The sequence below is a fragment of the Arvicanthis niloticus genome, chromosome 8, assembly GCF_011762505.2.
Source record: "Arvicanthis niloticus isolate mArvNil1 chromosome 8, mArvNil1.pat.X, whole genome shotgun sequence".
Classification (NCBI taxonomy): Eukaryota; Metazoa; Chordata; class Mammalia; order Rodentia; family Muridae; genus Arvicanthis; species Arvicanthis niloticus.
In genome coordinates this window covers 8577141-8714710 of record NC_047665.1, presented here as the reverse complement: position 1 = coordinate 8714710, position 137570 = coordinate 8577141, and the positions used below count along the sequence as shown (strand labels likewise).

At 51.2% G+C, this 137570-nt stretch overlaps 8 protein-coding genes and 1 long non-coding RNA gene across 18 annotated transcripts in view; 5 read left to right on the top strand and 4 right to left on the bottom strand.

Annotated features, from left to right (window-relative positions):
- Positions 1-13417, bottom strand: part of Lman2 (lectin, mannose binding 2) — a 19215-nt gene extending 5798 nt beyond the window's left edge. The window contains exons 1-6 of the mRNA XM_034509964.2: positions 12989-13417; positions 12729-12847; positions 2102-2219; positions 1781-1860; positions 1446-1607; positions 1222-1336 (exon numbers count right to left, since the gene is read on the bottom strand). Of these exons, the coding sequence (XP_034365855.1) occupies positions 1222-1336; positions 1446-1607; positions 1781-1860; positions 2102-2219; positions 12729-12847; positions 12989-13190 (796 nt within the window). The 5' untranslated portion in view covers positions 13191-13417. The remainder of the gene's footprint in view (positions 1-1221; positions 1337-1445; positions 1608-1780; positions 1861-2101; positions 2220-12728; positions 12848-12988) is intronic.
- A 6129-nt stretch (positions 13418-19546) lies between these two features.
- Positions 19547-34397, top strand: Rgs14 (regulator of G protein signaling 14). 2 transcript variants are annotated; one of them, XM_034510659.2, is made up of 15 exons: positions 19547-19767; positions 26680-26701; positions 26945-27123; positions 27449-27541; positions 27623-27766; positions 28087-28230; positions 28348-28459; positions 28749-28861; positions 29464-29667; positions 31583-31659; positions 31850-31976; positions 32067-32148; positions 32257-32303; positions 32382-32496; positions 32720-34397. In XM_034510659.2, exons 1-15 carry the CDS (start codon positions 19723-19725, stop codon positions 32857-32859), a joined length of 1644 nt encoding a protein of 547 aa, XP_034366550.1. In that variant the 5' UTR covers positions 19547-19722; the 3' UTR covers positions 32860-34397. The 2 variants fall into 2 exon arrangements, with proteins under 2 accessions (XP_034366550.1, XP_076795086.1); XM_076938971.1 differs by lacking the exon at positions 26945-27123.
- A 13383-nt stretch (positions 34398-47780) lies between these two features.
- On the top strand, positions 47781-63809 carry Slc34a1 (solute carrier family 34 member 1). Its single transcript, XM_034510429.2, has 13 exons — positions 47781-47881; positions 48759-48888; positions 49007-49156; positions 49245-49373; positions 49448-49591; positions 51012-51123; positions 51249-51444; positions 51587-51682; positions 56940-57003; positions 57238-57405; positions 61010-61126; positions 61225-61349; positions 62294-63809. Exons 2-13 carry the CDS (start codon positions 48780-48782, stop codon positions 62795-62797), a joined length of 1914 nt encoding a protein of 637 aa, XP_034366320.1. The 5' UTR covers positions 47781-47881; positions 48759-48779; the 3' UTR covers positions 62798-63809.
- An 88-nt stretch (positions 63810-63897) lies between these two features.
- On the bottom strand, positions 63898-66013 carry Pfn3 (profilin 3). Its single transcript, XM_076938970.1, has one exon. It carries the CDS (start codon positions 64309-64311, stop codon positions 63898-63900), a length of 414 nt encoding a protein of 137 aa, XP_076795085.1. The 5' UTR covers positions 64312-66013.
- Positions 66014-66168: 155 nt separating this feature from the next.
- Positions 66169-74101, bottom strand: F12 (coagulation factor XII). Of its 2 annotated transcripts, XM_076938965.1 has the most exons (15): positions 73955-74101; positions 73560-73617; positions 70897-70996; positions 70628-70698; positions 70198-70308; positions 69984-70115; positions 69766-69870; positions 69483-69648; positions 69174-69382; positions 68848-69070; positions 68541-68677; positions 68312-68455; positions 67114-67152; positions 66550-66698; positions 66169-66463 (listed from the first exon to the last, which is right to left on the bottom strand). In XM_076938965.1, exons 1-15 carry the CDS (start codon positions 74009-74011, stop codon positions 66296-66298), a joined length of 1869 nt encoding a protein of 622 aa, XP_076795080.1. In that variant the 5' UTR covers positions 74012-74101; the 3' UTR covers positions 66169-66295. The 2 variants fall into 2 exon arrangements, with proteins under 2 accessions (XP_076795080.1, XP_034366747.1); XM_034510856.2 differs by lacking the exon at positions 67114-67152 and having other exon boundaries at positions 73955-74100.
- A 45-nt stretch (positions 74102-74146) lies between these two features.
- Positions 74147-82525, top strand: LOC143443246 (uncharacterized). Its single transcript, XR_013112036.1, has 3 exons — positions 74147-74284; positions 78828-78893; positions 82260-82525. It is a non-coding gene; the product is annotated as an uncharacterized LOC143443246 (long non-coding RNA).
- Positions 82526-86486: 3961 nt separating this feature from the next.
- Positions 86487-101900, top strand: Grk6 (G protein-coupled receptor kinase 6). 4 transcript variants are annotated; one of them, XM_076938968.1, is made up of 16 exons: positions 86487-86508; positions 90884-90979; positions 91850-91962; positions 92074-92151; positions 92472-92572; positions 92866-92958; positions 93056-93119; positions 93239-93379; positions 93665-93855; positions 94575-94612; positions 94729-94818; positions 95855-96063; positions 96147-96284; positions 99790-99927; positions 100010-100144; positions 100766-101900. In XM_076938968.1, the coding sequence occupies exons 2-16, from the start codon at positions 90928-90930 to the stop codon at positions 100856-100858; spliced, it is 1674 nt and encodes a 557-aa protein (XP_076795083.1). In that variant the 5' UTR covers positions 86487-86508; positions 90884-90927; the 3' UTR covers positions 100859-101900. The 4 variants fall into 4 exon arrangements, with proteins under 4 accessions (XP_076795083.1, XP_034366003.1, XP_076795082.1 ...); XM_034510112.2 differs by lacking the exon at positions 86487-86508 and adding an exon at positions 86566-86784 and having other exon boundaries at positions 100768-101900; XM_076938967.1 differs by lacking the exon at positions 86487-86508 and adding an exon at positions 86566-86784 and having other exon boundaries at positions 100322-101900.
- Positions 101901-105199: 3299 nt separating this feature from the next.
- Positions 105200-113829, top strand: Prr7 (proline rich 7, synaptic). Its single transcript, XM_034509549.2, has 3 exons — positions 105200-105383; positions 112518-113166; positions 113322-113829. Exons 2-3 carry the CDS (start codon positions 112755-112757, stop codon positions 113717-113719), a joined length of 810 nt encoding a protein of 269 aa, XP_034365440.1. The 5' UTR covers positions 105200-105383; positions 112518-112754; the 3' UTR covers positions 113720-113829.
- A 636-nt stretch (positions 113830-114465) lies between these two features.
- Positions 114466-128482, bottom strand: Dbn1 (drebrin 1). Of its 5 annotated transcripts, none has more exons than XM_076938963.1 (15): positions 128271-128482; positions 123926-123981; positions 123223-123335; positions 122914-122988; positions 122652-122798; positions 122413-122490; positions 122033-122184; positions 121892-121955; positions 118537-118596; positions 118317-118440; positions 117409-117546; positions 116919-117089; positions 115615-116297; positions 115212-115317; positions 114466-115049 (listed from the first exon to the last, which is right to left on the bottom strand). In XM_076938963.1, exons 1-15 carry the CDS (start codon positions 128354-128356, stop codon positions 114979-114981), a joined length of 2124 nt encoding a protein of 707 aa, XP_076795078.1. In that variant the 5' UTR covers positions 128357-128482; the 3' UTR covers positions 114466-114978. The 5 variants fall into 5 exon arrangements, with proteins under 5 accessions (XP_076795078.1, XP_034366074.1, XP_076795079.1 ...); XM_034510183.2 differs by having other exon boundaries at positions 115212-115314; XM_076938964.1 differs by lacking the exon at positions 128271-128482 and adding an exon at positions 124069-124259.
- Between the last annotated feature and the right edge of the window lie 9088 nt (positions 128483-137570).

The window sequence follows — 137570 nt, the reverse complement described above, 5'->3', positions numbered from 1 at the left end:
CTGCCTCCCCCACACCCCAAATAAAAACCCTAGTGCCTGGCTGTCTGGTACCCAGCAGCCCTGGGCTCTCTCCACTCACACAGCACTGTGGGCATCTACCTGCTGCAGACAGACAGCCACCTGTTCTGTCAGGAGCCCTTTGCAGACATACAGAGTTCTGTTAGGTGAAATCCCAGGTAAGCCAGGGGACAGGAAAGAGCAAGGAGCATGCAGTGTCCATTACTGAAACGTCTGGCCATGAGCTGCTGACTACTGAAGCTGGGGTGTAGGAACTTTAAAGAGACACAGCAACAGAAACTCTGGGACTGCATGGCCTTGTGCTCTTCCTGGAGAGGAGGGAGGCCTCTAGACACAGGGGACATTATAGTCCCCCAAAGCTTTATTCTGGGGATAAGTAAGTTCTGCTAGCTCATGCACATCATGGCCTGGTCAGCTAGAGCTGGGTCCAGGACCTTCCTAAACATCCCTAGTAGACTGGGTCACAGCCAAGGGACACCATTAAGCACCACCAAGGCCTGGTGACCCAGCAAGGCCCACAGACACTTGTAATCTGGGGAGTGGAGGGACAGGAGTACAAACAAAAAGCACAGGAAATTACACAGCTGATTGACACATGCTATAAAGAAACAAAAGCTGGAGAAGGATGGGGAGACGTGTGTGCACTAGAGAAGGGAATGTCGTACTTAATGAAGACACTAAGGAGATGACCAGGTCCCACGCAGAAAGGACACACCTTCAGCACACAGAGAAGCCAAGGCAGGGAGGAGGCATGGGAAGGGCCTGGCATATCAACTAGGATGGTGGCCGTTACAGTTCTGAGCACAGGGACAGAATGTCAGGGTGCTTTGGATAAAAGGAGGGGCACCACGTGTGCATCAGTGAGAGTCGACAGCTTGACACAAGGTCCAGGGTGACACAAGGTGTTATCCCAGGCAACTAGAAAGAGAGGGATGTGGCTTTCCTTGATGGGCAAGGTCGATGTTTAGAGGGGCCGAGTGGAGACAAAATGGCTGTGTTCCTATAGATCTGGTGCTAGGAATCCATCCAGCCACAATACCTAGACCCAGCATCTCCTCTCACCTAAAGATACAAGGTGAAGAGGCTAGCTGACTGCTTGGGCCTGCCCTCGGGCACACCAATAGTCACAGCCGATGGGAAATGAGGAAGGCCTGCAGAGGAGGGAGGCCGGTAACTGCCGAAAGCATCCTTTCACATACTCACCAGACAGATCGCCGGTGCCAGCAGAGGCTCCAAAGTAGTAGCCGGTGGGCAGGCGCACCCCGGTGATATCGATGCAGTTCTTCCACTCATTCTTGTCCTCCAGGTCAGTCATCACCTGCAGTCAGCGAGCAGGTCAAGCACACACCCAGGCCCCAGCCAACTATCTCCTCGAGCCTCCATGGAGCTAGCACAGGCCCAGTGGCCTCCCCCTCATGCCTGCTCACCGTGAGGCGGCCCCGGGAATAGCGTACAGCTAGGAAGGTGTCATGGTCCCGGTTGCGGAAGTCAGCTGTGCAGCCTGCCAACTCACTCCAGCGTCCATCTTTGCTATGATCGTACGACAGAGAGCCATTGTTCACCATCACCGAGATATACGGGAACACACGCTGGAACCGAGACACTGGTTACTCCATGCCTAGCCAGCCTGTGGGCACATACCATCCTGCCCCTGGAGGATACTTTTCGCTAGAACCACAACAAAATTCTAGTCCCCAGCCTCACTCAAGCCAGCTGCCCAGGCCTTGCTCGCCTGCCCTGCAGAGGAGAGTGGGGTCCTTACCTCAGTGGTTTCATCATTGGGATATGTGTCCAGGAAGATGGCCAAACCATGGAAGTTGTCTTTGCTTCCGAACACAGGCCCTGGAATTAGGAGATACTTTCAGAACAGGATCAATAGAGATGACCCATGGATCCCTCAAAGGCAGCCTGGGCAGAAGTAAGAAAGTCCGACCATTGGTGCCTCACCCAGGAAGGAAAAGAACCTTGAACCCCGTCCAGAGCACAACAGACGCGCAGAGTAACCATAGGCAGGCTACCTGGCAAACCCACCCACTGCTACACCCATGCCTACCCCACTGTTTGGGTGTGTGCACCTCCCCACCTGGTACAAGGCGGTCTCGGGTATACCACAAGGCGATGCCATCTCCATGGAGATTCTTCTTCCCTGTGCCATGGACTTTGAAGTGGACATGCATTTCCCAGTCCTTAAGGAAGCATGGCTGCAAAGGGAGCAGAGAGGCCCTCAGAGTTACCAAGGCTTTCAAGCGAGCTGCAGTGGAGCCTGGCACGTCCAGGTCTACATGCTTGCTCCCCACTCCACCCAAACTAGGCAACCACTTCAAGGTTCAGGGCCAGGCAACAGGACCTTAAGTGATACTGGACCCTACACGAGTGAGGGAGACCAAATGGTGTCTCCATCGAGGCCCCCGAGACTCAGCCTCTGGCAAGCCAGGCTTTTTCCTCAGTGTGTAACCCCAGTCCTGCTTTATCCTCCTCATCAATGACTGCCCATCTTAGAACCTTAGAGAGCAGCACCAGCCCCATTTAAGCCGTGTACTTTAAAGACTGACTTATTTATTTTGTGTATGTGAGTACAATGTCATTCTCTTCAGACACAGCAGAAGAGGCCATTGGATCCCATTACAGATGGTTGTGAGCCACCATGTGGTTGCTGGGAATTGAACTCGGGACCTCTGGAAGAGCAGTCAGTGCTCTTAACTGCTAAGCCATCTCTCTAGCCCCATATACTTTAAACTAAAAAACAATGATTTTGAGACAAAATAACTTGTCCATAACTAATGAAAAAGTGATCTTGATTCATATCCAAGTCTGACTGAAGCTCTGGCTAGTTCTTGCACTCCTCACAGCCTGCAGGCATTTAATGTAAATTAACCCATTCTTTTCTACAGCTGGCTTCCAAAACCCTCCCAAGGAGAGGATTGGCTGGAATTCGGCTGGAGCTCGCACCCAAGACTGGTCTCAGGCAATCCAGCCCTGCCTGATCTGGTACAGGGCAGGGCTCATGCCCCCACCAGCAGAAGCACAGGCTTCCAGCAGTGGAGGACACCCAGTGCAGAGCCAGCTCTCCGACAGAGTGGAGTCGCCACACTCTGACCCCAACAGGTGTGAGGCAGTGAGGCACTCCACCAGAAGCTGGGGTGTGGTGCAAGTGTCTACAGGCAGCAGTCAGGAAACATTCCACTGTGGGGCTAGTCTATTTAACACCCAGTGCAGGTGAAGGTGCAAAGACACCTCTTGGTGTGTGGGGTTTCAAGCTGCAGCCCCACCCTCCTTCCTATTGATTTTCCTCTTCTCCCATCTCCTCTTCTAAAAAATGTTTTGTTTTGTTTATTTTTAGTGTTCATTTTGTATGCCTGTGTGACAGTTTTGGATCCCCTAGAACTGGAGTTATGAACAGTTGTGAGCTGCCACATGGGTGCTGGGACTTGAACCTGGATCCTCTGGAAGAGCAGCCAGTGCATGCTCTTAATTACTGAGCCGTCTCTCCAGCCACCGCCCCTTTCTTTTCTTTTTTTGAGACAGGATTTGTCTGTGTAACTGGAATTCCTGTTGTAGACCAGGCTGTCCTTCAACTCAGAGAGTCACCTGCCTCTGCCTTCCAAATGCTGGGATTAAAGGCGTGCTCCAATTTGCCTAGCCCAGTTTTTTTTTTTTCCTTCCACCTCCCTCCCTCCCTTCTTTCTTTTTAAAGTGTACATAAGTGTTAAGGGGGGTGGGGGCGCCTTATTATGCACCCATGGCTAGGCTCCTGTGCGCTGAGCTGGGACTACAGTGCCGCAGCCCACTGGGACTACAGTGCCGCAGCCCACTTTATCCGATGCAGCTGTTTAACAACGCCAACCTCAAGAGCTCCCGGACTTGGATCCTCAGATGCTGGGAGAAGAATAAAGGATGAAATGGTAGCCGAGCAAGACCCAGGGTGCTGGGAGAAAGACGAGAGGCAGCAGCAGAGGAGGACACTCTAAACTGAAGGGCTGAGGGTGACCTCTCTCAGAATGACCCGTGGTACCCGTGGACTTATAAGCTGTAAGGTAAAACAGACCCTTTCCTCCCCAAGCAGCTTTTGGTCATGGCATTTATCACAGCAATAGTAACCCTGACTGAGACAGCAGCCTAGCTCTCCCTCTCCCTTTCGCTCTCCCTCTCCCTCACCCTGAGCCTATACGTCTGTGAGGATGCCATAAGCCCACTGCAGCCGGGCTGGCTGAAAGGAGAGAGCCAACAGCAGCCAGCACAAGCAACCTCTAACATCATCAGAAGCCTGTCTTCACAGACAGCAGCCATGGCAACCTCCGAGGAACCACAAGGTGTGAAAACGGCTGCGTGCCTGATTCCCAGGAAAATAGTCACTCCCCCAAGGCATTATTATTTCTGCACTTTTAAGCCCAATCCTGATCCTCAAGATTGAGAAGGTGATTTTCCAGTTTATCTCCTACTTGTGTTCTTAGCCATGAACAACACTCTCCCCAACTACTCAATTTGAGTGGTCCTGTTACTGTCTGCACAGTTCCCCAAGGGAAAAGGGCCTGGCTCGGGAACAAAAGACAGAGGAACTTGATAGCACAATGAAACATATTATTCTTGTAACCAGGAAAATTTCAGTCCAAAAATTAAAATATACTATGTCCCACCACCGACAGTGTGGCTGGTGCACTGATGGCACTGGGGAGCCACCCTGGCCACAGAACAGGAGCCTGTGTGACAACTCATAGCAACATGAGCTTCCCCAGTTGTGGAATCTCACTAGTCTCTGCACAGCCATGTACTGGGGAGAGATGGTGCCAGGTAGCCATCAAGACAGAAGGACAAGGAACCTGATCCAAGGTCTGCTGAGGAGAGGAAGGCCCTGTCAGGGCTGGGAATGAAAGCTAAAGAGAGTATACCAGAGGGGCCGCCCAGGGAGGGACTCAGCTCCACGTTGGGCCCTCTTCCTGGGTTAGGGCTAAGTGACTCTGCCAATCTCAGCAGGGATGACAAGTAACAGACACCAGAGAGACAGGCAGGGTGCGACTGAAACCCAAGAAGGCAGAGGAGCTGCACAGACTGTGCTCTGGTAACTACAAGCAAGGAGTCAAAGGACAAGAGAATTTAGCAGGCTGGTGGTATTCTTAAACTCTCCCTAAGAAACAGCATTTCAGAACAATCTATGATAACATACGGGAGGAACGTAACAACGATGAAGAGATAATGAATACATCCAAGGTTACTCAGACAAACACCAAGAACAGTACAGGGTGGAGAGAAGATTCAGAACTGACAGTCAGACCCCCAAGTAAAAGCACAAAAACTCAATTCCAAATCAAGACACACAAGACTGGCCCAAAGCAGCAGAGACCTGGGATAGACCCCACCAGTCCCGTGGCCACAGGACAGCAATGACGCGCCGTGAACTGAGCGGCCAACCCAATGTAAGAATGAGTGCTGAGAGCTGTGGTGTAGCGACTGCCTAGATTTCCATCCTGACACTATAAACCTCCTCAAAAAGATGACACCCAGGGGTGGGCACTGGCCACTCCTAGTCTCTGTGTGATCTCTCCCTCTCCTGCATTTCCAGTGTGACGCTGGTTGTGTTGTTTAAGATGTACTTTATTATTTTTAATTATTGCAAGTGAGCACAGGTGTCGTGGCAGTCAGAGGCTTGGATTACACTGGCTATTGTGTCCTGTTCAATGTTGTTAGGAAACTAACTCAGGACTTTTGCAAGAGCAAAGCATGCCCTTAACCACTGAGCCATCTCTCCAGCCTGTTTTTGTTCTTCCCGAGACAACACGAAGTCTCACCGAGTCTGAGCTGCTCTAGAACGCACTATCTCCCCAAGGGCTGGCCTTCATCTCCCTACCGCCAAATCCCAGTCCTGTGGCAGCATACCCAACTTCATAATGCCTTTTGCCTTGGGGTAAGGGCCTCCAGAGCCAGCACCCTGGTATCTGGCCTTTCAGACTCAACTTTAACTCTTTCTTTGTGAAATTTACCCCTCCTTACATCCTTCATTACAGTAGCAACCAGAAATTAAAAAAAAAAAAAAAAAAAAAAGTAACAGACTACCTTCAAGGAGCTAACGATTAGCAATAGACAATTTCAGACAAAGAAAACAAAACAATGAAAAGCATGAATGAGCAGCAGCCCCCTCACACTGTCTGTCCATCTTTGTGGGGAAGGGAAATGACCCCATCCACACGGAAAGTCAAAGGTTCAGGAACAAAGAGCGAGCGTTCAGTTCAGAACTAGAACTGGCTGCACAGTACTGCGCAGCTCACAACAAGAGAGACTAAAGGTCAGCACAAGAACCTGGAGTTCTAAGACCCCAGCACTATCCAGGGAGAAAGTTAAAGTGTCCTTAGACTCTGGCACGCATTGTGTGCACATGTACAGCTGTGCATGTGTGCGTTTGGGGAGGGTTGTTTTCGCGGTGTCGTAGATCAAGGCCAGGTTTTGGGCACCTCTAGCCCTATCATTTTAACACAGGGTCTTGGTATGTAGCTCAGGATAGGCCTGAGCTAGCAAACACCCTGCTTCTGCCTCCTGTGTCTATAGCCTGACTTCTACAGCACGTGCCATCTGGGCACCTGCTGCCCAGGGTGACACAGAGAACGGAAAGACAAGAGGTTGCAGGGATGACTGAGCAGATAAAGACCAGTGGCTCTTCCAGAGGCCGTGAGTTCAGTTCCCAGCACCCTTAACTGCCCCTAACTTTAGTTTAGCATCTGATGGGATCTTCTGGCTTTCAGAGGCACCTGTACACGTTTGCATACACAGAGAAGCATAAACATAAATAACAACAATAATAAAAACCCTGAGAAACAAGCTAACAACTTCCAGGCTAATTAGAGGCAAAATGAGGGCTGGAGAGCTGGCTCCGATGTTAAGGGCACTGGCTGCTTCCAGAGGACCCTGGTTCAATCCCCAGCAACAACATGGCAGCACACAACTGCCTCTAACTCCAGTTCCAAGGGATCCAACTCCCTCACACAGACATACATGCAAGAAAAACACTAATGCACATAAAAAAATTTTTTTAAAAATTATCATCTGAAATATAAATAAACACAATATCCAATAAAAAAAGAATTATCAAAAGAAGTTTTTAAAGAGATAAAATGAATAAGAAATAGTCAACTCAAGTTGTTCAGACCAGAGAGAAGAGGGTAAGGAAGAAACCAGTAGGAAGGCTAACCCTAATATGTCAGGAAGCGAGATGAAATCCAATCTAGGCTCTGGATTGATTCCCTCCCTTTCCTTTCCCCTTTCCCCTTCCCTTCCCTTCCCTGCTGCAGTGCTGGGATGAATGCAGTGTGTCAGACAGCCGCTTCTTCCCTAAGGAAGGGCATGGAACTTGCTAGAACTCCCTTTCTTGTCTCTAACCTTTATCATTATCTGTGGGAAACACAGGACTGCGTAGTACAGGAAACTGGGAGTCAGCTCGCTCCTTCCCTGTGGACCCTGGGGGTCCAAGCCAAGTTGTCAGGCCTGGGCAGCAGGCCCTCTTATCTGCTGAGCCATCTCCATAGTCCTTATTCTTCATCTTAGAAATAAGGGTTTGCCAAGTTGCTCTGGCTGGCCTTGAACTCACTTTGTAGCAGATAGGCCTTGAACTTGTTATCCCCTGCTTCAGCCTAAGTAGCTGGGATTACAGGGTCATGTCAATGGGCCCAGCTTTTTATTATCTTTTTTATTCAATTGCATGTGACTCTACAGTATTTCAAAATAAAAATTCTGGCTGGGAATGGAGGCTTACACTTCTTATTCTAATTCTCAGAAGGCAAAGGTAGAAAGATTTAACATACTGGCCTCAGATTTGCTTTAGATGGAAAAAAAGAAAGGAAGAACAATTTGAATTAAAAAAAAAAAAAAAAAGTCAGGGAATAGAAATCCTTGACCATGGCACAAGTAAAGCTAGGTTATCAGTAAGTTAATGTACAAACTACCCAGAAAGCCCATATGTATTTAAAATGAATTTAATTTTCTCGTGTAGAAGAGGCAGCCCATAATTTCTCTCAAATGGTTCCTCTGCTGCTTGTGGTGGTTTGAATAGAAATGGCCCCACAGGCTCACACATTTAATACATTGTCACGAGAGAGTGGCACTGCTTGAGGGACTAGGACGAATGGCCTTGCTGGAGGAAATGTGTCCCTGGGGGTGGGCTTCGGGGGTTCTGAAGGCACCCCCCCCACGGCCTCCAGCGTCTCTCTCTCCTGCTGCCCGGGCATCTGGATGCAGAACTCTCGGCTGCTCTCCAGCAGCCTGTCACCGTGTGCACACATGTCACCGTGTATACAGCCCACTCTCCAGCAGCCTGTCACCGTGTGCACACATGTCACCGTGTGCACAGGCCACTCTCTAGCAGCCTGTCACCCGTGTGCACAGGCCACTCTCCAGCAGCCTGTCACCCGTGTGCACAGGCCACTCTCCAGCAGCCTGTCACCGTGTGCACAGGCCACAACGTTTTTTTCTTTTTTTCAAAGAGCTGCCACGGTCATGCTGTCCCTTTACAGCCACAGAACACTGACTAAGACGGTCCCTGAAGATGACACATACGGCAAGAGCCCAAGCCAGTGCAAGGCCAGCATCGGAACAAAAGGACAAGGGAGAAGGGAAGGGGTTAGTACACTTGCAAGGTCAGTGTCAGGAGGGCATAGACAGAAACGAAGGGCCCAGAAACAGTCCCATGGGACCACAGGTCCCCCAACACCTTTATGCACCCCAGACTGAAGACTGAAGGTCAGCACAACAGGGAGCCTCCAGGAGACTTAAATCAGATGCAGTGTGGTTTGAATTACTTCTAAGTTGCTTTGTGGGGCCATATTTCTTATCCCTGAGTCCACAGAAGTCCTAATGCCTTGTTAGCACACTGGAACAATGGAAACAGAAGCACCTTGCAGAAACAAGTCATTTAAAGTCAGATAGCTTCTACATCTCTGCTTGAACAAAACAAAACCCAGCGACAGCTGAGCGATCATTATAGGAATATCATCTGTAGTTTAGCCACTCAGAAGGCTGAGACAGGAGGATAACTTGAGCCCAGAGTTCAAGGCCAACCAGGAAAAATGGCAAAATAACAGACAAAAAGCCAGGTGTGGCAGGCTACCCTGCTCTACTACAATTCCTTCTGCTGTACTGACACTGCCTCAGAGGTACACACATGGATGTGTATTTGACAGCAGCTGTTCTAGAGTGTGATGCTGAGGTCAAATGTGGCTCCAGGCATAAAGTGCCTGCTGCACAAACACAGGCACCCAAGCTTGGGTCCCAGCACCCATGTACAAGCAGACACAGGGCACCCAGAGCTGCAGGCACTGAGCTGGCAGACCCTGAGGTCTTGCTGGCTAGACAGTCTAGCTGAAATGGCAAGTTCCAGGTTCAATTAGAGACCCTGTCTCAAAAACTATGGTGGTAGACAGGGCATGGTGGCACATACCTTTAATCCCAGCATTCCAGAGGCAGAGGAAGGCAGATCTGACTTCCAGGCTAGCCTAGTGTACCTTGCTATTCAAGGCCAGCCAGAGCTATATGTCTAAAATAAAATCAAAATACACACTATGGGCTAGGGAGATAGCAAGGTTAGTACATAAGGACCTGTTTGGTTGCAGACCCCACATTAAGGAGAGCCTGCCCTAGTGGCATGCACGTATGCTTCTAGCCCTGGGAAGGAGACAGTGGATGCCTGGCACTCACTGGCCAGATAGCAAGCTCCAGGACAGGGAGACTGCTCAACAAACAAGAACAGCATCTGAGGTTGACCTCTGGCCTCCACTTGCATATACACACAGCTACACCAACCCACACACTCCTAATGTGCTTTGACGCACAGTGGAACAGCCTGGAATGTCAGCATGTGGGAAACTGAGCAGGAAGATCAGGAATCATCAGAGATCATCCTGGGCTATGTAGCAAATGTGAGACCATCTCAAAAACCAAACAGAAAGCCAATGTTCAGTCTGAGTGTATTCTTATGACCTCCTTTATAAGCCTTTCTTCAATGCTGGGAGTCCAACCCAGGGCCAGGCAAGCCCCTCACTGTCCTCCACACCACCATGGGTATTTAAGCCCAAGACAATTTCTTCAGGGGAAGGCTTTTTTTTTTTAATGTGTGTGTAGATACCAGAAAATGTCAGAGGGTGTTGAATACTCTCGAGCTAGAGATTTACGCAGTTATGAGGCCCTCAGTGTGGTGTGAGGAACATACACTCAGGTACACAGAAAAACTATCCTCTGCAAGATCAGCAAATGCCATTTCTTCATACACCACCTTATTTTAAAGAAAGTCTCTCTCTAAACCTGGATCTCCCTTAAGTGGCTGGCCAGCAAGCTCCAGGAGCCTCTTGTCTGTCTCTTCAGGGATGGGATTACACACAGCCAGGCACCAGGCTCTTCACCTGAGTTTGAGGGATCTGAGGTCAGGTCCTCACGCTGGTGCTGCCAACACTATGCCCACTCAGCTACCTCCCCAGCCCAGGCTACCTCCTTAGCCCATGCTGCCTCCCCAGCCTCTGCATCAACTTTAAAAAAAAAAAAAAAGGAAAGGCTACACAATTTTGAACTAGCACAGTAACAATATGTAAGCTTAAGATCCCTGCTCCTGCCTTTACACAAAACTCACTGCGATGCCAGCCTCACGTCCTGAGCTCCAGACATTAGGCACTTGGATGTTTGCTCTCCTCACCCGAGTCACACAACAGCTCGGAAGACAGGGGTCCTCGGGAAATGTGTGCTCAGCCAGTGCCTCTCCCAGACAGAATACAAGTGAAGGAGATTCAAACACACAAAACAAAACTGCAGAGATCACCTAAGCAGTTCTGTCAGGAGAAAGTATTTCTTTGAAAACATTAAACAGAAACGTCTAAGAATTCCATGTAATCTCTTTCAAGAAGTATAAATGTTCTCCATCTAAACTATTATCAGGGTCCAGCAGCAAATGTCCAAGCACTAGCCAGGCACTAGTGGTGCACGCCTTTAATCCCAGCACTTGGGAGGCAGAGGCAGGCGGATTTCTGAGTTTGAGGCCAGCCTGGTCTACAGAGTGAGTTCCAGGACAGCCAGGGCTACACAGAGAAACCCTGTCTCGAAAAATAAAATAAATAAATAAATAAATGTCCAAGCACTGAACAAAGGATTGCTGTAACACAACCAAAGCAAGTACAGAATGCTCTTGGTCCTGTGATATCACCAAGCTTATCCATCACTTACAAACCACTAACTTGGATATGTCTGTTACTTGTGAATAAAACCCAAATCCTAAAAGTTCTATCGATATTTTTATCTTGCTTTTTACAAAACAAAATGCAACGCTATATATAACTCATTTATGTGAAAAATACAAGGTTACATTACCACCTAAAAAAGTAGCACCCAAGCTATATGTGTTGTTCAGGAGTGAAATGCTTGCCTTGTCTGGCATGCATAGGTCCTAGGTTCAATCTATAGTACCACAAAATAAAATAAAAAGGAAAGAACAAAAGAAAGTATCTGAAAAGCCGAACCAGAATGACGTGACAGACTGCAGCTTGGGGACATGAGGTTTAATCGAGCACTTGGTGTGCGTGACATTTGAACACAGACTTAACAGATGAGAAGTAACTATGGAGCAGTCACGGAAGAACCAGGAGGCGCTATCCCAGACAGAGTGAACAAGACCAAAGCCCCTGAGAGAAGGCAGCCAGACAGACAGGCTGGAACAAACTGACAGAATGACTGGAGATGCCAGTCACCAAGGGACACGCTGTACTGAGAGAATGTAGTTTGCCATTCATGAGAGGTCTCAGGCTGTAAGGGTCAGAGCCAAAGCTGAATGGAGAAGAGTAACCGCAGACGGCTCTAGCACAGTGTGGAGGCGGGAGGCAGGGAGAGAGGAGGTGCTGAGGGGATGAGCCATCGAGGCAACAAAGGACGGTGTAGTCTCTTAGAACTAATGACAAAATCAGCCAGAAGGGCCAAGAGAGTACTGTGATGGAGAAAACTAGGCCACTGGCCAATAGTGGAGGCAGGAGGGAGAATGGCCTATCCCCAAATTACCTAATTTCTTTCCTTTGCCAACCTACACTTCTTGGTGTAGACACTACACACCACTGCTAACACACCAGGGCAACGGCATGTCAGGCTCCCTGCTGTAAAGGCAAAGGCCACAGATACAAAAACTGCCTGTAAGCTCAGTGCAGATATAGCTAACAAGACTGTCAACCTAGCACTGAGAAAGGGAATTAGGTTTGTTAAGGGTGTTGAAGGGGCTCTCCCATTGCTAACCAGGAGGCATCGCGTGTATTAATTAAGGGAATTGAAGAGGGTGGAGATCAGAAAGATCAGTTGAAATACTCTTTGTTCTATTCGCTGGCTACACTACCTCAACATAAAGTCACGAAAACTATCTATTCCAAACACCTTGTTTGAGAATTAAATCCGATAAGGTGTGGCAAGGGGACTCTCAACTCTGCACCTTAGCTTCTTGCTTCTTAAGTCATTTAGATGAGGACATCATTACTTACCTTGTATGGTTTCTGAAGAAATAAGTGGAAGTGTTAAGAGTCGCGCATAGTTTCTGACACACAGTAACTACACAAGTCTCTCTTTACGATTTGTGTGACCAGGGCAGAAAATCGGCAGGACAAAAAAAAAAAAAAAAGGAGCACATGTATATATACTAAGCTTGGCTGGTGAGGAAGCAGAGATTATTGAATCAGTGAACGGCTACGTTTAGCCTGTGGGGAGAGACTCACCTGGTGGTTCCATATAGAGCCCTCTTTGCTGCGCTCGTCAGGGGTCAGGCGCACGTATTGGCTCGTAAGCATCGTGCTGCCTTGGAAGTCCCAGAGCGGCATGGAACTGGAACCGACCCCTGTGGGCAGAGACCGACGTGCACAGGTGCTCAAAAGGCCGCGCCAGAAATCTACTGCGCTGCTCTGCTCAACAAAAAGGGCATGCCCTCCTCCAACCCACTCCAGCCCCGCGTCCTCACCCTTCTCTCTGCAGGCCTCACCTTGGTAGGGCTTGATGAGCGAGTGCTCCCGCTTGAGGTGTTCACTGTTGCCGTCGGTTATATCCGCAGCCACCAGCCCCAGCAACAGAAGAAAATGTAGAAATGTAGTGGGGCCCGGGCCGGGGCCAGGAAGCCCAGGCCTCCCTGGGCACCGCTGACCCCAGCCCCAGCCCCAGCGCCTAAGCCAGGCCTCAGCCGCCATTCTCCTTTTCCCTCGGCCACTTCCGCCCTAAGACTTCCGCCTTCCGGGTGTCTTTTCTAATGGTCTCCGGCCGGAAGCCCTCCAAACTAGAATCACCGGAGAGTCAAGAAGGAAAGCCTCGCAGTCAGCAGGGTGGCAGCCTTATTGGCTGGCCAGCCTCCTATCCTAGTAGAGCGTCCTTCCATAACTTTGGAGGTTCCTCGGTCGCCTGTCAGCCGGCCACAACCAAAGGTTCTCATGAGCGACAAGGGATCCAACCAATCATGGAGCAGCACGTTAGGCTTGCGGGCCAACGAAAAGCAGAGGTCTCTTTGGGGCTGGAGGAAAGCGAGCGTCGTCTTTGAAGTGGAGCATGCTGGAACTTGAAGTTTTTGGGGGGCTGCTTGCGCAAGCTGAGCACACTGCTAGGTCGTAAGCCTCCTAGAGAATCCTGACTTTGAAGTGACCTTTCCAGTACAGTGGGAAAAGCAGCACTGGAGTGAAATAGAAAGCCTGGAGTCCAATCCCAATGCTACCCTGGACTCGGTGGGTGGGGGCAAATCCTTTAGGCCACGTCTAGCTAGTTCCACTCCTCTGGAGACTTAAAGAGGCCAGTTATTTGAGGACCTCCGTTACTCTCAATTACTCAGGCACAGTCAGATTGAAGCAGGAGGGACACACCAGATCTTGACCTGGGACCTCAGTGAAGGCCAAAAGTCATCTGGCTTCAAAAAGTGTCAGTTCCTGTAAGAAGTGTGCTGGCTAGTTTTATGTCAACATGACACAAGCTAGAGTCTTTGGAAAAGAGCAAACATTTGAGTTGAGAAAATGCCTCCATAAGATCTGGCTCTAGGGCATTTTCTTTCTTTCTTTTTCTTTTTTTTTTTCTTTCTTTCTTTCTTTCTTTTTTTTTTTTTTTTTTTTTCGAGACAGGGTTTCTCTGTGTAGTCCTGGCTGTCCTGGAACTCACTGTGTAGACCAGGCTGGCCTCGAACTCAGAAATCCGCCTGTCGATGCCTCCCAAGTGCTGGGATTAAAGGCGTGGGCCACCACCGCCCGCCGGGCATTTTCTTAATTAGTGATTGATGTGGGAATGTCCAGCCCATGGAGGGTGGTACCATCTCTAGCCTGGTGGGCTTGGGTTCTATTAAAAAAAATAGACTGAGCAAATCAGTTAACAGCACTCTTCCATAGTCTCTGCATCAGCTCCTGCCCTGTTTGAGTTCCTGTCCTGACTTTCTTTAGTTATGAACAGTGATGTAGAAGTATAAGCCAAATAAACCCAGTCCTCTCTTTTTATTTTTATAAGATTTATTGCTGGGCAGTGGTGGCACATGTCTTTAATCCCAGTACTTGGGAGGCAGAGGCAGGAGGATTTCTGAGTTCAAGGCCAGCCTGGTCTACAGAATGAGTTCCAGGACAGCCAGGGCTACACAGAGAAACCCTGTCTCGAAAAATCTAATAAAAAAAAAGATTTATTTATATGAGCACACTGTAGCTGTCTTCAGACACACCAGAAGAGAGCATTATAGATCTCATTACAGATGGTTGTGGGCCATGGTGTCATTGGCAGGAATTGAACTCAGGACCTCTGGAAGAGCAGTTCGTGCTCTTAACCGATAAGCCATCTCTCTAGCCCAAACCCAAAACTTCTCCAAGTTGTTTTTGGTCATCGTGTTTCATCACAGTAACCCTAACTAAGACAAAAAACATTTTTTTCTGAATGTCTCCCACCTATAATTAGTTGAAACCACAGGTCTAGATCCTACTGATTAGAGGGTTATGTTTATAAATATATGTTGTGTATATGTGTGTGTGCATGGATACATAGAAAGAGAAAATACATGTACAACAAAGCCCCTCTGCCTCTTGTCTCCTAATGAGCACCCTCTTCAGAGATTTCCCTGCACCCACACACACTAGGGTGTGTGCATGAACTTCACTGGAGGGCTGAGCTCGTCAGGTACAGTCACAGCTGAGTCCCAAGAATGTGGAGAAGTGCACCTGGAAGTAATTAACTGGTGAGAGAACATTTGTTCTAGAACCTGTCACTGGGTCATGGAGAATGAGGAAGAGTTCATCCAGGATGTCTGAGAAGTCTCTCTCAGCAGAGGAAGCAGAGGTGGGGATATGAACTTAAAAAGAAACACAGTGAGGGGCTGGAGAGATGGCTCAGTGGTTAAGAGCACTGACTGCTCTTCCAGAGGCCCTGAGTTCAATTCCCAGCAACCACATGGTGGTTCACAACATCTGTAATGGGATCCAGTGCCCTCTTCTGGTGCATGTGAAGACAGCTACACTATACTCACAACATGAAATAAATGTTTAAAAAAAAGAAAGAAAGAAAGAAAGAAAGAAAAAAGAAAGAAACACAATTATTTGGAACAGATGTAGAGTTTGTGGTATTTGGGCCTGGTAACACATTCCTGGGAAGTGGACCCAGAATCCACGGTCATCTTCCCATACATAAGGATCTTGAGACCACCTGAGGGCTACTTGAGACTCTGTGTCAAGCAAACAGGCAAAGCTGTGGAATTGGAAACTGTGGTGGATAGATGGTGTAATGGTTGATCTTCCACTGCCAACTTGGCTGGATTTACAATGACCTTTGAGACACATCGCTGGGTATGTCTGCAAGGTGTACGTAAATAGAGAAGGCTTATTCCATGTGCTGGAGTCCTGGACTAAAGAAAAAGGACAAAGCAAGGTATGCAACAGCATTCACCTCTGCCTGCTTCCTGTCCACAGAAGAAATGTGAGCAGGATGCAATGTAGCCAGACAGACAGCACGCTGTCCTCTGATCCGTCAAACAGGCGTCATGAGGAGCAGTCATATAGGGGTCATGAGGACCAAATGAAGTCCCATTAGGAGAGGACCCTGTAGACTATAAAGCACCCATGAAATCTGAGTATAGCCTGTGTCCATGGCACAGCAGATGGGCAGACTGCAGTCAGGTCACACAAGCTCCTGCACAGGTATGTTATTTGCTCATTCATTCTAGGGCTGGGCATTCTGCTGTGAACAGACACCATGACCAAGGCAACTCTTATAAAAACATTTAGTTGGGCCTGGCTTACAGGTTCAGAGGTTCAGAGGTTCAGCCCATTATGGCAACATCCAGGCAGGCATGGTGCAGGAGGAGCTGAGAGTTCTACATCTTCATCTGAAGGCTGCTAGCAGAAGACTGGCTTCCAGGCAGCTAGGATGAGGGTCTTATAGCCCACGCCCACAGTGACACACCTACTCCAACAAGGCCACACCTCCTAATAGTGCTGCTCCCTGGGCTAAGCAAATACAAACCATCACAGGCATCAAATCTGGCACTTTGCACATCATTACACAAGCCAAGCCTCCTCTCTAGTTTCATGAGCACTTTAGTAGCCCAGGTTAGCAATCATGACAATCCTACTGCCTCAGCCTCCTGAGTGCTGGAATTGTAAGAATGAGCTACTGCCGAAGCACCTATTAGTTAGTTAGCTAGTTAGTTAGTTAGTTAGCTAGTTAGTTAGCTAGCTAGTTAGTTAGTTAGTTTGAGACAAGGTCTCTTGTAGCCTAGCTGGCGTCAAGTTAGCTAAGTAACAGAGGGTGACCTTTTGAACTCCGTACCCTCTATTGCAGTGATTACAGGTGTGCACCACCACACTTTAGTTTTCTGCAGTGCTGGGGACTGAACCTAGGGCTTCATACATGCTAGGCAAGCACTCTACCAAGTGAACTACATCCCCAGCCCATAAGCATCTTAGTAAGATCATCTTAGCCCCTGAAGCAACCCCAACCTCACACAATTCAAATTCCTGCCTGGGGGCGGTGAGGAGCAAGGTATCCAAAAAGAGATAAATACACTGGGGTGTGATCGCTGCCATAGAAGATGGCCTCTGGTATGTACACTGGCACCAAGTTCATGTCTGAGGGCTCTCAGAATCATCCAAAGCTGGTGTTCCAGACTTATGGATGTCATGCCTCCCTGCACCAGTGTACAGACCCTGCTTCTCATCTCTTGTGGCTCCAAGATCCTCTAGGGTTTCACCATCCTCTGTATCCAGCCAGAAAACACATCCTGAGGGAGAAAAATCCTTTGAACTCAGAAGTTCAGGGCCCATTTGACAACACAGTGAGACCTTAGGGCTGGCGATGGTGCCATAGCTAAGAGCGGGCACTGCTCCTGCATAGGAACTGAGCTCAGTCTCAGGACCCACAGCTCACAACTGCCTGTAACTTCAGCTCCAGGGAATCCGATGCTTCTGGCCTCCTCATGCACTGGCAGACACAGTCACATACCTACACACAGACAACAACCACTGCAATAATAACTCTAACAAAACAAAACACATAGTGAGACCTTGTCTCAAAAGCTCAGGTGAAGCTGATGGGGTACCTACGCAGAAGGGGTACTACTTGCTATCAAGCCTAATGATCTCTGCATTTTATCCCTGGGACTGTGGGTGAGAGAAGAGAACCAAGTCCTGAAAGCTAGCCTCTGGCCTCTGTGCCACAGCAGGATCATGGACACATATGCGATAAGCTCATTAGGGAAACAAACTTTTTCAAAGAATGTTCCTTCGCCGGGCTGTGGTGGCGCACGCCTTTAATCCCAGCACTTGGGAGGCAGAGGCAGGCGGATTTCTGAGTTCGAGGCCAGCCTGGTCTACCGAGTGAGCTCCAGGACAGCCAAGGCTATACAGAGAAACCCTGTCTCGAAAAAAACAAAAAAACAAACAAACAAACAAAAAAAGAATGTTTCCCTTCACACATCTTGAAAGGCTAATTTTTATTAATTTATTAATAAATATGTTATTAATTATTATATTAATTATATTATTAATTATTGTTAATAACTATTCAGAGCTGTTGGAGATGGAGCCTTTGGACAGAAGTACATCATGCAGGAGATGGACCGGATATGATGGGACAAGTGCCCTTTATTATAAAGCAGGAGTCTCTGCTTTCTGACACATGGGCACAGCAAAAAGATGGCCATCTGCAAGCCAGGACTCGTCAGACCACAAGTGTGCCAGGGGTTCAGCTTGGACACGCCACCTCCGGAATGGTGAGAACGAGACATTTGTTGTCCCAGCCATCCAGTCCAAGGCATATTTCTCTTAATAATTTAAAAAATATTTTATGTGTATGACTGTTTTGCCTGCCTGTGTGTCTGTGTACTACCTGCATGCCTGGTACCCTCAGAGGCCAGAAGAGGACATCCTGGAACTGAAGTCAAAAGCAGTTGTGAGCTACTATGTAGTTGCTGGGGATGGAACTTTGGAAGAGTAGCCAGTCCTTTTAACCACTGAGCCATCTCCAGCCCAGATTGTGTTTGTTTGTTTGTTTGATGACTGCTGGTTTGTAGATGAGGTTGGCCTTGAACTCAGAGATCCACCTACTTCTTGGACATGATATTTTTCTTATAGCATGTGAGCTAAGACAGTTCTGCATGAAGGTGGGTTTTCTACATGAGTATGGCTTACTTTACCTCTTTGGTATGGATGTACCAAATCTATTCTCCTACACTTCAGTGTATGTGTGCACACCCAGTTCCTGGGGTGTCTGACTACACATAGGCCTATATATAGGTATGCCTGTCATGCACCCGTTCAAGGCACTATGGACTATCTATCTATCTATCTATCTTATTTTGTTTATATTTAGATATAGACACAGATATAGTATAAATACTGATTGGGTCTCATGTAACTAAGTCTGACCTCAAACTATGATATTCCTGCCTCTGCCTCCCAAGTGCTGGCATTATACACATGTGCTACCATGTCCAGCTTCGCATGTGTACATCTGAAGATTCAGGTGCGTTCATGACACAGCATGCCCACATGCATGGTCGGTCACACATGCAATGCGTTTCCCTCTTTGCTCACCTGGCCATCAGATGACAGCCTAGGGACAGTAGTCTCCACATGCAAACTGTCTGGGGTGGGGGTGCTAAGGATGCATTAGCCTGGGACATAGCAGGTAAATGAATAGTGGATGAAACACTTTTGTGGGTGCCTAGGACCTGGTACACATGTCCCATGTCCATGGAACTGCCTCCCGCTCCAGACTACCAGTTCCACAAGTGCTGATTATATGAGCTGCACTTCTGTGAGCTGGCACATCCTTGGAGCCTTCAGACTGAGCCAGAACACTCCAGGTTCTTCCTCGCTGGGCACAAGGAGGCTCCTGCTGTGTGTTGGTGCTTGCATGGGGTGCAACCAAGGGTGCGTTGGCGGTATGTGTGTGTGCGTGAACGTGTGTGTGTGTGTGTGTGTGTGTGTGTATGTGTGTGTGTGTGTGTGTGTGTGTGTGTGTGTGTGTGTATGAGAGTAGGAAGAGGCATTCGCTCTCTTAGACCTTGCTTCTTTCTGTGGTTTGGTTTCTATAGAGACACTTCCTGTGGCAGAGAAAAGAGGTAGTGAGCTGGTGTTTCAGGATGTAAGGGCCCGGAGGAGCAGAGCGAGCTCTCTCCACTGCCTGCCTGCCACCCTGAGAGTGCTGCTCCGTGCTTCCACGATCCTTGTGGTGGGTGGGCCCCCGTGGAGGGGACCTGTGATCAACGGCAATATGCCAGGGAAGCCCAAGCACTTGGGTGTCCCCAACGGGCGCATGGTGAGTGTAGGCTCTGAGCCAGAGCCACAAGGAGGGGGTGGGCACACCCAGGGTGGAGTCCAGGAGGCATACCGGGCAAGGTTGCGGAGGAGTTCAGGGGGCTGCCAGCAGGCTGGAGAAGTTGGGTACAGACAGCTGCTGGCAGTGGGACCTGATGCTGTCACCCCAGGACCCTACCAGATGCCCTGCTAAGAGTTAGGTGCAACCCCAGGGATTAGTCCAGAGCACAGCAAACATAGGTCTCTGGTACCACATGCAGGTTGGTTCCTCATCTGCTACTGGGATTACTGAAGCTGATTACAGAGTAGCATGGAGACCCAGTGGTCACTCCTGCAACTTCTCAAGCCCTATGCCTCTGGCCCTCAGCCCTCCTCTCTTCACCTCATGCTCTAAGTGCCCAAGATAAGGTTTCAAGAGAAGCCCTTGCTGGGTCACTACATCAACCTTCTCCAGAGGCAGCCTGACAGAATTAGTGTTCTTTGGGCAGCCCGGAATGGGTCGATCAGCCCCGTCTGTTCTATTCTTAGCCTCCAGTAAGGGGGGTGTGCAACTTAGTATAGGATGTCCTGGTTGCAGCCCTCTCCCCTTACAGTATCTCCAGGCTGTTTAACTCCTGACTAGAGCTGTCCCCGAGTTTCTGGCTCTTCTTTCATTCACCAAATGGGGCAGGCTGTGTTGAGCATCCTTTTTCTCCTTAGGGACCTGGCTCACCTAGCAGGGTCACTAAAAAAAATCCAGGGAGATCAAACAGGGTCCTGGTAGCTCCTATCCTGAGACCCCAGCCTAGAACCATGGGACAAAGCCAGAGGATCAGAGTGACCTGGGATCCAGTTCTAGCTTGGTTGTCTTTTCCCAAAGATCCTGTCCTGTTTTGTCATCTGTAAAATGAAATAGAAACTGATCAATGTCCTGTTTGCTGAGTGGCACTAATGAATATGAGACCCTTGAAGTGCTGTAAAGTCCACGGAAGGGTTATCCTGGTAGCCCTGTATTTTCATCCTCTCTTTAAGAGTTTTTTGCCTCATTAAACAGTTCCTGCCTCTGCTTTCCAGTTCCCAAGGTTAGTTCTGATCTCTTGTCCAGAAGCCCTTTGCTGCCAGCCCCATGCTGTTCTGGTGGAAAGGAGACCAATTCCAACAGTTGGCTCGACCCCCACTCTGCTTCCTGTACCACCAACCCAACTTAGAAAGTCTGTGGAGAGCCCATCCCCCTTGCGCCGATGCTGGGTGGGCATGGCACTTGGCTTGCGCCTCTCTAGGCAACTTGGCCACAGAACCAAAGAGAAATAGCCCAGGCCCTCCCCAAAAGAATAGCTGGATTGATGCTTCTGGGCCAGAACCCAGAACCACATGCCAGCTGAAAGGCTGGAGAGAGACCCAGCCTGTCCTTTCTGTGTCAGGTCATGGCTTCTCTATCCAAAAGTCATTCAGAATAAAGAGGATGACAGTACAAGCTGGGTCCTGCCAAGCCCACGCTGCCCCAGATCCTCTCAGCAGTTGTCACATATGTTTGTTTTTGCCCTGTTTGGATCAGTTCTGAATCCTCTGTATGACCCTTGAACTGCATGGCTCACAGATGTCTACTTGCTGGACAATGAGCAGCTTTCTGAAGCCATACCTGGCTGGGGCAAGGATGGAAAGACAGGCATTGGCGACTACAGGGTAGACGTGAATGGAGAGGGGCCTGTGGGCAAAGTGTTGGGCTGTTATCTCATGAGGGAGGCTCAGAGGAGCAAAACCAATATGCTGTTGAGTAGAAGGGTTACCATTTGCACACACCTCCTGAGTCCCCCAGCACTGTCTGGCTTTGGTTCCACCCCTCCCCCACCATTCCTTGCTGAGTCGGTGTCAGTCATAAGCCTCATCCTTCTGGCAGTCAGCTGTCACTTAGAGAGGCTCCTAACCCCCTCCTAGAGAAATCGTCACTCAGTACCAGCTGTCGCTTAACTTGCATTCATACATTCCCTCAGGGGCTCCTCCGGATCGTCCCACCCTGAGCACTTAAGACCCAGGTCCCAGTTCCCAGTTAGTACCAGTCAGTGGGGCCTGACAGACATGAGTGAAGAGTACTGGAATACACTTCTGGTTTAGCGAAGAGCTGTAGGTCAGGAGTGGAGAAAGCCTGAGAAGAGTCTGGTGAGGAAAACCGTCTTCTCCATTAACATACAAGGCTATAGAAGATGGTCCACATGCAAGCAAGGGGGAAGTGGCCCAGGGGGAGACTACACGTAGGAAACATACAGAGATGGTGGAGGGCTATGCCCCAAGGGAGTCTGTGAGTTTAACTTCAAGTTAGTCATAGTTCTTTTCCTGGAAACTCGGAGTTGGTCCCCCAACACACTCTGGCAAAGAGACCCACGAGGGGCCAATGTGCCTCTGTTCCTGGTGTCCAACTCAGGGTCAGGGATGGCATTGCAGGGGTGCATTATAGAAGGGCCATGTCTTGGAGAAGGCTCTACAGACCTGGCTGGAGCTGAAGGAATCAGGGCCTAGGGTTGTATAGTCATCCACAGAGTGAAACAAGACCACAGATCAGGTGCTCACCTCTGGAAAGGCTTCAGGGACATAGGTGAAAATTCTGGAAGTAAGTTCTGGTTTGAGGAAGAGTCACAATAAGGGATAGAGAAAGCCTGAGGTGTCTATCAGTTGATTGCTCTCTCTTTGAGATCTGAATCGTCTAGGGACACAGTTCAAGAGGAGTCCCTGGGCCTCTCCTCCATTGACCTCACCCATTTGTGCCCAAGGGCTACAAGGCCTGGATCTCCAAGCTCTCCTATCTATAAAGGAAGTAGCAAGGCTGGGTGCAGTGACATATGCCTACAGTACTGATGCTCTGAAGGCAGAGGCAGGTGGATCCTCTGGAGATTAGAGGCCTGCCAGGGCTACAGAGGGAGTGCCAGGCCAGCCAGGGCTACAGAGGAAGACCTTGTTTCAAATATGTGTATGAAGCAACACAGAGAAACGTGGTGAAGTCTTCAGATTCCACCACTGACATGCAAGCTTGGCATCTAATATCTCTGCCCCCTTTCAACTCTATAACTTGTCTGGGTCTCAAGTTCCTGGCCTATAAAACAGGGTCAAAACATCTGCTACAGGGGACAGAGATCTTGAGGGTAGAGTAAAATTGTGGGTTGTTTGTAACACAGCTGGATCAGAAAACTTGAGATGGCCTCCCTAGTGTCCTCAGTACCAGCAGCTCCCCTAGAGCCACTTCCTAAGAACAAAGCGTGACAAGCTAAAGCCAGAGTCCACTATGGGTTGGGACTGTCACCGGCCACCACACCCTTCCTCATCCTTTCTTCCCCTTTTCCTCCATCCACTCAGTAGGGCTCCTTGAGCAGAGGTAAGAATCAGGGTCACTACTGAACAGCACTTCTCCTTGCCTTGTAGCCTGTGTAAGTCGTAGCTGTGGCTCTGGACCCTGCTTTTCCACAGATGATGCTCTGAGTGCGGCTGCCCCAGTTAGCCGGTTAGCCCGCCAGCAGCCCCCAGAGGCTGGGAATCTGAGCCTAGCACTCCCTTGGGGAAATGGGCTCAAGTAAAATCAGCTATTTCAGATTCTCAAACGACCAAGTAGGAATTGGGCTTCATTCCTCCTCGAACCCCAGCTTGAGATTCCTGTTCCTCTTCCAGTTCTGTCCCAGTCCCACTGTCAATAAAAGAAGCTGGAACAAGCTGGGCAGTGGTGGCGCACGCCTTTAATCCCAGCACTTGGAAGGCAGAGGCAGGCAGATTTCTGAGTTCAAGGCCAGCCTGATCTACAGAGTGAGTTCCAGGACAGCCAGGGCTACACAGAGGAACCCTGTCTCAAAAAACCAAAAAAGAAAAAAAAAAAAAAAAAAAAGAAGCTAGAACAAAAAACCTGGCACCTGGGCCAGCGTCTTAGTCAAGACTACTTAAGTATAGGGTCAGAGAGGGTGCCCCTGGAGCAGGGATTTCAGGTAGACTCCCTTCCCAACAAGACCTCCCCTCCAGGAGCTACCAGGCTTCGGGGTGAGAGGCCCAGGCGTGAGTAGGTATGAAGGGATTGGTGAAGACCAGCATTTGGGGATAACTGATGACAGGGATCCAGGAGCAGCGGCAGGGAGCTATAGAAGCAGGTACTTGGGCAGAGGAAACAGCAAAACAGGAAGCAGGGGTGTGGGGAAAATAAAAATTTGATAAAGTGTAGGGTGGAGGCGAGGAGGAGGCAGCTGTTGGAGGGGCTCATTAGTCAGGTACAGGTAGGGGTGTAACTGTAACTTGGCAACAGCAATCCTACTGAGGCAGGCAAGGAATTGAATCCAGGGTGGAACAGTGGGGTGGGAAGGGCCTGGAGAAAACCTGAAGGCAGCCCTCCTGAAGGATACAGTTAATTAAAGATAATAGAGAAATAAAACTCCTGAGAGCCAAACACAATCCTAGTGTGGCCAGCTTCAGTCCCAGTACCGTTGGCTGTCAAGAGCTCCTACCCAGAGGGAGCTACCTACAAAGGCCGGGCTGACTTGGGAAGGCAACTTTACAAAGACTAAAGACTAAGGACCCGTGAAGAGGGTAAGGTCCTGCACTGAGATGGGCAACTGCACCAGAGAGCTGGGGGAAGGAAGGCCGGCAGCTCAGGCTCTGAAGCTAAGGGCACAGCTGCTCTGGAGACAGCAGTGGGGTGCAGGCAGGTGTTGGGGAAGAAAATAGCAGGCTGCCTAGGGACCTCAGGCACTGTGAAGACCTCCCACCCTAGGAATCAGGACTCGCTTCCCTCAGCTGAGAGAGGTGAAGACCTTGGAGGGGAGAGGCGACTGTAATGATGAGCGTCTGGAGGAGTGTGAGACACGGTGTGGGGAGGTGGGGGGAGGCCCAGAGCGTGATGTGCCAGGGAGCTGGTCCCACACCCAGCTCAGGCAATTGCAAACTTTCTCTCTTGCTCAACCCCCACACAAGGTTGTAAAACAAGAAAAAGGCAGAGCTAGGATTCGAATCTTTGTCTTGAGAACTCAGCCGATTGTGCCCTCTGCCCTCCGGTATGGTAGCAAACCCAACACTTGACACCCCAAAGTGATTTTGAGCTCCCTCTGTGTGTCTAACTCACTGGAATGAAGCAGTTCTTTTCAGGGTCATTGTTTGCCCAACTTTTAGAGAGAACAAATTAAGGTAAAAGCACACCTGAGTATCCTTCCCAAGACCACAGAGCACAAACTTTGAGGTCAAGCAGTCTAGGCATTGATTGCTTCCCATTGCCTCCAAAAGAAACATAGATGTATCCAACTGGCCTCAGGGTCCCCTGAGGGAACCCTGTAGGGATGGCCACTGGCTGCTCAGGGCTGGCCGAGGAAGCTACTCTGAGAAGCTGCCCATGATGCCTTGAGCATCACGCTTAAAGAAGAGAAAGATGGCCGGGCAGTGGTGGCGCACGCCTTTAATCCCAGCACTTGGGAGGCAGAGGCAGGCGGATTTCTGAGTTCGAGGACAGCCTGGTCTACAGAGTGAGTTCTAGGACAGCCAGGGCTACACAGAGAAACCCTGTCCCAAAAAAAAAAAAAAAAAAAAAAAAAAAAAAAAACAAAACAAAAAAACACAAAAACAAAAAAAAAAAAAAAAACAAAAAAAAAAAGAGGAGAAAGATGGACCCCGTGGGAATCACTTAAGTTTTAAACACACGAGGCCCCTTTAAACTTATTTTTTTTCCTGGAGGCCAAATAATATCCTACAGTATCCCTCAGGCTAGTCCTGACTCCCACATGACCCAGGTGTTCCGAGGGTAGGAGTAGAGAGTGGAGAGCGGGAAGGGGAGGCTTTCCCATGCTTGCTTCCAATGGGATGGAAAGAAGGGTTTCTGTGACAGGGCCTAGTGAAATGTAGGAGGTAAAGGAGCCCAGAGGTCTAAGTGATGGAGAAAAGACGTAAGTGTACAGGGAAGCTGTTTCAGGACTTTTACAGTGGTGACAGATGAGTGTCCATTTAAGACTGGATGAGTTTGAACGGCCTGTGGGGCATCTGGAGCCAGGTATTGACCAGAAGCTAGCTGAATATTGCTGGGTCTAGAGGTTAGAGGGGCACAAAGAGCCCAGAACAGGAAAAGGGACAGCCTGCCCTGTATGGGCAGAGGTCTGCAGAGGAGCTGGGGAGCTTCTAAGGATGCAAGAAGGGAACCAAGAGAAACCATTGCAAGAACCTCTTCAAGGTGATGGTGGGAAGTTGTGTTTCACCAGTGACTCAGATTCCCAGAGAAGCCAGGGTCAGTATACATTGTAGGAGAGACTAAATGGAGTTGGTGTGAATGACAGTGATACTCACATTGTGGCCCCTGGACCAGCACCAGAATTACCCAGAAGCCTGTTAGAAATGGAGAGAGAGCCTCAAGCCCCATCCTGGATCTACTGAGCCTGAATGTCGGGGAGGCGGGGGTGAGGGGGGTCCTCCTGGTCGCTCCAGACAAGTCTGATGGACTCAGCTCTGTGCCACAGAAACAGCATCCCGTGCTGTCCCCATGGTGGGGTGGGATAAGCACCCCACGGAGAAACAGTGCAATGAGATCACTAGCTACAGAAGCACCTGTCCTCCCTCAAACACAAGATTGGCATAGCAAGTGAGCTGCTGTGTCCAAATCCTTCCAGATGGTACCTACCGGAAGAAGCAGGATTGAAGTCCAATCACACCTGGGTTCACCTAGCAAGGGCTGAGAGAGAGAGAGACACGGGAACCAGGGGCCACTAGAAAGTACCCTGAGTAAGTCCCAGTATGCAGTGGTTGCCACATGATAGAAAAGGGGCCAAGGCAGCCTGAACAAAATCCTAGGCAGAAATGACTACCTGGAGCCAGTCAGTCATACACTCTAGGGAGAAAATACAGTCCCAGCTCACTGGAGATCTGCCCAGTGTGGGTCTTTAAAACGTCTTATAGGGCTCTATTCTGATGTTCTACCTTGGGTCTCTCCTAGGTTCTGGCTGTTTCTGATGGAGGTGAGTGACAGATGTGTGGAGGAGGGAGGGAGGGAGGGAGGGAGAAAGGGAGGGAGAAAGGGAGGGAGGGAGGGAGGGAGAGAGGGAGGGAGGGAGGTAGAACTGTGTGGGGACACACCCAGCCACTTGTTGATCTCTCTGGTAATTAATCAGACCTGCAGAGTAGATGCCTGCCTGCAAGGGGGATTGAGCCACAAGCTGAGCAAGGAAAAGGCTCGCCCTAACTTGTTCATCTCTCTGCAGAACTGACCAGCACAGCAGGTTCCCAGGCCCAGGGTGAGGGCAGAGGCAGCTCCCTCAGCATCCACAGCCTCCCCAGTGGCCCCAGCAGCCCCTTCTCCACTGAGGAGCAGCCTGTGGCCAGCTGGGCCCAGTCCTTTGAGCGGCTGCTGCAAGACCCACGGGGTCTGGCTTACTTCACTGTAAGCCCTGGAGTGGGGTGGAACTCGGGAGGGCGGGTACCACTTCAGGAAGGGGGGTGCTGGAGAGAACATAGAACAGGGCTTCAGGTTGGCCAGAATGTTGCTTCTCTCTGTGGTCCCTGTCTTTGGCATCCTTTCCCTCATCACCAAGCTAGGAACTCTCCCTTCTTGTCCTCATCTCTGTTTCTTATTTTCTTCCGGTACCCCAGATCTGGCACCATCTGTCTGTCTGTCTGGTCTTTTGGCCTCCGTGTCTGTCCCAGTCTTTGAACACGTTCCTGAATCAGCCTGTATCTGAAGGCCTTCCTTCCCCTTCTTACGCTAGGAGTTCCTGAAGAAGGAATTCAGCGCAGAGAATGTAACTTTCTGGAAAGCCTGCGAACGTTTCCAGCAGATCCCAGCCAGCGACACCAAGCAGGTGGAGAGAGAGATGGGACAGACGGGTGGGGCTAGGGCCTAAGGCATGCCCCCTGATCTCTTCTGGTCCCTCATCCCCCAGCTAGCTCAGGAGGCCCACAACATCTACCATGAGTTCCTGTCCAGCCAGGCGCTAAGCCCAGTGAACATCGACCGACAGGCCTGGCTTAGTGAGGAGGTGCTGGCCCAGCCCAGGCCAGATATGTTCCGAGCACAGCAGCTTCAGGTGAGGGAGCCAGGAGGCGCAAGGACAGGTTGAGAATAGACACCAATGAACACTCAAAAGGACCAGATTCAGGGGCAGTCTGAGCTGGAAGGGAAGGGGCAAATGCCTTGAAGGATGGGTTGGGGCGGGGTCAAGAGTAGGGGCGGGTCTCAGACTCCAGGGAAATGACACAGGCTTTGGGGAGGCAGGGCTTGGGGCTTCCCTACTTGGACTGGCTAGGGCGGGACCTGGGACAGTAGAGGTGCAGGCAAAACCCCACGTCCAGCCCTCCACTGTCCTCTCATGGTGCCAATCGCCACTCACACCCGATGGCCAAGCAGATCTTCAATTTGATGAAGTTCGACAGCTATGCGCGCTTCGTCAAATCCCCGCTGTACCAAGAGTGCCTGCTGGCCGAGGCCGAGGGACGCCCCCTGCGGGAACCTGGCTCCTCGCACCTCGGGAGCCCCGACACCTCGAGGAAGGTGAGGACAGGGGTGTCAGGGGGCAAGGCGGGAGCTGGGTCAGGGTCTTCCTCAGACCTAGATCCGTGTGCGGGGCTGGGGCGCTGCTCCGCACCAGAGTCTTCCCTGTATCCCCAGAAGCCAAAGCTGAAGCCTGGAAAGTCACTGCCGCTGGGCGTGGAAGAGTTGGGGCAGCTACCACTTGCTGAGGGCCCTTGTGGCCGTCCTCTCCGCAAGTCCTTTCGTAGAGGTGAGTCCAGGCGCTGGCCCTAGAATGGTGTGGCCAGGAAATTTGGGCCAATTTTGGGACCACCCTTTTCTTCCTACCTGACCCCAGTCTCCAATAGGGAAAAACCCAAACGACAAAGCGTAGGCTCTTGAGACCACCTAGTTTCTCCAGGAGGTTGTGCCACACCCCAGAAGTTGGCTACACAGCGACACACCCAGGGATGGCTCCACACAAGGCCCATCTAAAGGGAGGGCTTAGTCAGAGGGATGGTGAGAGAAAGAAAGCCTCTTCATTACTGACTTTCCCTTAGAGATGACGGGTGGAGCCATGAATTCGGCCCTGCGTCGAGAGTCTCAAGGGTCTCTGAATTCTTCCGCCAGTCTGGACCTGGGCTTCCTTGCGTTTGTGAGCAGCAAATCTGAGGTAAGCAGCCTTTGAGAGAAGGAAACAAGGTGCTTTCTGCTTAGGACCAGTGCCGGTTCTCTTCCTGGGATCCGGGAATTCACAGTGGACGTCTACACTTGACTCCCAGCTTGCTCCACGAAGCCATCACCTGACCCTTCCTTTCTCTCCATGCCAGATAGATCTCTGTACATACTACGGATGCACATCCTCAACTGGGAGATGTGTGTGTGTGTGTGTGTGTGTGTGTGTGTGTGTGTGCACCTTTGTGTATCCTGTATGTGTGGCTAGTTAGAGGAGCTATCATTGACTGTCCAAAATTTTTTGTTTTTTTTGTTTGTTTGTTGGTTGGGGGGGGGGTTGATTTGTTTTGTTTTGTTTGTATTGTGTTTTTGTTTTTTTCAAGACAGGGTTTCTCTGCATAGCCCTGTCTGTCCTGGCATGCTTTGAACTCAGAGAGCTGCCTGCCTCTACTTCCAAATACTAGGATCAAAGGCGTGTTTGAGTGGACATGTGTCTCTGGAGCAAGACACGTCTTTGCCTGGTTCCAAGTGTACATATCTGTGTCCCAGCATGCTTTGCGTGCATGAATACAGCCTCTGCCTGTTCTTGTCCACAACCAGAACCACCGAAAGAGCCTTGGAAGCGGAGAGGGTGAGACTGAAAGCCGGCCCGGGAAGTACTGCTGCGTGTATCTGCCTGATGGCACGGCCTCCTTGGCCCTGGCTCGACCTGGCCTCACCATCCGCGACATGCTGGCAGGCATCTGTGAGAAGAGAGGCCTCTCTCTGCCTGACATTAAGGTCTACCTGGTGGGCAATGAACAGGTGCGAGCATGGCTGGCCCCAACTCTTGCCTCCTTTCTGATCACAAGCATGTCCTTTTCCTCCTGCTCTGCCCCCTAATTCTCCATCACCAACTCGCTCCTACCTTGTTCATGTACCTCACTCCTACTCCTGTGTCCCAGTCTGCATGGGTTCCAGTACTGACTCCTCATTTGTCCACCCATATCCCACAAAAATCCACACACAAACCCACCTCATCATCCTTGTTCCCAGCTATCTCCATCACCCTATGCTGATGGTTTCCAAGAGTTAAAGCTGAGGAGAGGGTCCGCCACCCCGTCCCCACCCCACAGTTCACACTGCCATCTCCACAGGCCCACCCCTGAAGTTGGCACTGGGTGATTCCCTCATCTTTGCCATCAAAAGTATCCACTGAACCTAAATCCCTGAATGCTTCCATCAAGTGCAAATGAACAGTAAGCTCTAAGGTCTAGGGAAACTCATTCTTAAGCCACCCTGTAAGGGGGTGCCACCCTGTAAGGGGGTGCCACCCTGTAAGGGGGTGCCACCCTGTAAGGGGGTGCCACCCTGTAAGGGGTGCCACCCTGTAAGGGGGTGCCACCCTGTAAGGGGGTGCCACCATGTAAGGGGTGCCACCCTGTAAGGGGGTGCCACCCTGTAAGGGGGTGCCACCATGTAAGGGGGTGCCACCATGTAAGGGGGCCCCAGAGGAGCAATGCTGCTCCAGGAAAATAACAGGAAGTCATCCAAGCCCCAAGAGGCAGCAAAGGTATATGAGCAGAACTGGCCCAGAGGCTGTGTTCTGCTAGGTCCAGGCTGCAGGTAGCCAGGCAAGAGGCAACTAGAAGTGAAACCTCCAGAGAGGCTCTTCCAGGGATGGTGGTGCATCTGGTCAGAAGGCTAGGAGAGAGGCAGCAGCTGAGGAGGGCAGAGCAGTTTGTCTGGGAGAACTGGAGGGAGAGGACATTCTAGAAAAAGGGAGGGAAGGAGGTGTTTGCAGGGCATGCTTAGGGACCTGGAGTGTGGGGGTGTTGGGGAAGCAATGGGAGCCGCTTTGCCCACTTTCTCAGACCACCGGCACAGCTGCCAACAGCCCAGATGGGCTTCTGTGCCTGCTAAATATAATTCCACCACCCACCTTCCACCTGTCTTTGTGGCGCAGCACAGGCCTACCGTCTGGGAGAGTCTCCATGCTCCCTTTCAAGCTCTCCCACTACAAGTTTTATGCTGGTACAGACAATAGGTTTGTCTGTATACCTACTGTGTGTCGGGACTATACCAGATGCTTTTCATCTTTTTGGTCTGATGTGTGTACTGGGGGTGGGGCTGACCTGGGCATTAAAGAGGCAAGAGACAAAGACCAGTTGGCTAAAAAGCCCCGTGGTGAGGGGAAGCGTATTCAGATGGTCTGCTTGAGTTTCCTTTACCTGGAAGAAGGGCACACACTCTGTGAACCCAGACCCAAGCTTCATCCTTATTAAGGACCCCCATTAACCTGGATGCCCACATCCCTGTGTTTCCCTGAACCAGATTCTTTCCCAAGCTTCCCCTAGCATTCCCCAGCATCTTCCACTCTTTTCTTTTTTATTTTTACAACAGGGTCTTACTGTGTAGCCCTATGTAGTCCATGCTGGCCTTAAACTCCATCAGTTTCTGCCTCTTAAGTGCTGGGGATAAAGGCATGTATGACCATGCCACCATACCCAGGGCATCTTCCACTCTTAAAATCCTTAGCCTTGGTCTAATCAGGCTTAAACCCCATTGGTCCTTACCCCATCGGCCTCTCCAATCTTCTGTTATTCATGAGCTAGTCCTTCTGACCTTTAGGATACCACATTAGAGGCCACAGGAGGAAATGAAGGTGGTTTCCAAGTATCCTCAGGGGATGGATTGGGGTGGAGAGAGGGGATTCTTAGACCCTGCCTGGCATCTGCAGAAGGCCCTGGTCCTGGATCAGGATTGCACCGTGCTGGCAGACCAGGAAGTGCGACTGGAAAACAGGATCACCTTCCAGTGAGTGCCCTACCCCAAATCTCAGACTATTGACCCCCAAATCTCAGACTATCTCATTCTGAGCTGGAGCTCTGCTCCTAGGCTAAAGCCCCATCCCCAAGTTGCTGGTTCAGCTTTGTCCCTTCTGGGCTTATTTTGGGAAAGGGAGCCCTGGGTCTCCATCAGTCTGCAGCTCTAGGGTCCTGTGCAGGCTGGAGTTGGCTAGCCTGGAGCGAGTGGTGCGGATCTCAGCTAAGCCCACCAAGCGTCTGCAGGAGGCGCTGCAGCCCATCCTGGGAAAGCATGGCCTGAGCCTGGATCAGGTGGTCCTGCACAGGGTAAGTGATGTAGCTGGAGGTCAGGGGAGAGCCAGATCAGCAGGGAAGGTGTTGTGGTCAAGCCCACAGGCTGCTAACCTCTTTCCGTAGCCAGGAGAGAAGCAGCCCGTGGATTTGGAGAATCTAGTGAGCACAGTGGCCTCACAGACACTGGTTTTGGACACTCTTCCAGGTAAGTGATATTAATTCCCTGGGACTTGGTTTCCCAGTGTGCCTCTGGCACAGGAGGAGGGGCTTCTGAGAGGAAGGTCAAACCCAACAGTGGTGCTGTCCATTATAGATGCAAAGATGAGTGAAGCCAGAAGCTTATCCTCCTGCCGCAGCCAGGTAACCGAGAACTTGGGGTCCCCTTTCCTACTCTGCTTCTCCCCTCCTAGCTGTGCCCCTGACCTCACTTTCTTGCAGGGATGCCTCCCAAGAATCCAGACCAAGGACAGTCACCTTCCCCCATCGTCCTCCAGTTTGCTGGTAGAAGATGCCAGTAGCTCTACTGGGCGACGACAGACCTGTGACATTGAAGGTGCCCTGTGAGGACAATGGGGGTTATGGGATTAGAGAGTGAGGGAAGTGGCTTGAGGATCGTCGAGGGTGGCATCAGAGAGGCCTGAGCTAAGGCTGGTACTAAAGGCCACTGGCACTGGCACACACTGATAGTCTGGGTCACAGCATGCAGCAGAATGGCGAAGCATTGGGATAGGTGTTTTGGCCGTACAGACCCCCTGACTCTCTGGCTATACCCCCAGGCCTGGTGGAACTGCTGAATCGGGTGCAGAGCAGCGGGGCCCATGACCAGAGGGGACTTCTTCGAAAAGAGGACCTGGTCCTTCCAGAATTTCTGCAGCTTCCTTCCCAAAGACCAGGCTCTCAGGAGGCTCCACCATAGACTGAATCAATTATTCAACCCAGGGAGGGCCCTTCAGACTCCACCACCCACCTGGGGCTCTGACACCTGTGTAACAAGCCAGGCTGTCTGCATGGTGCCTGGGCAAACCAAGCATGCCATGGGTCTGCGCTGCATGCCCTGTCTGTACCATGAGTGTCTGTGGCCCCTTTCTGCTATGGGCAGGCCCACAGAAAGGGCCAGGAAGGGGTGGCTATCTGTTCTTTCATACGTTTACCTACCCATTCCTCACAGTAGGCCATCAAGGGGAGGTGAACCTAGTCCCTTGGCATAAACATACTGAACACAAAGGGGTGACTTTGGCAGTGCCAGCCTCCTCAACTTGTTCTAGGCTTTTAGCAAGGGGTAGGAAGGGGGGGGCTGGCCCCTCCTTAAAGAATTGATGTAAGAAAGGCCTGGGTGGACTAGTGGGCAACCCCTCCCTCCATCCACAGAGACTTTATTGTACATATGGATTTTATGGTTGGCTTAGGGCAGCTGGGTTTGTCCTGGATATATGATACTGTTATAATAATAATTATTATTATTATTCAGCTATGAGGTATGTTTCTTGTATGCCACTCTGCCTTTTGTGATCCCACTACCCCTCTGCCTCTGTGCTAGGCCAGGAAGATTTGGGGAACCTTACTGTATACCTCCTGACTTCCTGTTTTCAGAATCTCTCTTCCCAAGGCAAAGGATATAGAAGGCAGGGAGATGCGGGGCCAGCGGGCAGGCTAGAGAGGGAGAGAGGACTACCCCCATCACCATCCCGTGCCTTTGCCATCACCCAGCTGCCCCACAGTGTCCATGGGACACGAATGCATCCTTTTTGTTGCTGTTCTGTTTCTGTCAGGGATACAATGTATCTCTACATACACTACTGAGGGCCCCTTGGGATACATGGAAAGCTTTTGTGTAGGACTAAGCTAGGCTGTGTATTCTTTTCCTCATCTGCTTTGGCCGACTGGTAGCCCATCTCTAGGCAGCTGGGAAAGACAGGGAGGAAAGGAAGGAGGACTTCTCAGAAAGTCTCAGCCTCCAGGAGAGAAGCCCAACCTCGTCCCACCTAGGGAGGTAAGTGTGAAGCTAGGTGGGTTGAGTCTGTGCTGAGTCTGTGCTGACCCCTCCACCAGGACCTCCTACCCTGCCTTCTTCTAGGAAGGTTTCTGTCACCTTCACTTTATTTGACTGTTTAATGGGCTCCTAGACTTCTGGGGTAAGCTGATGATGTAGGACTGGCCAGCCACATATCCCATTCCCCATGGGCAGAGTTTGGCTCAGAGGTTGTTGTCTAAAGTTACTCTCATAAGAATCCTAGTCCCCAGGCTGGAGAGATGGCTCAGTGGTTAAGAGTGGTCTTACAGAGGACCTGGGGTTGATTCTCAGCACCCACTCAGCCACTAACAACCATCTGTAACTGCAGTTCCAGGGGTCCAACATTCTCTCTGGCCTTCACAAATACTGTACATGCACAGTGCCCAGACATACATGCAGGCAAAACACCCATACACATAAAATAAAAATAAATGAATCTTTTAATTTTAATCCCAATTCTACTGGTTTATCTTCTACCACCTTCTGAGCATCTGCACAAAGGCCTTGTGCACAGAAGGCAGCACTGGAAAGCAGGACTGAGGTGACAGCCATCCTGCCACTTTACCCATGCCTGAAATGGCCACTTCTTGACTTTCACTTTAGGCAAGCCAGTAAGTTCTTTCTGGGAGCATGAGCTTGTTACAGCAAGGTAGGTTTCCAAGACCTGCAACTACAAGACTCCTGCTTCCCTGACCAGCTTGGTAGGCAGGAATAGGTTCAGCAAAGCATGGGGGACCACGTAGTGCTAGGGTATGTGAGTGGTGTTAGGAGTGGGAGGAGGGAGACAAATTCCTGTTGCTAAAATACCTTACATGGGAGAAAAGTAAACAGCATCTACCATCTTCCTAAGGTCCAATGAAGAACAATTTCCCCAAAGTTCCCCCAGGAACAGGTCATTTAATCAGCCACACTGGGAAGTCAGCACCTAAGGAATGATGGTATCTTGGTTAGGGTCTTACTGCTGTGAACAGATACCATGACCACAATAAGTCTTATAAAGGACAACATTTAACTGGGTCTGGTTTACAGGTTCAGAGGTTCAGTCTATTATCATCAAGGCTGGAGGAACTGAGAGTTCTACATCTTCATTCAAAGGCTGATCAGAGAAGACTGGCTTCTAGGCTGCTAGGACAAGAGTCTTAAAGCCCACACCCACAGTGACACATTTCCTCTAACAAGGGTACACCTCCAAATAGTGCCACTCCCTGGGCCAAGCGTATTCAAACCACCACAAATGGTGTCCCCATGGCTGTGTAGATGGAGCCCCAAACCTCTCACGCTTTAAGCACCTACTTCTTCTAGCTTCTCCCCCAAGAGTCACACAATTAGGGAAGAATTGCATTACAACTACTTGGGAGGGGTGACTGGAAACTCAGGTGAGGGCCCCATAATCTTCCTTGGCCGTCCTTCTGTGAGGAAAGTTAACAGTCAGTAGGCCCAGCTGTGACAATTCTCCAGCAGGCTTAGCAGAACTGAAAATGCTGGCTGTTTGGCTCACAGGACAGTCTTGGACAATAATTCTCATCTTTTCCGATATCGACCACACATTTTGCTCTAATTTCCTTGGGGCATATGGGAAGAAACTCGGACATGAGCTCCAGAGAAAGAAGAGGGTGAGATGAGCTGTCTCCCCAAAGCTGGTGAATCCTACAGGCCAAGCTTCCCTTTCTGGAAACCCTGTAGATGTGCAATGTTACATTGTACACTTTTGGACGGGTGAAAGCAGAGAGAGCCAGAACAGTTAGTCCGTCTGCTGGGAGAAGCTTACACTTGCTTAGGTCCCGGGTTAGCTACATTTGTGTCTTTTTTTTTTCCCCCTTCTAAACAACCTGATGGGGCATAAAAGCTAGACTGCATGGGGCCTCAGGACCACTACTGAGACTTCACTAACACTCGGGACTCATGCAGAGGCATGGTCCCAAGAGGAGTGTGAGGAGCCATGGCTGTCTTAGGGGCGAGCATATTGAGATGGCTATCCAGTTCTGGAGGCAGGTCAGGAGTTTCTGTTAAAAACCAGAAGTAGGGCCCTCACTGGGCAGTTCTGAAAATCAGAGTTCTGATCTCAGCATCCTCTGATCTCAGCATCCATGTATTAACCTGGGCATCCTGTGCATGCCAGTGACCCCAGTGCCAACTGAAGTAGAGACAGGAGGATCACTGGTTCTTACTGGCTTTCAGAATAGTTGAAAAAATGTGAGTCCCAGGTTCAGAGTGAGATCCCGCCCCAAAGGAATAGGCAGAGGATGATGGATAAGGACCTGGCATCCTGTTGTGGTCTCCATATGTGGGCACAGATGCACATGCACAGACACAGACACAGAGACACACACAGAGAGGCACACACAGAGAGAAACACACAGAGACACACACAGACATACAGAGGCAGAGACAAACACATACACATACACACAAACATTCCTTTCAATGGATTACATTTTTTAAATTTTAGTATGTGCCCGTGGAGGTCAGAGGACAGCTGCAGAAGTTGATTCTCTCCTTCTACCATGTGGATCTTTACAGTCAAATTCAGATCATCAGACTTGGAGGCAAGCACCTCTGCATGCAGACCCATCTTTCCAGTCCAATAAACACAATTCTTTTTTTTCTTTTTTGAGACAAGTTTTTTTCTGTGTAACCCTGGCTGCCCTGGACCTCACTCTGTAGCCCAGGCTGGCCTTGAACTCAGAGATCCTCCTGCCTCTGACCCTTAAGTACTAGCCACCGCTGGCAAGCTGTCAACAAATACATCTTTAAAAAATAAAATAAGTTGTGCAGTGGTGGCACATGCCTTTAATCCCAGCACTTGGGAGGCAGAGGCAGGTGGATTTCTGAGTTTGAGGCCAGCCTGGTCTACAGAGTGAGTTCCAGGACAGCCAGGGCTACACAGAGAAACCCTGTCTCAAAAAACCAAAATAAATAAATAGATAAATAAATAGAAAAAAATAAAATAGAAATAGAAAAGCAATACCACTATAGAATCATTCAGTCCATTCAGAAGGCTTCTCATTCCTAGAGCACTGTTTATGGTCCAAAAACTCGCAAGCAGTTAAAGGTGGATAGGCTGTTGGGATAGAAGAACCCACTGTGACATGTCTATGCCCCACTATGCCACATAGTAAATAAATAATTGGGGATATCCTTGGCTAATGAGGAAAGCTCTCCAACATGTATTAATGTTCAGTATGCTAGTGTTCAGGGGAGCAATGCATCCGACATGATACCGGTCTTCATCTACTTTCTGTGGCTATAATTGAATAACACACACCGGATAGTTTCTGAGGAATAGTTTATGAGGCGAAGGGTATAGCTCAATGATTAAGCACATGCTTAGCGTCCTTGAGGCCTTTTAGTCTCCATCACCAGAAATAAAATAAAAATAGAAGTTCATTTAACACATGGTTCAGGAATGTGGGACCTCTGTGGTGGTTAGAATATGCTTGGCATAGGGAGTGGCACTATTTGGAGGTATAGTCTTGTTTGGAGTAGGTGTGTCACTGTGGATGTGGGCTTTAAAACCCTTGTCCTCATCCCACAGAGAGAAACACACACACACACACACACACACACACACACACACACACACACACACACAGAGAGAGAGAGAGAGAGAGAGAGAGAGAGAGAGAGAGAGAGAGAGGCAGAGACTAGAAGCCAGTCTTCTGCTAGCAGCCTTCAGATGAACATGCAGAACTCTCATCTCCTCCTGCATCATGCCTGCCTGGATGCTGCCATGTTCCCACCTTGATGATAATGGACTGAACTCTGAACCTGTAAGCCAGCCCCAATTAAATGTTGTCCTTATAAGAGTTGCCTTGAGGGGCTGGTTAACAGCACTGCCTGCTCTTCCAGAGGTCTTGAGTTCAATTCCCAGCAACCACATGATAGTTCACAACCATCTGTAATGGGGTCCGGTGCCCTCTTCTGGTGTGTCTGAAGACAGTGACAGTGCACTTAAATAAAACGAATAAATAAATGTAGAAAAAGTAAAAATAAGACTTGCCTTGGTCATGGTGCTTGCTTACAGCAGTAAAACCCTGACTAAGACAAGGTCAAAGAGCATGGTGCTGGCACCTGGAGAGCTCCTTCTTGCCAAACTGTAATGTGGTAGAGGACATACATGCTGAGAGAGCAAGCTAGCAAAGAGATGTTGATAATAAAGTCACTCCCCAAATCATCCATCAATCCACACATTGATCAATCTATTCATGACAGCGGGTCCTTCAGGATCCAATCAATTCTCCCCAAATCCTGCCTCTCAGGTGTGGCTCTTACCTGTAATTCCAGCACTGGGGGTGCTGAGGCAGGCTAGACTGTAGTTCAGGCAGCCTGGATTACATAGTGACTTCCAGGGAAGCCTGAGTTACAGAGTAAGGTCCAGTCTCAAACAAAGAAAAGAGAGAAAAAAAAAAAAAAGAGAGAGAAGAAAGGAAAAGAGAGAAAGAAATGAAAAGAAAAAACCTTTAAAATCAGTTCTTTAGCAGTGCTTCACCAAGGGAATCCACAAATTCCCAATATAAATGTGTAGGAAACACATTCCCAAGTCATCCTGGTATCTGTATATAAAATACAAGCACACAAGATACTTGCAAATGTACAGAAGGAGAGAATGTTCTAGAAGTATAAAACTGATAAAGATGATTGAGAAAGGTACCAGCATCATGCCAGGATTAGGAAGAGTAGTCAAAGATCTTCAGCTTAGCTTTAATTTTCTTATGGATACAATTTCAAATAATTTAATTACTATAAAGAACTCTCCAGGAATCCATTTTTATTTCCGCTGGGCAGCCATTCTTGGTAGAATTCCATACTTGTTTGGAGACGTGAGACCATTGCCACTCTTGGCCCATCTGGTTGACTGGTATGCCCTTCTACCATAATCCCCCCTGCTCTCTCCTTATCAAACAGCCTTGGTGGCTTTTCTTGGGGAGAAACAAGCAAGCTCCATTCAGCCAAGATAGGATACCAACAACAGACCAATAAAATGATTCCACTCAAATCTAACTTCAAGACTAGTAAATTTAGTGTCTTTTCCCCCCCCCCCACTGGAGCATGTGTAACTTAAACAGAGCATTCCCACCAACCATTGTGAAGTATTTAAATACCCTGGCAAGAGGAGAGGCCTCAGTGTTCCTAACGGGCTCTCCGGGGAGCTCCTTGTGGGCTGCCACATAGGCTGTCTCGTGTTCGAAGCCACGGTTGCTCTGATATGGAGATGCATGGCATCCTGGAGGACACAGCTTCACAGTAGCTGGTATGAGGTGTTCCTTTCTCCTTTCTCCAAGCTGCTTCACTCCTAGAATCCCTCATGGTCTTGGGCCTTCACCAGCCTAACCAGACCTCATCTTCAGAAAGAGGAAGCCACACCTATAGCTTCCTCTCCTACCAGCTCATTAATCCATGGGCTATATTTCACAGCCACTGACACACTGATTGAAAGGTTGGCAGGCAAGATGGCACAGAGCTGGTCACCTCCGCAGAAGGGAAGCCATGGAGGGTAAACAGCATAAAAGAAGAGAACATATACTATTTTTAAAGCCAGTTTTGCATCCTGACAATACCCTCCCTACAGAAGATCTGGGCTAAGTAAGCTGTGACATTCTTAAAACCCCAGGGAACCCAAGCCTGTGCTCCAAGCCTCTTCCAGACAATTTTGCCGTTTCTTACTCTTCTCCGTCTGCAACAGACTAGGGCTGGGGGAAGGTGTGCCATCATTCAGTGACCTTAGTTCTGGACCCGTGCAGGGTCAGGTGGAGGCACGGGCTGCTCACCTGGAGCTCTTGCTGGAGATCTGCAGACACAGCAGTGGACTATGCTCCCTGGAACATCCACCCTTTCCCTCAGCAATGAGCACAAGGTGCACCCTGTGGGGGGCCTGGCCCGCTGGTCAGGTGACTCTGGCTTCTGAGGCTGCAGAAGCTGGAGGTCGTTTCCACAGGGAGAGGAAGGGCCCGGTGAGGGGAGCCCACATAGTTAGAGCCACTGAAGCAGATGCCAGTCAAGTATCAACTGTACAACTCTGCAGAAGAGTTTGGAACCTGAATGTTTCCAGTGGAAACACCCCTTGAGAGCAATAGGGTCTGGACAAAGGCTGCTCCGTGGCCATTTTAGCATATTTCAAGAAATTGGCTAGCAGGGAAGAGAAGAGCCTAAGGGGAAGGGGAAGAATGACATGGAACCAGCTATGATGCTGGCCCTTGCTCAAAGTCGTCCGTCCAGCAAAGATGTGTGGGCAGGGATAACCTTATCAGTCAGGGGACACCACACTTCTCTATTGCTAAAATCCTGGAGCCTGTAGAACAGAACCAGAACTGAGTGACCAGAACCCAGAAAATGGTGCCAAGCACCTAGAATCAGAATCTGAAATCTAACATACAAAGCCCGAAACTATCAGGGCCAAGGCCAAACTATCAGAGCAATCACTCAGGGTGCAGACTTGTGGCCCAGAGTACACCTTAGAATGTGGATTCCAGAACCTGTGGCTGAGCTCCAAGCCCGCAGCACAGAGCCCAGGACTCAAAATTCACTAGAACTCAAAAGTCAGGGGAACAAGACACCAGGGGAACAAGACGACCGAGGCTGGGACAGCCTCAGGTAGCAGCAGGCTCACAGCTTACCCTCTGGCCAGAACCCTGAGACCAGTGATGGTCAGGGATGGAGCCATAAGAGGAGGGAAGTGCAAGGAAGAGATAATTTCTGAAGCAAACAACATCACACACACACACACACACACACACACACACACACAAAATACCCTCAAGGCAGCCTCAGCTATTTTGCCCAGACTTTGGCCTTACCCATAAATGGGTGACCAGAGCTCAGGCTCACAAGATTAAAGATTACACAGAGTGCTTATTCTCTGTACTGGGTTGGGGCATCATCAGGTCACAGAAAGGCATGTCTTCCCCATCTGCTCTTGGCTGGAGCTGGGCAGCTCAGAGTGAAGTCGAAGCTCTCCACACTGGGAGAGGTGATCCATGTCTTTAATCCCAGCCCTCAGGAGGCAGAGACGGGCTGGTCTCTGTGAGTTTGAGCTTAGTCTGCTCTGCAGAGTGAGTTCTAGGCCAAAGGCTATGTAGTGAGACCCTGTCTCAATCAATTGATCAATCCAGGCTCTCCAAAGGTGGACTATGTCAGGAGACCAGGAGAGGGTCTGCTTTGTGCCCATTAAGAGTGGTAGTGGGATGTGGCCCATCGTGTCAGCCAGCCTGCTACTGAGACCACGTCCCTCACAGTGGTCTGATTCAGGGAAGGAATGGTCACTGCTGTCTTCCATGGCCAGCACTGTGCTGACCCATAGTGAGGCTTATGAATTTATTAAGTTAATAACATGCTGTGAGAGAAGCCAAGAGCTCTGACAAGACTGAGCTTTGACAACTCTGTGGGATCATAGGGTTAGTCAACCCAGATTGAGTGGCTCCAGCTTCGTAACCCTGGCACTCAGGGGGCTGAGGTAGAAGAACCATGAGTTCAAGGATAGCCTGGCCATACAGTCAGACCTTATCTGAAAAACAAAACAAAACAAAACAAAACAAATCCAGTTTATGGGAAAAGTGGTTATAAATGCTGCTTTGTCTTCCCTCAATTATTCTTGGGCTTTAGGTTCTACCGAAAAACTTCACATAAAGGAAACCATGTATTTAAATAGCAAATGGTCCAGGTGTGGTAGCACATGCCTTTAATCAGGCAGATCCACTCAGGTGCCAGAACAAATGGGAATTCTGTAAGTTCAAGGCCAGCCTGATTTACATAGCAAATTTCAGGGCAACTGGTGACACAGGGAGACCCTGTCTCCAAACAAACAAACAAACAAGCAAAAAAAAAAAAAAAAAAAAAAAAAGAAACCAAAAATCCAAACTGATCTTAAGAACTAAGGAATCAGGGCTGGAGAAACAGCTCAGCAGTTAGGAACACTGACTGCTCTTCCAGAGGGAGAAGTTCAATTCTCAGCAGCTCACAACTGCTTTGAACTCCAGTTCCAGGGGATCTGACGCCCTCTTCTGGTCTCCTTGGGTACTGCACACATGTAGTGCACACAGATACATGCAGGCAAAACATCCAAATAAACAAATAGTTAATTTAATTAAATTGAAAAAATAGCTGAGGCCTCAGCTAGTTGCTTCACTTCCACAGCCTGCTCTATCTCGTCCTGGAGACATCTTCCCTGCCGTTCAGCTGTTGAGCTACACTGGGAGAACCTTTTTTTTTTTTTTTTTTGCTGTTGTGCTGAAATTCAATATATGTTAGCCTCTCACGTTGACCCTGGCCATGCCGTTTACCCCACCCAGGGCAGCTGGCTCCTCCCTCGACCTGCCTCTCCAAGGGCTCCTGGTTGCTAAATCTGCTTTGTTCTTGAGTTACATCTCAGCAGCATTTGGCCCAGCTGACCAGTGTGTCTCTCAAAACTTGGTCAACCCTGGTATCTGGGGCAGCTGATCTTTTGTTCTTCCTCCCAATCTGGTATGCCTCTTCATCTCCCTTGCTGGTCTCTCTTGCTCTGCTCTCTTTAAATGTGGGTACAACTCTCATCTCCTCCTGGACCCCTGTTCTCTTTATAATGCGTACTTTCCCTAGGGTGTAAGTCTTTAGGCACAGCCTAAGGTCAGCAGGTGACCACAAAGCCCTGATACATAGTGGCCACTTCACGCTCTGCCAGGGTGTTGGTCAATAGGCCAAGCGGATAATAGAGGCAGGATTTTAAAGGGAAAGAGACATACATCCACAATTAGCTGTCTCTCATTGTGCCTCTGGATGGCCTTGTCTTCACCATAGGCCAAGCTGGTGCTTCTCCTGCTTCAGACTTCTAAGAGGTAGACGTCTAGGTGGGAACCACATGGCCACTAGACCAAGCTTTAGCTTCAGACCATCACTGGCTGTGGACCCTTAGGTGGATCGGCAAGTCAAGGCACCTGCTACCAAGCTTGAGGACCTGAGTTCTCCAGGAAAGAACGGTCTCCCTCAACTTGTCCTCTGACCTACACACACACACACACACACACACACACAAACACACACGGACACACACATACTAAAGTAAAAATGTAACAAAAGACCACTGACTGCTTTTATTAGAGGATAGACCTGGAACAATGTGTGTGTGTGGGGGGGGGGGTAGGCAGAGCACCTGGGAGGCCTTTGCATCCTCTGCAGCAGAGGACAGTGGTTCGACCTGGGATGCAGCCCCAGAGATGTTAAACAGACATGTTTAACTTCTGGAAGATTATGAAAGCATGATGGGGGCCGGGCAGAAGAGGGCGGGGAGGGAGGGAGAGGAGGGAAGGGAAGAGGTTGCTGGGAGAATAGTTAGAGAAGGGGATGGAGGAGAAACAAGAGTCAGAGATGCCTCCATAGTATCTGGCTGGGATCTGGGTGCTGCTTGCAAAGTCTGTGCAAGGACAGTGTGAGGAGCTCAGTGTGCTTGGCTGGCACAGTCACGTGATCCTGTCAGAGACCCCATTTGACAGACTGTGCCTCTCTCCCACAGGTGGCTTATGCTCTTGGGGGCATCTCCTCACCATAAAATCCCCCTAACTACCCACCCAGGTGCTAACCTTAGGCAGGTCTTAGGAGGCTCTCTCCAGAGCTTGCGTGTACAGAGAGAATACGAAGCACCACTGTGGACGTGCGGCCCCAGTCACCAGTCAGGGAGGAGGCAGACAGACTTGGGTGAATGGGAAAAAAGAGGGGATGCTGGGAGACAGCATGCTTTTAGAAGTGCTTGGGTATGAAGACCACAGCATTTTAGAGTCATATCTGTGGGATGCATTTGTTAAATAATAGCTTTTTATTCTAGTCATCAATCTTCTCCCAGGAAGGAAGGTAGAGTTTAAATATCAAATAAAGCTTAAAAGAAAAACAAAACAGTCTCTCTATGGCCTTGGCTGTCCTGCAACTCACAGAAATCCCCCTGCCTCTGCCTCCCAAGTGCTGACACTAAAGAATATGCCATCATCCCTGATTTTTAAAAACATTGCCGGGCAGTGGTGGTGTATACCTTAAGCCCCAACACTTGCGAGGCAGAGGCAGGGGGATCTCTGTAAGCTGGAGGCCAGCCTGGTCTACAAAGCAAGTTCCAGGACAGCCAGGGCTAGATAGAGAAACCCTGTCTGCAAACAAACAAACAAACAAACAAAATCACCTTGTCTTTTTTTTAATTCTAAGTTTTGTTTTGTTTCGTTTTAACCTAAAATCTCTTAAAAGTCAGTCTTTCAACTGTGAGCTCCTGCCAAGTCAAAAATAAATAAAAAACAACCTTTCTTCGAAAGGGAAGAACCGGGGCACAGTCACAGTCAAAGCAAAGCCAAACCAGACTCCCACTGTAAAAACAATACAATGTCTGTCTGGGATCTACTCATGGTCTTTTGGGCTCCTCCAAGGGGCTTAGGGCCACTGCTCTGCTCTGCCTTCTGCAGCACACACAGCTTATCTTCTGGGCTCCAGGAGGTTTTACCCACTGCTGCTGCCACCATTGGTGGCCATCCCATGGCACTGGCATCTCCAAAATGTCTGGCATCCTCTGGTTCAACTGGGCTTATTTTTACCAATGGCTTCTCTTGAGCTCTCTTCATGGTGCCAAACTTAAATTTCTCTGCTTGTCCCTGTCAATCCTAGGACTTCACCTATGCCTAAGGCTACACCTTCACCACTGGCCTCTCCTGGTCACTCACAGTGCCAAGCCTCAGCCTCTCTCCATGACCCATTCATGCCTTCAAAACCAGTACCACCTGGGTGACTTTTACGCTACCACGTTCAGCTGCCACTGTGAGGTACAACCTTGTCTGCCTCTGGAACACAGCTTCTCTGTGCTCTCAGAAAACACTTGCCAGGACATTTCACCTCGACAATGTTGGTCCCCTCTTAATCACCTCTCATTTTTCAGCTCAAGTTGACTGGCAAACCAAAGATCTCACATTAGTAATTCTAGTATCTTGTTAATCACAGCTGATGCTTCAGCCCCAGCTGACCAGAACCGCAGAATCTTAATTCAAAACACCAAATGGCCCCGACAGTCTTTAAGCTTACTCCTGAAACTTCATAAGCCAAGCTTCCATCTTCTGCATGGCCCTCGACATTCTGGTCTTTCAGGCTCCTGTACAACAGTTCACGAAGCACTGACCACTCAATGGCTTTTCTTGCACAAAGTATCAAAGTCCTTCCATGGTCCTCACCAAAACAATATGGTGGTCAGTCACAGCAATGCCCCACTATCCTGGTACCAATTTAGTTAGGGTCACTATTATTGTGATGAAATACCATGACCAAAGCAACTTGGGGAGAAAATGGTTGACTGGGCTCACACTTCCACATCGAATCATTGAGGGAACCTGGAGGCAGGAACTGATGCACACACCATGGAGGGTGCTACTCACTGGCTTGCTTCCATTGCTTGCTCAGACTGCTTTCTTATAGGACCCAGGACCACCAGCCCAGGGAAGGCCCACCCACAATGTGCTGGGCTCTCCCCCATCAATTCTACTAATTCAGAAAATACCCTTCAGGCTTGCATTCAATGCAATCTTGTATGTAAACTTGACATAAAGCTATGAAGTACAAGGTTCTCTTATTTTTATTTTATTTTACATGTATAAGTACTTTGCCTACGTATCAAGTGTGTCTGATGCCTTAGGAAGCCAGAAGAGGGCATCAGATCCCTTGGAACTGGAGTTAGAGAAGGTTGTGAGCCACTGTGTAGGTGCTGGGAACCGAACCCAGGTCCTCTGGGAAAGCAGCTAGTGTTCTTAACCCCTGAGCCATCTCTTCAGTCTCTAAATCCATTCTAATTACTACTCCATAATTGCTAACCCTTTCCTTCTGTTCCTCAGAACTGCTGGAATTGCTCTCCTAAGCAGGGTGAGTGTCAGAGTGAAATGGCTTTCTGGATTGACAGTGATAAACCAGTGTGAAACGAGCATAGTGGTCCACGCCTTTAATCCTAGCTCTCGGGAAGCAGAGGCAGGCAGATTTCTGTGAGTTCAAGGCCAGTCTGCTCTATGTACTGAGTTCCAAGACTGCCAGAACTACATAGTGAGACCCTGTTTGAAAAAAAAAAAAAAAAGAAAAGATTTGGCCAAGCAAATTTAGGGTCACTTTGCCTAAAATGTAAGGGTGCTGCACAGGGCCAAACCACTTTTGTAGCATTGTGTAATGCCTTGGGTCCTTCAGCATCAAAAAGCCAATTCCAGTTGTACCCTGCATCCCTTCCCCTTCCTTTTGGGCATTCTGTGGCCTAAATTATCACTTTGAGGTAGAGCTGGAATCTGACCAAGCTGACCTTGTTCTGCGCTCCTCCTCACTGCACAGAGAGTCAGTGGAGGTAGAGCCACTATGCCCAAACTGTGAAGTACTGATCAGTTAACCTTGGTCAAACTGAGGCAGGAATGAGCAGAAGTGCCTGGCTTCCTTGCTAGAGAAAGGTTAGGTCAATGTTTCCCTGAAGATGCTGATTGGATCTGCGGTTCCAGGGACCCTGAGTAATCAGAGGGCAGCTGGGGAGCCCTGAAGCTCTGTTGACAGAGAACCTCAAGGTGACCCCAGGGCCCAGACTCTCAACCCTGTCCCTAGCCCATCACCACAGCTCTTGTGGCTCCCTTTCCTGCTTCCCTGGCCTGCTTTGTTCCCCCTGAGCTAAAGGAATCCATCCTCTTCCTTCTCTTCAGAGCCGTGCCCTCTCTAGTGTGGCAGTTCTCGACCTGTGGGGTGCCTAAGGGTTCCCCTTTCTCAGGGATCACCTAAGGCCACCAGAAAACACAGGTCTTCCCAGTAGGATTCATAACAGTGGTAAAATTATAGTTATGAAGTAGCAATGAAAATAATGTTATGGTTGGAGTTGCGACAGCAGGAGGAACTGTATTACAGGCTTGTAGCGTTAGGCTGGGACTCACTCCTCCAGCGGAACCTGCATTTGTCATAACGCCCAGTTGCCATTTCTACTCGCTAAGAGATTACATCATTTGCAGCTGTCTCCCTGCCAGACTGTGAACATCCTGAGGGGCAGTGGCTGTGTGTGTGTGTGTGTGTGTGTGTGTGTGTGTTTGCTTAGGACTGTACCCCAGCATCTAACTCAGAACTTAGGTCTGTTGGGGCTGGGGTGTGGCTCCTGTGAACTCTTTCCCATAGGACTTACTGTATGACATGTACTTCCAGAGCCCAACTGTCTCTCTTCCTCCTTCCCAATGCCTCCGGGAGGCTTCCGGTTCTCTATTTCTCCTGAGCCCATCTTAGTTCATCTCTCCCCTGGGCCTCTCCTCAGCATCTCAGCTGCTGCCTCTGCTTCCAGATGCCCTTCTGACGTATCCCATATCAACATGTTAAGAAGGATTCTAAACTTCAGAGCCATCTCTTCTTGGTCTGGCCAGCGACTCCATAATCTCTCAATCTCACATCGTAATCCATCATCAAGCCCTGCAGATCCTCCACGGTTCAAATGTGCAGCCTCACTGGGCTTCTCCCCTCGGCTCCCCCTCTGTTGAACCATACCCCTCAAGACACACACAGCTGCACAGACATCCAGATGCATGGCAAGGTCACCAGATGTCCAGGTCGCTCTCTGAGGAGTCCTGTCCATTCACAAGCAAAGAAATGGTCAGGAGACACAGAATCACCTTCAAGTCCCTAAGAACAAGGTACCAGAGGGGTGTTAGGGTCTCTGTCCAGGGCAGGGATGAGCCTGTGCCCTGTGGGTTGTGATTTGTGCTGGTGCAGTGAGAGAGGACAGCCTGGACATAGGCTCCCCCCGCAGAGTTGAAGATTAGCAATTAACTGGAAGGAATCTTGGGGATAAAGTTAATTTAATGGGAATAAGAGGAAAGGCAGCTAAAGTTCTTCCAGTTCATCAAGGACTTTGCCCTTGACCCGAGTGTATAAAGCGGAGGGTCTTAGTTCTTCTTTAGATTTGCCCAAGCAGCCGAGCTGGAGCTGAGCCATAGTCAAGGTGAGTCCAGGGCCCCTGTGTCTCAACCCTATCCCTACCCTAGAGATAGAGCTGTCACCCCAGCTCTTTCTGGGTTTCCTTTTCCTGGCCCCCATGACATCCCAACCCCAGCCCAGCCTGCTTTACTCCCCCTGAGCTAAAATAATCCCTGTTCTTCCTTTTCTTAAGAGCTCCTGCCCTGCCCTGCCCTGCCCTGCCCTGCCCTGCCCTGCCCTGCCCTGCCCTGCCTTGGGACACTCTAGGCATAGTGGTACCTGTACTAGTCACAACGCCTGGTTGCCATTTCTATTCGCTGAGACATTACATCATTCACAGCTGTCTCCTCACTAGATTTGAGAGCACTGGCTGCATGTGGTTTTAGTTACTACTGTACACCAGCATCTAGCTCAGAACTTAGCAAACACTACACATTCAAGAGACACTTGTTGGGATTGGAGATATGCCTCAATGCTGGAGTGTTTGCCGCCTGTGCTGAGGTTCTAGGTTCCGTTTCCAGCAAAACAAAACAGCCACGAAACCTTACTGGATGGATGGATGGCTGCTTAGATCTGTGACAAGCACCTGAGTGTCCATCTCTAGATGTGTCTGAAGATGAACAGAATCACAGACCCTAGCCGGGCAGTGGTGGCGCACGCCTTTAATCCCAGCACTTGGGAGGCAGAGGCAGGCGGATTTCTGAGTTCGAGGCCAGCCTGGTCTACAGAGTGAGTTCCAGGACAGCCAGGGCTACACAGAGAAACCCTGTCTCGAAAAACAAAAAACAAAAAACAAAACAAAAAAAAAAGAATCACAGACCCTAAGTTGGATGTCATCTATGTGGGTATGAATGTCCCAGACACAGCAACTGTCAGATTTGTCCCAACCTTTTGATACATAGGACTCATTGCGGGTGCCCAACATGATGTCCTACAGCGAGAGATTGGGGGGACCAGCTGTCTCTCCACTTCCAGTCCGTGGGAGACACATGGTGCATGGGGCAGCATTTGCTTATGTCCCCAGCCCACAAGGTAAGAATTACTCCCACACTCTGAGATATGCTTGCCCACAGTTGTCTACCTGCTGTCCATCTACCTGTTTCTGGGCTGTTGAGGCCTCTGGGAACTCCTGATCAGTGTTCCTCCTCAGTCCTGCACAGGATTCCTGGGACATCCACCTATGCCATCTCCAGTCTGAGCCCAGTAACCCTCACAGAGCACGGCTGTCCCTATGGGGAAGTCCTGGAATGTCATGACCCACTACCTGCCAAGCTGGCCCAGGAAGAGGAGCAAAAGCCAGGTGGGCCAAGTTGGGGGGGCAGTGGGGGTATGAGTAGTCGCTTGCTCTAGTGTTCTGTCCAGTGTATTCATGTCTGCCCCACCTCCAGAGCCCAGGCTATCCCAGAAGCTTGCCCAGGTTGGCACGAAGCTCCTGAAGGTGCCGCTGATGCTGGGTTTCCTTTACCTCTTTGTCTGCTCTCTGGACGTGCTCAGCTCTGCTTTCCAGCTGGCTGGAGGTAGGGTCCCGGTGGAGGAGGTCAGGGGAAAGGTTCAGAAGGGATCTCAGTTGATGCTGGCTTGTGTTCTGCAGGAAAGGTGGCTGGGGACATCTTCAAGGACAATGCCATCCTGTCCAACCCAGTGGCAGGGCTGGTGGTGGGAATCCTGGTGACGGTTCTGGTGCAGAGTTCCAGCACCTCCACATCCATCATTGTCAGCATGGTCTCCTCTGGCTGTGAGTTGGCCCAACATGGCCGGGGATAGAGCCCAGGGGCCTGGTCCTTCACAACCGGGGCAGGTGATCAAGGCGGGCGCGTGGAATTGCTGAGGAGGCTGAGGGAAAGGGCGGGGCTTCAGCATCTCTTACACTGTCTTCTAAAGCAGAGCCAACAGCTGAATCAGGAAGGAGTTCCAGGAGCTGAGGGGTGGAAGGCCACCTCCGTTCAGTCACACAGTTGCTCAGGAAAGCCAGAGAAAACCAGTCAGTAAAAACCATCCCATGCACACAATCTATTGCAAAGAATTGACTTACAGGGCTACAGAGATGCTCTCAGTGGTCAAGAACACAGGCTGCTCTTCCAGAGGACGCAGGTTCAATTCCCAGCATTCTTGTGGTAGCTTATAACTGCCTGTAACTTCAGTTTCAGAGGATCCGACACCTTCACTCAAACATACATGCAGGCACATGAAATAAAAATAGATAAATCATTTTAAAAAAAAAAAAGAATTGACTTTCAAGATTGTGTGGCTGGGTGCTCAAGACTGACATCTCCAGTGTGAGCTATTCGGAAGGGCAGAGTGTGTAGGCGGAAGCCGATCCTGTGCGCTACAGGTGAAATGTCTCCCTCCTGGAAGCTTCAGTTTCACACTTGAGACTCTCTCATGCCATTGGCCGAGGCCCTTCAAGACCATGAATAATCTCCTTTACCTGGGGAGTCTCGGTGGGTCAGAGTGTTTGCTACACAATGTAAAGGCCCAGGTTCGAATTTCCAGTGCTCACACAAGAGGCTGGGCATGGCTGCATACACACCAGTGCTGGGGGCAGCGGTGGAATTTCTGGAGCTCCATGGCTACCACCTAGCTCCAGGTTATGCAAGAGATGCTGTCACGTGGGAATAAATCAGAGAGTACTAGAGCTGAACACCTGAATTCTTCTGGCCTCCACCTTTGCATACGCACCACACACACACGCACATGCACAGATATGCACAAATATACACATATGTACACATACACACACATATACATGTAGACACACAAGAATAATCTACTTAAAGTCAACTGGGTGCTACAGGCTAGCCAAGTTGACACATAAAACCAACGATCACACCTGTGGTAAGGCACATCTGCACAAGCTCAACATGTGGACTGCACAAGGTATAAGTTCCCATAACGTAGTTGTATGCACATGTCTATCCTCAGTAGTGTGGGGACACGCCCTGTACAGAGGGTTCGAATCTTGTCTCGTGTGGACTCACACATGAGTAAATACACAGCACGCTTACACATGGACCTGTGAAGCTCAGCCTAAGTCAAGAGTATACTGGAAAAGCCTGAGGCTGGAGCAAGTCAGGGATCTATGACTCCTTTGGAGTTATTGTAGGACAGCGCCTGCAGCCACAGCCCAGGCTTGTGAGCGGTTCCTCTTTCACCAGTGTTGGAGGTGAGCTCCGCCATTCCGATCATCATGGGCTCCAACATCGGAACCTCTGTCACCAACACCATTGTGGCCCTGATGCAGGCAGGGGACAGGACTGACTTCAGGCGGTGAGCTGGGGAAGGAAGGTGGGGGCTCATACTTGTTGGGGGAGAAGGCAGAACAGAGTGCAGGGACCCCTCAGCTTGGGCACCCTTTGGGTCCAGCTGTCCTGCAATGTGACGTCCTTGCTCAGGGCTTTTGCAGGGGCAACTGTGCATGACTGTTTTAACTGGCTGTCTGTCCTGGTCCTGCTGCCCCTGGAGGCTGCCACTGGTTACCTGCACCACGTCACCGGGCTCGTGGTTGCCTCCTTCAACATCCGTGGTGGCCGTGATGCCCCTGACCTTCTCAAGGTTATCACAGAACCCTTCACAAGGCTCATCATCCAGGTGAGGGTGGAATGAGCCATGGGATAGACAGATGGACAGATGTGGGATAGCGAGTGGACCTACCTTCACCTCCCTCCCTCCTTCCCTCTTTCTCTCTCTGTCTCTCTCTCTCTCCCTCCCTCTCGTGTCATCTTGCTCACAGCTGGACAAGTCTGTGATCACCAGCATTGCTGTGGGGGATGAGTCCCTGAGGAATCACAGTCTTATTCGAACTTGGTGTCACCCAGAGGCCACAGAGGTGAGTTCCAGAGCCAGGTAAGATGCTGCCCTGTTTGTCTCAGAGACCTCGGAGATCACTTGTCTAGGAAGCAGCAGATGTGTGCAACTGTTCTGCATCAGTATAGCATGAAAAACACTGGTAATCCCTCCTAGCACACACTGCTGTAGGCTAACACCATCTCTACATTAGCATTGCATGTAATTGATCTGGCCCAGTGGTTTTCAAAGAGCTGTGGTTCCCCAGATTAACAGCATCGATAGATACCACCTAGGAACCTATTGGAGATGTAAACTAGATACAGTAGAAGAAAACCCACTGCGTAGTAAGTACACGTCCTTCCTAGAACAATTGAATCAGGAAAAAACACTGGGAATGAACCCAGTTGCCTTGTCTCCAACTTGCCCTTTAACTGCTCTGTGCTCAAGTCTGGAAACCATGGATCAAGCCCAACCCTTTGGTTTCACAGACAGAGACACAGGCTCAAGGAGGCTAACTTGCCTGGGACGACCCTGTTGCAGGGACACTTGGGGGTAGTCACTGGGCTCTGCCATGCTTGGAGTTTGATGTGTAAGCATGGTGGGGAGGAGGAGGAAGAGACTCTGGAAGGACACTGAGAAGCTTGGACCCCAGGATTCCAGCTAAGGAGCAAGACAGTGGCTGCCACAACACTCACTGGCTTTCGGGTGGCCCTCTGAGAGACGCAGCAGTCACCGGAGCTGGCAGGGAGCACTTTCACCGGGAGCCACAGAGTTCATTGTTTCTGCTGCTCAGAATGAGGAACTGTTGGGATTGGTTGGGCATTCACGGATCAGCCATTATGCCTATGGTAGCAGGCATAATAGCAAGCGATTAGGCACAAGGAGGCAGGCAATTATCACACTTTCTTACTCAGCCATAAAAGGGAAAACGCTTCACCAAACCACAGTCTTCCAAATTTGCTTCTCCTTAATTATTACATACAAGAAATAGCTCCGTTTAGAAAAGCTACACGGAAACCCAAAGCGCACAGCAGAGGCCCAGGCCCATCCTCCGCCTCCCCTCCTCCTGCTGTGGACATGCTCTCTCCTTTATGCCAGCACTCATGGAAAACACTCCATCAGCTCACCCTGGGTGTTCCTTTGCATCCCGAGTGGCACACGGCATCAATACCACCCTTCTGAGAGTTCAAGGCAGCTTGACAACAAAAGGCCCACGTGGACAGCTTTGACGGTGGCTCTGTGATCTTCCTAACACGTCAGCCACCTTCTCATGAGCTCTCTGGTACTCTCAGGCAAGCTCTGTGAGTCACTGCAGCCTCAGACAGCACAGTCTGGATACAGGAAGAGAAATCATGTACTGATCTAAAAAAAAAAAAAAAAAAGCCTCAGAGAGATTTTTGGCCTGACGTCTGCCTTGGGCAAGCCTCTACCTGTGCCCTGAATCTCCTCACCCACTGTCATTATGAAGCAAGACTGGCCAAGTGTGCCATTTTACTGAACCTCAGTGTTGTCAAGTAACTGCCTGAGTCCCTCTGGAGGCTCTTTTCTGTCCCAGCCATCACTCAGCAGAGCACCGGTTCAGGTCCCCCGCACTAGCAGGAAACCGTTGTCTGTAACAGCAGGTTGCATTTCTTGGCTTGGAGTATAGGCTGGACCTGAGGACCCTGCTCTCTGCCTCCTCTGGACCTGTCCCCTACAGGGATGTGACTCACATAACCCCATCACACGGGAGCCTTCTCAATGGAAAAGGGAAAAACAGGCCTTTTGAGTATTTGAGACTTGTGGATGATCGATCGGTGACCTGGCATTGACCATGGAATCCCTTAGGAGAGTCAGTGAGAGCTGACAACTGTACCTGCCTGATTTAAGCATCACGTCGGAGGACTGTTACCTGAGGACAGCTGTTTTTACATCTCCACTCTGCAGATAGGAAACAGCCTCTCTCAGAGGGGCCAGTGGCTCCCTGTAGTATTGGTTCCTATAATGGATCCTGATGGAAAACTCACTCTTCGTGCGGCTGCTTCTCCCAGATGCCACTCTAAGGTACCAACATCTCTCCATTTCTCTATCTGCCTACGTTGCCCCAGACCACTCCACCCCCTCGGGACTGGTGGACTGAAGATGCTCTAACAAGTTCTCCTCTCAGCCACCAGATGGCGCTGCTGGCCCAGAGTGCTCCGCGCCTTCCAGAAGAACAAAAGGCCCCGCAGCTACCATACCCTCAGAGGGGAAGCTATTGTGCAAGCCCACATCCTCTGTGGTTCTCTCCTGAGGAAGGACTCTTGAAGTATGGGAGTCCTTTGTGAACTTAATCACCTCCTTCAGTTCCCAGAAGTGTCTCCATCTAGGGCGTCCCTGTAGGTTCTTAAATACCAGCTCTCTCTTCCAAGATGCTTCCAAGAAGCCCGTGGGGAAAAGCATCAGGGACTCCGTCATGGAGAACACGGAAGCCAGAGAGGTTAGGTGAACGGCTGGCTCCATTTCACACTGCTGAGAATGGCTCAGGCACAGTGTGAGCGCAGGACTATGGAACACTCTAGTTCTGCTTTTCATTTCCACCCGGCTTCCTTTCTATCCCCTTCTCTACCCCAGACAGGAAGGACACATCTTGGGAACGGGACCAGATCTGGGCTTCCCAGATCTATGCCGGAGTTCCTACCTTCTCTACCCTGTAAGATCTTCTTAGAGGGTTCTCTCTCCCTTCAATTCTGTCCTAGCCTGGCATTGCACCGGATCCTCCCTTATCATGCCTGCTATTTCTCTGTTCCCCTCTTGCATTTTAGGGTCTCTGACTCTCTTTCTGGGTTCAGTTAAGGCCACACAACCCCAGGAAGAAAAGTCAAGTTTCCAGAATCCCATAGGAGGGTGGGGAATGAAGTCATTGTTGTGTGAGGTCTGGATTCAAGGGTCAATCCCAAGCACCAAAACTACAAACAAACACCACACTGGGTATCTCAGCCCTAAGCCTAGCTCTGCCCCTGACTCAGTCAACCCTATGTCAAGCTCCTCACCTGTCACTAGTCTCTATACGGCCCACAAAATCCCCTCCCCAGGAGATCCCAGGATGCAACTCAGAGAAAGCCAGGGAGGTGCACATGCATCTTAGGAAGTCATCTGCTTCCTAGGGCTTTGTGCTGGGGACCTCCAGGAAGGTCTACCTAGTCCCGTCCCAAAAGGGCCAGGATCTACCGGTGTCTCTGCAGAAGCCTCTGGTCAGGACCTAGGAGGTCAAAGGGAAATGTCTGTACCTTATCTGGAGGCTCAGTTTACTCGGAGCCTGTGGTAAGCCAGACCCCACAGTGAGGAGCGTATGTACCCTTTCTCCTATGACTTTTATATCCTTTTTATCACAATTTATTTTTTCGAAAAGATTTGTTTGTTTTATGTGCTTTGGTGTTTTGCTTGCAGGTATGTCTATGTGAGGGCACCAGGTCCCCTGGAACTGGAGTTACAGACACTTGTGAGCTGCCATGTAGATGCTGGGAATTGAACCTGGGTCTTCTGGAAGAGTACCCTGTGCTCTTAACTTTTGAGCCCTTATGATCCAGATTTAAATAGGCTCAGAGAGATGGTGTGGCTAGCCCAAGAAAGTTGGTTTAAAAAGCAGATTTGAACTCAGCAAACACTTGGCTCTCCCCTTGACTAAATCCCAGCCTGGTTCTCCCTGACTAAACTCCAGTCTCTCCTGAGCAGGTCAGGAGAATCCCTCACCTTAACAACGTTGTTGTTTTGTTTTGTTTTTGAGTCAAGATCTCACTGTAGTCCAGGCTGGCTTTAAACTCATGGCAATCCTCCTGCCTCAACTCTCCAAGTGCCTATCTAGATTTCTGTCCTAGAAGATGATTTTTATCCTAGTTTCTTGCCTAGAGTTCAGGCCTCTGGGCTTGGTGGTGGCCCAAGGCTTAGCTATAGTGAACTGGGAGTAACAGCTGACCACCTTGTCTTGCTCAAGGGAGAACATCGCACAAACACACACTGTGATGTAAGAACCTGTCAACATTACACTGGGAGGGGTGTTTTGTTTTTTGTTTTGTTTTACTTTTTTGATGTTGGGAATGGAACCAAGACCTTGTCTGTATAGACAAAGGCCGGACCTCTGGCCCAAGCCCCAACCGATTGTACATCCTTTAAATGACACAAAGCTTGGAACAGAACCTAAAGAAGCCATAGGCATCATGGTGCCAGCTTCTTCCTGAACCCTACCCTTAGCTTCTCCACAACCTCGCCCATTTTGTTTCCTCCTGTCACAGCTCCACCGTTCCTGGTATCAGTGGGAAAAGTACAGAATCCTGGTTTCATTTTCAACAACTCCTTAATCCAGTGAAACTACAGATTAGTACTTTACAGACCGAAATGACACTTCTGCTGGCCTGGGGACTCCGTTTCCTGGAACTTCAGAGTGTGTCTCCATAGGTGTAGTGATATAGGCTTGTGGCTCCTAAATACTTGGGGACTGAGGCAGGAGGATGGCAAATCCAGGGCCAATCTGGACAATTTAGCTCAGTCCAGAGCATTGAGGGGAAAGGCACCTGAGGAGCTACAGCCTGCATAGGGATTGAACCTAAGACTCCAGAGTTGCGCCTTCTCTTCTAGAGCCAGGCAGCTGGGCCACACTGGGCTGTAACTCTGGATGGTACAGTGGCCTGGAGCTAAATAGCTGCCATCTCGACCTTCTCAGGCAGCTTGCCCCACAATTTACGTCCCTTGCCTGATTTCTTGTCCCCTCTATCTAGAGACTCTCTCTCACTTCACTCACAGTAGGTCCAAAAGAAAGAATGGGTTGGGGCTAGACCCTCTGCCCTCACCCACCTTTCTTCCACTTGGATCCCACCGGGGGAAGGAGAGCCTGGTGGGATAGAGATAAGGCTAACTGAGCCTTAGGGGGGTCATGGGGCAGGAACTGAGGAAGAAGACATCAGGATAGAATGGTGAGAACAGTTAGGGATGGGGGCTTTCAGAAAACGGGATGTAGATGCCACTGAGAGATAGGGGGACCAAGACAAGAAGCTACTAATATGGTGTTTGGGGTCCCCACTGGTCCCGGGGGTAGACAGATCAGGGCAGTGACAGTGTAGAATATGTGTGAGGCCATATTCCTGAGTGATAAGTATTTCGACCTCATCTCTTCTATAGAGGAGGTAGGCTCAGAGCGAGCAGGCAACAGGTCGGTGATCACAGAGCCAGAAATGCGTTCTAGTTCCCCCATTTCTCCGGAACCTCCCTCTTAGCTCCGTCCCCAAGCTGTGTTTTTTCTAGATTCTCTCTAGATTCTCTAAGTCACCTTCCTCTGAATTTAGGCTTCCGCTTCTATGTCCAGGGTAGAGGACGTCGGCAGCCTTGCAAACACCACCATGGAGAAATGTAAGTACCTCTAACACGGGAGCCAGCCCACGGGATAGCCCTGCACTGCCCTGCCCTGGCTGGTCACTGCTCTGTCCAGCCGCAGGAAAGGCAGCTGACCTCTGGACTTATGGTAGACCTTGGTGCAGAAGCTGAAGGAGCTTGATTGTGGGGGGTCTTAGGCTCACAGCCTGTGGGTTGACAAAGATGGGAAGCAGGGTGTAGGGGTAAACACTGCTGATACTGCCCTTTCAGGCAACCATATCTTCGTGGATACGGGGCTATCCGACCTGGCTGTGGGGCTCATTCTGCTGGCGGGCTCCCTGGTGGTTCTCTGCACTTGTCTCATCCTCCTTGTCAAGATGCTCAACTCCCTGCTCAAGGGCCAAGTGGCCAATGTCATCCAGAAGGTCATAAACACAGGTGAGTTGGAAGAAGGCTGCAGGCCTAGACAGGGCCCCAGATGAGCTCTTTCCGGTGTTGTTAAATGCACCGTTATCATCTGTGAGCCTCAGTTTCCCCCTAAGAATCAAGAATAGGTGGGACTAGGTCATCCTGGAGGCTGACATCCAGAACACTGGGGCGTCTCTGACTTTTGCGTTCTCTAGCAGACAGGCATCCTTAGAAGCCATTGTTTTGCTTTGGTTTGGTTTGGTTTTTCGAGACTTAGTTTCTCTGTGGAGCCCTAGCTGTCCTGGAACTTGCTTTGTAGACCAGGCTGGCCTTGAATCTCACAGAGAGCTGCCTGCCTCTGCCCCTGACTCCCCCATCCCCACTGAGTGCCGGGACTAAAGGTGTGCACCACCATGCCCATTTCCTCGGTTTTGTTTTTACTTGTTCTGGACTTTTCAAGACGTGGCTTCATGTAGCCCATAATGCCCTAGACCTTGCTCGGCAGCCTAGACTGGCCAAGAACTTCTGATGTTCTTGCTTTGACTTCCCCAGTCCTGGGATCAGAGCTATGCATGACCGTGTCTACCTAGAAACCTCTGTTTAATAGACAGATGGACATTAAGCCCCTACTGTGTGCCACGGGACACAGGAGTGAGGCAAACAGAGAAGGATCCTCGGTCCCAGGATCTCAGAACTGTGATTTTCCGCAACTAGGCTGTGCTGGGCTGTGTCCTAATGATAGCAGTGGCACAAAGCTGTTACCGTCCCTAAAGGTCCCTCACGCCACCTGGGTGGGCCCGTCATTTCAGAGACCAACTGGACCTTTTTCTACCTGGGCCTTCCTCAGGGAGCCCCTGACTTTACTCTCAGGAGATGAGGAAGGAAGGAGTGGGGAGTGGGGAGTGGGGAGCAGTGAAGTGTGTGGCAAGGGGCCAGGATGAATGGCAACAAAACACAGTGCAGAAGAGGCCGTTTCCAAGGTGATTAGAGGTCTGTCTAAGCAAGCAAAGACCTGCATAAGGAGTCTGGTGTGAAGGGTCTGGATGTGGGGACATGTGGTACCTACACTCCCAGCACTCCAGAAGTATGGGCAGGAGGATTTTGAGGCTAGCTCAAGCTTTATGGAACAAACAAACAAAAAGAATAAGCTTTTTGTTTGTTTGCTTGCTTGCTTGTTTCAAGACAGATACTTTGTGTAGCCCTGGCTGTCCTGGAGCTCTGTAGACCAGGCTGGCCTCGAACTCACTGAGATCTGCCTGTCTGTGCCTCCCGAGTACTGGGATTAAATGCGTGCACCACCACTATCCTTGGCTCTATGGGGGGGGGGGGGCGGGGGTGACTATATATTCTTAGCTAGCCTGGAACTCGATATGTAGACCAGGCTGGCCTTCAGAAATTCTGCCTCCAGAGTGCTGGGATTAAAGCCATGCACCAACAAGCTCTGCCAAAATAAACAGAGAAGGGCCAGAAGTCTGTGCCTGCTGTGCCACCCTTAGAACCTGCATTGGAGTTCCATAATCACATAAAAACCTAGGGGGTGTGGTGCATTCCTGTACTACCAATGCTATGAAGCAGAGACAGGAGGATCCCTGGTCTGGCTGGCCAGCCAGTTGAGCCACTTGATGAGATCTAGGTTCTGTGAGAGACCTTGTCTCAAAGATAAGACAGCTGGGTGGTGGTGGCACATGCCTTTGATTCCAGCACTCAGGAGGCAGAGGCAGGTGGATCTTTATGCCTGTGAGTCAAGCACACTGAGTTCTACTGAGTTCCAGGACTGCCAAAGCTACACACAGAAAACCCTGTCTTACCTGCTCCCCTCCCCCCCAAAAAAACAACAGAAGACACAGAGAGATAAATAAAAACATACAAGATTTCCCTTTGGCTTACACACACAGATAAATAAAATACATGTGGCTGAGAGCCAGATGTGATGACTCACAGCTGTAATCTCTGCACTCGGAAGGCTGAGGCAGGAGGATTAAGGACAGTTTGAGGCCAACCTGGACTATAGAGTGGAGTCAGTGGCAATCGTAGCAGGTTTGGGACAGAGAAGGAGCTGGCAGCAACTTGGGAGGGACAGGCTAAGGCTAGAACCAATGTGCACAGATAGAGCCAGGTTTAGGGGCCTCTACCTAGTGTATTTGCAGGATTTGGGGCAGGGGGATGACATTAACTAATTCTTATTTTAAACTACATTTTGGGCTTTTGAGTTACTGCCCTGACACTAGGGAATCACACATGGCGAATGTGGAAGTAAGGGATGTCCAGGAGGAAGGTCAGGATGGGCTTTCGAGCAAGGTGGTGAGCCCTGGGGTGATTACAGTTGACATTCTGTCTCTGGGGGACCCTGATCTGCAGATTCAGCCAGCCATGAGTCAAAAATATTTCAGAAAAAAAAAATAGGGGCTGGTGAGATGGCTCAGTGGTTAAGAGCACTGACTGCTCTTCCAGAGGTCATGAGTTCAAATCCCAGCAACCACATGGTGGCTCACAACCATCCATAATGAGATCTGATGCCCTCATATGGGTGTCTGAAGACAGCTACAGTGTACTTACACAAAATAAATAAATAAATTCTTTAAAAAAAAATAATTGTAACTGTCTTGAAGCAGAATTTTGTAATTTTTTTCTTTTTTTTTTAAAAAGATTTATTTATTTATTTTATTTATGTGAGTAAACTGTAGCTGTCTTCAGACACATCAGAAGACGGCATCAGATCCCATTACAGATGGTTGTGAGCCACCATGTGGTTGCTGGGAATTGAACTCAGGACCCCTGGAAGAGTGGTCAGTGCTCTTAACCTCTGAGCCAACTCTCCAGCCCTGTAATTTTTTTCTTAAACATTACAGAATAACAAATATTTACACCATTGCAATGTCTTTGTTTGCTTGTTTAGTTTTTGGGTCTTTTGTTCTGTTTGTTTGTTTGTTTTGATAGAGGGTCTCTCAATCAGTCATGGCTGGCATGGAACTCACTAGGTAGACCACGCTGGCTTCAAATTCATAGCAATCCACCTGCCTCTGCCTGAGTGCTGGAATTCAAGATTTGCACCATCACATACACACTTTCTTCTGTGTGTTTGGGTGTGTGCACATGTGAACACCGTGGCACATGTGAAGGTCAGGTGACAACTTGCATGGGTTGGTCCTTTCCTACCACCGTGTAGATCTAAGGATTGCTCGTGTCATCGAGCTTATGAGCAGGAACTTTGCCCCACTGAGGATGTCACCCGTCACAGATCTTCACTGAATTAGATATAAATCATTCAGACGAGACTTAAAGCACACTGCAGCCTGTGTGTGTGCACTGCAGTGCCCTAGACATGTGCTTCACTGTTATAGAAACATGCTTAGATTTTGATGTCCATGGGCATCCTTGACCTAATCTCCAACGGGTTTAGATGCTGAGCAGAAAGCACAGTTAGGGCAAAGGCACAGGAGAGTGTAATAGCCCCAGTAAGAAAGCGCTCTGGTCACAAGAGCAAGCAGGGCAAAGGAAGATGCTATAGGGAGCAGAGGACCAGCTAGATTCTCACGGGGAAGCTACAACTTCAGTCCCTCCTTCATAAAGCAAGTGCTTGCCCTCCCAGGGCTTCTCCCTGACCTAGCTTACTGGGGATTTGCTTTCCTTTCAGACTTCCCGGCCCCCTTCACTTGGGTCACAGGCTACTTTGCCATGGTCGTGGGTGCCAGCATGACCTTTGTTGTCCAGAGCAGTTCTGTGTTCACCTCAGCCATCACCCCGCTCATTGGTGAGTGCCCATGACCAGCCATGGGCAGTAGTGGGGTGGGATGGGTGGGTGCTCAAGGAAGTAGAGTAAGAAGAACGACATTCTCTCCTGCCCACCAGGCCTGGGTGTGATCAGCATTGAGCGGGCTTACCCTCTCACCCTGGGCTCCAACATTGGTACCACCACTACAGCCATCCTGGCAGCACTGGCCAGCCCCAGGGAGAAGCTATCCAGCTCCTTTCAGGTACATGGGGAGAACTGGTGGTCTGTGGGGAGTAGAGGGCTGGGATGGAGAGGATGGAGGATTTAACAATGTATAATTAACATCAGTTGCCTGCTAAGGTTACCCACTCCACTCCCTGGGAACCAGGATGGACAAAGTAGACTTTGGTGCATCACTGCTACATTGTATCAGTCAACAGCAGCAAGTCAGGGTCACACCCTGGCAGTGTGCTGTCACAGACCTAGACTGAGGGATCAAGGTTGCATAGAACTGGGAATAGTAAGCAGATGGCAAAGAGGGGAAATGGTTTAGGAGCAAAACAGCGACAAGAGGCTGACCAATTAAAGGGCCAGAATGGGCAAGCAAAAAAAAAAAAAAGAAAGAATAAAAAAAAAAAAATAATCGTTAGTGACTGCTAAAGGCAGGCATGGTTGGACACGTCTATAATCCCAACACTTGGGAGGAGAATGGCCAAAGTCCAAGGTCAGCCTGGTCTACACAGCAAGATCCTGTGTCAGAAAGACATCTTAGTTGATGGGTTGTAGTTGAGGAATCGATGAGAGCAGCTAAAAGGACACGCGTGGACAGTTTGTGGCAGTGGTCATTCACCAAGTAATTCAGCAACACAGTATTTTAATAACCAGTCTGGAGTCATCTGGAGCCTCATCAGCCTGAAGAGGTTGTCTCCTCCTACCCAGATCATGTGGGGCCTCTACTATCTAGCCCTGGGCTCACATGGCAGTGCCTGATGACTTCTGGCTTCTTGCCAGGCAGTGGTGGCGCACACCTTTAATCCCAGCACTTGGGAGGCAGAGGCAGGCGGATTTCTGAGTTCGAGGCCAGCCTGGTCTACAGAGTGAGTTCCAGGACAGCCAGGGCTACACAGAGAAACCCTGTCTCGAAAAACAAAAACAAAAACAAACAAACAAAAAACCCAAAACAGATTTCTGGCTTCTCTTCTGCAGATTGCCCTCTGCCACTTCTTCTTCAACATCTCAGGCATCCTACTGTGGTATCCGCTGCCCTGCACACGCCTGCCTATCCGCATGGCCAAGGCACTGGGCAAACGCACCGCCAAGTACCGCTGGTTTGCTGTTCTCTACCTCCTTGTGTGCTTCCTGCTCTTGCCCTCACTCGTGTTTGGCATTTCCATGGCTGGCTGGCAGGCTATGGTCGGTGTGGGCACACCCTTTGGGGCCCTGCTGGCCTTTGTGGTGCTTGTTAATGTCCTGCAGAGTCGAAGTCCCGGGCACCTCCCCAAGTGGCTGCAGACATGGGACTTCCTACCCCGCTGGATGCATTCATTGCAGCCCCTGGATGGCCTTATCACAAGAGCCACCTTGTGCTATGCCAGGCCAGAGCCTCGTTCACCCCAACTTCCCCCTAGAGTCTTCCTGGAGGAGCTTCCCCCTGCCACACCCTCCCCCCGCCTGGCACTGCCTGCTCACCACAATGCCACCCGTCTCTAGGCTGCAGGCCCAGACAACTGCCTGGAACACGGAATGGTATTTTTATGGAGCCCACAGTAGAAATGCCAAGCATGCGTGTGTGCATGTGTGTAGATGCATGTCACTTGAGGTACATGATTTTGGGCCACCTTTCGGTCCATATTCAGGGCCACAGTAGCGTGGACTTTTGTAATTAAGAGGCAGTGTGCACAAATACATGCTAGGTGCTCAGCTTGTGTGACCATCAGTACAGGTAGATGTGAGTACATTGTGTGGGTATGGGGGTGCAGATGTCTGGGGAGTCACCAAACTTTCTGGAGTCAGCTACACCCTCTCACCTTCTCACAACCCCTGTACCAACCCGAGGGACAGAAGTACAGCTGGCCTCCTGTATACATGGACCTTGCCTCTGCCAATTCTGCCAACTGTGTATAGAAAAAAGTTTAAAAGTTGCATCTATCCTGATCATAAATGGGCTTCTAAATATCATATTCCTTACCCCCATGGCACAGTAATTATTCACATGGCTTTTACAATATTGAGAACCTGAGTCACCTGGAGATCACACACCAGGGGATTCAGGTGTGTGTGTGTGTGGATTCTTTGCAAACATTGTTCTTTTATACAAGAGACTTGGGCATCTGAGGATTTGAGTATCCACAGGTATCGTGGAACCAAATCTCCAAACATAGAGGGCCATTCGCCTCTAGCCTGAATCTCACAGACCTTGGTGGTATGTGCTGAGGAAGGAGATGCTGGAAGAGACTCTGTTCACTGTTAAGCCTACTTGTGTGGAAAATTCTGTGAGAAAGATTGCTGAATCCTGAGGTAGAGTTTGAGAACTTGCCATCCCAGTATTCCTTCTCAGGTGTGGGGTCCCTAGAGCCCCGGGAAGGTGCCAGGACCAAAGGCCTCTATGAGGCATCCACCACAGGAGGGGGGAACAAGAGACAGGAGGCCTGGAAGATCACCAGGATTACTTTGTTCTGCAAGAATCTCCCCATGAGCTAGTTTCCTTGTTCGCAACTCCTCACAAATACACAAAGAGGATAACTCGCAGAGCGTCCAGTTCACGGTTTATTCTGCTCTCCCTAGCAACCATGGGCAGTCTAGCTGTCCTGCTAAGAGCACTGCTCACGCAGCCCGCCAATCAGATCGTGCACTGTCTTATTGAGGATGCCCCCATGCACGCCTCGTCTGCCCATGAGCACCAGGAGCGCCCGTGGCGTGTGGCCCACACAGATTGCGCGCCCGTCCAGCCCCTTGGTGCGCGCATCCAGTACGCCGTCACCCTCCGCTAGCAGGTAGTCACGGATAACGCAGCAGCGGCGGCCTGCCACGCTCAGACCCGTCTGCAAAAAGGTGTGCCGGTCCGGCCCGGTGAGCACACCCACCTCCTGCGGGGAGATGGCTGCCAGCAGACCCCCAGGCCGTGATGCCCACACACAGCGATTGTCCGAGTGGCCCACGATGGCCACGTCATCGATACGCTGATCCCGCAGCACCGCACTGATGTAGCCCTTCCAGTCACCCATCTCCGCTCAGTCCCAGCAACTTGTGCTTGCGTTACAGGGGCTGGCCGGCTGCATTCAGAGCGAAGAACACTGGCGGCACGCCCGAAGTTCGCAGGGCGGGGCTGTGACGTGACGCAAACGTCACAGAACATCTAACTAGGAGGAGAATGTGAGGGCGGAGGAGTTGGTGGGGGGTGGGGGACGGTTCTAAAAGTAGCGTGTGGGAAGAAATGGAAGAAGATGGGTGAGAGGCTGGAGAGATGGCTCAGCGTTAAGAAAGATTATTACACAGAAACCGAGTTCCGTTTCCAACATCACCTCTTTTGGCCTACAAAGCCTATAACCCCCACTCCTTAGGCAAGCTCACACACAAACACACACATAATTTAACTTGAAAGTAAGAAAGAAAGGAAGGAGGAAGGGAGGGAGGGAGGGAAGGAAGGAAGGGAAAAGAAAGAGAAGAGAAGAGAAGAGAAGAGAAGAGAAGAGAAGAGAAGAGAAGAGAAGAGAAGAGAGAAGAGAAGAAAGAAAAAAAGGTCCGGTGGCAGAGAGCCGTTTTCACAGAGGACCAGAGTTCAATTCCAGGTAAAGCAGCGCACTGATGCCCCCTTCTGGCCTCCTTGGGCACCTGCATGCATGTCCACAGAAACACACACTTTTTTAATTATTAAAAAATAGCTCAAAAGGTAAGAACGTCTTGCCCCATAAGCGTGGTGATCTGAGTTCATCCCTGGAGCCCCCATAAAGGCAGAGGGGGAGAATGACTCCACAGCGTTGTCTTCTGGCCTTCACACAGCAAGCACTGTTACACACTCGCCCACAAACCACAATTTTTTTCTTTACTTTTAAAAAACCAGACATGGTAGCATATACTTAATCCTGTCACTCAGGAGGCAGAAGCAAGTGGATCTGTACAATTTCAAGGTTAGCTGGCTCTACATAGCAAGTCACAGACCAGACGAAAGCTATGTAGTAAGATGCTGTGGGAAAAATGTGTGTAAGAACTAGGAGTGTAGCTCTGTCCATACAGTGCAGTTGACAGAGGGCCTAAATTTGCTCTTCACAAAGTTTTGGGATTGATCCCACAGTACCACATAAACTGGGTGATGGTACAGGCCTATAGTCTCGGCATTGGAAAGACAGAAGTCTCAATAAATCAATAAACAGAAGGATGTTTTTAAGAGCAAGATATGTGCTAGTCTGGACATTCAGAGTTCTCTCCTGCAAGAGAACCATAAACCTCGCTTTGGAGTCACTGTGTCCCGGAAGGCTTATGGATTGCTGGCTCCGACCCCAGCTTGTATTTAGAAGCATGGAATGTAGTCTTAGATTTTCCTTGACACTAATTTGCATCACCATGACAGGCTCAAAGTTCAAAAAAACACAACACAACCCCCTCTCCATTCTTTTAATGGTGGTGCTGGGATCTTACCTATGGCCTCACACTCGGCTACCACTATCTGCACCACGATTCCCATCTGGAACATTCTTAACTAGATTCTCAACCTCTATTGTATAAGGAATCACCTGTAGACTTTTAAAAATATACCATGACTGCCTTCTCCCTAGAGAGTCCTGTTAGTTGACCTCAGGTGGACTTGAACACTGGTGTCAAAAGCTCACCCAAGGTGACCCGGAAGTATACAGTCCAGGCTGATAACCTGTTACTGTGTAAACAGAGAATGAGGGGTTTCTGGTGAGCAAGCTGCAGGGCCTCCTTGCACAGGGGTTGGCACAAAGCAAGGCTGAGAAAACACGGAAGCCTGTACAATAGTCTAAGCCTCTGTGCTGAGATCTGGCCAGCTGCCTTATCCAGGCAATAAGGGATTTGGCTTACCTGTGCTCCCACTTGGCATTTCAAGATGGAATTCTGAGGAATGTTCTCAAAGCACTTTATTTTGTTTCTATGCCCCTGATACCCAGGCACTAGCTTCACTGTGGCCCATCATCATATCCACCATCCCATCCCAGGAGCACACAAGAGGGAAGGACCAACTCTGGTTAGTTATGAAGCAGTATGCTCCTGGATCCAAGCCAGGTAGTGGGCCACATCAGTGTAGACCCCAGGCTTGTTACGGTCACCACAGCCGGAGCCCCAGCTGATGACTCCTCGAAGGGTGAGCTGACGCTCTGCAGCTCCTTCTTCACATACCAGAGGACCTCCGGAGTCACCCTAGGTGGGGAACAGGCAGCACATGGCTCTTGCCCTATGGTTGACAGGCAGAGGGGGAAGGTACAAACCAAGACCCCAGGGCTGACCTGGCAGGCGTCAGTGCCTCCCTCCAAGAAGCCAGCGCAAAGCATCCCAGGCAAGATGGCAGCTCCATGCACGTTAGAGTTGGAACAGCGATCCAGGGAGATGAAGGGCACCTGTGCCTCCTGCAGGAAGGTGGCGTATTCTTCAGCTCCTGCAAATCAGAGGGTGGGGGACCTGAGCTTGCAGTGTGGACCAGGCTACCAGACAATTCCCCACCTACCCCAACTTTGCTCCCTCACAGCAAGCCTAAGTGACAGCGATCAACCAATAACTAGTTCATGGCAAGGACCCTGAAGCCAGAGGAGAGCTGGGATTAAAACACAGGAAGCACCTCTTATCCCCTCCCACACAGTGTCTCAGAACCTGGCTCCCAGAATAGTTCTCCCCATTGTCTCCATTGCTCCAGCGTGGGGACAAAGTCCTGGTTAAGCCTTTATAACTTGGAGCCCGAAAGAAGCACAAGAAAGTTCAAGTGTCTCTGTAATCCTGTGCTGGGTTACTGTCTGTCAATCTGTCTGTCAATCTGACACATTCCAGAGTCATCTGGGGGCAGGGAGGAACCTCACCTGAAGAGATGCCGCCATAAGATTGGTCTAGGCCAATGTCTGTGGGGGCATTAACTGGATTAACGGTTGATGTGAGAGGGCCTCACCCACTGTGAGTAGTGCTGCCCTGAACAGGTGGGCCTGGGTTGTACAAGAAAGAAAGCTGAGCCAGAAAGGTGCAAGCTGCCGGGCGGTGGTGGCGAATGCCTTTAATCCCAGCACTTGGGAGGCAGAGGCAGGTGGATTTCTGAGTTCTGGTCTACAGAGTGAGTTCCAGGACAGCCCGAGCTATACAGAGAAACCCTGTCTAGAAAAACAAAACAAAACAAAACAAAACAAAACAAAACAAAACAAAACAAAAAAACAAAAACAAAAAAAAAAGAAAGAAAAGAAAAGAAAAAAGAAAGGTGCAAGCCTTTAATCCTAGCACTTGGGAGGCAAAAGCAAGTAGATCTCTCTAAATTCAAGGGCAGCCTGGTCTACAGAGCTGGACAGCTCCTGGACAGCTAGGACTATACAGAGAAACCCTGTCTTGAAAACAAAAACAAGGAGGAAGAGGAGGAGGAGGAGGAAGAGAATGAGGAAGAGGAGGAGGAAGAGGAAGAGGAGGAGGGAAAAGCAAGGAAGCAGAAGTGTTGGGAATAGCTCAGAGGTTAAGAGCACTTGCTGTTCTTGCAGAGGACCTTGGTTCAGTTCCCAGAGCCCACATGATGGTTTTCAACCTGTTCTACAGATCTGGCTTCCCTATACCATGTGTACATATGACACATACATATGCATGTAAGCAGACGCACATGCACATAAAATAAAAATAAATGAATTTTTAAAAAGAAAGCTGAGCAAGCCATGAAGAGAAAGAAAGCAAGGAGTGTTTCTTCCCATTTCCTGCCTCAGTTCCTGCCTCCAGTTCCTTCTGCGGTTTCCCTGTTGACGGACCACAACCTTGAAACCTTGGAAGCCAAATAAACCCTTTGGTATCTAAGCTGGATTTGGCCATAGTGTTTAATAGAAGGCAAACTAGAACAAACCTCAAGGGACTCGGGAATCCGAACAGAGAATTCTAGATTCTGGGAAAGTCACTTTACAGAGACAAGGGCCCTGAGCGTGTTTTACAACTGTCATGTCAGTGAAACGTGTCCCCTAGGTTCATCCGTGCCTACCAAAATTGTGCGCTCAGATAACCAAAAGACTCCAACCAGCTCCCAACAGCTGTGCCTACCCTCGAACTGGTGACCCCAGCCGGCCACCTCGCAGAGCACTGTCTCAGCGGGTGGGGCCGCGCTGCTGGGCAGACACACCGGCTGGACATGAGATGACAGGATCGCGCAGCTGTTGTTTTTCCTCTCCTGCAGGCGAATCAGTGCTACCCAGAGAGGGAAGGGTTAGATGGTGACATAGGGCCCCAGCCCTCCCCATCCTTTCTCCCTATCCCTGTAGGGCCACCCCACCCAAGTCGTGCTGGTAGGTGACGGAGGAGAAGCCCTCGTGCAGGCGGTAGGAGTGCACAGTCAGAGTCTGGCACCGCTCGCAGCTCTGGTTATGGCGATCTTGACCAAGTACCACTGTCAGTTCCTCAGGCGCTGGCCTGCGACCGGGTGGGGGACAGACAGCGTGCTCAGATCGGCTACAAATGTTCTGGAGGCGCCCCTGTTTCCACTCCCCCCGAGGGAGCTCGAGAATGGCGGGGGCGTGTGGGGAGAGGAGGGTGCTGGTACGGTAGGAGCGGACTAGGGGGTCCCCGAGAGTGGCGCTTGCCGGTTCTGCAGGCAGTGAGCCGCGGTCAGCACCCAGCAGGGGGCGATGAGACTGCCCGCGCAGAAGTTGTCGCCCCAGTACAGCGCAGCGATGTAGGGGTGCGACCCAGGCAGAGCCACTAGTCCGCCCACCACACGCCTGAGCGAGGACAGTCGCTTGCGGAACCTCTGTCCGCAGCCCACTGTGCTGGTCCTGGATGGAGAAGTCTGAGGCTCGACCGAGACTGTGGAAAGAGAGACTGGCTGAGGTCATGGATACCTGCCACAGGCTGCCTGGAATAAGAGAGGCTCATGTCCTCAGCGCCGGGATCCCCTCCTCTGTCTAACCATCTAGCTCTTGGGACAGAGATGGTGCCTGGGACGGGGACTGAGGCATCTGTAATATGGGAGGCCAGGACTCCGGCACGTCTTGACTCTCAGGGAGAGCTAGAGGTGTGTGCGTTAGCGTCTGGCACTGTTTCAGATCGCAATAGTCCCAGCTCAGCCTGTCGCCACTCCAGACGAAGCACCATGGACGTGTGTCATTATCTGGGTTCCTGCAATGTCAAGAGGGAGCACTGTTAGAACACCGGGGATACCCCGAGGGCCCTAAGGAGAAGCAAGTTGCCCTGCCCAGTCTCTTCCCCCGAACCGAACCGGCAGAATGCGTGGTGGCCCAGGCCCCAGGTTAGGGCTTGCTTCTCAGTCATGTGCGGGTAGGTGGCCTCTGAGACCCACGGCTGACATGGCGCACCCGACAGAGTAGTTTCAGCCTGGCCCCGATAGCCGAGACCCCTGCCTTCATAGCAGGTCGCCCTAAGGTCTAGAGAGAGAAGGGGCTTCTTGCAGTCAGAAGATGGTTCTATTGGTGCCCTCTGGTTCCCTTTTCATTTCTCTCTCTCCACCTCCGGAAGCCTTTCCCACATGGGGTCCTCCTCACCTAAGTCACAAAAAGGTCCAGTGTAGCCTGCAGGGCAATGGCACAATTGGTGGTCCTCCACGAGGAGGCAGCTGCCCCCATTAAGGCACGGATTGGTGCTGCAAGCTGAGGAAGGTGCAAACTGAGCTCTCCCTGGGTACATCACATCATACTACCCAGCCTTCTACCAGGGGCTCTTGACTCTCCCTCCTCCCCACAGTCCTTCCACACCCACTTACCCTGACTGGCCAGCGGCTTACAATGAGCATCAGGACCTTTGCACTGGCACCTGGCCACGCCTCCTGGCCCGGTTCTAAACCATATCTCATTCTCATGGAAGAATTTGAGAAGCTGAGGCTCAAAGCATTTCTCTGGGGACAAAAGGAAGCCAGTGGGACCGTGGCAAAACTCAAGGACTCCAGGGACCTCTTGCCAGGAGGTGGGTCCTCTTACCTTTCTGGCAATGGTTCCCAGTGAGGTGTTTAGGGCAGAGACAGTGCGGGCCATTGGGGGTGTTGACACATGTCCCTCCTTTGTGGCAGGGGCTGTGTTTGCTGCAATGGTCTGAGAGGTGGGATACAAGAAAGAATCACCTGGAGCCGGAATGACACATGTAGGGACCGATGCTCTGCCAGCACCTGCTTGTCATAGAACCATGGAACCCCAAGCTTCTAGACCCTTAAGCTGATCTGGACAATGGTGGACTCTTTCCCCAGATTTCTTCCTCTGACATTTGAAAGGATGCTGTGCTGTAGGAGAAAGGAAAGAACGGGGCCCAGAATCCCAAGTGGGTGGCATCTGATGAAACCAAGTAGCTGTGTGGGAATGGCTGGAGGAGCAGGGCACACACAGCCTCCAGCCACCCGGGGCTGGCATGCCATACCTTTTACTTTCTTGGGCTCCAAGCAATATCCCCATTGCTGATCCTCATCAAAGTTGGGTGTGGTAGCACACCTGGAGGATAGATGACATTTCCCTGCATTGCCTGAGGCTGGCTAGGCTAGCCCTGCTACACACACACACACACACACACACACACACACACACACACACACACACCCCTTTTCACCTTTGCCCAAACACTTTCTTAGACAGCTAGGCAGAATCCCTTTCATTCAGGGCCCTCCCCTAACCCCTATTAGAAATTCTTACCAGGGCTGGGAGCCTGGCCGTCCTCTGTGGATGCATTTGTGGTGCAGGCGACGTTGGTACTGAAAGGGAAAGTGGCAGAGCTTCCCGTCCACAGTGAGAACTGTAGGAACACCACACCTCTGAGTCCTGCCCTGAGACCCAGCTGCCCAAGCTCAGCCTCACCCAAGCTGGCTCGGAAAAAGGACAGCTATGCCTGCAAGGCTGCAGGCTGCATCCTGCTTAGGAAGTTGCCTTCTAGAGTCAGACAGCTGGAATAGAGATACCTGACTCCGACTCCAACACTTAGCTCTGTGACCCTGAGCAAATCTGAAACCCAGGTGCTTGTCACAAAGTTGTGCTTATTAAAGATTTAGGTCACACACATTTAATCCCAGCACTTGGGAAGCAGAGGCAAGTGGATCTCTGTGAGTTCAAGGCCAGCCTGGTCTGCAGAACAAGTTCCAGTGCAGCCAGGGCTATTACACAGAGAAAGCCTGTCTCCTCCCCCTAAAATTCCCCAATACATACATACATACATACATACATACATACATACATACATACTCAGGTCACTTAACCATTTTTGGTTTAGTAACTAGCAACAGTAATGCAACTGCCAATCTTCATCATTCACTGACTTTACATTTGCAAATCTGCCTGCTTTGTAAACATCTATTTGTAACCCTCCAACCCAATACTTGTGATTCAGGTTGAAGATATAGATCAGAAGTATAGTGTTTGCTAACAAAACACCACAAGGCAAAAGAAAGCCAAACAAACTTACACACATACATGGACACACATGGGCACACACACACAAACACACACACACACACACTTTTTGAAGAGGGACAGGGTTTTAGCTCAGTGACCAAACATTTGCCTGGTATACACAAGGCTCTAGGTTCAATCCCCAGTACTTCATGGAGAAAGAGTGGTTTTATTTGTGTGCTCAAGTGTTACCTGGGGCCCCTCCCTGCAAGAACACAAGAAGCTGTGGGCGCCTTATGAAGAAAATGTTGAGGGACACCTTGTTCAGGCAGTGTTAGGGGATCAACAACGTGCACATTGAATAAGGTCTTTAAACAGAATCCATATGTAACAAGGTTACATGTTAACGACTGGTGAAAACGTCATAGCCAGAGGCTCACGGAACCTAATAGAATTTGTGACCTTGATGTTCATGGTAGCTGTGAAGAATATAATTAATCATAAGAAAGAAGTGTATTGGGTTTGAGAGGGTATGGAGGGGGAAAAGGGAGAGGAATGCTGTGATTATATTATAATCTCAAAAAGAAAATGAAAATGAAATCGCTGTCTATTTCAGGGGAACACCATGAGGCTTAGTGGCTACGCTTGGGACATTGAGTCCAGTGCCTAGTATGTGCTCAACAATCATGTGTTGCTTTTGTGTGTGTGTGGCATTGTAGCAACAGGGTAATAAAGAGAAAGAGAAGGGTCCTAGAACTTTAGGACAGGGGACCATTGTGGAGACAGGTTGAAATGGCAGGGTTTGGGGCAGAATGGGGGTGGGACTCTTCACCTAAGACAAATTTACCAAGAGTTAAGGATTTTTTTTCTTGGGCTGGAGAGATGGCTCAGCATTTGAGAGCACTGTCTGCTCTTCCAGAGGTCCTGAGTTCAACTCCCAGCAACCACATGGTGGCTCACAACCATCTGTAATGGGATCTGACGCCCTCTTCTGGCCTGCAGATAGATGTACATTTGGATAGAGCACTCACAGACAGAAAATAAGTAAATAAACCTTTAACAAATAACCTTTCTTTCTTTCTTTCTTTCTTCCTTTCCTTTAATATTTATTTTATGTATGTAAGTACACTGTCACTGTCTTCAGACACACCAGAAGAGGGCATCAGATCCCATTACAGATGGTTGTGAGCCACCATGTGGCTGCTGGGAATTGAACTCAGGACCTCTGGAAGAGCAGTCAGTGCTCTTAACCACTGAGCCATTTCTCTAGCCCAAGAAATTTTTCTTTAAAATTAAAAAAAATAAAATAAAAAGGATTTTCCCCCCAGTGCTGCAGATCAACCCCAAGTGTGTGTGCCCGCTGGGCAAGCGCTCTGCAGGTGAGCTTGGACCTGGCCTAAGAGCTGAAGTTTTAAGGCGTGTTTTTCGGGCAGCAGCATCTAGGTGAAGTTCTTTACAAGGCCAGGGAACTCATGTCTCCTCTACAACCCGTCTAGTTTTACAGACAGGGAACAAAATGAAGCAGAGTGAGAAAGCTAGGGTTTGGAGACATTTGGTGATCTTGGGTGAGTCTGAAGCTCTATTCCGGCTCCCATCGCCCACTGAGTGTCGGAACTCTTCTGGTTATGTCTGACATTCTCCAGATGCATTGAAAGGAAAGGGAGGAAGATGGGGAAATGGGGAAGACTTGTTGGTTGTACAGGTGTGATGACATCATCGGTATATCTCCCACACTGCTGAGTACCTGCCAGGCTGTAACACAGGCATCCAAGACAGCCCAAGCCCTGCCCTCCAAGCCCACATCTGGATCTGCTATCATCTAATCTGTAGGCACCCAGGTCTGGATGTCATCGGAACACCTTTGCTCAGGATCCCTCCCCTGCTCCAGAGAACTGAGGCTGCCTGGAGACCATGCAGACTGAAGCACACTCATCCCCACAGAGTAGACTGGAAAAAAGAGCCAGGTCACTTACCCACAGTGGGCCCATCAGCTCCGTCCTTGAACTCCTTGGAGCCTTTCCACGGTGGAGCCTACAGGAGAGAGAAGGCCAGAACATTGCCCACAGTGTCAGACTTTCCTTGATCCAGTATCAGGCCTCAAGCTCCAGCCACCTCCCTGAAGTACAGGATTTCCTCACAAAGCGCGGCCTTCCTCTCTCTTCTCACTGTCTCCCCTACAAATGTAGTCTGTATCCTCATATCCACCAGCATGGACTGCTACCTCCATTATTTGGGCCTTCTGGGCTGGCTGTTCCTTCCCCCCACACAGTCTCTCAGACACCCGAACTAACAGGTGACAGGCAGAGTCCAAAACTGGAACAGGCCCTCACTGCCACACTGGTCCAATCACAGTGTCCACAGTCCTCACCGAAAGTGTCAAATCCAGACTCATCAGCAGAGACCCCAGGAAGAACAGAGCCTTCATGGCGTCCGTCGATGGCCCTGCTGCCTGACCAGGAATGAAGATCAATAGATGTGGGCAAAGGTCTCGGAAGCCTCAGAGGTGGAGATCGGTCAAGCTCCCTGTTGAACCTGAGGAGCACAGGCTTCATGGAAAGCCCAGCAGAACAGTGCTGTGGAACCCTTGTGAGCAGGGAGTCGTCTGGAAGGAGTGGGCTACTGAAGAGCAGGGTTCCTGTCCCCGCTCCCAAGCAGTAGGACATTGATTCCTAGGATGGTGTTCCAGGTCCTGTTGAAGGTAAGGTAAGAATGACTGAAGAAAAGCCTGCTTACAGAATCTTATAGACTGTCACGAAGCATGCTTGCTTCTTTCTGCTGCATGACCAATTACCACACTCCGAGCACCTTAAAACAATGTCCCCCTAAAACTATGTTTCTGGAAGCACAGACCCGTGGGTAAACACTTGGTGTTACATAGTTAGAGTTTCTGCCCAGAGCATCAGAAAGCTGAGGTTCAAGCTGAGGAATCTGGAGCTTCTGAAGTGAAATCCCCCACCCAGTCCCCAGAAATCACTTCCATGTGCCTGCAGGACAGATGTCCCAGCTTCTTCTTAGCTGTCGACCATGGCTACGTGTGATTCCTACATTTCTGGCCACCTGATTCCTCCGACTTTAATGCCAGTGTCAGGGCTGGAGGGGTGGCTCAGGGGGTATAGACACTCAAATCCAAAGGGTCCAGGTCTATTCCTGTCTCCCTAAGTGACGGCTCAGAACTGTAACTCCAATTCCAGGGGATCTCACGCCCTCTTCTGGCCTCTTCAGGCATTAGGCTGCATGCGGTACATAGGAATGCATGCAGGCAGAACATTGTACACAGGCTAAACAAATTTATTTATTTATTTATTTATTTATTTATTTATTTATTTATTTATTTTGGTTTTTCGAGACAGGGTTTCTCTGTGTCCTGGCTGTCCTGGAAGTCACTCTGTAGACCAGGCTGGCCTCAAACTCAGAAATCTGCCTGTCTCTGCCTCCCAAGTGCTGGGATTAAAAGCGTGCGCCACCACCGCCCGGCCAGGCTAAACAAATTAATTTTAAAAATTAAAAACAATAAAATAGAGCCCGGAGCAGAGAATGTCCCTGTATTGAATTGCTTCACACTTTGTGTCTGGTTGGCCAGGAAAATTCTGGTCCCTTTTCAGGGCTCACCTAACTAGGTCAGGCCCATCAAGGATACTCCCATGAGAGTACATGGTGGTACATGCCTTTAGTCCCAGGATGCAGAAGCAGGTAGGTTTCTAGGAGTTCGAGGCCAGCCAGGTCTACATAGTGAGTTCCAAAACAGTCAGGGCTATGTAGCGAGACCCAATATGGGCCCTTACATTTGCAAATTTTTTTCCTTCTGAGATACTATGTTTCTCAGGTTAGCCTTTAATTGTGATTCTCCTGCCTGCTTCAGCCTCCCTAGTACCATGTGCCACAAAGGCCAATTACATCGGCAAAATGCTCTCACAAAAGGACTGGGGATGTGACTGCTCAGTGGAAGCATGTGACCCAGTGATAGAAAGTTAGTCTAGCATGCATGGGTTCGATTCCTGGCACCTCAAGAAAATGTTTTACAAAATAACCTCAATCACGGTTATCTTGGGTCACTAGAAGCAAACAGAAATACGTGGGAATGGAGATCTCTATCATTTCAGAATTGTACTCTTTCCGGAGCCAAGTGCTAAATCAAAGGACACTGCCTTGCAGCCACAGAGCTGGGAGGAAGATGGGGAGCGGGCACGGTGGCTTTTCCTACTCCGCATTCATCTTGCTCAACAGGAACCATCCCTCCCTCCCTCCTGGGTTTCCAGAATTGCCAGCGGGAACCCTCTCAGTTCAAGAGCCAATCAGAGCACGGCATCTCTAGACTGCAACTCAGAAATAGGGTTTCCTCTGCCTCCTGAATGCAGGGATGAAAAGCATGCGCCACCAGGCCCCGCCCCCCACAAGGGTCTGGGATTGTTGGTGAGCATCTATCTCTGATCTGGGACAGTCTGAGAAGAAAAAGCCAAGCGAACAGGGAAGGAAGGATGGAAAATCCTCATAGGTGATTTCATTTTATAGCCGATGAAGGGAGAAGGTAACAGGTTCCTGATGCTGCGTGAAGAGAGGAAGGTTGTAGTCACCTTCGCAAGCAGAAGGCCAGAGGCATGGGGCACTTATTCAACTTTTGGTTTCAGAAGGAACTTTTGGTGACTGCCACTAGGACATGAAGAAAGGGTTATGGGTCTGGGGTCGTTCAGAGACTCGCCAGTCTGACCATTAATAAATTTTAACAAAGAAGAGGCTTTTCTTCAGATACTAGCTTCAGGTCTACATTGGCAATTTTGGATTCCCTAATACAGCCACCCTAATGCCGAGCCACCTCAGTCAGGGGTTTAGAAAGGCAAAGAATACAACGTTACAATTTGTTCTGGTGCAAGCAGAGGGTCCTCTGGAGCAAAACAAGCTTGTTTATAGAAGCCGAAATAGTAGTAGACAAAACAAGAAAACAAAACAAAACTAAGCCTGAACAGCCCTAACCATGTGGAGGTCTAACTTTGCCTTATAGTTTTCCTAAGCACAGACATTTTGAACTTTTAAAGATAAAGTTAGCAGTCATCATAATGTTAGCCTTCACAAAAGCAAGACTGAGCCACACAGTAGAGCTGACCAAAGTGAAAGAACCCTGTCAGTCCCGGGGGTTATACCAGCTCAGACCTTGGCCGGGGACCTGACCCTGTAACCACCTCCTCCTGGGGGAGGGCCAGTCCTCTAGGGAAGAGGAACTGGTTTGTACCATAGAGGGCGTGGTTTGGTTTTTTGTTTTGTTTTTGAGAGAGGGACTTGATCTAGGCTGACCCAACTTTTCAATTTCCCTGCCTCCACCTCCTAATTGGGGTAATTATAGAAGCGTATCACCACAGCAAGCTAAGAGAGTTTTACAGTCAGAAGGGAGGGAAGGGCTTCACGGTTATGCAGGAGCCTAAATTCAGCCAGTCAAAGGTGGGCTGTGGTGGGCACCGGGTTCCATGTGGGAAGTGGAGTGTTGGATCATGAGGTGCATGTGTAGGGTAAAAGGTCCAAGCTCACTTCAGGGTTCAAAAACTCACCAAACCCCACCAATCCCTGAGATCGAAATCTCACCAATCCCCTCTTTAGAAATCTCCACCCTGGAAAACTCCATCCCCAAGAAACCCTGTATGAAGCTTGCTTCCTGCTCTGTTCCCTGCTGCTTCTCCACCAAGGGAGGCAGCTACCCTCTTGTATCTCTCCTAATAAATCTTTTGTTGAGGTTTGTTGTGCCCTGTGACATTGTGATGTTCCTTGGTTACTGAATCCAGGATACCTTTCTCCTCAGAGCTATAACACACCAACAGTGGACGCTCCTGGGCATTTAGGGGCCTACTGTCTGTCATAGTGCCAAAATTAAAGGCACTAGTCACCATGCTTGGCCCTTTTGACTCTTTTATTTTCATGTTATTATGTCTATTTCCCCTCCCTTAAGATCTTTTTTTTTCTCTCTCAGGATTCTCTTTCTAGCTTTAACACACACACACACACACTTTTTGTTGTTTTGTTTTGTTTTGTTTTTTGTTTTTTGAGACAGGGTTTCTCTGTGTAGTCTGGCTGTCCTGGAACTCACTCTGTAGACCAGGCTGTCCTTGAACTCAGAAATCCGCCTGCCTCTGCCTCCCAAGTGCTGGGATTAAAGGCGTGCGCCACCACTGCCCCGAGCGCACACTTTTTAACTTATAGATTCCGTATAGGAGTGAAAACAAGATATCTAGATATATGTCTTTTTGAGTCTGGTTTAGCATAATGATTTTAGTTGTCTCCATGTTCCTGCAAATGTCATGGCTTTGCTGCTCTTCCCAGCTGGGTTGTATACACAGACCACATTCTTTTCATCTGTTCATCTCTTGATTCCCTTTCTTGGCTGTTGTGGCTACTGCAGTTATAAACGTGGATGCTAAGGACATAGAGTTCTCCAGGAACCCCAAGTGGTGTAGCTGGGTCGGCCGGTAAATCTATTTCCAGCTTTTTGAGAATCCCGCATACCCGGTTTCCTCAGTGGCTGAACAAATTTACATTTCTACCAGCAGTGAATAGAGAGAGCTTCCTGTTTCTCTGCTTGCACAGCAGCATCTGGTGTGGTTTGTTTTCTTGGTGACGGCCTTTCTGACTGGGGTGACAGAACCTCAAAGCAGCCGAAATTGTATTTGTAATTGTATTTCAGGATGAACTAAAGGTGGTTTCAGGATGAACTAAAGGTTTTCCCGTGCAGTTATTGGCCAGTTGTACTTTTTCTTGTGAAAACTGTCTGTTCAGTTCATTAACTCACTGACATGATGGTTTGTTTCCCTGGCTTGTTTCTGGTGGTTCCTTTGCTATGCAGAAACATTTTTAAATTTATCTTATTTTTTTATTTGTTTATTTTTTTGAGACAGGGTTTCTCTGTGTAGCCAAGGCTGTCCTGGACCTCTCTGTGTAGACCAGGCTGGCCTCAAACTCATAGAGACTTGCTGCCTCTGCCTCTCAAGAGCTGGGATTACAGGGTGTACCACCATCACCTTGCTTTCATAAACCCTTTATTTTCACTTGATCTCGTTTGTCAGTCCTTGGGGTATTCCCGTGCTGCTTGTTTTCAGAAAGTCCTAGCCAGTACACATATCTTAGTTTAACCTACATCCTCTAACAAAATCAAAGTTTCAGGTCTTCTATTACAGTCTTTGATTCATTTTGAATTGGTTCTTTCTTGGTTTTCATGGCTCTTGGTGTGAAAATCTTCAGGTCGACTCCTTTTCCGGTTACAGGGTCACAGGATGGCTGCCGAGGTTCTAAGAATCACTCACATCTAAGCTCACTACTCTGCTGCTAAGGTGAGAAAGCGATGTCCACTCCAGCGGCTTCTGAGAAATGAGGAAGACTCCACAAAACTGTTAAGCAGAGGCTGGATGCGGTGGAGCACACGGGAAGCAGAGACGGGAGGTTCAAGATCTCAGAAAGCTGAAGCAAGGGCTAACAAGACAGCTCAGAGGGAAGGGCACTTGCCACCAGGCCTAACTGAGCCTGAGCCTCCACATGGTGGAAAGAGAGAACAGAATGGACTCTCGCAAGTTATTTCCTGCATGGCATGTGCGCACACGCGCGTGTACACACACACACACACACACACACACACACACACACACACACTCTCACATGCAAAAGAAGGAAGAACAACAAGCAAACCTCTCCTCACAACTCATTGGCCACACGTGGTCACATGACTCCCTTAAACCATCTCTAGCAAGGCCAAGGGGAATTCCCATAGCTGGCTTAGAGCAATTGTCTTGGAGCTAGATTGGAGAGCTCTGAGGTTCAGTAGCCACTGCAGACAGGGCAGAGAGGCCTGGGATGTCGTGACAGCCACAGGCACCTGCTCCTCTGATCCCTGTGCTTCCTGCCCTCCCGTGGACCTATCCGTTCCTATTTCCACATGTATTCCCTCCGGTTGACTCTGTGAACCCTGCAGGCTTACAGTGAATTCCCTGTTGTTTACCGAGCCATTGCTTGTTTTCAGAGCGGGACTCCCTCACTTCTGTATGTGTCATGCCTGACTAGCACCAAGTTCTACTTACCCCACTGCCTGGACACAGTCACGTGTCACTTGGCAGGGACACATCCCCAGAGACATGCATTGGTAGCTGACGGTCAATACGTGAATGCCACAGAATGCACTTGTGCAAGCTAAGACAGCCACTAAGTCACTAGCTCACAGACTCTGAAGGGGTCCTCAACCAAAATACTGTCATGGAGTACATAACTGTGCCCCGCCCCCACTCCCAACTTTGTATGTGTGTGGTGGGGGTGGGGATGGGGGTGGGGGGGTATATAGATCTCTGTGCAGTGCCCATGTTCCTGTGTGTGAGGCCAGTGGCTGATGTTAAGTTTCTTCCTTGGTCACTCTCCTTTTTATTATTATCATTAGCTTATGAGATAGGGTCTCTCTTTCTCTAGCCTTGGCTGTCTTGTATCTCATTATGTAGACCAGGCTGGCTTGAAACTCAGAGATCTTCCTGCTTCTGCCTCCTGGATACTGGATACTGGGATCAAATGTGTGCACCATTACCACCGTCTTGCCATCCTTTTTTTTTTTTTTTTTTTTTTTTTTTTAAGATTTACTTGTAGGCTGGATTGATGGCTCAGTGGTTAAGAGCACTGGCTGCTCTTCCATTGGTCCTGAGTTCAATTCCCAGCAACCACATGGTAGCTCATAACCATTTGCAATGGAATCCGATGCCCTCTTCTGGTGTGTCTGAAGACAGCTGCAGTGTACTCACAAACATAATATAAATAAATCTTTAAAACAAAGATTTACTTGATGCACACCAGAAGAAGGAATCAGACCCCATTACAGTACAGATGGAACTCTGGACCTCATAACTGCTGAGGTGTCTCTCCAGGCTGCCTTGGGTTTTTTGTTTGTTGTAATGTATGTGTGTTTATAAGCATGTGTGTGCAAGTGTCTGCAGAGGCCAGAAGAGGATGTCAGATCTTCTGTAGCAGTCACAGGTTGTTGTGAACTGGCTGACATGGGTGTTGAGAACTGAACTTGGCAAGAACTGCCTTCATAACTGAGGAGAGGTTTCACTAGCTCTTTCTCTTTTGGGGACAAGGTCTCTCAGTGAATCTGGAGCTCACTGAGTCAGCCCAGTGAGTGAGTCCCAGGGACCCTGCTCTCTGCTTCCTTAGTGCAGGAATCACAGGTGATGTGGCCCCTGGCTTTTGAATGAGCGTTTGCCATCTGAGCTCAGGTCCTCATGCTTCCTTGAGCAACAAGCACCTTACCCACCGAGCTGGCACTCCAGCCCACGACTGACGGGACTTTCAAACTTCTCCATCTTCATCTCTACAGCCTTCCCTTTGACTTCCAGGAAATTAAAAGTGGTCTAGGAGCTGGTGCTATCAAGCTAAAGCTCTGTGTTTGTCTGTCTGCAGAGTATTGTACATACATTTGTGAGCCTGGAAATGTTGGCATCTATCTTAAACATCTCTGACAGAGAATAAACACAACAGATTAAAAACAGAGACGGGGGCTGTGGGGTGTAGCTCAGTGACAGAGCACTTACTTAGTAGGTTCCAGGCCTTGGAGTTTGGCCCAGAATGGCCAAAACCAAAGAAAATGCTTAAAGGTGGAGTCAGACACAGGATAGAGCTTTTGAGTGAGACAGCCTTTGAAACCACGCCTCCAGAGACACCTGAGCTCAGGACTACCTGTGTCTTGCAAGTTCTTTGGAAGGTAGATGCCCTTTTTGACTATGACGATCTTATTTAAAATCAGATGTCTTAGCTCATGCAAGAGTCTGAGATGCACTAAGTAGCTTGAGGATATGAAATGATGCCATTGGGAGAGAGAGGGTGAGAACCACAGGAGTGGGAGAGGCAGCCTGGGTTCCCATTAGGACCAATGTCCACTGCATGCTCCTGGGTCAAGGGTCAGCCTCTCTGACCCTTGACTTTCAGAATCCTTAGGAAAGAGTGGGCGCTGCCGCTGGTGGGATGTTGCTTGGGATGGAAACACACAGGGGACGCAGAGTCTGGTCACCATTCTCCCCACTGGAGAATAGAAAAGCTTTACCACATGGTCACACTCTCAGACATTGCTACACTTGTCTTCTGTTCCCTCTGAATATTTGGTTTCCTTCCATCTCCTGCAGTGGACCAGGGCAGACAGAAACCTTCTCTCTGTCTTGGCTTCTTACCCAGCAAAGCCGGGCTGGGGGCTCACAGAATGGAAAACACCAAGGTCTTATTCTTAGATGTCTGACACTCATGAACATGCAGAGACCGAGTAACCTTAGGCTGGCTTTAACCCTCATGCCTCCTGCCAGGCCCTCTAAGCAGAATTATAGGCCTGGGCCATACTCAGCTCCATTTCCTTTTAGCAGAGACTTGGGATGTGAGGACATACTTGTTCAAAAGGAATCTGGGGGATCAGACAGAACCCAGTCCATTGTCCTCCACATCTTGGCCCCCTTACTTCCCCAGTCACCCTGCTTGACATAATGAAGCCGGCCAAGAAGCAGCTCTCCTTCCGGCTAATAGCTCAACCTGATGGAACTCTTACGTGACTACAAATACATGAACTATGGCTTTGGGGGACTGAGGAACTGGATTCTGGTTTGAGAAGGCTAGGCTGATTCTATGACAGGCTTCAAATGGGCAGTTAAAGACACAAGGCCTAAATCTGTTTCCAATTCCAGGCAAGTCCAGGCCTCAGAAGCTGTCCCTCCACCTGGCCTGAGGCAAGGACAATGGTCAGCAGCAGTTTCCAGACGTCCTCAGCCCCCATACCCTGGTAATGAAATATAAATGTAAAAATGGACCCAACAGATTAACATAGAGGTCACCTACCCCAGAATTCCCTAATGTGCTTTAAATCACGTCTGTGAGCTCACTTGGGTGTCTCTCTATTCTGGTAATGGGAGACCCCAGTATGCTGAACTTCTGCAGAATAAAACACACTTTGCGTTTACACACTGGGGTATTATTCTTTGGTGAATCATGGACCCTTACAGGTTTTTACTTCAATGCTGACAACCACACAGGGCTGCTGGCTACGGTACTGAGAAACACGGTTTCAGGGTAAGAGAGGTCACGTGTATGGCTGCTAGTGTGCACCGAGCAAGGGGCTATAAAGAGTGGAGGGATAAACAGGGCCCAGATCAAATAGCACATTTGTAGGCCATCTGGAGGAGCCTGGAGTCTCTTTTCTTTGATTATGTCAGGCACAGGAAATGAAACTGGAAGCCTTGTCATGTTTGCAATGACATGTCATGTCGGCTGCATTCTTTTCGTCTGAACTCAAACAGGCCATGCTGCCACCATTCAAGGGGTGGGGACGTTAGGGTATGAATGCCCTTCAGGTAGTAAGGCCAGGGACACTTTAGAAGTTGTCCACCATGGGTTACCACAAGAAGCTACTTGGGTTACCACAAGTAGCTGGGCAGTGGTGTCGCACGCCTTTAATCCCAGCACTTGGGAGGCAGAGGCAGGCGGATTTCTGAGTTTGAGGCCAGCTTGGTCTACAGAGTGAGTTCCAGGACAGCCAGGACTACACAGAGAAACCCTGTCTCGAAAAACCAAAAAAAAAAAAAAAAAGAAGGTTCTTAGTAAGTGAGTGGGTCAGGTTGGTTGATTGTTGAGGCAGGGTCTCTCTACATCACCCTGGCTGTCCTGTCCTAGATCTCATTTTGTAGACCAGGCTGGCCTTGAACCCACATAGATATATCTGACTTGGCCTCCCAAGTGCCTGGATGAGAGGCACGCACTACACACCTGGCACAGTGGCACAGATGGCAGTTTTAAAAATAAGCAACCTGGTTGGGTGTCATGGTACAGACTCACAGTCTTTACTAGGGAGATCAAGCAGGATTGCTTATGATCCAAGTTCAAGACCAGCTAGGCTGGGTGACAAATATGAAGAGCTTGTTGAAAGAAAGAGAGGAAGGAAAGAGGGGAGGGAGGAGGGAGGAGCACATCGCTCTACAGGAAATGACCAAATTTTCCTTGCTCAATTAGTGAACCGTTTTGAACAACGCTGCACTCACTAACCTTGATGTTTATTTCTTTGGCCCGAGTGCAATGACTTCTACAGGCCGGATTCCAGGAAATGCACCTCTGACATTATTGTGTGGTTATTTCATCCAAATTGAAACGTCCCTCCTGGAGATGGGGGGGTTGGGGGGGGCGGAGTGTGGGAGGAGGGTGTCTCACAGACCAGGGAAACTAATGAGACTTATCATCGGGCTGAGAATGCTCGCTTTCAAGATTCCCATGTTCTAGGAGCAGGAAACAACTTCTCAGGGAAAACGGAGTCTAGCTGGGCTGTATGCACACTGGGCAGGGAGCTGGTCCTAAGTCCTCACCTATGCTGGGTGGGCTTTTAGGTGAGTCAGCTGCCTTTGGGTCAACTATAATGTAAGTAGCCCAAATCAGAGCACTGGTTCAGGAAGCTAGAACTGAGTTGGACTGTGCTACATTTTCCTTTTTAAAAACATCTCTAAAACCTGGGAGTTGTGACTGGTATCTTCCGTTCACTTCCTGCTAGTTCTAGCTAAACAATAGTCTCGATTCAGCTGTTTACATGGCCTGGCTGTCACCCCAGTACAGGGTACCACAGGGTATGATCCCAAAAGGTCTACTTCCTGTCTTAGCCAAATACTTGGTTGCAAGCAGCCTAACCAGATTCTGGGTAATTTAAGCCCAGGAAGAGACTGGACAGCTCTTGGAGGGGAGCTTGTTGAACTCCCCAATGCTGGCTTAACACCAGTGTCTGCTAGCCCTCACCCCCCCAACTCCACCATCACCACCACCACTCCCACAGTAAATTTTAAGTGGCCTCCAGCTGTCTTGTGTTGGCTCCTTCCTTGGCTTCAAAGACCTGGTTGGAAACATTGGGACACAGTCTGTTACCAGGGACCCAAGAGAGTAAATTCTCTCTCCTTCCTGATTTTCTTAGAGTCAGGGCCTGCTTCTGCTTCTTGAAGGACTTCTCCCAAATGGAAGAGTGTTCAGATACTGGACACCAAAACAGACTGCCTGCCATTCACAGCCCAACCTGCAGGGCAGCCTGGAGCCCTTTAGAAAAGCAAATCTACTCTCCTTAATATCTGCCTCCATGACTCCCTAATGCCCTCAAAAGTCCAATGACATCCTGGATCCAGGCTCCATCAAGATGCTATCCTCACTTCATGCTCCCCTAGCCTACGCCAATGCCACTGTAAATTCTACAGACACTCTGTCCTTAGGTGCTATATACATTAAGCACCCTTCCCTCCTCTACTGACCCTGGTTCATGTTGCACTTGTTTAAATCGATCTCTTTACTTATATTAACTTATTAATTTGTGTGTAGCTACAGGACAACAAATACAGTTGACAGACTTTATACGGTCAGGCTTGCCCTCAGGCGCCTTTACCAGCTGAGCCTTCTAGCCAGCTACAGGACCCTCGAGGATGCAGACGGTGTTCTTTATCCAGACAGTTCTTTCCACCCTCCATGCCGTCAAAGCTTCACAGGTGCACATTCTCACAGTCTTCACTTGGTGCTTAACCATCTACTAGTCCGGGCTATCACCCTTTCAGGAGCTTCACATTTCACAGAACAAACCCTTCTCTGTAAACCACAATGCCTTCCACGGTCTAGCTGACACCATTGCTCTTGGCTCACCACTGGATTCTGGAGCCACTTATGCTTCTGTCCTCACCAAACTTAATTTTAGGCGCTGTGCCTCTTCTGGATCTACTCAAATGTCACAGCCTGACTGAGACCACTCCGGTCTCTTGAATGAACTGGGGGGGGGGGGGGGGGGGGGCGGACGCTAGGCTTGCTAAGCGCACTCTACCACGAAGCGACGTCTCTAGCTCTTTGTTTTAGTAGCATACATTTTAAAACCACCATTAATGTGCTCACTTACAGGATCATTACCACCTTCCTTCCCGCACTGAGAGTTTGGTTTTCTTGCTGTTACCACTATATCCGGCACCTGGCTGAGTGCCAGGGGAAAAAAGCAGTGGCAGGATTTTTTGCAGTAATGAATGAATATGGATCAAAACCACGTAGTTTAATCTGGTTGTTCCTTAATTCCCGAGTTTGGGCAAGCCTCCGATTCCTACTGTGCGAAAAGGGGTGGTGAGGAGGAAATGGAGAACTGAACTATACAGTGCTGATGCAAACATTCGGACCTGTTTTCCCCCAGTCAACGCGTGCAGTCAGCCACTCAACATCCAGCGCCTCAGCTCCCCACCTGTATAATGGGTGTGAACTCATCCTCAACGACTTGGGGTGGTAGCGCTGCCTTATAAGGCAGCAGAGGCCGAAGGCGCCGGACGGGTGGGAGGGGAGAAATCACAACATCCGGCTGCGGGGGCGGGGTGCGGGGTGCGGGGTGCGGCTGGGCTGGAGGCAAGCGACGCTGGGAAGGCAATAGCCTCCTTCGGTCCTCTGCTCGCTTTGGACGTGCGCCCTTCTGAAGCAGCTGACCCAACCCAAGGGACGACGGCAGGACACACATTCTAACCAAGCTACCAGCTAGCCAGCAGGACACACACAGCGTGTCCGCAACAAAACCCTAGAAATCCCAACGGGGGAACAAGACGCTCAGTCACGCCCCCATCCAGTCACCCAATCAGATCGCAGATCTGCATGGTTGACGCTTCATTAATCCAATCATAGGTTTGGTCTCCTGGGCGTGGCTCCCGAAAGAGCCCGCCTCCGACTTCTCGGCAGAGGCTCGGCCCTAATTGGCAGCTCGGCATCCTACGAAGGCCTAGAAATTCGAACCTAGAGGCCGAATAGCTCCCGAAGTCCAACCAGAAATCGGAGACGCAACGGGGCCCGCCCCCTCCCCGTAGGGAGCGAGTTCCCGGCTCCGTGGGCGGGGCAGGAGAAAAAGGCTGACCAATGGTAGTCCGGCGCGGGGAGCGTCCGCTCGCCCATTGACTGAGCCAAGTAAACAGAGGGCGGGGCGGGGCGGGCGCCGGTGGCCCGGGAGGGGCGCAGAGTGCGCGGCGGGCGGCGGCGGCCGGGGAGGCCGGGGAGGCCCGGGAGGCCGCGGCGCGGTCAGTCGAGCCGAGCCGAGCCGAGCCGAGCCGCGCCGATCGCCATCGGCCCCGGCTCTCGTGGGCGGTCCCGGCCGGCGGCGCGGCCTGGCGGGCCGGGCGGCGCTGCAGCCCATGGAGCTCGAGAACATCGTAGCGAACACGGTGCTACTCAAGGCCCGGGAAGGTGAGGCCAGGCAGGCGGGCGGCCAGGCCCGGGTGCGGGGATCGCGGGCGCGCGACCTCCGAGCTCCATGAGGCGCCCGGGCCCCAGCTACCCTCGTGCCCCGGAGTCTACACCCGGACTCTTGAGCGCAGACATGAGCCCTTCCGGCCCTCCGCATCTGCCCCCGGAACCGGGGCCCAGGAGGGGCGGGGGTCGCGCCATGGGCCTCACGCCCGGTGTGGGGGTGAAGAAGAAAGGGAAGGAAGAGAAAAGGTGGGACATGAGCCCCAGGAGAATGCGTGTGAGGCCTCATCTAGGTGAGAGGCAGGAAGGTGCCCCACGTGCCCCAGGCCCAGATGCCCCGAACAGCACAAAGTTGGTAATCTGTCGAGATTGGAGAATGAATGAACCGAGCCTTTGCATAGACAATCCAACCGACGGGGGGGGGGGGGGGACTTCTGGACAGACACATTACCAGCAGAACCACCACTCACCTGGAGCTTCTGGACACTAAGCTTCTGGACACTAAAAACGGGTGCATGGCTAACGAATTTTGCATTCAGCAAACCTATGATCTGTTAGGGCAGATGTACAAAGAAATAAATGGGAGACGAGCATACTGGGCTGTTAGGAATGGGAGGCCAGGCTGGTCGACTTAGTGTGTGCACGCACATGGACATGCTGCAGAGTTGCTCGTCATTGGTTTCACTCCAGGTGTTATTGGCACCTGCTCTATGGGTCCTAGGTGACTAGCGCCAGACTTTAAACTCACTGTCACTGCCACCTCAGCGACATAATCATCAGACACCTGTACTGCTCTACTCTGTCCAGGGTGCTGGGAAACCAACACCAACAAGATTTTTCTTTTTGGAACTCTAGGGAGGGACATGGTGACAGCTTTCCATTTCTTGATGGGTTTCATGCTGAAAGAGCTTCAGCTTCGATGGTCTATATCGGGTTACAGGTGGGAAACTGAGGTTCAGACTAAAGTCTAACCCAACAAGATTGTAATTGACCCAGGCTCAGGCAGATACTCAGTAGAGCCTATAGGAAGCTCAGAGAAGCCCCCAGTAGGGTGCAGTCCCTAATGCCCTCAGCCTTCTCCGTGCATGTCACACCCAGAGGTGTTGCCTGGAAATGGGATGGGCAGGCTGGGTCCCTAGTGCCCAAGGGAGGCTATCTTATCTCCTGTCCCTTATCAAGCTCAGGGGCTGGGCCTTCCTCTCAGCCTCTGGGGGCATCTGCCGATTCTGTTCTGCCTTGTCATCCAGCCAGCCAGGGAGGAGGGGTAAGGAAAGCCAAGGCCAGGCCTCACTTCCTAGGGCTAGCCAATTCGGGCCTCAGCCCCGCTGAGGGCATTGCAGGCTGAGGGCATTGCCTTGCTGGGCCAGACCCTGTGGGCACCTTTGCATAGGTGAGCGGGCATTGCTGGGTATCATGGCCAAAATGAGGACTATTGCCTCCTCTGGAGGTCCTGTGTCCTGGACTTGCTGTGACAGCCATGTACACACCTGCATGGCCTTTGACATGCTTCCCGACCCTCAACATCATTGTACCTTTTTTTACATATAAATTTTAAGGAATGCCTCATTGCAGTGGAATCTTCTGATACCCATGAACTGGCTGTGTCAGAATCGGTTCACAAAACAGATAGCAACTTGGGGCCAGTTTTCCAAGTGACCAGAGACCTTCAGCAGTGGGAGATCTGTGGTATATGTATGCAGTTGGCTTTATTTTGTAGATTCTGATTTTTAGATGGTCTCACTGTATGTGTGTGTGTGTGTGTGTGTGTGTGTGTGTGTGTATGGTTTCTCAAGGGGACACACACACACATATATATATATATGTATGTATATGTAGAGATAGAGAGAGAGATAGAGAGAAAGTGTGTGTGTGTCTTGGCTTAGTTGGACCTTGCTGTGTAGATCAGGCTGGCCCTGAACTCAGAGATTCATCTACCTTTGCCTCCCAGGTGCTCAGGTAAATCTCAGTTGGCTTTTAATAAATGCGAGTCATGTAAGGAACTCGAGTTTGAGAACTGGACTTGAATTCTCTTCCACTGTTACCCTAAGGCTCAGAACCCACTGCCCAGAGCCTGACTTGTACAAAGTCTGGTTAGGTGGGATGACCTTTGGGGTGTGTAACCTCACTTGGAATTTCTTCCTTTCCCAGGTGCCAGAGGTATGCCGGAGGAGGGCAGGGTAGGGTGGAGAGGAGACCCACAGATTGGCAGCCGGTTCTAGGACAGGATATTTGCATGTGACTTTTTGCTCTTGTCCTGATACAGCTGGGGGTGGGGGAGGAGGAAGTAACTTGTGTGTGGGGGGGGGTGAGGCAAGAAAATGTAGGGTTGGGGGGGACCTGGGGTGGAGGGAGGGTGGGAGGAGTTCCCCTCTGGGGAGGCTTTGCCATAGGTTAAGGAGTTGGAGGTTTCTTGCTCACTTGCAATGAGGCAACAGCTGTGGGGCACATGGGGTACAGGCTGTAGCAGGGCCACCAGAGAGTTTCTCAAGGGGACACTGGCAGTTCCTCCTTCCTCATGGAGCCCAATTAGGGACCCAGCCGTCACCTTTTCTCAGAAGGCAGCTCCTCCCCCTACATCACTTACACTGGATCAATAGAGGCAGTGCTGGGGAAACTGAGGCCAGGCAAGGGAACTTGGTTGCCCTAGGCTGTCAGTAAATTGGAGCTAGGTCTTACCTCTTTATACAGCTCTGCTGAGAGCTGGACACAGTCTCTCCCACTCACCCTACAGCGCCTCTGGAAGTGCCATGAAAATTGGGTAGTGCTGGGGATGCAGTGATGCCGGGAAGTGTACCCTGGAGATTCGGGTTCAGGAGGCTGCAAGGCTCAGGCTCCTCCCATCATTCTCAGTGTGTTATTCGGAGCACTCTGAAGTGCTCTGTTTGCCTGTAGTGTGGGGTTTTTTGTTTTTTTGTTTGTTTGTTTGTTTGTTTATTTGGTTCTTTGAGACTATGCCTATATAGTCTCGACCTGGAACTCACGTAGATCAGGCTGGCCTCCGTCACAGAGGAGAAGCCCACCTGTCTTTGCCTCCCTAGGGCTGGAATCTCTACCTCTTTTTTTTTCCTAATAGTTTTAGTTTTCAAATTTCTAGTCTAGTTTGCCTATCTGTCACTACTTCTGCAGATGGGGGTGGGAACTCCTGAAGCACGGATTTAACCTACCTACCTGTCAGACTCTGGAGGCATCCCAGCTGGCTCAGCTAAAAAAAAAAAAAAATAAGACAGGCATCAGTGGGGGTTGGGGGGCAATGATAGGGGCATTCTCCTGCCACCACCTTGCTGAGGGCAGAGAGATAGTTCTGGTGCAGTGATTGGTGTTAGGGGTATGAGGGGTTGCTCAGATTGCCTCTTGCATCTCACATGTGTCCTATATGACACAGGATCTCTGGCTGCAATACCTTGGCATCTTAGGTGATACCTTCCACTGTGGTACCTTTGTCTACTTCCTTGTTTGTTTGTTTGTTTGTTTGTTTGTTTGTTTGTTTAAAGACCATGATCTCATTATGTAGCCTTGGCTGTCCTGGAACTGACTTGTGGACCAGGCTGGCCTCAAACTCAGAGATCCATCTGCGTTTTGAATGCTACTATGCCCAGCAGCTTCTTGTCTTGTCTACTTCCTTTCTTTTTCTTTTCTTTCTTTTTCTTTCTTTCTTTTTTTTTTCAAGACAAAATTTCTCTGTGTAGCCCTGGCTGTCCTGGAACTTGCTCTGCAGACCAGGCTGGCCTCAGATCCACCTGCCTCTGCCTCCCGAGTGCTGGGATTAAAAATGTGCCTCACCACCACCTGGCTTTTAGTCTACTTTCCTAACCTGTAGACTTCCCACTGAGCTAGGGGGAGTGAATGAGGTGGACCGTCTTGCTGAGATGCCCTCATTGCTCATTCTGGTTCTCATCCAGGGAGCCCTTAACATAGGTGTCCAGAAGGACCATGTGTGTCCTGGAACTTGTTAAGGGCATGCTAGGATGTGTGGAAGAAGCCCGAGGTGCCTGCCACAGCAGGCTTGGGCTAACAGGGCCCCGTACATGTTAAGGTGAAGGCTCGGAGGCGGTGGCTCAGGACTCCAAAGCGACCCAGCTCCTGATTGCTCTTGCAGGTGGTGGCGGGAACCGCAAAGGCAAGAGCAAGAAATGGCGCCAGATGCTACAGTTCCCCCATATCAGCCAGTGTGAAGAGCTTCGGCTCAGCCTTGGTGAGGCGTGGGTGCCAGAGCAGACTTGGGCTAGCCATGAGGAGCCATTCCCAGACATTGCCTTGGCCACGGACGGGGTCCCTGTGGGGGAGGGGTGTCCAGGAAGATTGAGACTAAGTAGTCCAGTTTCAGTTCCTGGGCCTGAAATGGGAGAGGGCAGAGAACTGAGATTGACTGGTATCAGCAGAGTGGGCATGGGAAAGGGAGGAGGGCTGGGCTGCAGGAAGGGGAGAGAAATTTAGGAAGGGAAGCCAGGTTTGGAACACCAGTCCTATGCTTCTGAGCCTCGCCTGGGCCAGACCTGAGGGTACCCATCAGAGTTAGAGCAGTGTGGTAGTTACTTTTAGAAGTATTTATTCCTGCCTGTTGGATGAGGATCTGAACAGTACCTGAGGTGGCCCAGTCCTCTGCTGATGGCTTGCATGTGCTTGGGATGGAGGCCCAGCTGAGCACAGCGGAAGCCACAGCTTCCTCTCGCACTTTCGCCAGGCAGTCAACAGGTGTAGACTTGGGCTGGGCTGGGCTGGGCTGGGCTGGGCTGGGCCGGAACCTCAGACCACACCCAACTCCAGAACTGTGAGAAGCAAGTAACAGGAGACCACATGGAAAGGAGGCCTGGTGTCTAGAGCCCAGACTCCTGGCTGTGTGGCACTGAATTGAATTAATCATCCCCTCTGGGCCCCACAGCCCCCAAGTTACATTGGAATTACAGTGGCACCCATCTGAAGATTGCAGGAAGGGGTCTGAAGAGATGATGACTACCACTCTTTGGGGCTAAAAGTTATTGGATTCCAGATGTGGGGATATACACCAGAGTGTCTGGCCAGTGACTTCTAGGTCTGTGACAGCAGTTCCTCTCTTGGCCTTCAGAGCGTGACTACCACAGCCTGTGTGAGCGTCAGCCCATTGGGCGCCTGTTATTTCGTGAGTTCTGCGCTACAAGGCCTGAGCTGACCCGCTGTACTGCCTTCCTGGATGGGGTGGTGAGTATCCCATCCCAGGGCCCAGCCCAGCACTGAGGACAGGTGGAGGTACTGGCCCCTGACCCTCCACCCCACCACATCTGTCAAGGTTCTTTGCCTCTCACCCTGTAGGCTGAGTACGAGGTGACCCCTGATGAGAAACGGAAGGCATGTGGGCGCCGACTAATGCAGAATTTTCTGAGCCACACGGTGAGTGAGCAGTGACAGAGAGATGACAGCAGGAGTCAGGGCCAGTGACAACAGGCACAGGAGTGACCACAGCCTGGGCAATGAGTGCCCTGGAGCTGTTCCAGGCAGCCCCAAGAGCATGGAGCCCAAGGGTTGAGCAAGCTTGGGTCAGGCAGCCTGCCAGGGGCTGTCTCACCCTCCCTTAAGGGTCCTCAGGAAGGGAGCTAAGCAAAGAGGCAGCTAGAGCACCAGCCACCCACAGACACTTGGCAGTGCTGCCCGGGAGTAGGCAGTTGTCCAAGGGAGCCCTCTGCATTGAGCTGTCTGTGGCATGTCCCTAGGGTCCCGACCTCATCCCTGAAGTCCCCCGGCAGCTGGTGAGTAGCTGTGCCCAGAGGCTAGAGCAGGGACCCTGCAAAGACCTCTTCCAGGAGCTGACCCGGTAAGGCTCAGAACCCACAGGTCTGCATTTGTGCCTGGGAAGGGGGCTTCTGTGGGCCCTGAAGTCTGTGACAAGCCAGCCCCTTTTCCTGTCCAGTTTTAGTTGTTTGAGTTTAGCAGTTGCCTCCCACCCTCCATCCTTGCTTCAGCGTGGAATGCATGTGTCCTGCCTGCCCATTGCCCAAGAGGAAGGATGGTGCTCTGTGGCTGAGCATGGTAGTAGGCGGCCTGGGCCTTCAGACTGAGAATTGGGCTTGTTAGAGGCTCACCTATAGACTGACCCTCTCTCACCAGGTTGACCCACGAGTACCTAAGCATGGCCCCTTTTGCCGACTACCTCGACAGCATCTACTTCAACCGTTTTCTGCAGTGGAAGTGGCTGGAAAGGTGAGCTCCTCCCAAGCTAGCCCGTGATAGGCCAGGTTACGGGTTCTCATGGCAAGCCCTGCCCGCATAAATATTTTTCTTTTACTCTTGCCTATAGGCAGCCAGTGACCAAAAACACCTTTAGGCAGTACCGAGTCCTGGGCAAAGGTGGCTTTGGGGAGGTAAGTGGCCACCTGGTGTCCTTGCAGAGTACATTAGATTGGGTACGGTAGGCCTGGACCCTCCCACCTTCAGCAAGAGCATGGCTGGCCCCCATTCGTTCCTGTCTACCTGGCTACAGGTCTGTGCCTGCCAGGTGCGGGCAACAGGCAAGATGTATGCATGCAAAAAACTGGAAAAGAAACGGATAAAGAAACGGAAGGGGGAGGCCATGGCTCTCAACGAGAAGCAGATCCTGGAGAAAGTGAACAGTAGGTTTGTAGTAAGTACACAGGAGCCCTCTCCCTTCCCCCTAGGTCACATTGTCTGCTCCATTCTCCACCCACCAGGCTAAAGTCCCTCCCTATTGCCAAAGGGACTGCCCTCTGCCCCATCCCTTCCTGCCCTGGACAGTACCCAAGAAGGGTGGGGTAGGAGTGCTATTCCAGGCTCAGGAAGCCTGCTGAGCCCTAAGGAGTGGCACACAGAAGATTGTTTGGGTAACTGCCATTAGCATGCAGGAGACTGAGTATGCTCCTGTCTGAGGGTGTGGGTCTCCTGAGCACAGGTGAGCTTAGCCTACGCATATGAGACTAAGGACGCACTGTGCCTGGTGCTGACATTGATGAACGGAGGTGATCTCAAGTTCCACATCTACCACATGGGCCAGGCTGGCTTTCCTGAAGCACGTGCTGTCTTCTATGCTGCCGAGATCTGCTGTGGCCTGGAGGACCTGCACCGGGAACGCATTGTATACAGGTAGGGCGGAGCTCAGACATCTGGCTGTTCCAGGCTTCGGTCCTTCCTGGACAGGGATGGCAATTAGGTTTGATCATGGCAGCTCAGGCTGCTTGCTAGGCTAGGCAGTGCAAGTATTGTGTGCTGGGGGTTTCTCTGACCACAGGCCAACACTGGCTCCACACAAACCCCCTCATGTTTGATAGATTTGATAGGTTTGGGGATTCAGCCTGCTGGCCAGGTGTGAATTCTGATTCTTATCATCCCTCTCTGTGTTACCTTAAGCTAGTCCACTCCCTGCTTCCAACATGAGTTCTGTTTCTGTGGGCTCAGTATCAGAGAGCCCTGCTTGTGGCTATAAATAGACCTTTCATTTGAGCCTCCCAACAACCCTCTGAGGGGATGGAAGAGTAGCCTCATGTGACAGAGAAGGCAGAGTTGGCCCCCAGGGGGAAGGGGGGAGGGAGCTTCAACCTCACAGGTGAACAAGCCCAGGGATAACTTCCAGGGATCCCCTCTCCCAGGTGGGTCCCCCCACTGGGTGGGAGTCCTTTTCTTTGAATTGGAGTCACTTCTCACTAGCCTAGAAAGTTCCTGAGGTACTGGCTGCCGCCTGGGGAATGCAAGACTCTTTCACCTTGCTCCATGCCTGAACCCAGCAGGCACTTGCGCTACAAGAGGCTGGCTCTGTCTGGCTTCCTGGAAAGCGGGCATCTGAACCTGTGTCTCTCTCCCCACAGGGACCTAAAGCCAGAGAACATTCTTCTGGATGACCATGGTGGGTGAGATGGGGAGTCTGGATGACCATGGTGGGTGAAAGGCCCAAGTGGGGGGCGGGATGAGACGGGGAGGCTTGGCCTGCCAGTGAGCCTCCTGCTTCAATACCCCACCCAGGCCACATTCGGATCTCCGACCTGGGACTGGCCGTGCATGTGCCTGAGGGCCAGACCATCAAAGGCCGAGTGGGCACTGTGGGCTACATGGGTAAGTCCCTTTGACTTGGTGCACCAGTCTTCTCGGTTCCCCTTGCTGGTCTAAGCCTGGCCTACTTACTGTGGACTGGGGGAGGGAGAGCGTCTACCTCAGAGAGTAGATAGATAGCCCATACCAACACTGCTACTGCTGTGTGTGTGTGTGTGTGTGTGTGTGTGTGTGTGTGTGTGTGTGTGTGTGTATTGGGAGACCAAGACTTCACCAGGTCCCACCATTGTGAACCCTGCTATTCATCTGCTGGATGATTATTGAACACCTAGGACTAGGTGGGCCTGTGAGAGTGGAGGGAAACGGAACACACATCCATGGCCTATGCTTGCATAGCTCACCATTCATGGGGGACACAGGCAGTAGAGACCTAGCCTGTGGACAGTGTGACACAGTAAGTCTAGGCTCTCCAGACTCCATCTTGGGCTAGGCACTCCACTTTTTGCCTTCTTTCTCCTACTGTAACACCTCATCAGAGCTGCCTCCTGGAGGGCTTTGCGGTGAAAGGAGCCTGCGGGGCAGGTGGGAGGTAGCAGCCAGTGGGCATTCACATCTCTTGTGAAAGCCAGAAGTTACAAATCAGTAGCTACATGGTCCTGATTTGGCATCCATTAATTTTGAAGTTCAATTGTTTTTAGAATAATTTAATTGTTTTAGAATAATTTGAATTGATAGCCAGCATTTAATAAGCCAAACAACTTAATGTAAAAAAAAAAAAATAGTAAGTGGAGGGTTCTTGGTTGGATGTGTATGATGTAACTCATAGAGTACATGCCTGACTGACATCTGTGTGGCCCTGAGTAAAACAAACTCTAACACCAGGATCCCCCGCCCCCATGGAAACAGAAATCGGACACGGAGTTCCTTGATGTGACCCTCCCCTCAGGGTGGCTTCTCATGCTGGCCGTGGTTCTCACCAGGCCATTGGCATACCTGCCTACCCAGAGGATGTTTGATACTCCAGTTTTTGTTTCTGGGGTCCGAGGGCTCTCTTGCTCCTCACTCCCTACCTAGCCCTGACTCCTGGTCCCCTACCCAGCACCAGAGGTAGTGAAGAATGAACGCTACACATTCAGTCCTGACTGGTGGGCGCTGGGCTGCCTCCTGTACGAGATGATTGCAGGCCAGTCACCCTTCCAGCAGAGGAAGAAGAAGATCAAGCGTGAAGAGGTGGAGCGGCTGGTCAAGGAAGTGGCCGAGGAATACACAGACCGCTTTTCCCCACAGGCTCGCTCCCTCTGTTCTCAGGTATTAGAAGCCAAAGTCTTAGCTGGGCGGAGCTGGGGTACCTCACCCACTCAGGTACCCTCACCACCACTGCCCTTCTATAGCTTCTCAGCAAGGACCCTGCTGAGCGCCTGGGGTGTCGCGGAGGTGGCGCCCGTGAGGTAAAGGAGCACCCCCTTTTCAAGAAACTGAATTTCAAGCGGCTGGGAGCTGGAATGCTAGAGCCGCCTTTTAAGCCTGATGTAAGTCCTACCCTCCCTTGCTAATGGTCAGGCCAAGCCAGGATGCGGGGCGGGGGCTGGGTGACTTGGATCAATGGCCAGGTCACTTTCAGTGCAGATGTTGAAAAAACCCCATCTAATGGCTTGGACTGTCCCCCACCCCCAAATGTATATGTGTGAGTGTGTGTGCATGCGCATAGGTTGTGAAAATGAAAAGCCCAACATAATGTGGGTTTTAGGGAACCAGGCTGAGATGGGGGTAGACGTGGGGATGCTGCAGGAGCATCGCAAGAACTCCATTCCTCTCTGCTGTGATTGCTTAGCCTTCCATGCTTCATGGCAGGCATCTTTCCCCAGGGAGTGTCATTGGTGACCTAGTGGCTCAGGCTCATGTCTTCTTAGCTAGCCACTCAGTGGACACAGAGCAAGTCTTGTTCAGGAATTTGAAATGAAGTTCTAAAACTGTTCACTGAAGGGCCTCACTGGACACCCAGATCACATGCCTTCCTGGCCCAATGGGAATAATCCATTTCCAAAAGAAACTAAGATGGTGGCTGCAGCAGGACTAACTGCTGAGCTAACTGCCCCTTTGCAGGCAGGAAATTACCTCCTTCAAATTTTTACTTTAAAATATTTATCTTATTCTTAATTACATGTTTGTGTGTCTGTCTCTGTGTGGGTGTGTGTATGTCTATGTATGTGGGTATGTCTATGTGTGTGTCTGTGAAGTATGCATGTGTCTGTATGTGTGTTTGTGTGTGAGTACATGGATGGGAGTGCATTGCCACAGAGGCCCAAAGCTTCAGGCCCTCCTGGGAATGGAGTCACAGGTAGTTGTGAGCCTCCACATGACATTAGTTTGAAGAATCAACTCAGATCCTCCACAACGTCAGTGCATACTTCTAACTGCTGAGCCATCTTTCCAGTCCCAGAATTTCCCTCTTGAGAGTTTTACCCGTGAGCTAAGCATCTTGTGGATTGGGCACCATGCAGGCAATTGTCCTCTAGATATCAGAACCTAATGGCAGAAACCTTACTCAAACTCACATCAAGTCTTTTGGTTCATTTGGCTTCAAGGTTCTCTGGGCCACCACTGGGGCTTCATTCTGGGTTGCTAGGACTCTCCCTTGACTCTTCCACTTCTCTGTAAAAACCTAAATTCCAGTTTCTCTGTAATATCAGAGGAAAAGTTCCGATTGTCCAGGATGGGTCATGTGCTTGTCTCCCTCCCATAGGTTAGTGGTCACGGGGTCCTGTGATTGACAGTTTGCCACTTGGGAAAGTCTTAAGGTAATAGGATCACCAGGTTGATGGCTGTCAGCCACATGTGTTTATGCATTTGACAAATACCTGAATATCTGTATGTGTCAGGTCTTTGAGATAATGAGGTTCATAGAGCCAGGCCTACCCTTAAGCTGTAGTGGAGAGAAATAACCAAAATAAACTAACAAGAAAGAGTGCTTTCAGGTAGTCCGAGTCTGACAGGAAAGAGCAGGCTAAGAAGGCAGCGATGCGGGTATGGTCATCTCAGACAGGGTAATCTCTGAGAAGGTGGTGCTTACGCAGAACTGAAGGACAGAGCCTTGCAAGACTAGAGGGCATGGGCATTAGAGGCAGAAGGGACAAAGAGGCACTGAGGGCCTGTGGCAGGATCAGCCTAGGGACAGGGAACCAGCTCCATGAGGCCAGAATGTCTGGAACAAGTATGTACAGAGCACTTACGATCAATGTCACGGTGTCCTAAGGATGGCAGGAGGCCTTTGGGTTTCAGCTCTAATGTGAGGTGTGGATATGGGTCATAGAAGATGACTTCGAGCTGGGGAGAGGCCAGTGAGTGATGGCTCACACGGGGTGGGGGCTCTGAGTGATGGCTCACAAAGGGGGTGCCTTCTGAGTGATGGCTCACACAGTGCTGGTGAGCATTGTCAGTGAGCTGGCACTTGAACCGAACAGGTCTGACGTCATCGTGCTGCCTCTGGCTGGAGTGGTTTGCACAGGTTCATTCCTATTGTGTACATCATCTAAATAGTCACACTGCCTGTGGGTCATCCGTTCAGAGTTAGAAATACAGTCAGTGTCTTGGAACTTAATGTTAGAAGCAGCAGACGAAAAAGCAAACTTAACAATACTTTTATGTTTTGGTTGGTTGGTTGGTTTTGGTTTTTCAAGACAGGGTTTCTCTGTGTAGCCCAGGCTGTCCTGGAACTCACTCTGTAGACCAGGCTGGCCTTGACTCATAGGTCCATCTGCCTGAGTTCTGGGACCTAAGGTGTGTACCACCATGCCCAGCCGACAATACATTTTTAAAAAAAGATTTATTTTATGTATATGAGTGCACTGTAGCTGTCTTCAGACACACAGAAGAGGGCATCAGATCCCATTACAGATGCTACCATGTGGTTGCTGAGAATTGAACTCAGGACCTCTGGAAGAGCAGTCACTGCTGTTAACCATTGAGTCATCACTCCAGCCCCCAACAATACATTTTTAACAACTCTGTTGAGATGAAACTCACAGTTAACACATATAAAGTATGCAGTTCAATTGAAAGAGTCATGTGACCGTGACTACAAAAGTTGAGGATGTTTTCACCAGCCCTGTCAGAACATAAAACCCGATGTTCATTAGGGCTCCAAATCCTTCCCTCCTGCCCAAGAAACCACGGCTGTCTTCATCCAGTGTAGGCACTTGGGTACATGGGTAGATGTGGGTACACTGAGCATCGGCCTCTGTGACTGGCTTCTTATGCTGAGCATGCTTTTAAGGTTATCTGTGTTGGAGCATTCTTAAAAGCTGATTAATCGATACTCTAATACATGGATATAAAATAAACCATATTCATTCCTAGTTGACATGATGGTATTTTTCTTTTCGGGGGGTGGGGCTATCAGGAACAATCCTATCTAGTATTTTTTTGAGATGAGGTACCATTGTATTGTCTCGTCCAGTTTTAAACTCAGACATTCTTTCTGCCTCAGCATATACACTGATGTAACATGAAGTCAGAAATGCTGTGTCTTGTAGGGAGCTTAGACCTTTCCAGGTTCTTCCAGGTTAGATACACCATTTTCCATGATGGGGATGATAATGTGTGTATCAGTAGGTAGGTTGGTAGACGTACGTACGTGTGTGTGTGTGTGTGTGTGTGTGTGTGTGTGTGTGTGTGTGTGTGTGTGTGTGTGTGAGCGCGCATGCGCGCGCACACGCTGGGGATTGAATCCCGGGCCTGAAGCATACTGAACAAATGTTCTCTCACTGAACTACATCTCTGGCCCCATGATGATAATATGTTAATGGACATCCTCTGTGGAAAGATTGTGAACGCAGCATAGATTGAAAAAGGAAAGTAGCCTTTAAAGTAGCAGGACCTGGGTCACGATCCTAGTCTACAGAGGTGAAATGTGCCTCAGACACAATGGAGTGCCGGGCTTAGAGTATGTGGGGCACCTTGCTGCTCTCTCCAAATCAGGGAGCTGCCAAGGGTGGCAGACTCAAGCCCTCCTAACTCCTGCCTCTTCCACCTTAGCCCCAGGCTATTTACTGCAAGGATGTCCTGGACATTGAACAGTTTTCTACAGTTAAAGGTGTGGATCTGGAGCCCACAGACCAAGACTTCTACCAGAAGTTTGCCACGGGTAGTGTGTCCATCCCCTGGCAGAACGAGGTAAGGACTACCCTGTGAATGGGATGAGGTCCAGGCAGGGAACCCCTGGGGCCAACCCTCACAGCTTCCTGTTCCTGGGTAGATGGTGGAGACCGAGTGCTTCCAGGAACTCAATGTCTTTGGGCTGGATGGGTCTGTTCCCCCAGACCTGGACTGGAAGGGCCAGCCCACTGCACCCCCCAAGAAGGGATTGCTACAGAGACTCTTCAGTCGCCAAGTAAGTCCTAGCAGTGTCTGACATGGGCCCCAGCCTGCTCCACTGGGATAGTGGGAGGGAGGCAGAGCTGATACACGCCTGCCCTGGGAGTGGGCATCTTCCAGTGGTGCCTAAGGTGCCTCATTCCTGCCTGCCCCCCACGCCTGGCTGGTCTCATGGCCTCTTTTCTCTTTCCAGAGGTGAGCAGTGTGGGCTCCTCATGGGTTGGCCTTGCTGCCTGACTGTGGGGAGCCCCAGGCAGCCCTTCCATGGCAGAGGCGAGATGTAGGAGAAAGAAGTCTGGTGTCCACCTTACCCGCTCCCTCCCTGCTGCTTGCCCCCCTGCACCCTGACCCCTTCAAGCTGCTAACCTTGCTTAGCCACTGTCTCCTTGTGCCTGGGTCTGTCAGGGGGATGGACAGAGGCCTTGCTCTGACAGATCCTGGGAGCTTCCTAGTTTTACTTCAGTCTGTTGCCAGAAAGCTGGACCCTGACACCCCCTGTGTTCGGCTGAGCTGCTGCTCTAAGCCTCTTGTGGGAAGCCCGTAACCCTCTCTGGGCATAACACTGGCCTTGGTCGGCCTTAATGGTGATTAATGGCAACGCTGTGCCTCTCTCCCTTCATGTCTTCCCTGTTCCTCCAGGATTGCTGTGGGAACTGCAGCGACAGTGAGGAAGAGCTCCCCACCCGCCTCTAGCCCCCAGGCGGAGTCCCCCACCGGCGGTTGGCGGTAGCAGCTACTCTCAGTGACGTTTACAGTTTTGCACAGTGGTGTTCCCCATTGACCACGCAAGTCGTGGTCTGTGGAACATAGCCGGAACTGTCCCCAGTGTCCTCCGTTCCTCAGCCACTGGCCCAGCTGAGTTTGACAAGGCCTGGGCCATCTTGGGACAAAGGTGCGTCCCTTCAGCTCTTCTCTGTGGAGCTCGGGGCTTTCTGTATTTATGTATTTGTACGAATGTGTATAGCTAGCCGAGCGCTCTTAATTCCAAATGGCACCCCAGGGCAACCAGCCCCGGCCAGGAGAGCCAGGAGCTGGCAAGAGGAGCCAATGCCGAACTCCAGGCTTCTGGGGCCCAGTCCAGATGAACAAGCAGAGTGTGGGCCAGGTCAGACCTCTGACCCCAGCATTGCACTGGCCACCACCGACCTCCAAGTGAGACTTGTGCCTGTCTGTTGTGGACTGAGGCCACCACCTTCTGGTTGCCCAATGCTTTCACTCTTCCTCAGCATTTGTCAGAGCTGGAGATGGGGGCTTTGTATTCTCTAGGCCTGGGTCATAGTGTAACACAGACTGAGCTGACTGGGACCCATCAAACCACTGCCCAAGGTGGGCTGCTTTCTGCCTTCTAGCTCCCAGAGCACATTAGTCCTTATTCTGGGTCATATACTGAAGACACCTTTTTCAGAAATGCCCCGATCCAGGCCATAAGAGGGGTGAGAATTAGCCCTCCAACATTCCAGAATCCCTCATAAAGTAGACATGTGCCCAGCAATAATCCACCCTTCCCTGTGTGTGCCTGTTAGGGGCAGGGGTGAGTGTATATCATTGTGTGAAGAGAGTAGGGTAAGGCTGTGCCTAAGCCCCAGACCCTAGCCCTGGCCTTTCCCAGACTGTGATGGCTGTCCTGATGCTAGTTAGGACAGCACGGGACCATAAGGCCCTGGCTTTTCCATATTTAAAGCCAATGTAAGCTGCCATGTGTCTCTATGTGACCAATGTGAGCTGCCAATGTGTCTGTGCGAATACAGTCTGAGCACAAGGCTGGCCAGCCACCCCTGCCTGCCTCCTGTTATTTCTGGTGTTTCAATGATTCTTCCTGATTTCTTGGCCCAGCTGGACAGCATTGGAGGTGGACCTGGAATGGGACTAGGGGCTGCCCTTCAAAAGCCCATGAGTCCTCAGGACTTTGCAGGCAACCAAACCTTGGTGCGGTGACTCAGCCTCTGTGTTTTACCACTGCTAAGTGAGACGCAGCCTTAGATACTGGTTTGGGTGTCTATATGACTGCTATAGAGGCAGATACATCTTGGTGGTCTTTAAGCTCTCTGAGGTCCAAATGGCCTTGTAAACTAAGGAATGGCTAGAGAGGCAGGTAGAGGCTGTTGCTAGAAATACCTGCCCTGAGTTAGTGATACGCTGACCTACTGTGTGTCCATTTGGATCTGGCACACGTGCATGAGATCCAGGACTCTCTTCTTTTAAAACATTGTGGGTGGGCAAAAAGTAGAGATTGAGAAAGACGGGTGTGGTGGGTAAGCGGGACCAGCCACCTTAGTCAGAGAGCTCCTGAAGTTAGCACTGGCCAGGTCCTGAAGCAGTCACCTGGAATAGAAGAATTGGCAAGCCGGGTGGTGGTGGCACACACCTTTAATCCCAGCACTTGAGAGGCAGAGGCAGGCGGATTCCTGAGTTCGAGGCCAGCCTGGTCTTCTACAGAGTGAGTTCCAGGACAGCCAGGGCTACACAGAGAAACCCTGTCTCGGAAAAAAAAAAAAAAAAAAGAATTGGCAAGAGGATTTTCGGGGGGCAGTGGTCAGAAGGCTATCTGTACAAATTTTAGGAGCCACAAGTTTTTACCAGGCTCTATAAACTCCCAGGATCCTTAGCTTCCCAAGAGTCCCTGAAACTACCTTGCCTGTGGGCTGGACACCAAATACTGTGAACACAATGGCCCCGAGTACATGTCCTAATCTGGTGACTTTTGAACCTGACTCTGCAGAGGCCCTTTCTTGTCAGAGGATACAGATTCCCTTGCATATCAGCTGTAAGAGTAACAGCTAGGCAGGGAGTTGGTCAGTTTGCTTCCCAGCTGGCCTGGAACCCACTAACAAATGCATTGACCGCTATGTAGGTAGGCAAGACTGGCCTCAGATCTGATTCTCCTGCCCTTCCTGTGTGGTGTTAGGATTGTGTACATGTGCTGTCACACCAAGCTTAAGCAGCCCCCGACTTAATAGTTGCTAACACGTGTCTTCAGCATGGGCCTCCTAGCACTTAGAATGTTGGCTAATGCTTCTATCCATGCAAAAGAAATAAGGTGCTCCAGGGTTTTTCGTTGGGTAGAAGAGAAGCCAGATGAAGACATGGTAGGCAAGGGTGAGTGGGTGCCAAGTGGTGCCATGAAGTGCCCTGCCTGCTGCTGGGTCCAGACCCTTTAGCCTCCTTTGGGCTAGCTCAGGAAACTCACTAAGGTTAGGTTTACCTTAAAGCCTTCTTGATGTTTCCCAACAACTGTCAAACTGTGCTCCCTACCCAGCTTCTGATGAGAGCCAGGGACCCCGATGGAGCTGAGGTCCCTGGTCGCGGAACTCATCTGGTAGGCAGGGAGGTGAGGGGACAGGAGCACTTGGTTTGCTCAGCCTTGTGGAGGACAGGGCTGAGACTGAAGGGACAACACTAAGCAGTGGGCCCTCGGCCCCAAAAGTGTTGGGGCTGATACTGTAGGACTGGCCATCTGTGCCCAGGCAGAGCCGAATGGACAGCTCAACTTTGACTGGGAAAGGACTGGCTGTGAGAGAGGTGGTGTTTGAGGTGGCTGATATGCAGCAAGTTTAGAAAGCTGTACTTTGTGTATGTGATCCATGGGAGGCTGGGAGGGACCCTGAGGGTTTTAAGGGTCTGCCCCCCCCCTTGCACAAAAAACACCCTAATATAACCTGGCAGACCATTCTCTACTATTCCCATCCATGTGAGTTAGGTGGTGGTGTGCTTACACACACACACACACACACACACACACACGGCACATGTGAGCATAGCTCAGTGGGACAGGTGCTTTTCTAGCATGTGAGAGAGGCCTGGGGTTGATCCCCTGTACAATAACGGAAAAACAAGTCAATTCAAAAAAGGGGGCAGGGACCCTGTTAGTTGCTAATGTTTCACAGGAGAATATGATTACCAGAAAGAAACAAGGAACCCCTGCTGGCTGTCTCTTGACATTATTGAGTCTTAACTCTTGAGTCCATGGAATCCTAGTGGCCAAATTAGAAACCAGTCCAGTGTATTATGGGACAGGACTTGTGTTAGAGGCCTACCTTTGATGGCACCCACGGGTTCTACGGTAGGGAGCAATGATTATCCTCCTGAGATCCAGTTGTTCATACTCGGGGAGTGCACTAACCACTGGGCATTCTTCCCCACCCAAGGCATGAGTTAGCTCATTGGTCAGGAGTCCTAATTGTCACCTGTGCACTTGTGTTTACTTGTTCACTTCTTTTTACTAGAGCTACTGGGAAAGACAGTTTTTTTCTCGCTGGGGATGGATGGCAGAGCTTAAATCAGAGCCGTGGAGGCCATCCATACCACCATTTGGGGGCAGTGTGCATAATATCAGGTTTTGAACCGCCTAGAACCTACTGTGACAGAAGCTAGTTTAGCTCTGGGTTCACTGGTTTTATGTGCCCTTTCCCCTTGGTCTCCAGTTTAAGTTCCTGACTCTCAGAGCTATAACTGTCCCAGTTGACACGGTGGGGGTGCTTTGGGGAGTTCACCCTTAATGCCATAGGGAATTTGAAGTAGGAACAGTAGAAAGGCAAACACAGTCAGTGTCAAACTTAAAGGAAGATGGAGCTGGCTCTCTAGACAGTGTCTGTTCCCTTGGGATGAGCATGCCCATGAAACCTTAGCAAGTTAGCGCTCAGGTGGGTCTGTGATGCTTCTCAGTAGGTATGTAGGAATGTATACCTTCCGGAACAGGGTGGGTGGGGTCCTGAGTTGAGAGAAGCCACACTGGAGTGCTGACTTCATCTACCCCCTGCCCCCATTACCTGTGTCTGAATATGCCCAGGTTGAGCTGTGTGAGTCTCTGGGTTCGTTACCTCAGCTGCTCCGACAAGCATCCGGCGTCTGTGGCCGCAAAGCTGCCGGTGTGTCCTTCACCCCCAGCCCCTTTGGGTAGCCTGTTGCCTGGAGTGTACTTTTTCTGTGCTAGGATGCCCTTGGTATTACGAGCTCACATCCTCGGTGCCGCGTCTGGGTGCGGCAGGTGGGTCCGGAGTCCCACCCACCCCTTCCCTGGCAGCAGCCTCAGCGGCGTGTGGCAGGAGGTGGGGGTGCCTCTGTTGGCTGCGCGCGCGCGCACGCCAGGCTCAGCACGCGCCCGTGCGCGCGCCCCGCGCCTCCAGCCCAGCGCTCGGAGCGGCTTTCGTTGCCACTGTCTGCTCCCTGGGGCCGCTGCCTGTCCAAGCCTGGGGTTCTGTCCGCTGGGCCGCTTGCCCCGAGGCAGGAAGACGAGTTCGAGGAGGATGCCTGGGCCCGTGAGTACCGCGACGGCTGCGGGCCGGGCGGGAACAGAACGCGGGCGGAAGATGGTTTTCGGGCTGGTGACCCTCCCTGCGGGTGGCTCAGAACCCTAGCCTGGTATCGCCACCCGGACCCCACCGGGACAGCGGGCAGCCCCTCCCCCAGCCCACACCGGAGGGAAGGAAGGAGGGGAAAGTGAGCGAGGGAGCCCGAGCCGGGCGCGAGCAGCCACCAGTTCGCTTGGAAACCGTTGCCACAGCAACGGGGTTGCGCTCCCCGGCAACGCGACTGCGGGGTGGCGACGCCCCCTCCCCCACCACGGCCGGGGGCGCGAGAGGGGGGGGGGGAAGGGGTGCACTGTGGAGACAGCATCGCTCTTCTGGCCAGTCTGGGTGTGCCTGCACGTCGAGGGTGGGGGTGAGGGAGAGCGGCTCCGTGGGCACGAGCCGGCTCCCACGTGGCTGCAGTCGTCGCAACAGGGCTCCCAGGGTGGCTGCAAACGTGGAGGCGGCCCAGACCCTGGGCCTGCGGGAGAAAGACCTGGAGGTTGGGTCTGGGGTCTCTGCCTGGTAACTACCATTGCTAGTATCACCACTAGGGTGGTCTCCTGTTCCCTTGAAACATGGCCTGATAGAAAATTGCATTCTCCGGAGGTGGTTTATTTATTTATTTCTTTAAACTAGAGAAGAGGAAAGAAGCTAGGAGCGTCCCTTCTCATGGCCAGGGCATGTGCCAAATCATGGGCCTGCGGTGGGCCTCTGCTTGATGCCTTAGCCACCGTTCTCCAGGGAGGGATAGAAGCAGAGCATAGGACACAGCTGACCCAGGAGAGCTGAGTTCCAGACCAGATGGGAGCGACCCAGCTCATTGTCTGGACCACAGTGCCCCTTTCTTGTCTCTGCACAATGCCTTGACTGTGTGGGGTGGCGTGGAGGTTGGCCTGCAAAGAGGCCAGTGCCACATGGAGGTGCCCTGCCCAAGGGAGCTCCTCGAATGGCCGCTGAGTCAGAGGAAATGACCTCTGGCTCCCCTCCCAACCTCCCCTCATCGGACCGTGTGCTGGAGAGAGAAATGGCCCCCCTGCCAGCAGGACCTGACTCAGCAGAGGCCAGCCCTGACCACAGGCTTCAGATACAGCATTCCTGAAACCACAACCAACTATCCCTAGGTTTCTCTTTCTATCCTGTGAAGTATCTGTGCCCAGGATCTGGGGCATTTGAGGCCTTGGCATAAGATGCCCTTAAATGGATGCTACCTGGGAAGTCAGGAAGGGAGACCTGGGGAATTAGTCACAGGTTCCTTTCATTCTTTGCCTGCTCTGTGTGCAGTCTGAGTGTTCTACATCCACAGTCTCCTAGCCTTAGAGCAGTTGTGCAAGGTAAGTTTGTTATCCCTGCTTTAGAGATGGAGAACTCTTGGGGCTCAGGAAGTAAGAGGACTTGCCCAAGGTCAAACAGCAGTGAGCAGGATCCTGGGTTTCCAGTGTGGGTGCCTCTGCTGACATAGCCCCTCTCAGCCATGGGATCCAGGAAGGATCTAGATAGAGCTTGCCAGAGGAGCATCCTTAGCCTGCCTTCACCATTCCTCCAGTAAGGAAGTTCCCCATTTCGAGCCTTGGTGCACCTTTTCTTCTCGCTGAATCAGCTGGCTTCTTTCTCCCTCACATGCAGCACAGGGTGTGCTATTGATAGGCTGCCTTCTTGTCTCCTTCCTCCATTTTCTCTCTAGCTGACTCCAAGCCTCAGGCTGGCTGCCTTAGCCCCCTGAGAAAACACCCAGCCCCTTATCTCTGGTGTATTGGTTCACTGGCCTTTTATGGCTTATAGTTCTAATAATGAGACAATCTGGCAAATCCAGATCCTCACAGTGCTGGAGCCCTGTGGTTGGTCAGACCAGTTCAGAGACTGGGACCCTCCATGGGTCCCAGGGCCAATGGGATGAGGGATGTAGCCAGGTGCCTGCTCATTAGTTAATGTCACCATGCAGTATGTGGACTTCACGTGTCTAGGTCATCCAGGTTTTGAGATCATGCTTAAAACTGACCTTTGTGCAAATGTTGGGAAAAAGGAACGTTGAGAACAGTTGTTACTCCTTGGCCAACAAGACACGTCTATGGACTGTGTTAAAAGTTGAATGTCTTAACTCTTGACCCTGCATGCAGTCCATAGTAAATTGGGGAGGATTTCTGCTGGACCACCACCACAGCGCAGGGTGCTGGCCTTCGGCTGGCCACACATATGGGTGTATATTAGGCTTACCGTGTGTTTACATCAGTTGTGTCCCTGTTCCCCAAGACTGACTTTGGCATTATTGGACAGGTTTGGGTTTTTTGTTTGTTTTAGGCTTATTCACTTTGTGTTTGAATGTTTTGCCTATAACTCTGTGTACCATGTGTGTGCTTGGTGCCTGTGGAGGTCAGAAGAGGGCATCAGATCCCTGAAACTGGAGTTTTAGATTGTTGTGAACCACACTTTGTGACTGCTGGGAACTGAACCTGTGGGTCCTCTGCAAGAAGAACAAGTGCTCTTAACTACTGAGCCATCTCTCCAGCCCCTCAGCCAGGTCTCGGCATCCCTGTTCTACAGGTTAAGAAGCCACCTTAGGTGTGTGACTAGGATGGGATCACAGGGTTAATTAGGGCAGAAACAGGTCTCTCCTGGTGCTTGACGTGTTAGAACATGCTGCTCCTTCTGAGACATGAACAGTATCTTTCCCTACCACGTGGCCTCCTCCCTTGCAAGAACAAACCATGTCCATGCTGAGTTGAGGTATGGAGACACGGGGAGACACAGAAATGAGTTTCTAATATGGCCTTGAGCTTTCATATCCCTGCCCCCATATTCCTCCACGGCCCGGGACAGGGCCAGAGCTGAGAAATAAAGGCCTAAGGAAATCCTCTGTATCCATAAATCGACTGGGACTCTAGTCTCTGGTGTCCCGTGGCGATTTCCTTGTGCTGGGGTCAAGTCACAGATCCTGCTGAGGTTATTGGGAGTGAGGTTATGGCAGACCCATGCAAGGTTGACCCTGGGAGACAAGTTCAGCTCTCTCTGGCCTCAATACATCTGTGTTGGTGTGAGAAAGAGTTGTAGAAATGTCACCAATGTCTCCCTGGTATGCCTTGCCTGCCATGACTGGACTCTGCAGTCTTTGGGACTTTCCAACCAAGTGAGTTCATGCCTCAACCTCTTGAGTGTTGCTGAGACCACAACTGTAGAGGCTAGTGACACCTGCAAGGACAAGTGACAGCAGCTTCCCTCAACCCTAGCCGTGCACACCTCACTACATTCAACCAGGTTGTCTCATCAATATAATTTTTGCTTGTATTCATAGATGACTGGGTTTTTGGTTTGGTTATAACCCTGCCCAACTACCGGTTGTACTGGGAGCACACCTTTTGGGTGTATTGGGAGGCAGAGGCAGGTAGATAGAGCTCTTTGAGTTCCAGGGCAGCCAGGTCTACATAGTGCCAGGACAGCCAGAGCTACATAATGAGACTGTGTCTTCAAAACAAAACTCACCCATAAAGGGCTAAGAGGTAGGTCATGGCTTTTTTTTTTTTTTTTTTTGTCAGTGAAATTTCCCAAGATGAACTATACACTGATCCAGCTTCTGAAGTGTTCCCTCTCTAACAGCTAAAACACCATATCTGGACACCTTCTGTCACTTCTGTCACATATGGGTTTTAGCTACTGTGTGCCAGTTGATCAGACCTTTGTTAATTCTCTAGTGCATTCCAAGATCACTAGGCTTTATCCTTGTCCAGGCCAGGGCCATGAGGTAGCTCTGGGTAAACATGTCCAGGGAACAGTGGAGAAGGCCAAGAGGCCCTGGCAGGAACTCGTTCTGGAGACCGTGATCTAGGTCACGGGGTTTCTCTGGCATCTGCTGGGAAATTGTTAGAAATTTGAACTCTGAAGCCAGGTGTGGTGGCTTTTTGCCTGTGAACTCAGCTTTGGGGGTGAGGGAGCAAGAGGACTGTGATGGAGTTCAAGGCCAGTGTGGGTGACCCAGCACGCTCAGGACTAGAAATGTGAACCCCCAGACGTCTTGAATCACGTGGTGGTGGTGCTAGCGCTCTGGCTCCCGACAAGCTCCCCCTCCATGCATTTCAGACACTTGTATAGGTCTCAGAGGTACCATGCCAAAACCCACCAACCACCCCCAGCCCAGAAACAGACAACTCGATGACCTTTGCAGAAATTAGCACAGTCTTTATTGTAGGGATTCCCGAGGAAACGGAGCACAGTGGGTAGGAAACACCTGGAGTCTTGCTTTCATCCCTTGGTGTAATCCCAGGATGGTCTAAGAAAACCCAGCAGAACCATATGCCCCAAATGCTACACAAATCAGGTTGGAATCCTAAGAAATGTTTAATAATCTGCAAGAATATAAGGCAAGGAAAAAAGGAAACCAGTGACTGAGTAACTTGGCAGATGGACTGAGGGGGTCTCCTGGAGGGTGTGGCTCCCAGCCGGGGAGGCTGGCAAGCGGCAGGTGTTTGCTATCAACACCGTGGAGACAGTGAGTTGCTGAGAGCAAGATTGCAGGTCTCAGTCTTCAGATTCCCCCAGCTGTGGCCAAAGCATGCACAGAGGCAGGGAAGAGCCTTGGGCCAGGGGGCTTTGAAAGTTTGTCCTGTTCGATAGAGCATCTCAGCTATGCACGGCCCTCTTGATGTTTATGGGCAGAGCAACTATTGTGGACTGGAGAATGTACAGGAGAGAGGCAGCAGGCCAGACTGTGGACCCCTGCACCCCCCTGCACCCCCTGCACCCCCTGCAGAAAAGTGTTTAGCGTTAGTTGGACAGTAGAGCCTGGCTGTTGTCAGAGGCCAGGTCAGCGATGTGTTCCCAAGGGAGAGATTTCTCTGACCCTCTGCCCAGTGCAGTGAACGATGGTTCTTACTCCTTGCCCAACGACAGAAGCACACAAACTTGGAATCTGGGCTAATGCCCACTCTGGAGAGCTAGGGACTCTCAGGGTGTAGCTTCTGCACTTTGTTCTGTGTGGAGCCTGAAGCTGCCACTCTCTCTCCATCTTATACTTCTTCCTCCCTCCCTGAGCTACACCACAACAGGTGGGCCAGGGCCTTGACAGGAAGTTTGGCCACTAGTTAACCTAACTACTAGGTGTTCTCAAGGTCTCAGTTGCCCAGCGCTGACAGACACTGGCATTTCATTCACAGCTCTGCACATGAAAGTGGACAGTGACTGATTCAGATACAGACTAAACCTTAGCACCTCCGTGAGCTGTGTTGCATGACACAAGGCTCTTGCTTCTGAGCTTGTCACTTCCCCTATCAAAGGATGGTCCACCCAGAAGTGACAGGGTGACGTTAATGTTCTTAAGATTCTGCTGGTGGTGGTGGTCCATGCCACCGGTCCAGCAGTGGGGAGGCAGAGGCAGGTGAATTGCTCGAGTTTGAGGCTAGCTGGGAGTATGTAGTGACACCGTGTCTCAAACACGACAGAAATCTACATGGGAGGAAGGCACAGTTTCTGACAACCCTGACAGATTACTCTAAAGCTTCCCTTTACTTACATACTCTCAGAGGGGACCATGACATGTTGTCCATGATAGCCAGTCTTCTGGGCTCAAGCCATCTTCCACATTGCAGACCCACAAGTCCCCCCTGATTCTTGGCAGATCCTTCTAACTTAGCAAACCATCATCACCTCCAAGCACGGAAATACCTTCTTTAACCCTGGACCATTTTTCTGCCCTTTGGCTTGAAAACTCTAGCTTGAGCCTGTTTCCTCAGAACATTCCTGTTCCTGAGGGCTCAAGGAAAGAGAACAACAGATTTAATTAACTCCCAGTGACTGGCAGCATCGTGTTTTTATCTAGGCTGCATCACCATGGCAGCCTCATGGTGGGGTTGTCAAGGGGGCGGGCAATCTATTGTTCCTATCCTTGTCTGCTCTGGAACGCAGGCCCATGAGGAAAGGACTGGCACGGGCACCAAGTGACACATGGCTGAAAGCAGCCAGAGAGTCAGACAGGAGCCATCTGGGGAGATGGGGTGGCCAAGGCCTGGCACCCTTTCAGCCCAAGTCTTAAGCTTGTGTGGGTGTGCCAAGGTCAGGCGGTTCCTTGAAGCTCCTGGAAAACCGTCCTCCCCACAAGCTCAGTGGGCCAGGGCTTGGTGGCTAGGCCTAGGTTCAAATTAGTGCTGAGGTCTGTGCAGTTAACTGCTCTTCCAGTTCCCAGTTGTGAGTTAGGAATAATGTTACCCAAAGGGCTGTGTAAGCTGCTGGTAGAAGGTATTCAAGAAAGGCCCATTTCTGTTGGGGATGGTGACCTGTCTGCTGTTTGCCTTTAACTAAGCAGTCCAGGCTCCCGACTTCTCCTCTCCTCCCCAAACCCATGCAGAGATGTCCTCAGCCCCCTGCTGTGATAGGAGGTGGACCTAGAGGCCAGTGTTTATCGTGACTGCAGGACTAGGTGGGTCCTAAAGACAAATCTAATTTTCTATCCCACTACAAAGAGGGAAAGGAATTAGTGGAAGGAAGAGGGAGGGTTGGAAGTAAGAGAGGTGCAGCCAAGTGGGGTTTGTGCTTGAGTAGGTGGTGCGGAAAATCGAGTTGGGACTAGAATCCGGCTGGCAGAGGCGACTAGAGGACGGAAAGCTGGCCTGGCCCACGCCCAGCACACGGTGTTGAGAGCAGACAAAGGCTGGGCCGGTGGCAGCCACTGGACAGTCTCTTAACAGGCGTGGCTAATAGTTGGAAGCAGTGCGGGACAGAAACTGGGCTCCAAGAGGGCTGTTGGTGGGCCCCTAAGAGGTGCACTGTCCCTTTCCTCGCCCCCAAAGCACTCCGCGTCGAGACTACTCCAGTGCCCTGGTATTCACAGCCTCCGAAACCACCTCCAAGCTGACCCTGGGGTCGCGGGCAGTCTCCGCGCGCCCCCTGCTGGCCCGTCTTGGGTCGCGTCGGCACGCGGTCGCCAGGTCCCGATTCGGGGAAACCCTATCGGGGAAACCTCGGGGCGTGACGTCATTCCTCGGTGACGTCACCCGGCCCCCGGGGAGTGCGGGGGTTCCCACCGAGGAGGCATCCCCGGCCCTGCGCGGGACGAGGATGCCGGCCGGGAGTCACCAAGGATCTCGGCGAGCCTCGCTGAGCCCTGTGTCTGCCCCGCAGGTCGCTCGCGGCCCCGGGTGAAGCAGGCCCGCGCCGGCCGGCGCCATGGAAAGGAGCGGGAACCACAGTTGCCCCCCGCCGGCATGCGCGCCTATTGAGCCCCGCCGCAGGCAGCCCCCGGCCGCAGGTCCCCGAGTGACACTGGCGGCTCCTGGGAGCGTGGCGCGGCCCCGGGGCCACGCCGAGGAGCCCAGCGTCCTGTAAAGCTGCCGAGGACCTGCCGCTCGTGCCGCAGCCATGGTGATGTCCCAGGGCACCTACACGTTCCTCACGTGCTTCGCCGGCTTCTGGCTCATCTGGGGTCTCATCGTCCTGCTCTGCTGCTTCTGCAGCTTCCTGCGCCGCCGCCTTAAACGGCGCCAGGAGGAGCGACTGAGGGAGCAGAATCTGCGTGCCCTGGAGCTGGAGCCCCTCGAGCTTGAGGGCAGCCTGGCTGGAAGTCCTCCGGGCCTGGCGCCGCCGCCGCCACCGCACCGCAGCCGTCTGGAGGCGCCTGTGCACGCGCACTCGCACGTGCACGTGCACCCACTGCTGCACCACGGGCCGGCGCAGCCGCACGCGCACCCGCACCCACACCATCACGCACTGCCGCACCCACCGCCGCCGCACCTCTCCGTGCCGCCCCGGCCCTGGAGCTATCCGCGCCAAGGTAAGGCTGCGCTTCGGCCGGCGAGCGCTCTCTGCCCATGCCGGAGGCGCCCACCCTTAGCACCGGGAGAAGCGGGCTGGGGTGGTGGTGGCTGGGCGAGGCTTCTGCTCGGGTCCGGCGGCTTCATCCTCACCAGCCCGCTTCCCGTTCCGCAGCGGAATCGGACATGTCTAAGCCGCCGTGCTACGAGGAGGCGGTGCTGATGGCCGAGCCGCCACCGCCCTATAGCGAGGTGCTCACGGACACTCGCGGCCTCTACCGCAAGATCGTCACGCCCTTTCTGAGCCGCCGCGACAGCGCGGAGAAGCAGGAGCAGCCGCCTCCGAGTTACAAGCCTCTCTTCCTGGACCGGGGCTATACCTCGGCGCTGCATCTTCCCAGCGCCCCGCGGCCCGCCGCCCCCTGCCCTGCCCTCTGTCTGCAGGCGGACCGCAGCCGCCGGGTCTTCCCCAGCTGGACCGACTCAGAGCTCAGCAGCCGAGAGCCCCTGGAGCACGGAGCTTGGCGCCTGCCGGTCTCCATCCCCTTGTTCGGGAGGACTACAGCCGTATAGAGGGGCGCCCGGCGTCCCGAGCCCCACGGGCGAACTCCTAGCCTGACTGCGAGGCTTTTTAAATGCTTCCCTTGGACTGCAGGGAGGGGTGGGGGGAGGGAGGGATTTCTTACCCTGTTTGTTACATTTTGAGGATAATAAAGGTGTGTGATCTGCTTTGGTACAAGCGGAGGGGGATACCAGCTGCTTTAAGCACAAGGTGCTAGTGACCGGGCCTGTGAACCTGAGGGTGCCTGAGTGCTGGCCTTGGGAGCGGAGGGTGGACGGACAGAAATGAGTCGGCCTTCGGAAACCAAAGGTTGTTTCTCAAGGGCGGGATGTTCCATCTCTTCGTATTCTGCTTTTTGTGCGCCCCCTATAGCCTCGGAGGTAATAGGAGTTGGGAAGCGGGTCGTGAGGGCCGGGGCCCACGCCAGATCAACCCCTGGAGGCCCAGAGCAGCAGGCCCGACGGGATCTGGATTTCTTTATTAACAGACATGAGCACGACCCATTACATAAGTTTGTGCTTAAAAAAAAAAAAAAAAAAAAAAGTTAATGTGAAAAAGAAGAACCCAAGCAGAGAGGAAGCAATTGGGGAGGGGCCACCCAAACCACTGGGTCCCATCAATAAGCCCTGACTTGAATCACGCCTAGGACCTCCAGCCTGGGACCTGCCCGGCAGGAGAGGGCGGGAAGCCAAGGGGCCCCAGGTGGGTCTGATAATTCCTTTCGACCAAGCAGCGAGGGTAAAGAGAAGGGGAGGGGTCCCAGGGAGCCAGAGCCCACGAGCCATTTATTGCCATGTTTTAAATTTCGTGCAAAATATCTGAAGCCCTGGATAGAGAATACAAAGTGATATTTTTTTTCCAAGAAACATAAAACTAGGAAAAGTGATGGGGGGAAACGTTTTCCCACCAGAACCCCCGACCCCCACCAGGTCCCAAGCAGGGTGAGGCCTCCACCCTGGTCAGCTGAGCAGGAAGGACTAAGCTACAATCTGGTCTGGGCAGGAAGGGGGTGGAATCTGCAACATTGTTTCAACTACCAACGGGAGGAAAACCAGTCAATTGTACAAGTCTATCAACTTTTAAAAAAAAGAGAAAAGCTGTAAAAGTCAGGCCCTGTGGGTAGGGAAGCAGACAGGTCCCCGGCCAGTGCCGGAATCCAGAGTGGGAGCCAGGCGGGGCTGCTGCTGATGCTGGCACTGCAAGCCGGCTGGCCAGAGGCCACTGCAGGTGGGCAGCCTTGGCGAGGGCAGCCAGGGGGCAGTCGCCACTACTAATCACCACCCTCGAAGCCCTCCTCCTCTTCAGGAACTGGGTCTGCATCCCAGCAGGTGATGTCGATTTCTGGGATATATTGGGAGAAGAGAGAAGGCTGGGTGGATCCATCAATGGTGCCAACCCCACCCCCACACCTCTAAGAGCTGTGCCAACAGTGTTTAGTGACACCCCTAGCCCTCCAATCCCATCCCAACATCAGAAGTCCCATCATTCATCTGGGGATACTACCTGGAGGCTTGTTGTAGAATACAGGAGGTGGAGCCTTTGCACATGGCTCTTCCGATTGGGCGAATTCTTCCTCCTGTGACTGACTGAAGTATCCTTCGCTGGCCTGCTGAGGTTTGTTATTTGTTTTTGGTTTTTTTGTTTGTTTTTGTTTTTTAATAAAAGCATAGGTCAACAGGCCCCAACTGACAGGACTACAGCTGATCTATCAGGCCTGAGCCTGTTTCCCCAGCAACCACTCTTAGAATCCTTGGTTGCTAGGGAAACACAGATGCCTGCCAGGGAACAAATGCAGAGATGGAAAGGGAAGTGGAATAGAGCTGCTTCTCAATATGGATCTACAAGCAGTCAGCCCTCCCCCTCCGCACAGACTACTGTCCCTCCCACCAGGCTGCCCCTGTCCCACCTGGGTCCCCTCCTTTTGAGTGGTCTCTCCATTGGTCAGCAGGTGCGGTTCTGGCTCCAGCTCCTGCTCCAGCACCTGATCTACCTCCTCTAGAGCTGAGGGCATAGTTAGGACCTGGGAGTCAGCCAGCGGCTCTCCTACTTCCTCCTCTGGATCACAGAAGGTGGCTGGAGGTTCTGGCAGCTCATCAAAATTAAGAAGGTTGGCACAGCCTTCGCCCACTGGTGGCAGCGGCTCCTGAGCTGCCTCATTCAGCAGAGGCACCTCTGCCAGGGAGGCCTCAGCACCTGAGGGTGGTGTGGGCACCCTGGGTTCAGCCTGGGGTGTTGAGGCCTCTTCCCCGTTGCCAGGCCATAGATCAATGAGGCTGGCACTGGCAGGGGTGACATTGTTGGCAATAGTGGTGTCAGTAGTGGCAGTGGTGGTCTCAATGGTGTCAGCTGCATAAGTATCAGCTACTGAGGTGACAGAGGCAGCAGGCTCTTCAGAGGCAGCCAGGACAACCTGCTCTGGAGATTCTGTGCACATCAAGTCCTCCATGGGGCTGCTTTGCAACAGGGGAGGTTCCTGTGCCTGAGGGGGCTCCTCTGCACAGCCGGCCCAGACCTGAGGAGCTGCTGCTGCTTTGGCCTCCTTGCCGATCTCGTCACCATCCAGTCTGGGGGTAGACTTCTGGGCCTCTGCTGCAGGGCACATCAAGGGCACAACACAGTCAGCCCCCTTGGGGACGGCCAGATGCCCTGGGCCAGATGCACTGCCCACCCACTGAAGAGTGACGAGTTTGGGACTTCTGAGGAAGTTTAGGGAAGTTTGGAATGCCTTCATTCAGCTGTACCTCCCTATCTTTTCACCCACTCTTTTTATTTTTATTTATTTTAAATTTTTAAAGATTTTATTTGTATAATGTATACAGCATCCTGCCTGCATGTATACCTGCAGGCCAGAAGGGGGCACCATATTTCATTACAGATGGTTGTGAGCCACCAGGTGGTTGCTGGGAATTGAATTCAGGACCTCAGGAAAACAACCAGAGTTCTTAACCTCTGAGCCATCTCTCCAGCCCTCACCCACTCTTTTTAAACCACTGGGAGGAAGGCCACATTCCTCAGTGATGAGCCATTGAGGTTTAGAGAAGGCATGTCTGAGAGCAACACCAGGACTCTCCTCTGCTACAGCCACCTCCTTAGCAGTGTAGTGTTGGTGATGAGTGGTCCAGGTCCTTTGAACTACATTACTGTGGCAGCCTGGTGTTCCCCACCCAGATAATGATGGGAGGGTGGGTACCGGTGGAGCCCTAGTCTTACCTTGAGCTGGTGGGGGTGGCGGAGGTGGGGGTGGAGGCTGCGAGGAGGTGACCTCATCCAGGGCCCTCTCAATCTGCTCGGTGATGGGGGTGGAGGCTGTGCTGGAATCAGATGGGCTCCGGGTGGGAATGGGAGTTGGTGCCATCCTCCGGTGGCTGTCCAGGTGGCTGCCTGTGGAGCAAATGCCCAGGCTAGTGAGCATGGACGTGGGAACTAGGTGGAATCAGGACTATCCACCTTGTATCTTGAGTGTGGGTGGGGGCTGTGAGCTCCCCAGGCCCCCCAGGGGCCAGAAGACTGCTCCAGACCCTGTAAACCAGGCCACTGGGGGCCAGTGCCCTACAGGGCCAGGGACAAGAGGCAGGTAGTACCTGCTCTGGGGACAAACACCAGCAGTCGGCAGTCAGGCTGGGGGAGAAAGGGCGAGGGGGCTGCTGGGAAGCGGGGCCCTCCTTACCCCACCCTGCCGAGGCCTGGGGCTGCTACCTACATGGGAGGGAGGAAGAGAGGTTTGGGGTGCGGTGGCAGGTGATATAGGGGAAGGGAGTCCGTGGAGGGGAAGAGGAGGAAGAGGAGGAGGAGGAAGGCCCACTGTCCGATGCCTTTATGAAAGGGCAGTACGGACGACCTGCCAAGAGAGACAGACAGAGAAAGAGACAGAGGACAAGAGAGGGTCAGTCTGCCCCACCCCTGCCCCAAGGCCTCACCCACCCCCAGGGCCAGCCCTAGATGTCCAAGCCACCTTCAGCCAGGGTGCACATTCAGCCAAGCTGGACCACAGCCTCAAGCCATCTGATGCCTCCCACCAGCCAGCACCAGATACACACATGGACACACAACAGGCAGCCTCTGCATAGCGGCACGAGTAAGTATAGTCTGCCGTGTTCCTGGAACCCCAGCAACATGACCAAGCACACAGAAGATGCAAAGACTCAGACGAGCAGACGAGAAATGAAAGGGCACTTCAAGGGGAAGCAGAAGCTACACAAGGAGAAGCCAAACAAGCGATCCAGAGAACAGCTGCTCCAGGATGCTCACACTGAAGGTCAGAGCAAGATCCCACCCTACATGCATCCAAAGCCTTCAGGCCAGACCTAGTCCAACCCTGCAGGGAAGCTCCCAACACCAGCAGCGTGTCTGAACCTTCACCAAATCTGCCCAATTGGCTTTGAGTGCCAGCCATTACTCAGCCAATGCCCGACACTGACAGTACCCCCCAACCCAGCTCCTCTGGGGATGCTACCACCTGGAAAGCTGGGGTTGGAAGCACATTGAAGGGGGTCTTGCCTTCTCCAAGGAGTCCTTGGGCAAGGCTTCTTTTCCAAGAAGAAGTCCCAAAGGGATTTAGGGCCATAGTCTGAGGTGTACGGATCGGGCAAGGAGGGGGCCAAGGACTACCTGGTCGGTGGTTGAAGGGCGTGGGCGCGTCACAGCTGCCACCAGAGGCCGATGCCACCCGTTCCTGCTGTCTGAAGAACTCCCGTGGGTTATCAGGCCGCTGGGCAATAATGGCAGCTGCCTCCTGAGGACACAAGGGAAGAGTTAGAGAGCTGGGAAGAGCTCACCGTCTGAGCCAGCCCTTGCTCATCTGTCTCACTTGCCACAACCCAGCTCTCACCTCCACCTCGGATTCTGACTTCTTCATCTGGGACTCTTCCTCTTCATCTCGTTGGTCACCCTGGAAACCAAAGGGACAATGTCCTGAGCATCTCTTTCCAACCAAAGCACCAAGGTGCTCAGAGTTCACAGCCTCTCTTCTCTTTCAGTGTCTGCAGTCACCTCATCTCCAGACCAGCCAGGCCTTGAGTACCTGTCCAACCAGGTCTCTAGGACCATGTAGAATACTCCTGGTCCTTTAGCTAGCTTAAGCCACACCAAGCACGGGCTGAATATGGCCCATGGACTTTTCTGATGTCATATTTTAAAGCCATTTTAAAAAAAACAAAACCAAACCATTTTTATGTGTGTGGATGTTGTGCCTGCATGTATGTCTGTTCACCAAGTGCATGCGGTACCCACAGAGGCCAAAAGAGGACACTGTATCCCTAGGATTGGAGACACAGATGGTTCTCAACATGTGGGTGCTGGGGATTGAATCTAGATTCTCTGGAAGAGAAACCCGTGCTCTTTACTGCTGAGCTGCCTCTTCAGGCCCCAATAGTAAGTTTGTAAACCCACATAAATTTAAGCTGTTATCACTAAGTTCAGTTTCATGTTGAACTGAAAATAGAATCTGGTTTCTTATTTTGTCATCCAAGGGATTGTACCCGGGTCCTCACAGAAGCTAAGCAAATGCTTCAGCAGTGACTACGCCCTTTATGTTTTCATTTTGAGACTCATTAAACTGTTAGGCTGGCCTTGAACTTATGGCTTTACCACCTCCCCTGGCTTTTGTTTTTTGAGATGGAATCTCTCACAGCCCCCTGAGTACCTAGTTTGTATTCTCTGTCTCTCTGGCTCTGTGTGTCTCTGTCCCACCCTGGGAGTGGGGGTGGAGGCTTCCTGGACAGCTCTCTGAGTTCGTGCTCAGGCCCCTAGTTTCCCAACTCCATGGTGACAGAGTCATCCAGAAGCTGCCGAGTTCACTGCAGTCCCCCACTCCCTCATTCCCATTTGGCCATTTCTTGGCTTATGTTTTAAGACAGAAACCCAGGACTATAGGTGGGCAGCCCTTTGCTTGGCTACATTCCACTTCCTCGGTCTAATCTAGTCTTCTTCACGTCTCCAACCCCACCACCTACCCCAGCTCCAGCCCGCCCACATACTCTCCTAGGTGTGGACATAATGTCCTTTGTGTGTTCCAGTCACAGCTGGCATTGGAGGTCAGATCACATCTCCCAAGTGCCTGACCAATCGTCACGCCTCATCCAGCCTCTCCAGTTTAAGACCTCTGGTTCATTCAGGTTATTTCCTTTTCTGGATCCCCTCAGGTAGTTCCCAGCAGATACCACAGACTTGCACAGCGTTGTGTTTCCTGTTTCTGGGGTCACTTCCCTCACCCTCTGTGAGCAACACAGGATGAAGCCCCAAGTCTGTGTGAATGGCCAGCATGAGGTTGGTATGTGTTTCTTCAATGGAACTCAATATATCCAAAGCCTCTTTTTTTGGCATCCCCTGTTGTTCATGGGGCAAACTGGGCAGAAGGGGCTGCTAGCGAAGGGAAAAGAGGTAGGTGAAGAACAGAGCATTTTTCTTATATTTCAGACAGGGTCTTACTTATAGAACTGGCTGGTCTGGAACTTAAAATGTAAACCAAGCTGGCCTTGAAGTCACAGTGACATGTCTGCCTCTGCTTTCCTGATATTGGGTTATAGGCCTGTGCCACCACTCCTGGCTCAGGTCTTGCCTTTGAGCATATAACCTAGAACTTATTTTTCTGCCATCAAAGAAAGGAGCAGACACAGGCTGGAGAGATGGCTCGGTGGGTAAAGCATGACTTCTTAAGTTTGGATCCTCAGCAAGACATGTACTAAACCCAGTAGAGAACAAATCTGTATCACTAGCACTTGAGGAGCAGAAGCAGACCCCTGGGGCTTGCTAACCAAACAGTCAAGCCAAAACAGTAAGCAGGTCCAAAGAGAGAGCCTATCTCAAAAAATAAAGTGGGTAGCTACAGAGGGAGACACCAGAAGCTAACCTCTTGCCTTTACAAGTAAATGATGGGTAAATGTACTGTCCATAACACACACACATACACACCATCAAAGGAAGAGAGTATGCTTATTATAGAGACTTTAACTGAGGACAATGTCAGCATCACAGAAACAAGTTACAGAGGGTAGGAGAGAGAGGAAGACTCCAGGGTCAAAAGCATCATTGTGCCTGGGCATTCTGAGACATGAGAACCCAAGGCCAAAAGGGAACCAAGGGGCTAGAGAGATGGCTCAGTGGTTAGGAGTCCTTGCAGCTCTTCTAGAGGACCCAGGTTTGGTTCCCAGCACCCACATGCTGGCTCACAACCATCTGTAACTCCAGTTCTAGGAGATCCAAAATCTTCTGAACTCTGCAGACATTGCACACACACAGTACATGGGTATACATGCAGGCAAAACACTCATATATATGAAATAAGTAAATCTAAACAAACTCATTAACAGGAGAGAACGAAGTACAGCACCTAAGAATTCCCAAGTTAAGTCATTTTAGCTGGACAGTGGTGGCACACACCTTTAATCCCAGCACGTGGGATGCAGTGTCAGGCTGATCTTTGTAAATTCAAGGACAGCTTGGTCTACAAAGCAAGTTCTAAGACAGCCAGGGCTACAGAGAAACCCAGTCTTGGGGGGAAGGGGGATCATTTTAGAGTGCAAGTTTCAATTCAGGTGGGACCTTTCTTGACCTGAAATCAAAGGGGCACAGCTGGCTACAGTATTGCTACATTGTTATTTTCCCATGCGATACCTTGAAGCAGTGGCTGAACTCTTAAGAAGAGCAAAACCTCTGTAGCCATTGCTTAAGATGCTGGTAACTGACAAAGATGAAGGACGAATTCAGAAGTCATTACACTACTCTACTCTGGGTGTGCACGCACACCTTCAAAATTCCTATAAAACCTGGCCTTTTCAAAAGATCTTGCAGTGAATGGCTGTGCACAATATAGATCTGGACAGCAGCAGTGGAAGAAGAGCCTGCTCCAGAGCCTGCCCCCTCCCCCAGCCCCAAATGCACAGCCCATGACTAATACACCCCAAGTCCCCCAGGTCTCAAGGGGGAAGCAGTGGAGGAGCCAGGTCATTGAGGGGCTGAGCCAAGGTGGATTTTCTTTTCTAATTTGGAGAAAAGCATCTAAAAGAAGTTTTTTGTTGTTGCTGTTTCTGTCATTTGTTTTCCACACAAACACTGGGTCCCCACAAGACAGGGGCTGGGCCTGCCACACTCATGATACAAATGCCCACACATGCTCTCAGAGGTCAGAACACACGGACAATCCTCACTTTGCTGGCCAGGCACAAGAGCCCTGGAAAATAACTTACAAAGATAGACTGCTCCTTTAACCTTCTCTTGGCCTCTTCAGCTTCCAGAGTCTGCTGTTTCCTCCTGGAACAAGACATGCAGGAAGCCCCTTCAGGGTGGGCAGGGTGCAGGGCGGCCCTGCGCCTTGGGTCTGACCTCACCTGTGCTCCTCAATCTGCTGCTCCCGCTCTCGGTAGCGCCGCTCACGTTCTTCCTGCTCCTGCCGCTCCTGCTCCATCCGTTCCTGTTCAAACCTGAGCCTGGCGTCCAAAGCCTTCTTCCTCTCCTCCTCCTTCCGGAGCTCTTCCTCCTTCTGCACCCCACACCCAGGAAGGACAAGCCCTGAGCCCAGGCCAGCCTTGGCCCTTCCAATTCTACTCCCACCCAGGCTGGGGAGGTGGCCTTCTGGGAATCAGGGGGATGAGCCCCGTGTGCAGGAGACCGAAAGGGTTTTGCTCTTTCAGCCGAGAGAGGTCAGAGCTACCCTGCAGGCTCTGGTAGGGACACCTGGGCCTGAAGGCTTAGGGACGGCACTGCCCACCTTGGCCTGCTCCCAAAACTGCTCACGGTTGATCCGCTTCATCTCCACAGCCGCATCTGTCTTCTGGTAGGTGGTGCCCTGCAGAGTCAAGCGTCTGGGCGTGAGCACAGGAGCAGACGGAACAGACAGCCCAGTACTCACATGTGCAGAAGGAGGGCTCAGAGGGCCTAGGGAGGCCTGAGTAGGGGACCAGGTCACACAGGTGACACAAGACCAGACTGTCCCGGGGATACACTGACCACCGGCTCAGTATTTTCATCCTCCCGAAGGCGCAGGCGATGCAAAACTGGGCTGGAGAGCCGTGCCAGTCCGTTGGAGAGCCGCTGCCCGATGGCACCAGCATCGATGTCTTCCACACTGCTGGCATTCACAATTACATCGACACCCTTCCATTAAAAAAAGCAAAGTTTAGGTGGCATCCAAACTCTCGTCACCAGCCACAGCGTACAAACCCGGCCCTAGGTGACCAACCGTGCCCACTTCAGACCCTGCCCCACATACCTGGAAGAATTCGGCCACCTTGGCCACATGGCTGGCACAAGCACATTTCCGGGCATCAGGCACATCCTCACCAACCTGCAATGTACCCAGCGAACGGGGGCGGGGGGGGGGATGCTCAGGATGGGAGAGCAGAAGACAACGGGCCATACGCCCAACAGCCCATAGGCCCAACAGCCTGAAGGCGCAACAGCCTATGGGCCCAGGCTGTCTTCCCAAGAACTAGTGTGGGATTTTCCCCAGCAGTGGCTATGGGTGGAATGTGGCCACTCTGGGGCCTTCAGCTCCCAGCCCCATCCCACAGCTGCATACCCAGTTGATGAGCACATATTTTGGCAGGGCAGCCTGGGAGTCCTTGACGCTGCAGAAACCGTACATCACTTTCTGGTTCTCAAAGTGGCCGGAAAGCTCCTGCAAGCCCCCTTCTGGGGAAACCAGGAAGGTGTTGGGAACTCTCTTACACCCTTCACCCTACAAGGGCCTAGAACCTGCCCCCCCCCCCCCACCCCCGGGAGTTTCTCTTCTGCAGAGCTACAGGCTCAGACCTCTGTGTAATGAGGCAGAGGGATAGACAGGATTCTAGCTTTGCCTCTAAATCCTGCTGCCTCCTGGGCCTGACTCGAGGCGGGACTGAAGAGGTCTGTTCACACATCTTCATTTCTCAGGGATCACACCTCTCTCATGTCTTCCCAGGTGCTAGTGCCCAGTGGGGTACATGAAGCTTTCCTGAAGGAAATCTTCCAGCTCTAAGAATAGCACCGAGCTGGACCAGCCTACTAGGCCCCTTCCCTAGATGTATGATGTTGGGCAAGTTGCTTTTCCTCACTGTGCCTTCCCAGAAGTCAAACAGGAAGCCGGACACACTCCCTCTACACTCTGAGGAATTCGGGTATGACCAAGAGGAAGGACAACCATCAGACAATCGTGGGTATGCTGGACGGAGGCAGGAAGGCGGGAGGGGAACAGAACAAGCAGAGTGGGTGGGGGGAAGGAGCAGAACGGCAGGAATCCTTACCTCCTGATGCCGCGAGCCTGAGGTCATCTGAACCATCTTCATATGTGTACAGAGCCCTGAGGAGAGGGAGGAGTGGCTCAGAACCCTCAGGGCCTAGGCGGCCAATTTGGGGTGGGGAAGGCATTAGGGAGGGAGAGTGATACCAGAGGGGCAGGCAGGACAGAGCAGGACGAGGAGGGGGAAAGCTTGGGTCCAGACAACAAGGCCAGGCATCACTTCTGCTGAGCCGTAGACCTGGGTCAGATGGCAGTCAGGGAATGGTGGGGGAGAAATCGCTGCGTTGTCAGCTCAGCGTCCAGCCCTAGCCCTGGCAGCCCACAACTCAGTGGAGCGGGTGTGCGACGGAGACTCCTAGGCAACGGTTTCTTGGTTACCGTTCCCTGGCGACCATGATTCTCATCCCTCATTGGCCAGAGCCAGGAATCTACCTGGTGCGTGCCTTGGTACCCGCTGCCCCTCCCCCTTTTGGGAGGGAGAAGAATCTGGTGCTCGATGCTGGGCATCCCCTGGTAACCATGGCAACCCAGCAATTGGCACAGAAACCAGCCCACCAGAGCTGCATTCTCCTCGAGCACAAAGGACCCCGGGGACATCCTCAGACTGGATCTCTCCCTCTCTGTGATGGGGATGAGGTCGTTGTGATCACTCCCCGACTCTGACCCTAAGATATCCTGGTCTTCTAGCCCCAAGGCTGCCTCTGTCCTCACTGAAGCCTCCTAGGACTACTATATAGACTGAAGCCGACCAGAAAGCTAAACTAATGATTTCCTTCCTTCCTAGCCTTTTCTGCTCTGTATTTATTCTTGGCAGGCATACTAAAGCATCCATTTCATGGAAGGTAATGTAGAGATTCTTCCCCTGAATCCCCCTCAACCCATCCTGTTGCAGGCACCAAGCTGGAGACACATGGTGAAGGGAATCTTGGTCCCTGAGAATTAGAAGGACTCAGGTAGGAGGCTGGGGTGTGTGAGAAAAGGAAAAAGGAGAGATGGAGGAGAGAAGGGTGCAGGGAGGAGGAAGAAAAGAAGAGGAGGAAGAGAACAGACAAGAGTCAGGAGGGAAGTGGAGAAAATAAAAATGGAGGAGGAGGAGGAGGGAAAAGAGGAACGAAAAAGGATGAGGAGGAGGAAGAAAAGGAGGGGGAGAAGAAATGAGGGAGGGCTAACCCCATACCCCAGGGGTTGTTGGCCCCATTAAGATGGCCAAATAGGCCCCTGCAGTTCCTCCCCTTCCTGTATCCCTCCCTGCTTTTTGCCACAAAGAGACACAGGTGGGCTGCATGTCTTGGAGCCCTTGGTGCAGCTGCTGCCCCAACCGCCCCGACAGCTGCTTTCCTGCACAGCTGCCCCACCACCTGTCAGGCTGCCCTAACCCCATGGCCAGGAACAAAGAGCCCTCAAAGAAACAGGGTGTCTCCCTCTGTAGTCACAGATGAGACACTGAGCCAGCCCCAGGAATCCTGGCTCCTTCAAGACACTGATCACTCCATCACGCCTCTCCAGGGTAGCCTGCTCGTCTCAAGACCCCAAAGCCCCTTCTATCGTTCCTCCATGCCCACCCACCTCCAAACGGCACCTCTTCCCTGCTAGGGCCTCATTCAGACCCTCTCAGCTCCACTAGCCCACCTTTCCAGATCTACTGTGTATTCACACCCACACTTGGGCCACCCCGGCTCCCAGATTCAGTTCTGAAGAACACTTCCTACCCAAGAGTTGCATTGCATTTTTTCTGTACATGAAGACCACTCGGGATGCAGCTGCCAGCTCCAGGGCCAGCCTCAGCAGGAACTGGGAAAGACATCTGCACTAGCCCCAGACCCTGCTGGACAGTGATTCCCTAACAACACAGGTACACTGGGACTGGCAGGTAGGAGGAGCTAGGACACAATTAGGACAAAGTGGAAGAGAAGAGGACTGTAGATGTACACACCTCACCAGTAGCAAACCCTGGAGAGTCACTGCCACAGACTGTCCTGTCCTGTCAGTTCTGTGAAGTCAGGGACTCTGACTGGGCTAACACACTGCTGCCTCTGTCCTGGGTCCAGCACAGAAGAGCACCATAGGGATTTGTAATGTTGACACAAACGCTTATCCACCATCTATGCCAGAGACACTGGGCTAGGGCAAGGCGACAGTCTGACTTCAGCAGGGACACTAGCAGTGGAAGGCTGAAGATCAGCACGCTCTCAGGGAGCTAGAACTGGAAAGGCCCAGGAGACCCCAGATGGACTCTGCCCATCCCCCTCCTTTCTCAGAGCACTTGAGAAGAGCAGGAACTTCTCACACAATGAATCACATCATAACCAGGGTGGCGCTGGCCTTTCCCACCACACAATCTGACTTCCCCAGTGACCTGCTTACAGCACAAGGACGGAGTCCATTTACGAGCCCCTGCCTCCTAGGGGTCAGTCACCCCAAGCTCCACCACACACCCAAAGTCAAGATAGAGGGAACACACCAAATAATCATGCCCCAACATCTGAACCCAGACACCCCTCCTGCTAGACTGTTAAATGCAGGGTCTGTCCTGAGCCTTGAGATCTCAGCCAGTTCCTGGTTGCAGGATAAAAGCTGAGGAGAATCTCGCCATCTTCCATAAGACGTGATCCTTACCAGCCCTTTACAAGGTGCAAACAGATATGCAAGGGTGCATCTGGGAATCTGCACATGTCCCACACACAAGCCAGATGGGGCTGGCGCAGGCCAGGGATGAAGAACTACCTCCCTTTGGGGACATGGATGCTGCTGGTGGTGGAGGTCCAGGCCTATTCCCAGCAGGATGTGGGGCGGAAGTTGCTGGTAGCCCCAACACTGGGTTGCCAGTCGGCTTTCGAGGGGTTAAGAGATACAAGTTTACAGCCCACGGACTGACAGAGAAGGCAGGGCTCTGGCCAGTGTTTCTCCTCAGGCCACATCCCCAAACAGGCTCCTTCACCAGGCCACTTGCCCAGATTGCCTCCCATGATCTCAGCCCCCCAGGGGCAGGGCAGGGACAACAATGTGCAAACTGCTCTGTTTGGCTTGTGCTGGCCTCTCCTATAACTGACCTGCAAGACACAAGAACTTGTCTCCTGAGTCCATCCCTCTGGGCCTGGCTGCCCGCCAGTGCTGCAGTGCCATGGCCTGGACGCCTGGCTGTTCCATTCCCTCCTCCAGCCCACCTACCCGGCTGCCCTCCCAGGGTGAGAGAGAGGCCAGCCCAACTAGAGGGGTCCCTCAGATCAGACCCAACTCGGCCTCGGTTCTCTCAACGTGAGCCTACTTCCAGCCTGAGGAGAGGAAGAGATCCAGATACAAAATGGGGGTTTTTTTGAGCGGAGCACTTGGGAGTTGTGCTCAGAATGGGGCATCGGAGCCCCCTTGGTTTTCCTGACACCCTGAGGCTTCAGGCCAAGGCAGGTGGTTCACACCCTCCTCCACCTCAGGCAGGATAACAGCTGGGGAGGGGGAGAGAGCTATCCACTCACTCCGCCCCAATCAGAGGCTGACAGCCCCCTGCTGCTGAGTGGAGGGGCTAGGGTCCCAGAGATCTACTCATCTGGTACCCCTCTGCGGGGGCTCCCTCCACGCTTCCGTCCAGCTGGCCACCCAGCCAAGCTGCTCCGGTCCATCTCCTGAGTCTCTTCCTGCCTAGCTGCCTAGTCCTAGCGATCTCCTCCTTCAGAAGGGGAGAGAAGGGCTCAGCCCTGCCTCTTCCTCTGCGATCCGTGAGGGATAAAGAAGTCACTTCGTGGTTGCCATGTGGCAGTGAACCTCCTTGTATCACACCCTAACCTAGATGTGTGTGTTGGGGGGAAGACAACCCCGAGAAGCCCCCGGTGGGCGGGGCACGCTGGCCCCCAGCCCTCGGCGCTCCTCCCCCGCCCTAGCTTTCCTTTGTGCTTGTGGCCGGGCAGGCTGCTCTGGCTCCGCTAGCTGGGTCCCCGCCCCGTCCCCACCCGGTCCTCGCCCGCTCGAAGGTGGCGAAGGTGCCCTTGGCTGGCCCGTGCACACCTGTCCCCCGGGCCCGTGGAGGGAGGCAGGGTGGGAAGGGGGATGGGCTCCGGCAGGGCCGTAGGACCCCAGGCCCCACTTCTGGGCTTCACATCCGCGTGGCTGGCGTCCGGCTCCCGCGCCCCCAGTGCGCCTAGGGCGGCCTCAGGGCGCCCCGGCCCGCGCGCCCAGCCTGGCCCGAGCGGCCCCTCCCCCGGCTCGCACAAAGGCAGCCCCTCCCCGGCTCTCCCGGGCCGTTGCACCATTTCGGGGTCTCCCCCTCCCTTCCCGGTGGCAGAGCCTCGGGGAAACAAAGGCGCGCGGCGGCCTGGGGACAAAGGGGCCGGGGGCGGGGGCGGGGGCGGGGGGCTCACCAGTCGGCTGCGCTCTCCTCCCGGATCACCTCCTCGTACGCCGCCAGCAGCTCCAGGCGGTGGCCGCTGAAGCTGACGCCGGCCATGCTGCGGGCCGGACCGAGGCCGAACGGACAGACGCACGCACGGGCGGACCGACTGACACGGGAGGGAGGGGATGAGGGAGTCGCCGCCGCCGCCTCAGAGCCTCTGCAGCGCTGAGAGCGAGCGAGCCAGCGGCCGGGGGAGGGGAGCCGGCCGGCGGGGGGCGGGGGGCGCTGGCTCCGCCCGGCTCACTCCCTCGGCTCGCTCGGTCCTAGCGCCGCCCCGGCCCGGCCCAGGGGGAGGCCCGCCCCCCCCTTCCCAGTTTGCGGCGGGGCGTCCCACACACGCCCCTCGCCCTGCTGGCCAGTACCGACCCTGAGCTCCCACTCTGCTCCCAGGGCCGGTCCCATGCACCTGTCTTGTCCTCGTCTCCAACCTGGCAGCACACCCTCTTCCCCAGCCATAAACCCACCAAGATTCCAGGCCCAGATTCATCCCTCTTCATCTCCCCAGAATAATTGACCCAGCCCAACACTCTTGATTCATTTAACTCCAGCCCAGACTCACTGCATTCCTGGGTCCATTCCACCCTACATTAAACCCCTTATGGTCCTTACTCTGTCCCTGCCCGGATTCAGTTCCTCATCAGACCAGGCCTGGGTTGTCTGAAGCCCATTTCCTCTGAAAGGACCCTTCCTAGTCTCCCTCCATTACTTCCATCCCAGCTACAGACCCATGCACGCCTCCACCTGTTCACCATACCCTCTAGCTAGGCCAGCCTGTCTGAATACCACTCAGATCCCTCTCCCTAACCATACCCTCCTCCATCCCTGCCCCACGACCTTGTCTCAAGCCATTTGCACCCCACCCCAGTTCAACACCTTTCTTCCTCATCATCATTTTCTTCCTCCTGGATGGGGTATCCAGAAAATGATGTCTTCTTTTCCAAGCACCATACCACCTAAGCAACCCCCAAGTAGGGTCTCCAAAGCCACTCCAGGGAGAACGTCCTGACACCTTTTATTTCCCAAAGCTCTGAGCACAGAAGGGACTGGGCTTCAGAGAAGTCCCTATGGGGAAGTGGCCACACAGACAGAGTCTCCAGGGACTTCTTCCTGTGGAGAACACTGAAGCCCTCCACAGCTCCCCAAAACCTGAAAACCTTTCCATCACCACCGTGCTTCCCAACCCATTTCCCAGGCAGGCAGGAGACGGCCTCAGCAAGCTTCCCTGGGGCTGATCTGTGAAGAGGAGGTACTTGTTTTCAGCAGTCTCCTGATCTGATTTGGTCAGTCATCTCTACCAAGAAGCCAGTACTTACATTCACCGCAACACTTTGGAATGGGACGAGGGTAAGGGGTGGCTTTAAAACCTCTACACTTCACGAGGCCCCTGCTTCAGGAATTCTGGGTACCCACTGTACCTATTTACCCCATCCTTGGTAGTCTCTCCACCACTCCTGCCTATAGTGAGCAGCCCTGGGACCTGAGCCCAAGATGCAGCTGGAACGCAATGGTGAGGGCAGAGGGGAGTAGAGATGACTTAAGGGGCAGGAAGCCAGGGTGAGAACGGAGCTGCAGTTCTCCTTGTCAAGAGAGTGCTGGCCTGAGGCTCCAGGGGATTGAAGGTTGGGGCTCAGGACTAGGGTGGCTACTTCCCTACCTTTGCTGTCTCCCAACCTACTTAGTCAATTTCATATGCAAAAAGCAGACCTAAGTGCACCTTGGAAGTTCCTCCATGGATTCCTGCCTGCCCACCAGTTGCCTAGCACCTGTCTCTAGCCATGCCCAGTTCACCTCCCACCTGCTTTGCTGTTGTTCTTCTGTTTCATTTTTTTTTTTTTAAATATTCTATTTAGCTCAGGGGTAAAGAGCACTGGGTGCTTTCCCAGAGGTCCTGAGTTCAATTCCCAGCAACCACATGGTGGCCCACAACCATTTGTAATGGGATCCGATGCCGTCTTCTGGTGTATCTGAAGACAGCTACAGTGTACTCATATATATTAAATAAATAAATCTTTAAAAAAAAACAAACAAAAACAAAAACAAAAAACAAAAAAAAAAACTTTGGGTCTAATGGCACATGCTTTAATCCCAGCCCTGAGGAGAAAGAGACAGGCAGCTCTCTCTGTGAGCTCCAGCCCAGCTAAGCCTACATTATGAGACCCTGCCTCAAAGGAAATAAATACAAATCCAAGTTCTTTCTCCTTTTCAATTTTTAGATTAGCATACAGGGTATCGGGCCTCCCCACACCATGGGTCATTGGATTTGTGTCATTTCTCCCCCCAACCCCACCACACACATATACACACACTCCCTCTTCTGGTGGGCTTCCCTTTTTTTTTTTTTTTTTTAAATTATCATTGTATATGTGTGGGTACAAGCATGCCCACGTGTCACAGCCTTCCTGTATAGGTCAGAAGACACCTTCCAAGAGTCAGTTCCCTCACCAGGGCTCCAGAGATGGACCACAGGTCATCTGACTGTACCCACTGAGCCATCCCACCGGCCCTTGCTTTGTTTCTGTTGCTATTTCAAACAGAGCTCACACTGTAGCCCAATCTGGCCGCAAACTCCACGTAGGAATGCAGGAATTACAGGCATAAGCCACCATACATGGTGGCTGGTTAAGACCGGTTTCAGGCCTGGTGGCATGATGGTGGCTGGTCTCCTGGCATTCAAGACAAAGGCAGGAAGAGCATTCTCCATTTCATAGGGAACTCAAGGATTCCAAGAGCCCCTGTTTCAAAAACAAAAGAAAAAGAAAAACAAAACAACAACAACAAAAAAACCCACTCAGGTACAGTGGTAGTGAAGGGCCAGGACCAGGACTGGATCCTTCTGGAGGCAGAGGCAAGCAGATCTTTGTGCAGTTGAGGCCAGCCTGGTCTACCTATCAAGTTCCAGGACAGCCAGCCCTATGCAGAAGGACCCTGTCTCAAAAACAAACAAGCAAGAAACCCAGAGATGAAATCATTTTAGAACTGGAGCCATGTCTGTGTGAGGGGAAGAGCTCCTCTCTAGCCAGTGTTAAACTCTTAGCACAGAAAGGAAGAAAAGCAAGAAAAATAGCAACAAAATTTGTAAACGGTGCCCAGATCCCACATCCCCACATCCTGTTTTACTTTTCAAGGGATGGAGGGGTCAGCTGCTTATTCCAGTCCTGGGCTTTACTTATTCCCTCGCCCACTGTGCTTCTTGGCACCTTCCTAGCCAGCAGCGGCAGCATCTTTAAATGACCAGATTCAGATGCTCTACTACAGTTCTTTCCCTGGCTGTACTTGTGGGGGGAGATGGCCACTGCTCACTCCTCAGAGACCCTGCCTCCTTGCAGGCCCCGGAAACCACACCCGGTGGTGGTGGGTGGCTAGCACTTAGGTGTCTCCTTAGAGGTCCCTCCCACTAGGCTTTGTGTCTGCCATTGCCCCCCACCCCCCCAGGCATTGATCACCCTTCAAAACTCACTGACATGTCGGTCTCTCCCACCCCCAGAGCTCCCCACACACACTGAGAGGCTGGTCTCATAGCTTTTGGGTCCCTAGAATGAAAGAGATAAGAACAGATTCAGAAGCTAGTGCCTTGCTGTGTGCCTTTGGCTAAAGCACTCCCCCTTCTGAGTTTCCTTTTGAGAGCCTGTTGGAAGTATAAAAAAAGTGGGCCTGGATGGCAACTTAGAACACTGGAACCCCCTCCCTTCCTCCTGACAGCTCTGTCCTCCCCAACCTTCAAGATTTGTGCTTCTCCACACCTTTCATAGGTTTCGAGACTGAGGGGAGTATGTGGGCTGCGGGGCTCTTTCAGGCTCAGCTGGCAGAGCCTTCCCTGGCCTCATCCTGACCGTTAAGATCCTGCCTACTACACCTTCCGAAGTGCCCCCTCACCAACAGAAGCTCAGCTCTTCCCAGGCATGAGACTCAGCACTGGGCCAAGTACGTTAGCTCTGCTTCTCGAAACACGTGTCTCCATCCTCACACAACCATGTCCTGTCATTGGTGTGACTTTCGACTTGGGGGTGGGGGTTGTGGGGTTCGTTTTGAGGCAGATCTGTATCACAAATGTCCATCTCAGCAGAGGTTACCCGTGTGCCTGGCTTCAGTTTGATGCCTTGTCTTAGTGGGCTTTCTGTTGTGCTAAAACACCATGACCAAAAGCAACTCAGGGAGAAAAGGGTTTATTTCAGCTCACAGCTCACGGTTTACAGTCCATGCTGGAGGGGAGTCAGGGCAGAAACCTGAGGCTGGACCCCAGGATCATCAATCGACCAAGGGGTGGCCCGCCTTCAGTAGGGTGGGTTCTCCCTTATCAATTATTGATCAAGAAGACAAGACATTCCATACATTTTTGCCTACAGGTAATCTGATAGATCTGAGCTATATCTTTTTTTTTTTTTTTTTTTTTTTTTTTTTGGTTTTTTTTTTTTTTTTTTTGGTTTTTTTAGACAGGGTTTCTCTGTGTAGCCCTGGCTGTCCTGGAACTCACTTTGTAGACCAGGCTGGCCTTGAACTCAGAAATCCGCCTGCCTCTGCCTCCCAAGTGCTGGGATTAAAGGTGTGCGCCACCACCGCCCGCCCGGCTTGAGCTATATCTTTAGGGCCTTTTTTATTATTTATTTTTATTTAGACGAGGTCTCACTAAGTTGCCCAAAGTGGCCATGAAACTCACTCTGTAGCCCAGGCAAGCTTTGAACTTGTGATCCTGCTGCCTCAGCCTCTCTTGTAGCTAGGATTAGAGGGTCTGGGATATCAGGTGTGGTTAGTTTGATGATTTTTTTTATCCAAAGTATCTAGGAATTGTTTGAAGTAGAAAAACACACAAGTAGGTACACTGGATGTGTCAGTAACTGGGTGACAACTCACCTAGAGTAGTAAACAACTCAGAGCCCAGTAGAAAAGTTCATGTCACGTCAGCATAGCCCCCCCTCCACACACACAGAGCTTAGCTGCTGGGGAAAACAACTCCCCTAGATAGACACAGCTGTAGCAAAGTCCATGTCACTTCAGCATAGCCCCCCCTCCACACACACACACACACACACACACACACACACACACACACACACATATTCTAGAAGCTAGGCTGAGAGGAGTGGGCATGGAGTCCAGGAGCCAAGGACCCTGCTGTGGAGGGCTGAAACAGACTGGACCTTTGTGCTCAGTTCCTGTCAGCATTCCTGTTTGTAGCTTCCGATTCTTTGTGTACCCAGTAATCCAGGCCTTGTGGACAAGACCTGTGACATCACAGATGGACCTGTGTGTGACCCAAGTCAGTCCAACGGAGCATCTTTTAGCCATAACAGGGTGTACTCCTGGGATGGAGCCCCATGAGGAAGCAGAACCAAGGGAAAGAGAGTAAGACACCTATTACCTCTATCTAATGTGTCATGGCTGAAGCCACCAAGTAGTTCTGGAAAATTATCCCCATTTCTCGATTAAAGGAGGTCTCCCAAGTTCTCCTCTGGCTGTGAGCCAATAAGCATCTCTTCCCACTCTGATGGCCCTGGAATCTAGCTTAAGCCTCTTTCCTCAAATTGGGAAGGAACAACATTCTCACGGAGGGCTTTGGATCTCAGCTACCTGATGTTCCTTGGGTGGGCAGCCACCAGGCCTTTAGCCTGCTGCCTCCACTCCTTTCCTATAGCAAATCTTGGAGAAGCAGATGTGCCTCCTGAGTGTCCCCAGGCCATGTGGGGCCGGAGCCCAGAAGAGGCAGCACAGAAGCCTCAGTTCTGGAGAAGTGGTCCCCCACCCTGCACCTCTTCCTGCTGACTGCAAATAAGTTCAAGCTGCTCAAAGCAGGAACAAACCCCTCCCTCACCTGCTGCCCACGCAGACCCCTACTATGGACTCTGCCATGTTGGCTGGGGGCACTGCAATCTCTCCAAGGGTGCTAATGGCCTCCCCTGCCTGGCATAAAGACATTCATTTCCAAGTGTAGGTTCCAGCCACAGAGCCTCAAGCTCCAGCTTGGGAACAGGGTGATCTTAGCAGCCCTAGGGGATTGGGGGTGGGATTAGGCTGTGGAAGGGTGGGAAGAGGTACAGTTCAGTGGCAAGTGCCTGCTCCTTTAGCCCATAGGGTAACAGTTTCTGGTCATTCCAGCTGGGTGGCTCTGGACAGGTCACCTTTGCCTCTCTAAGTCTAGGTAGGTTCCTGTTTCTTTTCTATTTTCTCTCTCTCTCTCTCTCTCTCTCTCTCTCTCTCTCTCTCTCTCTTTTTTTTAAAGCAGGTCTTAATGTGCAGCTCTGCCTTGCCTAGCGCTTGTAGCAGTCTGCCATGGAACTCCCACTTTCCTCCTGCCTCAGCTTCCCAGAGTGCTGGGATTAGAGGCATACGCCACCATGCCTGGCTTGAACCATCCCTCTTAACAGGTGGTAGAGTAGCTAGCTCTGAGCACTTGCTTTCTAGCAGCCCCCCCTGGGGGGGGGGGTTCCAGACAGGCGTGTGGTATTTCTTTCCCGACACAGCCCTCAGTGTTTTTCCTTACCCCTATCTTGGACCCTCTAGCTTCCTATCTTTGAGCACACTCCCCCTCTCTGCTCCCTACCATATCTTGTGCCTAACTGACTGCTCCCCCCCACCCCCACCCCAGCATGCCTCTTAAGGGCTGTCTGCACACTCTTCACACATGCACCTGTTCACTTTTTAATCCTGGCAGTTGCCCGGCTCTTTGCTAAACTGATCTGGCAAATGTCACCTTGTTTTGAAATACCATGGGGACTCCTTGGCCTTATCTGCCTGGTTGAGTGTTGGCAACTTCTGGAAATGCTCTTGGCCTGCGTGGAGGGCCCTGCAGGAGCACCCTGCAGGCTGTCATGCCGTCCCTGGCGGCTCCCTCTGCTTTCTGTGCCCAGCTCTATGTTACTGTTTCGGGTCCCCTGTCAGTTTTCTGTGCTGAGTTCCTAGCTATCCTCACACTGGATCTGGTCTGCATTTATTATTTTTCAAGTGGGATTAAAAAAAAAAAATACAGCTGCCAATACTAAAAAAAAAAAAAAAAACAAAAAACCCAGCTGTCACATGAAACACACGAACCTGTACACACTGTTGCTAATCTGGCAAATTTGGCTACACTGCCTGGGGGACATGGCAGCCCTTAGTTCAGGACAAGGGGTGACTACCCCAGAAGGGCATCTGGCAGCAATTGCCACCCACCCTTGTGTTCTTGCTCTTTGGTATCCATGGAAACTGAGGATGGACTGAGAGGGCTTCCCAGTTCAACAGAGGCAGGAGAGAGTGAGTACATTTCCCTGTGAACTAAAAGACATTGTGTTTAATACGCTCAGCATGTCTATGTTGAAAGACATCCACATCCTACCTGCCTTTACTCCCGGTGTTACCTGCTGGGGCCTGTGCCTCAGCTCTCCCCAGGCATTAATTACAAGCATTTATATTGAACGTCCTGCCCCTGCTCCAAGTTCATTCCTGAATTGAAGCTAAGGTGAATCTAGACTTGATTTTCAGCTGCTTCCTGAAACTGTCTCCTAAACATCATAGCACCTCATTCATTCACTACACAAACACTTACTCTTTATATAGCAGACGTTCTAGATACTGTTGTAGATTTACTCTTTCTATATAGCAGACGTTGCAGATGCTCTGCAGGATAGAGACTGGCCCTCTGAGACCTTTTGTCACAAAAGGGATCAGCCTGGAGGTACTTAAGACAGGATCCCCAAAGAACATATGGCCATGAACACACTAGGTTGTTCTGACCTGGGTCCTCTCTTCAGTCCCTTAGCTGTTCAGGCTTGAGACAGTTGGCAGAGGCTCTAGGGTGGTAGAGGGTACCAGTGGGAAGTAGAGACCCCTGGGGAATGACGAGCCTCTCCTAAACCCACCAACCCACCAAATACAGCAGGAGAGATGGCTCAGTGGTTAAGAGCACTTGCTGCTCTTCCAGAAGACCAGGGTTTGTCGCCCAGTACCCAGAGGGTGTTTACGGCCATCTGTAACTTCAGCTCCCAGGGATTCAATCATCTCTTCTGACCTCCACAAGTGCAAGGCATGAAAGTGGTGTGCATATATCTATGTAGGCAAAACACCCATATACACAAATTAAGAACCATAAATGACTCCATAGTAGAATCAGGCTTCCTGGAGGGGCACTGGCTTACAAACATAACTCAGTACCAGCCAGTCTCAGGGCAATACACCTGGCCTCCTGCCTGGCTCAGAGGCTGTATGACTTTGGCTACATGTCTCAGCCAGTCTTAGGGCAATACACCCTGCTTCGTGCCTGGCTCAGGCTGTACGACCTTGGTTACATGTCTTGACCTTTCTGAGCTTACTCATTTAGAAATTGAGTAAGCAAGGCTGGAGGTATAGCGCAGCTGACAGAGTCCTTGCCTGGGAAGTACAAAGCCCTGGGTTTGAGTCCCAGCACCACATAAAACTAGGTATTACCCAGCACCCAAGAGGTAGAGACAAAAATTTGAAATTCAAGATTTTCCTTGGGCTTCAGAGTGAGTTAAGGCCAGCCTGGGATATATAAAACTTAAAAAAAAAAAAAAAATACAAAACCAAACCCAACCCAACCCAACCCTGCCTCAAACAACCAAATGAAAAAACAACAAGGTTATCAAGAAGGGTATGTGAGCTCACCCCCCTCCCAACCTGAGCATGGGGAGGCTGGGAGAGGAGAAAGCCCTTAAATTTGAAGTTAGCCAGGTGACTGAGTTCCAGGCCACCCTGGGATACAGAATAATAACCTGTTTCAGAAAACAAACAAGACTAGGCATGGTATGGTGCTTGCCTTTAATCTCAGTACTCCAAAAGGAGAGGCAGGGGAATCTCAGTGAGTTAGAGGCCAGCCTGGTCTACAGAATGAGCTCTAGGGCAGCCAGGACCACAGAGAGAAACCCTGTCTCAAAAACAAACAGCTGGAGAGAAGGCTCAGCAGTCAAGAGCCCTTGCAGAGGGCTGAGGTCTGGGTCTCAGCGCTCCATGGTGGCTCACACTGTAACTCCATTTCCAGAGACTCTGATGATGACGTCTCCTACCATCCATGGGCAGCAGGCATGCAAATGGTGTACATACATACATGCATACGGGCAAAACACTCATATATAAAAATACCTCTTTAAAAAAAAAAAAAGACTGGCAGGCACCTGGCGAGGTGGGTGGGTACATGGCATGAGTAAGCAGCCTCTGGTACTTAGTAAGATACCTAGCAACACTGTCCAGGGATCCTGGGGCTCCTCTCTCCAACACTGCCTTTTCCTGGCACCTGTGTCCACACTGTCCCCAGGACATTCCAGATCCCCATCTAGGGCTTGAG

Coding starts and splice junctions, on each gene's coding strand:
- Pfn3 (XM_076938970.1), bottom strand. CDS start 64,311: ATGGGTGACTGGAAGGGCTACATCAGTGCGGTGCTGCGGGATCAGCGT.
- Grk6 (XM_034510112.2), top strand. CDS start 86,733: ATGGAGCTCGAGAACATCGTAGCGAACACGGTGCTACTCAAGGCCCGG. Junction 92,959..93,055: donor CAGTGGAAGTGGCTGGAAAG/GTGAGCTCCTCC, acceptor TCTTGCCTATAG/GCAGCCAGTGACCAAAAACA. Junction 100,145..100,767: donor AGAGACTCTTCAGTCGCCAA/GTAAGTCCTAGC, acceptor CTGTTCCTCCAG/GATTGCTGTGGGAACTGCAG.
- Rgs14 (XM_034510659.2), top strand. CDS start 19,723: ATGCCAGGGAAGCCCAAGCACTTGGGTGTCCCCAACGGGCGCATG. Junction 27,542..27,622: donor CAGCCAGCGACACCAAGCAG/GTGGAGAGAGAG, acceptor CTCATCCCCCAG/CTAGCTCAGGAGGCCCACAA. Junction 32,304..32,381: donor TATCCTCCTGCCGCAGCCAG/GTAACCGAGAAC, acceptor ACTTTCTTGCAG/GGATGCCTCCCAAGAATCCA.
- Slc34a1 (XM_034510429.2), top strand. CDS start 48,780: ATGATGTCCTACAGCGAGAGATTGGGGGGACCAGCTGTCTCTCCACTT. Junction 49,157..49,244: donor GGAAGAGGAGCAAAAGCCAG/GTGGGCCAAGTT, acceptor CCCCACCTCCAG/AGCCCAGGCTATCCCAGAAG. Junction 51,445..51,586: donor TCACAAGGCTCATCATCCAG/GTGAGGGTGGAA, acceptor TCTTGCTCACAG/CTGGACAAGTCTGTGATCAC.
- F12 (XM_076938965.1), bottom strand. CDS start 74,011: ATGAAGGCTCTGTTCTTCCTGGGGTCTCTGCTGATGAGTCTGGATTTG. Junction 69,649..69,765: donor TGGACCTTTTTGTGACTTAG/GTGAGGAGGACC, acceptor TTCTCTCTCTAG/ACCTTAGGGCGACCTGCTAT. Junction 67,153..68,311: donor CTGGGGTCACCAGTTCGAGG/GTAGGCACAGCT, acceptor ATGCCCCCACAG/ACATTGGCCTAGACCAATCT.
- Prr7 (XM_034509549.2), top strand. CDS start 112,755: ATGGTGATGTCCCAGGGCACCTACACGTTCCTCACGTGCTTCGCCGGC. Junction 113,167..113,321: donor CTGGAGCTATCCGCGCCAAG/GTAAGGCTGCGC, acceptor CCCGTTCCGCAG/CGGAATCGGACATGTCTAAG.
- Dbn1 (XM_076938963.1), bottom strand. CDS start 128,356: ATGGCCGGCGTCAGCTTCAGCGGCCACCGCCTGGAGCTGCTGGCGGCG. Junction 118,597..121,891: donor TAAAGGAGCAGTCTATCTTT/GTAAGTTATTTT, acceptor TTTGGTTTCCAG/GGTGACCAACGAGATGAAGA. Junction 117,547..118,316: donor GCCCTTCAACCACCGACCAG/GTAGTCCTTGGC, acceptor CTCTCTTGGCAG/GTCGTCCGTACTGCCCTTTC.